We start from the raw sequence: 129,440 nt of genomic DNA, 5'->3' as shown, positions 1-129,440 counted from the left end.
CCACTCCAGGCCAACAGGGCCCGAGACTGTGTGAGCCAACTGACAAACTCTACTGAGGTCCAGTTCTTAAAAAGATGCATGTGAAGTACACGAAAGTAGGGGGTGGGGTATCAGCAAAAAGGAAAAAAGCAGAAGGGAAGAAGCTTTTTATAAGAGTGATGGAAAAATAAATAAATAAAAGAGTGACGGAGAAGCAAGTGGGCAAGATACAGACCAAGTCAGAAACACACACACCCCTCACAACCAAATGCGGCCTGACCAACCAGTGACGCCGCCTGAATCGTGGAACCCACAGAGCAGCTGACGCGTTCCCGTCGGCAGGCCTTCCTCAGAGGCCCAGGAGCAAACGGGAAAGACGGCCCTGCCGGGAAGCGCTCGTCACACAGCAGCAGTGGCTCTGGGATGAAAGCAACTGGGCCCGCTGGGCCCTGCGCCAGCCCAGGGAGGACCGACTTGAGGGGGGTGAGCCGAGCTCTGGGCAGGCGCAGGGCAGAGACGAGCGCCGAACTCTGTCACCAAGGCTCGGCAGTGCCAAGAGACTCAGTGAGTTCAGCTGTTTTGATTTGAGAGTGAGTGAAGCATGCACACTACACAGAGATGACAGAGCTGGTGTCAGGCAGCCCATCATTAACCCTATAACACCTGTGAGCCTGCATGACTCACGAGGGGAGAAGGGGGCCCCCTGAGGGCCAGGCACCAAGAAGGCCCATCTCCCTCAAAATCCCAAATGTCTGCAGAGAGCCCTCAACACACCTGGGGTCCAAGAAGCACAGCGGAGCTTGCCTGGAGGGGAACGTCTGAGTTTGTTAAGGAAAAATTGAAAATAGGCCCAGAATGGATTGCTTTTTGTCAACCTGTCTTCAGACAAGGCCTCTGCCAGACTGGGTTCCCTGGTGAACAAAAAAAGAGCTCAAAGGACATAAATAAATGTTTCCACCCAAGCACATAATAATAGGTTACATGCTTTCCCCATGAAGCTTTACAGTGGTACTTCTGAAGTAAAATCTCAACGGATCAGTTAGAAGCGTTTTTGTTTTGTCTAAAGGTAGGTCTTGTGAACTCTGGTTGAGATGGGAAGAGGCACTCATTTTTCACTGTTTCTCGGGCCCACTGTCTTGCCTGTCACACTACAAACAGCTCTTGAGTGGATGTCAAACAAAACAGCACGTATATTTTTATGTTCTGAGAACGTTTAAAGGAATAAGCTCTGTACCCACAAATCTTTTGACTCAGTCAGCATTTTTATGATGTACGATTCTGAAACCTGAATGACACAACACATTTAGAAAGAAAAAACTCAGAGGAATGCAATCACCTCCAAGTCTATCACTGGAGAAAAGGTTCCCACGGCTGCCAACTTTGAGTACAACTCATCTCCGAAATGCCTCAATTTCACAGGCAGGCAGCCCTTTGGGGCCAAACACAAGAAGCCAGGCCTGGGTGGGGCCTCTTGGGACAAACATTTCAGCTGGAGACATGGTGGGCGGAGAAGACATAAATCATGGTTGGCAGGTACTTGCCTCTCCATCCTGCACTCTAGATATTCTTTTGATTCATTTCTGCACAAAGTATTTTCAAAATTATTGTCCCGGAGACACTTCATGAACTTCTCTTTAAAGCTTTTACATTCACCTGGAACAAAACAGAAAAATGTTTTCTTTTTAAAGTGAAAACAGGACATGCCCGCCCAGCAACCTTACTGGCAGCCCTCCTTCTTCTCCTCTGGAAACTAGTTTACTTCAGAAACACTCTGGAAACACACGAGAAAAGACAAAGGTTTTGGGTGGAACAGAGAGCAGGAAAAGGGGGGCGTCCAAGCGGCGGCGCCGGGAGTTCCCTGCCGACGTTGCCCTTGGTCTGGAATATCTCTCGATAAAAGACTGGCAAATAAAGAACCATCCGAAACCCATTTTCGAAGCCTTAGCTTCCGCGGAGCTGCGGCGACCAGGAGCGCCCTCCGCTTCCGCACCAGACACCCGCGGAACCCCGCGCGCGGGCCTCACACCCGCCAAGGATGCGGCTGCCGGAACGTCGGCCCCCGACCGCAGGCCGGCCTCCGTGTCCCCTCGCTGGCCCCAAGGCCCAGCGCCGTCCCGCTCCTACCCCGGGCCGCGGTGGGAGGCTCCGGACCGAGCCGGGCCGTACCGAGCCTCAGAGGCCCCGCCCGCGCCGCGAGGCACCGCCGGGCCGGCCCAGCGCTGGACGGGCCGGGCCGGGGAGTCCGGACCGCCCGTACTCACCGAAGTGATCGAGAGGGAAGCTACCCTTGTCCGGGGGACGCGGCTGGAAGCTCTTGGATCCGAAGTTCATAGCCGTCGACATGATGGCGGTACCCAGACTCTCCCAAGGCGACGCGCGCCGTACGCAGGACGGCCGGCCGATCGCGGAGCAGGCCCCACGGGAGCGCCGAGCACGTCGAGCGGCGAGCCGCCCCTGATGGGCCTGGACTTGGAGGTACAGGGCCCGCCCCCAGCACCGAGACCCCGCCCCTCGTGCCCAGGCCCCGCCCCCGGGCTCCGAAAGGCCGGGACCCTCAGTCACTTGTTCTGCAGGTGGGGTTTCTTATTATCCTTGAGGCAACACAATGGCAGAGGGTCCAGCCGTCATTTAGGGCGAGGAAACGAAGTTTAGAGAGGGTCAGCAACTTGCCCAAGGACACACAGCTTCAATCCATAAGAAGCCCAAGGGCAGAAGGACGCTCCTGGAAGGCTGTCCCTGGCAAGGGTGAGGAGGGTCTCTCTGCATCCCCGCAAGGCTGCAGGGGCCTGGGCATCTTAGAGCAACAGAAATTCCTTCTCTCACAGTTCTGGGGGCCAGTTATCCGAGAGCCGGGTGTTGGCTCCCTGCTCGTGGATTGCTGGCAGCTCTTGGTGTCCCCTGGCTTGTGGACGCATCACCCCGTCTGCCTCACCACGTGGCCTCTCCCTGTGTGTCTGTGTTCACACATCGTCCTTCCAGGAGGATGTACCCTTATTGGGTTAGGACCCACCCCCATGACCTCACCTCAGCTAATTACATATACAGTGACCCTGTTCCCAGAAAGGTCACATTCTGAGGTAGGGGAGCTAGGACTTCAACATGTGAATCTGGGGACACAATTCAACAGATAAAAGAGTGAAAATGCATTATAAACAGGAAAGTCCCTGGTGGTTATTTATTATTGTCGTTAAAGCAACAGTAAAAATAGGGAAAAGGCTGGGGGGGGGGTCACTAGCTCTCTGCAGCAGGGCTCCTCCCAACCTTGTACCCTGGGCAGAGCTGATGGAGGTGGATGGGCGCCTGCCCACCACCCTGCTGTCTGATTCTTCCCTGAGCTCCAACCACTATTCACGCATCCACTCCACCCACGTAGCGGTTCCTGGCGCCAGCCATGTGCCAGGCCCTAGACATAAACCCATGGGGGCCTCAGCACCGCAGAGTCACCAGCTGACCCCCCTGGACAAGCGGTCTTCCCCCATGCCCAGCACCACTGCCCCCTGTAACATCGGGGGCTTGCCCACCAGTCCCAGCAGCACCCCCTCCCCATAGAGCCTAGGTTGGATGCCCCCTTCTCCAGAAGGCATCCAGCATGCCCTCACCCACTTGCAAGGACCCCCATGGTGCACACCACTCCACCTCCGGGCCTGAGGTGGGATTCCACCCTGTTTGTCCAGAGCCGCCCAGAGTTCCACCAAAGTCAGCGGGCCGACAGGAGAGGCCCAGAGGGTGGGCCCAGAGCAGCGGGTAAGCCCAGCCCTGTCTGGGCCGGGGTTGGCCTGGGGCTCTGGGCCCACAGAAAACTACAAGAGGAAGCTTGTACCTGTTCCCCGTTCCTGTCATATTAACTGTTGACACTGCAGGAGCCAGGGGCCCCGCACTGGGTTACTTATTAATGCTCCAGGGCTGTGAACAATAGGAGCGTTTATTACCTAGCAAATAGCACCTTTCCCTGCAAATTGATCACACCACTTAGCAGAGGAAGGGACAGTTCCTCCCCACCCAGGCTGCCCCATACCTCTCCCTCTCCGTGGGGCAGCCCTGGGGGACCCATGACCCCTCAAGGCCCAGTGACCAGGAGGTGTTAGCCTGCCAAGTAACCGATTATTGCTTCATAGGAGATGTTGAGCAGTTCATTAAGTCTTTAGGTTGAAAAGCAAGGAATAATGCTTTTGGAAACCCTCTACTGCGGGGCTGTTTTACGTGGGCTCACAGTGCTGGCACACAGTAGGTGTTCAGTTAGTGTCTTTTGAAGGGGGAATTCCCTGGCAGTCCAGTAGTTAGGATTTGATGCTTTCACAGCCTGGGGCCTGACTTTGATTCCTGCTTGAGGAACTAAGATCCCTTAGGCCATGCAGCATAGCCAAAAATTTAATTAATTAGTTAATTAAAAATTAAACATGTTTGGGGAGACTTCTTTGGTGGTCCAGTGGTTAACAACCCGTCTGCCAATGCAGGGGACAGGGGTTCGACCCCGTCAGGAAAGGTTCCATAGGCCTTGGGGCACCTAAGCCCGTGCTCTAGAGCCTGAGAACAACTGCTGAAGCCAGCGCGACTACAGCCCACGGACCACTGGAAGCCCCTGAAGTGAGAAACTTGAGCACTGCAACAAAGAGTTAGCCCGCTCATCACAACCCGAGGAAGCCCGTGCAAAGGAACATAGACTTAGCGCAGCCGAAAATAAAGAAACTGTGAGATTAAGTTAAAAATGATGTTTGAAGACAACAGTTTTCAGGCATTCCTGTCTTCATGTCAGACATAGGACACACAGAGGTCAAGCCCCTTGCCCAGCGTTACACAGCCAGTGTATGAGTTTTCCACCACTGTAACAAACAGCCCCGACTCACGGGTGGGAAACAGCAGCGATCCGCTGCGCTCCTCAACGCGGGGAGTGGGCAGGCCATGTGGAGACGGCCCCATGGGCCATCAGCCGGGGCCGCCACACCTCAGAATAGGGAAGCCCTTCAGGTCTGAGCACGTGTGGCTGGGTGCTGGGCCTGGTTCCTGGGGGCCGCGGCTCCTGTCCCCCTGGCCCTCCTCCCACCTCCCAGGGCTTGCTCCCAGGATGCTGACGGCGTCCTGCACACAGGATCCCAGAAGCAGCAGGTGGAAGCCACATGGCTTTCCCGGTCCACCTCCAAAGTCTCAGAACATTGCCTCCACCGTGGTCACTGGCCCCCACCCAGGGTCAAGGGCACAGTCCCCAGCTCTCCATGGCTGAGGGCCAAGTAGATGGAGAACTTGAGGGCTGGGAGCTGTCATTGGAAGATGCCGTCTCAGCCTTAGGAATAGATAGAGGGGCCGAGTGTGGAGTCAGGTGCAACCCCAGAGCCCTCTAGGCAACAACCTGCACCTGGGGCATCAAGGCCAGGTGTGACCTGAGCCCCAGGTGACCCTGGCCACTCAGTTCTGACCACACAGTTCCCAGGCTTCTGCTCAAACACCAGTTCGGGGCTGGTACAACTGCCCACTGGACCGCGCTGGGAGGAGGTGAGCCTGGGTGCGGGTGGTCGTCTGGCCACCAGGAGCAGACACGGAAACACTGCTTGCCCCACTACCCCCACTCCCCACCCCCACCCCAGCCGAGTGCCACCAGCAGACCCAAGAGAGAGGAGAATTCATCGGAAACCTGATGATGTCACTGGGCCGCTGAATCGACCCTGGCCTGAAACTAGATCTTGCTGATCTTTTGATGTTAATAAATTCTGCTGTCAAAGAGTAATTTTCAAAAGGCTCTCAGACTAACAGATACTGAGCACGCGGCCAAGCTTTATCTTGCCCGTTAACAAGGGAAGAGGGCGAGACGGCAAGGCTGCTTCAAAGAGAAATGTGCAAAAGCCGACAATCACACCCAGTCAGAGGAGAGAGAGCACTGGATGAGCCCACCAAGCAGGCTCAGGACCGGTTAATGCCTGAGCGGACAGCAGAGCCAAGCCTCTGGGTGACCTCCTCCTCTGTGTGTTTACGGGGGATCCCCTGCATTTGTCCTGTTCTTGGCCGGCTTGGTGGCCTCTGGGCCCAGTCGATCATAGACAAGTCAAGTAGAGTGAACCCCCATTCCCCGGGGGACGAAGCGACGCCCAGGCAGGCGGTTAGGCAGCAACCCCATGAAGGGACCCATGTGACCCGTCTGCCGTGTTTCTGGAGTGGGGTGATTTTCTGAACCCTGCTCCCAAGGCCTCCTGGGGCTGCCCCAACAAGGGACATAGCCTGGGGGAGCGGAAAACACCACCACCACCCGCTCTGCTCCGGAGGCCGGAAGGCAGGGCTCCTCCTGAAGATGGCTCCAGGGGGGTCCTTCCTGGCCCCGCCAGCTTCCGTGGTTCCCGGGTCCTTGGCCTGTGGCCGTGGCCCCCACCCTTGCCTCTGTTATCGAATGAGGGGCAAGGTGACTTGGTTAGAGAGCCACACTCCAAAGAGGCCCCCGTTCTGAGGCTCTGGGTGGACGTGAATGTCGGGGGAACGTCCTTAGACCCAGCGCCCTGCTCCAGCCAGTTTGGGTCTTCCCAGGACCCTCCCCGTGGTGCCCCCCTCACTGGATGGGACACAGGCAGAGCAGTGGGTCACTCAGAGTGGATGCTGCAGGGCCCACCACATGCAGCCCTGGGGCGCGGGCCACCGCGCCACCGAGCTGAGCCCACTCCCTCCCCGGGAAACCCAGCCACCCTGACAGGCTGTCAGCAGCTGGAGGCCCCAGGACAGACACCAGGGGCGGTCCCGTCAGGAAGGGTCTTGAGACGGGCTCCCTGCAGCTCAGTCCTGCTGCGGGGGCCACGTCTGCTCCCCAAGCACAGCGGCAGCACCAAGACCTGGCCCCCGCCCAGCAGGCCCCAGAGCGGAGCCCCTGACAGGGATGCGTGCTCCCCTCCAGCCCCACAACCACACTGCCATCCCAAGGGGCTTGGCCCCCAGTGTGGCTCCATGGCCGTGACCCAGGGCTGCCCAGTGCCCCCGCTCCGTGCCACCCCTGCAGGCTCTGCACAAGCTGTTCCCTCCTCACGAACGCCCTTCCTCCTGAGACCCACCCTCCAGCTCCAACACCCGAGCGGTTTTCTGTGCAAAGTCATAGCCACACACCCCCCCACCTGCCCCCGCTGGGCTGCGAGGGCACTTCAGGATCCCTGTAGCACCCATTCCTATAGCCCTAGCTCCTAGAGAGCCTGGTAATACACAGGAACTCAATACACGCACGCTGAATTAATTGCCTGAACTGTCCTGGGCAGACAGGCCCCCAGCCTCTGCACCCAGTAGGGACCTTGGGAACCACTGCTCAGCCCAAAAGGCCCAGACTCAGCATTTAGAGATGAGTTCCCGCTCCTGGCAGCCCCAGGACTGTGTATCTGGACGGGCTGCCTGTGAGGCAGTGAGCACCCCATCACAGGAGGTGTGCAAATGGAGGCTGGGAGGGGTAAGGGCCCACAGGCTGCCTTGGCTCTGGGGTTGGTGTAGGGGCACAGATGTCACCACAGGGGACAGGCCCGGGATGAGGGGCCCAGTGGTGGGCAGGAGGCCCAGCGCAGGCCCAGCCGCTTCTGGGGCCACCGGCCCTCTGGCCACTCGGAGCTCGATTCCAAAGGGGCACCTCCTTCCTCCCAGTTGGGCCTCCAAGCTTTGGAGCAGAGTGCAGCCCAGACAGATAGGGCTCATAAACCCGCCACTTGCCGCCCCAGCGGCCTGGCCTGCAGGCTGGTCCCCTCTGCGTAGCCGACCCGCCCCCACGCCCACCCTGTCCTGGGAAGGCCAGTGCCGTCTGCCTGGGGGACCGGGCTCCCACAGCCCCCAAGGGGCACTCCGTCACTCTGGCAAGCTCGCTGTTGGGCTCTGGAGCCCTGGCATTTGAGGCGCTTGCCATGTAGACCTGGTGCCCGCCCTGGCCCAGGCAGAGGTGCTGGGTGGACACAGGTGGTGGTGGGCTTGGGGGGGCTGCGGGGTTCCCAGGTAGGGAGGCTCAGAGCCTAGGGAGGATGGGGCCCAAGGCCCTGGAGCCCTGGTTCTGGTGGGGAGACGGGGCAGAGGCAGATGGTGCAGGGGGCAGATGGTCACCGCGCTGTGTCCCCCCAACAAGGCAAGGGCTGAGGAGGCCCCAAGGGCCCAACTGGACGTCTGCTCCCCAGATGGTTCCCCGACCCCTGGCACAGACTGGCCCCCACATTCCAGGCACGCCTGTCGCTTTAAGCGCCTGGCTGTCCCTGCAAACTGCTCCTTCCACATTCTCGGGGTGGTGGGGTGGCGGGAGGGTGGGGTGCCGGCACGCCCTCCCAGGAGGCCCATAAGGCGCAGGGCAGGCAGCACCCGGGAGGGGAGCTGGCCGCCACCCGCCGGACTCATGGCCCTGCTGCTCCTGGCACTGCTGGCACTGCTGACGCTCTGGGGGCTGCTCTGCGCCCGCACCCCAGCCTCCCGATGGCCCCCGGGGCCGCGCCCCCTGCCCCTCATCGGGAACCTGCACTTGCTGCGGGCGGCACAGCAGGACCAGGCGCTGATGCAGGTGGGTCCACGTGGGCCTGTGGGCGCCCTGGGCCCCCGCCTACCCCATCTGGGGGAAAGCTGAGCCCCCAGTTTCCAGGACCCCCATGGAGTGGGAGGTTTGTGTCCAGCCTGGCACTGGCCTGACATGGAACAGGAGGCCCACGGGCCCACCTTGCCTCTGAGAAGAGAAGCACGGTCCACCCCAGAAGGAAGAGGATGGGCAGTGCAAGGGGCCAGGAGGGCTCCCTGGAGGAGGCAGCAGTTGATGAATGCCCACGGGAGGCCCAGGTTGGGGTGGCAGAGGGCAGAAGGTGGGTGCTCCTGGGAGCGGCACCCGCAGCCGTGGTCTGGAAACAAATGAGCAGGACCAGCACACAGAGGTGCCTGGAGGCGGGGGACTCTGCAGGAAGTGGCTGCCTGAGCTGGGCTGAGGCTGGACCCCTCACTGCGCTCAGTGAGCTGACCCGGGGCTGAAGGCCTGGCCCATCCCCAAGGCTGGGCAGCTGATGCCCGCTCAGCTCCCGCCTTGATCACGCGCAGTGGTGCAGCAGGGACTGCCCAGGAGGCTGCCTGGTGGCCCTGTGGGGGAGGGGGGGTGCAGGAGCCCCAGTCCCTCGGGGAACCCTGGAGCGCCCTGAGCTGGGGCAGCCACCCCGCCAGGTGGCAGGTACCAGGGCTCTCAGGCCTATGCCCAGAGCCGGGCCCTGGAGGCCACCATCCGTGTGCTGGGGGCAGAGCTGCCGGCAAACAGCAGTGGCCGGCCCTGCTCCACTGTGTGATCCACAGCAATTCACTGCCCACCCCCAGGCCTCAGTCTGCTCATCTGCAGAATGGGCAGGGGAGCGGTAAGGATAGAAGTGGCTGGTGGGCCGTGAGGGCCCCCCAGGGACCCGGGTGGGGCAGAGGATGAGCCCTGCCCATTCCCACCAGCTCGCCAAACAGTACGGGCCAGTGTTCACTGTGCACCTTGGGCACCAGAAGACGGTGGTGCTGACCGGCTACGAGGCGGTGAAGAAGGCCCTGGTGGGCGCCGGGCAGGAGCTGGCTGGCCGGCCCCCAATTGCCATCTTCCAGCTCATCAACGGGGGCGGGGGTAGGTGTGTGGGGGGGGCGGGGTGCAGCAGGGGCCGAGGCATGGTGAGTGCTCCCATGAGGCCCAGGGGGAGCACCAGGGTGCCCGCATGGCAGGCCCAGAGCAACGGGGGTGGGGCACACCAGGACTGGGCCCACCACGCCAGCTGGAGGGGGCGCTGGGGGCTTGGGGGCCCTGAGGCTCCGTCGGGATCCTGCCCCAGGGCCGCTCACCACTGGGCGTGTGCGGCCCGCAGGCGTCTTCTTCTCCTCAGGTCCACGCTGGCGGGCCGCCCGCCAGCTCACCGTGCGCACCCTCCATGGCCTGGGCGTGGGGAGGGCGCCCGTGGCCAACAAGGTCTTGCAGGAGCTGAGGTGCATCATGGCGCAGCTGGACAGCTACGGAGGTGAGTGGGGGCCAGGGCGCCTCTGCCCTGCACAGCCCACAGCCCTGAAGCCTCTCTCCCCCCACAGGCCAGCCCTTCCCGCTGGCCCTACTCCGCTGGGCTCCCTCCAACATCACCTTCGCGCTCCTCTTCGGCCAGCGGTTCGACTACCGGGATCCTGTGTTCGTGTCCCTGCTGGGCCTCGTTGACGAGGTCATGGTCCTCCTGGGGAAGCCAAGTGTGCAGGTAGAGGTCGCTGTTCTTGGCCTGGGGGCTGGGGGGGAGTCAGAGAGCGAGGTGGGGGCAGGGAGAGGCTCCTGACTTCACCAGCCACGTGACCCCAGGCCAGTGCCCTGTGCTCCTAGAGAACCAGGGGAGCTGAGGACAGGGGCCCCACCTGCCCTCCATCCCGTCAGTAACAGGCGCACCCGCTCACCGGTGGGGGTGGCCCTGGGCGTTTCCTCTCGGATATGGCGCTTGGCTCCCCCCAGGCCCTCAGAAATTCCTGCAGGGTCAGGAATCGTGAAGACGGGCATGGATTTCCAAACCCCATGGCGGCATGCATTTCATTTTTCCTCAGAACTTAAAAACAAAGGAAGTTAGTCGCACAGTGGTGTCCAACTCTGTGCGATCTCACGGACTGTAGCCCGCCACATCCACTATCCGTGGAATTCTCCAGGCAAGAATACTGGAGTAGGTAGCCGTCCCCTTCTCCAGGGGATCTTCCCGACCCAGGGATAAACCCCGGGTCTCCTGCATTGCAGGCAGATTCCTTACCAACTGAGCTACTAACTAAAAGTGTTCCTAATCTGTAGGCACCACGACCAGTTTTAACTCCAACTCGCTCGGGCATGCGTGTCGGTGTGGGGCGGGGTATGTGTGTCTGGTGGCACGAGGCTCACGTGTACTCCAGCCCCATCTCTCCAGGACCTGAGGCCATGGGCGGGGGGCGGAGGCTGCTGGCTTCGGTCCTGATCCTAGTCACCCCACCTCCCCTCAGGCTGGCAGAGCCTCAGTCAGGCTGGAACACTGGACTTTCCCCCAAAAGTAGCCTGGCCGAGTCCCTCCAGGGGGCGCCAGCAGGCCTGAGGCTGGAGGGTCAGGGGCTCCAGGGAGACAGAATGTCCCGTGGCCTCCCATACCTGCACCCTGAGCGATGGCCAGGTCCCGGGGGACGGCGTGGTGCAGCGGGCAGCTGACAGCCGTGCCCGTCAGGCTGTGCTGTGGCCCCCGGCTCATGGCGTCCGGAGCTGAAGCTTGAAGTTGGCAATTATCCTTTTTTCGGAATATCTCAGCGAAGTCAGTGACTTCCAAGGCGGGTCCTGCCCCGCCTCCCTCTCACCTGCTCTGGTGGGTGTGGAGCGGGGCCGGTTACAGCCGCCTGCTGTGACTTGCACGGACCCCGGCTGTGTAACCTGTCGGTTGGCCCCTCCTCCGCGCACCCAGGTGGAGGCTTTCCTCCGCGCCCCCGGGGCTGCCGTCCCACGGGGAGGGAGAGGGAGGGTGGCACCTCTGCCGGGAGCCTGGGGCGCTGCGGGTCCGCACAGTTGGCCCCACCTGCGGGCGGAGGCCCGCGCTTAGCCCTCACAGCGCGGCCCTGCCCGCCCCCAGCTCTTCAACCTCTACCCGCGGCTCGGGGCCCTTCTCCAGCTGCACCGGCCGGTTCTGCGCAAGATCGAGGAGGTGCGGGCCATCCTGAGGGCCCTCCTGGAGGCGCGGAGGCGCCGCACACCCCCGCGAGGGCCCGAGCGGAGCTACCTGGACGCCCTGATCCAGCAGGGTCAGGTGTGGGCGAGACCTGCCCCCGCCGAAGAGGCCGCGGGAGGGGGGAATCTTGGGGCCCCGCCTGGGGGAGAGAGCTGGGGAGGGAGCTGGCCGACCCTGCGCCATGCCGTTCCACTCCCTGGCCGGGCGCCTCCGAGCCTCGGTCACCTCACCTGAGACGCGGGGCGTCTGCGAGGCCGCGTGAGCCCTTGACTTAGGAGGCGCCTGTCTTCGACGCCTTTCTCGAGGCCGGGGCTGTCTGCGTGGGGGTTTCACGGAGCCTGCCTCCGGCTAAGCGCGGCCCCGCCCACCTCTGCAGGGGAAAGACCCCGAGGGCCTGTTTACTGAGGCCAACGTGGTGGCCTGTGTCCTGGACATGGTCATGGCCGGGACGGAGACCACCGCCGCCACGCTGCAGTGGGCCGCCCTTCTGATGGGCAAGCACCAGCGCGTGCAGAGTGAGCCTGGGGCGCGTCTCCGCGGGGCCCTGGGCGCAGGGCGGAGCCAAGGTCGAAGGGGGCGGGGCCCGGGATGCAGGGCGGGGCCCGGATCGCAGGCTGCCAGGCTGAGGTCTCAGGGGGCGGAGCCCAGGGCGCAGGGGTGGGGCCGGGGTCTCAGGGGGCGGGGCCTGGGGCGCAGGGCGGGGTCCCAGCATGCTGGGCCTCTGCCTCGCCGGCAGGCCTTATACACGAGGAGCTGGACCGCGTGCTGGGGCCAGCCCGGCTCCCGCGGCCCGAGGACGTGCACGCCCTACCTTACACCAACGCCGTGCTCCACGAAGTGCAGCGCTTCATCACGCTGCTGCCCCACGCGCCGCGGTGCACGGTCGCTGACACCCAGCTGGGCCCCTACCTGCTCCCCAAGGTGCGAGGCAGGTCCCCGGCGCCCCAGACCCTCCCCCCTCTCCTCTCGGCCGCGGTAGATGGGGCTGGGACGGCGTCTCGGGGACACAGATGCTGAGCAGGGCTTCCCGTGCTCCCCGTCTGCGGAGAGCGGCCGGCTGCTCACCTGGCGCCCCCGCAGGGCACACCCGTGCTGGCCCTGCTGAACTCCGTGCTCCTGGACGAGACGCAGTGGGAGACGCCCCGCCAGTTCAACCCCGGCCACTTCCTGGACGTCGACGGGCGCTTCGTCAAGCGGCCGGCCTTCCTGCCTTTCTCCGCAGGTACTGCAGCCCCCGCCGGCCATGGCCTGGTCCCCAGGGCCTCCGAGCTCAGGGCCCCGCCGTCGGAGCTTCCCCCAAGCCTCCGGGACCCACCGGCGCCCCCTGTACCCGCAGGCCGCCGCGTCTGCGTGGGGGAGAGCCTGGCCAGGTCGGAGCTATTCCTGCTGTTTGCGGGCCTCCTGCAGAGGTACCGCCTGCTGCCCCCGCCGGGCCTCAGCGCCGCGGCCCTGGACACCACACCCGCCCCTGCCTTCACCGCGCGGCCGTCTGCCCAGGTGCTGTGCGCAGTGCCCAGGCTGCAGGGGCGCTGACTGCGAGGCCTGGCTGGCCGAGGGCCCCGGGGTTGGGATGGGGGGAAGCTGAGTTGCTCTGGGTTGTGGGTGATGGAGACAGGACAGTCGGACACAGACATGCAGCCCCTCACCTGGTTCTCTGCTGCGACCACCACGGGCTGTGTGTCCCGGGCCAGGGAGCCTCATCTGGGCACCGTGGGAGATGGGGTGCTCCCCAGCTGGAAGGCCCCTCCCAGCTTGGCCCTCCTCTCCCCCTCCCAGGCCCCACAGCCCAGGGCAGAGCTGGGTGTTGTCCCCGCTCCACCCCCAGACCCTGGAGTGTTGCTGATGCCTCTGTGTACACCGGGGCCCCTGCCCGTCCTCCGGGGTCCCCCCAGCAGGTGCCGCACCCCCACATTCCCACAGGCCCCTCAGGCTTCCTGCTGTCCCTGTTCCCACGTTCCCCTCCCCACTGGCCCTCATCCGGTTCCCCAGCAGGGCCCGCGTCACCAGCCAACACGTGCCAGGCACAGGGGTGTCACCCACCTGAACTTGGGGTGCAGGGAGATAGCCGGGGCTGCTGGGCCCCAAGGCGACATCCACCCAGAGGCCAACCTCGGACCAGCATTCCCGGCTTGCTCTGCATTGTGCCAGGCCCTGGGCCCGCAGGGTCCCCTGCAGACCCCACCCTGTTCCTACGGCTCCTGGGTGCCCTGTGGGCGGTGGGCCAGTTGAAGGAGAACGGCTGCCCAGAGCGGGTCAGCCAGGCTGGGGTGAGGCGGGTCGTAGGAGTCTGCAGGGAGGCCTCCTCCAAGCTCTTGCCCCACAATCTCCCAGACCCTCCCCACGAGCCAGCTCCTGGTCCCTCGGTGGAGGCCACGCACCTCGGGGCAGCTGGCGGTGGGTGGGGAGCGGGCCAGGACGTGTAGGTCAGCTGAGATCACAGCCCTTCCTGCCCAACACCACCTCTGCCAGTGGGACACGGGCAAACAAGGCGTAGCTTCCGCCCTCCTGGAGCTCGCCAACAGAACCGACTGGAACAAGGGAGGCATGGGTTCACAGCTGGGGCCGTAGGGCCTTCCTGGAGCCGGGGGGGGGGGGGGGGGGGGGGGGGGTGGCGGGCATCAGATGAGCACAAATTAAAAGGTCTGCCCGCGCTGAGTGTCAGTGACCATGTGGGGAGGCTGCCCTTGGGGCGTGAGCCCGTGAGCAGGACAGGGTCGGAGTGGGAGGAGCCGGGTGACAAGGCACGTGTCCCTCCAGAGGTTCACATGGAACGACCCAGGAGACACCGGTCAGCACACAGATCTTGGGGGTGAGGCAGGGCAGGAGAAGCTTCCTGAGGATCTCGGGCAGGGCTGTGGGTGGCCGTGCCTGGATGCACTGATGGCACACTGGGCCTGGGGAGGGGAGGGGGGAGGGGCTGTCGAACCTTCTCTTCTCAGGATTTGTCTCTTGGTTGGGTTGGACTTTTGTTGCCCCACTGACCCCAGGCCAGTGCCCAGTGCTCCTGGAGAACCAGGGGAGCTGAGGGCAGGGGCCCCACCTGCCCTCCATCCCGTCAGTAACAGGCGCACCCGCTCACCGGTGGGGGTGGCCCTGGGCGTTTCCTCTCAGCTATGGCGCTTGGTTCCCCCCAGGCCCTGAACCTCCTCCAGGGTCAGGAATCATGAGAACCGGCCCTGATTTCCAAATCCCACGGCTGCATGCATTTCATTTTTCTCCAGAACTTTAAAATAAAGGAAGTTAGTCACACAGTAGTGTCCGACTCTGTGCGATCTCATGGAGTGTAGCCGGCCGCATCCACTATCCGTGGAATTCTCCAGGCAAGAATACTGGAGTAGGTAGCCGTCCCCTTCACCAGGGGATCTTCCCGACCCAGGGATAAACCCCGGGTCTCCTGCATTGCAGGCAGATTCCTTACCAACTGAGCTACTAACTAAAAGTGTTCCTAATCTGTAGGCACCACGACCAGTTTTAACTCCAACTCGCTCGGGCATGCGTGTCGGTGTGGGGCGGGGTATGTGTGTCTGGTGGCACGAGGCTCACGTGTACTCCAGCCCCATCTCTCCAGGACCTGAGGCCATGGGCGGGGGGCGGAGGCTGCTGGCTTCGGTCCTGATCCTAGTCACCCCACCTCCCCTCAGGCTGGCAGAGCCTCAGTCAGGCTGGAACACTGGACTTTCCCCCAAAAGTAGCCTGGCCGAGTCCCTCCAGGGGGCGCCAGCAGGCCTGAGGCTGGAGGGTCAGGGGCTCCAGGGAGACAGAATGTCCCGTGGCCTCCCATACCTGCACCCTGAGCGATGGCCAGGTCCCGGGGGACAGCGTGGTGCAGCGGGCAGCTGACAGCCATGCCCGTCAGGCTGTGCTGTGGCCCCCGGCTCATGGCGTCCGGAGCTGAAGCTTGAAGTTGGCAATTATCCTTTTTTCGGAATATCTCAGCGAAGTCAGTGACTTCCAAGGCCGCTTCAGTTGCGGCTTGTGGGGCCTCCGTCCTGTCAGGAGGAAACTTTGTTACGGTGCATTGACTCTACTTGTGGTCCGCAGGCTCCAGAGCTCAAGGGCTTAAAGCTGCGAGGCAGGTGGGATCTTAGTTTCCCTGTCCAGGGATCGAAGCCTCGTCCACTGCAGTACGAGGTGGATTCTTCACCACTGGACCCCGAGGGCAGTCCTGTGCCCTCTTCCTGTCGGTCTGGAACACCTGGGCGTTGGATTCAGGGCTGAGAGAACACGCCTCGCCCCGGGCACAGCGGAAGGACGGAGCTTCATCCTGCAGGGGTTGCGGGGTGGGCTGGGCAGAGGCCCCGGCCGTGACTGGGAACCACGGTGACCCCGGGGGGTGTCCTTGCGTGGCAGAGTTGGGGAACCCCGTTTCTGGGCGGAGGCTCTAGTAGGTGTGTGTCTTTGTGGGGACAGGTGGGCGCTACCCCCATGACCTCCATCCCCGTGGCCCATCTCGGGGGCCTGGCTCCCAGGATGCAGAGCGCTGCACCTGGTGTCCTGTCAGCTCCGGCCCCAGCATGTCCGCAAGCGCTGGACGCCGACCACGCCCGAGGGCAGCGCACCAGGCCGGGTCGACGGAAACATCCCCCCACCCATCCGACCGTCCGAGGTGGCCGGGCCACTCTCCGAACACGGCCTCCGGGTGCCGGACGCGGGCGCTCCGTTGGGGACCCAGGGCTGGGCAGGTGCTACCTGCAGGGGGGCAGTGCTCGGTCCCTGCTGGCGCCTGGAAATGCAGGCAGCAGCGCAGTCGTCAGCCCCGCAGTCAGAAGCTCCACCCCAGGGAGGCCACGGAGCCCACACTCAGGGCCTCTGGGAAGAAGATGAGTCATGTGACGAACCTCGGCCCCCAGGGGCCTGTTTTTTATTGAAAATACAGCCAGGGGGAGGCACGATGGATGAACCTCAGCCCGGCCATCAGCGAAGGCAGGCAGGTGGCCTCGAAGACGCATGGGAGGGACCATCCGCTGGAGGAGGGGGCCATGCCCCCATGCGGATGGGCTGCAGTCGGCAGGAAAGGCCAGCTCTGACCTCTAGCATAGTCCTGGTAGAAAGACAAGATGTTTCCCACAATAAGAAGCTTCTGTGGGAGCCTGCGCGCCACCGGGAGGCTAGGTCATTTCAGAGTGACCGCATTCTACCGTGGAGGGGGTAACTCGTCATCCCCTCTGAAGAGTTCCTGGTCGAGGAGTCAGGAGAGAGAGGCAGGCCCTCCGGGTGCAGGACCCAGAAGACCCAGGGCCCTTGCCCTTGCTGGGGTCCACGGGGCCCAGGCGCCCCCGAGCTGCCTGTTAGGAGAGCAGCTGCAGCACCTGCCGGGCGCGCTGGGTCCCCCCAGGCGGCAGGGCGCAGGCGCCCGCCTGGTCCAGCTCCCGCATTAGCGCCTCCGCCTTCTGCACTGTCAGCTCGCGGGCGCGGCCCCTGAGTCCCTCCAGGTAGGCCAGCAGGGCGGGGAAGTGCTCGTCAGGGACCTGGAAGGGGCGGGAAGGTGGTCAGGGTTGGTGGGTGGTGCGTGGAGACAGCGGGTGTCCAGGGCTCACCCCGAGGAGCTGCTCCCAGACGGCACCCCCGTTCCCCGCACAGGCTCTCCTTATGCTCCAGGGGCTGACAGAAGTCGGCCCTCCTGAAACGCCGCTAACAGTAGGCAGATCATTTTGAGAGAGAAGTCTCTTGGGACAAAGAGAATCCAGGAAGAGGTGACAGTGTTCTGGGGCAGCGATGGATGAGAATGCCGGGTCTCAAGAAGGGGAAGCTCAGGCTGAGACCTGGGAGTCCTGCTCAGCCCCTCCCGACCCCCAGCCCGTCCTTCCTGGGCTGGCTGCGCAGGCCTTCCAGAAGCAGGAGCAAGCGCGGGCTGAAACAGGGGCTGGGGTCCACGTCAGAAGCGGCTGCCGCCCCGCGGACTCCAGAACCTGAGAAGAGGCGGGTGCTCCGCGCGCCGAGTGGGGAGGGCTGCGGGGAAGGGGCGCGGGCTGGCGTTTCCGGCCTCTGCGCGTCAGGCGCCGCAGCGCACGGCCTACGTCAGAGCTCTGCGCAGGGCCTCCTCCACGGAAGAGCCCCACCCCGTCCTGTGCACGCAGAGGCGGCCCTCGACGTCCCCACCGGGGGAGCCCCTCCTAACTGGGATGACTCTGACTATCGTCCCGATGGATATGACGGCCCCAAAGAAACGGATTACAGCCCGTCCAGGGAAACGGGCGAGTCTAGGCTGATGCGAAACTTGCAGTCCACGGCGGGGCGGCAGCAGAAGGAAACAGAAAAGTCCCGGACAGGGTCACTGAGCCACAGCGAGCGTGAGACAGGAGGCAGCTGCCCAGCTCCAAGCGGCCCCCAGGCACGTGCTGGTCACTGGCGTCAGGAGTGACGTCACAGGAACAAAGCTGACAGCCACCCGAGTAACACGACTGACATCGAAGTCAAGCCGCCGCGAACCGGCCACGCCCAGCCCACCACGCCGGGCACAGAGGCGCCCCGCAACTGTCCTCTGAGCACGCAGGGCCGGGCGGGCCAGGCCAGAGAGGAGACGGGGGCAGGTCCCCGGCGAGCGCGGTTCTGCACAGACCCCGCACAGACAGCGGGACCGTTGCTGGTGGACGCCCCATCGTCAGAGAGGTGCACCGCTGGGTCTGACGGCGTCTCCCGGACACAGCGGAGGAGCCGTGGCGGGGCAGAGTGGGCAAGACCTCCAAACACGTGGACGGTGGCTTTTCTGGAGTGGCGGCCCCAGAGCCGGGAGCCCTGTGGCTGAGTCCAGCCGCTGGGCAAAGCCGGCAGGGCTTCTGCTCCCTGACCCCCAGGAGTCCCTCCCTCTGGGCCCAGTTTCATCTCTGGGAAGACGGAGGGCTCAGCGGGGTTCTCCCACGAGGCCTCCGTGAGCTCCATGATTCCTTGTCCTCCTAACACAGGCTACGGGAGGGGGAGGACTTCCCCACCCCTGGAGGGAGGCCGAGTCTAGTGTGGCCCAAGCAAGCACTGCTAGCCGGTCCTTCCCCTCCATCATGGGGAGACCCAACCACACCCTCTGCTGCTCAAGTGTGCACAGGCCTCCCCCCACCCTGAGTGCATACCGACCTCCCCCACCCCCCGAGTGTGCACAGGCCTCCCCACCCCTCAAGTGTGCACAGACGTGTCCCCCCCATGTGCACAGGCCTTCCCCCACCCTGAGTGCACACCGACCTCCCCTGCCCCTCCGTGTGTGCACAGGCCTCCCCGCCCCCGTGTGCACAGGCGTCCCTCCCCCGTGTGCACAGACGTGTGCCCCCCACCCCCCGTGTGCACAGGCCTCCCCGCCCGAGTGTGCACAGACATGTCCCACCCCCCGAGTGTGCACAGGCCTTCCCCCACCCTGAGTGCACACCAACCTCCCCTGCCCCTCTGTGTGTGCAGAGGCCTCCCCTGCCCCTCCGTGTGTGCACAGGCCTCCCCGCCCCCGTGTGCACAGGCGTCCCTCCCCCGTGTGCACAGACGTGTGCCCCCCACCCCCCGTGTGCACAGGCCTCCCCGCCCGAGTGTGCACAGACATGTCCCACCCCCCGAGTGTGCACAGGCCTTCCCCCACCCTGAGTGCACACCAACCTCCCCTGCCCCTCTGTGTGTGCAGAGGCCTCCCCTGCCCCTCCGTGTGTGCACAGGCCTCCCCGCCCCCGTGTGCACAGGCGTCCCTCCCCCGTGTGCACAGACGTGTGCCCCCCACCCCCCGTGTGCACAGGCCTCCCCGCCCCAGGGGGAGGAGCCCCACCTGGTCACGGTCATACATGTGCAGCAGCAGCCAGGTCTGCCTCGTCTTCTGGAACCTCCAGTCCTCGTGCTTCTGGGCCCAGCTGGGGAACAAGGACAGGGCGGCTCAGGTCCCGGAGGGGAGGCGCAGGCGGCCTCTCCCTGATGAGGGCCAGGGCATCTGCAGAGGATCCTCACAGGGAGGGCGGCACCGGTCGGGGGTCTCAGGAGTCTTCGCCAGGTCTCTGCTCGCCTGCTGGGGGCCCTCAGCTGGGACATCAGGCCCAGGGGGCACAAGGCCACTTTCTTCGTAGCCACTGTTTTATGATTCTAACGGAAATACTCTGAATTTCACAAACTCGGTCCTTCTTCCAGAAACACGGATCAGGCAGGGTCACCTGATCACCTGGAGGGGCAGGCACAGCCTTCCTGCCCTGGAGGATGGGGGAGGGGAGGCAGGGAGCAGCTAGGACCCCCGACCTCGAGGGCCACACAGGGGTCCCTGAGGCCTTGGATGTGCTGGGCCCCGGGTGACCAGGACACTGGGAGAAGCCCAGGCCAAGCCGGAGCCCAGTGGAGACCCGAACACTGGGATGGAGGCCGCGAGGCGGACGGAGGTCTGGGCCCCGAGCTGCCGGCCGCGTGGGAGGGGCAGAGGGCGGCTCTGCGGCTGCAGGACGGCAGGAGGGCCTCCTCGCCGAGCCGCCCAGCCTGTGATCCGGGTGCACGCGGGACAGGGCCCCGCTCTGCCTTCCCCATCCGCAGGGGCGCACGGGACCAGCTGGGGCCTAGAAGCGGCCCAAGGAAGGGCCGCCAGGCCAGGGAGTCAGCGGTCCCCCGCCATCCCCTCGCGGAAGGCCCCTGTAGGCCACCCCGAGGGGCCCCCGCTTGCCCTAGGACTCCTCCGATGGTGGTGATCAGGAAGCCACCTCATCGTCCGCCTGGGCCAGTGGAGAACCCCTCCCCTGCGCGTCCCTCCCGGGAGGACACAATCACCCAGAGACACGCGACTCTCGGATAGGGCTGAGGTCCCCGCGGCGTAGCGCCCCCTGGCGGGACCCCCGCGAGCCGAAGGCCGCCCGCGGGCCGCGCTCCCACTGCGTGAGCCTAGCCCCTCGCATCCCCCGCTCTGCAGAGTCCTCCTCCCGGAGGGGTCTGGCTCCTGCTACAGCAGATCGGCCTTTACGAGAAGGAACACCCACCCTGTCCCCCACCTGTGGTTCCATCCCTATCGCGCCCTGGCCCATTCACCTCCCCTGAAAACTTCACTTCCCCCAGGGTCTCGGTCCCTCCTGAGAGGTCCGAGGGTTTGGGAGGGACGGACCACCTGGGGCCTGAGGCTCCACTGGCGCTGTTCCCTCACTGCTGACGACGACGGACAGGGCGTCTGCCCAAAGCAATGCCTCTTCCCTGACCCAGGGCTCCAATCAGGGTCAACTCAATGCCAGTGTGGTCAGCGGGGACCCAGAGGTGGCGCCGGGGCCTGGGGGCTTTGAACTGGCTTCAGATGCCCTACCCTTGGGGAGAAAGTGGTGCTGGGCGGGGCCTTGGGGGTGTGGGGCCCACAGACACGCCAGGACCAGGCGGACATCGCCCAGTGATCCTGGGCCCCCGGCAGGGGAGAACCTGCAGAGAAAGGGTCTGTGTGACTGCAGTGAGCTCAGAGGTCAGCAGGGAGGCCGCGCTCGTGTGTATGTGTGTGTTGGGGGGGCAGTGAGGGCTGAGCCCCACCCTCCAGAGGGGCGGCGGCCTGGTGAGCGAACCCCACGAGGATGCTTTCCTCCCAGACGTGGCGGATAGGCTGGTTCAGGCGCTGCCACAGCTCTGGCGACCTCCGGAAGCTGGTCCCTCAGGGATCGAGGGTGGGTCCACCACCCACTCCCTGGGACCACCGTCTGCAGAGCCGCCCCCGAGTGCCAGCGGGCCCCGAGGCTGTGGCCGCTGCTGCAGGTGGAAGCGCCTGGACGGGACCAGGTGTACACGAGGGGCCTCGGTCCCAATGGCACCCTCCACCTCGCAGAGGTCACCCAGGGTCAGGGTCGGGGAGGCTGCTCCGCCGGGTGGCCTCCTGACCCCTGGGCTCCACACTGTCAAGGGTGGTCACTGCAGGTCGAGGACCTTCCTGTGAGGAGGTGGCACTGAACCGAAGGTGGATTTCCTACAGACAGTGGGCAGGTCTCAGTGGGGAGTGTGCCCCCGCCCCGCGAGGAATCCTGGCAGGGCCAAGGCCCCCCCGGACACCGTCCTGCTCACGGCCTGTGCCCCCCACTTTGTGCCGAGCTCCGATGGGCTGGGGGGAAGGCAGCCCCCAATCTGTCCCCCAGGGCACGTGTGAGCCCTGCCCAGGCCCGGGGCGGGGTCCCCAAGCTCTAGCCAAGGCAGCGGAGAGGGAGAGGGAGAGGGGAGAGGAGGGGAGGGGAGAAGCAGAAAGGATGCCCTGCAGCTGACTCACGGGTGCTCAGCCCTGTCCAGGAATCTGGAGGATTCTGCTGTATACCAAGCCCCAGGGCTGCTGGGCAGGGCAGCTCCTTCCGAGAAGGCTCCAGAATCCCACCGTCTCCACCGCGCCCTTCCTGGCCGACCTCTGGGTTCACTCCGCACACGTGCCCAGGCCTGTCTGCCCTCCCAGACCGCCCTGAGGGCCCCCAGCAGCCCTGCTCCTGAACCGGTTCCAGGCTGCCAACCCCAGCCCCTGGCTGGGTGTCCAGGATCGCACGAAAGAACAGTTCCTGGAGGGAAGCGTCGGTGCGGGGCGGTAACGATGCTGAGGGTGAGAGGTGACGGGGGTGGGAGTGACAGGCTGATGACACGACCGCCATCACGCGCCCACGAGCCTTTCAAGGAAACCCTGAGGCCATCGTCTTGTCCAGCGCTCAGCTGATTCTCGTTTTCTTGATGAGATGGAGGCCCAGCGCCCCGACCGCGCGGAGGCGGTGACCCCGCCCCGCTCACCTGCACAGGTATTCCAGGGCCAGCGCGGCCCCCGAGCGCTTGCTCGCCAGGCTTGAAGCCGCAGCGATGCCCGCCTCCCGCAGCCGCCTCCGCGCCTCTTTCTTCCGCTCCTTCTTCAGCTTCCTCTCCAGGACCCTCTGCTCCACCGGGGACACGGATGCGGACGCGGACCCCTGGAAGCGCAGGAACCTCCGTGAGGGCGTCGGAAGGGGGCAGCACAGGAACTGGGACCCCCCGGCCTGTGCCGGGCCCCTCTGCCCGTGACCTGGGTTGGGGAGCTGTGAGGACCGCCCCCCAAGCCTGAGGGCAGCAGGAGGGGCGGAGGTGCCAGGGCTGTGATGCAACCCGCCTCGCCTCGCCTCGCCCCGCCCCGCCCCCAGGAAGCCTAACTAGAGTGGAGGCCAGCAGCTCCCGGACCTTCCCGGAAGCCGGACGAGGCGAATTCAGAAGGGTGCTGGCCGGGAGCCCTGGGCGCTGCCCCCGCACGCCCCATGTGCAGAGCCCGCACCCCGGAGAGCGAGGTACAGTGGGACCCCTGGCAGGCAGGTTCCTCCTGGATGCCAACCCCTGACGCCCTTTGTGCTCCCACGCCACACCCACTCCTCCCGGAATCTTCTAAAACGAGAGAGATGCTCTCCCCACTGCTTCAGCCTTCTCCTGAAACCAGCTGGGGTTTACCGCCTCGTGGAGCTTCAGGGCTGCACCCGGAGACACCCGGCAGCCCTGACGTGAGACACACGGCCCACCTGCACAGGAGGTGCCTTCCCTGAGGTGGGACACACGCCCCCGCACGCAAGCAGCCCCGCAGGGCCGGGGTGGGGGCAGGGCCCGGACCAGACGGCTGCCCCAGGGCATGTGCAGGTTTTAAAGTCACACCCATGCCTAAAACACCAACTCCATTCACAGCCAGACTCCTGCTGACAGGGAATAAAGTCAGATTTTGAAAGCAGCATATTCTCCCCTGTAGTGACACTGGCTCGAAACACGACGTGAGCTCCTACTTCCAAGGACCTCATGGCGTGCATGTGTGCCTCCGTGCTAAGTTGCTCCAGTCGTGTCTGTCTCTTTGCAACCCTATGACCTGTATGCGGCCAGGCTCCTCTGTCCATGGGATTCTCTGGGCAAGAGTAATGGAGTGGGTTGCCACGCCCTCCTCCAGATCTTCCCAACCCAGGGGCTGGTATCACTATCGCTGCCCGGGAAGCGCTCACCACCAGCCCTTCGGCTTCCACCTGTCCTGCAGTTGAGCCTCTTACCGCCCCACCCTGCCCCTGCCTCCCGGCTCTGTAACCACCACCCTGTCTTCTGCACCCTCCTGTTTGCCTCCTTGTGCTGCAGACGCTACGTGTGTGAAATCACAGTGACTTATTCCAGCACAACGCACTCCAGGTCTGTTTATGCTGTCACAGATCCCAAGCTCAGCAGGCTGGGGTCTAGGAGACCCCCCCCAACCCCCACCCCCGGCTCATGGAGAAACCACACTGGACACAGGGAGCCCGGCCCCTCTGAGTCACGTAGGGGTCATCGCACTGGCCACCGAGCCCCAAGTCCCGGGGAAGGTCCTGGGAATGGGCCAACACCGACCCCCGAGGGAGGCCAGCAGGTTGGACAGGTCAGGGAAGGGACAGGAGGGGGTCTCCTAGGACATGGGGGTCCCAGCCACCTGTCTGATCTCACGGGGTGCTGGCTGCTGCCCCCAGGCCAGAGAGGCCCCCATCAGAGACCTGGCGAGGGTGGAGCTGGGTGCCCACCCCGAGGGCTCGTGGGGGGCCCGATGAGCCCCTGGCCCAAGGTGCCGCTGTCCCCATGGAGGGGACGCGGGAAGGGGGCTGGCAGGAGGGTTGCCCCCCACTGCAGAAGGGCAGCAGAAATGTGAGCCAGCGTGGGTCTGGGAGGGCGGGACACGGACCCAGGCACTCCCTGGAGGCCGCGGGCCGTGGGCGGATCTGAAGGGTCCAACTACCTCTCTATCAGGACACACGAAGGGCTGGCGCCCTGCAAACACTCAGGTGACCAAGGGTCTCCAGTTACAAAGAGGCCTCTTTCAGCCACTCTTCCCTTCCCTCCACCTCGGGGAGCAGAGTCTTCAGCCACGAAAGGAGGCTGGCGGGCCCAGCACAGACCTGGGAGGGCACAGAGGGGTCTGCTAGCCAGGTCAGTGTCCCTTCTCTGGGGCCTTCCTGCACCCTGGCCCCGTGCCAACCTCTCAGGTGAGGCTCTCTTGCTCCATGTGCATGTGGAGATAGCCAGTCAGTGCGGCCCCCCAGGGCTCTCAGGTCCCACCGTGTGGGGTGAGTAATGGAGTGAGGTCCAGGGTTGAGGCCTGGACCACCTCAGCCTCCCAGACCACACACATGGGCTCCCAGTGGAGCCTGGAACCCCTGTCAGCTCCCACCCAGAGGCCCTGATGCTTGGGAAGGGGGCAGAGAGTCTGCCTCTCCACCCTGAGGGTCCCAGGTCTGGGGAGGGGCCAAGAAAGGCTCAGCTGGGATGGCCCGAGTGGGGTCGTGCTGGGGGCCCTCACCATCTCGTGCTGACGGGCTACACCACAGCTGTGGGTCGGCATGGGCCTGGCGGGCTCTCCTCCCTCAGAGATGGGCAAGTTCCAAGACCCCGAGCTAACCGGGGCCGCCTCTGGTCTCAGGCCATGCCCCAGGCCTCACTGCGGCCCGAGGGTGGGATCTCTCCAGCAGCTCCCAGGAGCTGGGGGTCCCAGGGTGGGCTGACCCGGCGAGGGGAGGGCGGTGCCCATTGCCCACATGGGCCCCAGAAGTCTCCTGCTGTAAAGAGCATCCACCGCAGCCTAGGGGTCCAGCTCCCCTCCCCCACCATCACCTGCAGGTACCTGGACTTGGCTGGGCCAGCAAGGCATGCCCCCAAGTTGGGATTTTGGGGTGAAGGGGGCTGCTCCTGGCTGACCGCTTATATATAGGGGCAGGGGAGGCTGGGAATGGGGGTCAGCAAGCTGCAGGGCAGCACCCCCACCCACCAGCCCATAACCCACCTGCTCTGTCAGGGTGAAACCTCTCAACCAACCCCACACAATTAGTAGACTAGAAAGGTGTGTGTTAAAAATCCTTGTAACACATAAGCCTGAACCAGGTCTGAGCTGTAAGGTGTTCCCTCGCCCAGGTGTGAGGACTGGGGTCACAATCACAGTGACCCTGGGGTGTGGGGGGGGTGTGTGTGTGTGTGTGTGTGTGTGTGTGTGTGTGTGTGTGTGTGTGTGTGTGTGTGTGTGTGTGTGTGTGTGTGTGTGTGTGTGTGTGTGTGTGTGTGTGTGTGTGTGTGTGTGTGTGTGTGTGTGTGTGTGTGTGTGTGTGTGTGTGTGTGTGTGTGTGTGTGTGTGTGTGTGTGTGTGTGTGTGTGTGTCAGGGTCCAGGCCTCTGCTTGGTTGTCGGCGCCTGTACAGGCTAGACAGCACCCCAAAGGGCACAACTCCTCTCCAGAACTGCTCGGAGGCCAGAGTGCTCAACCACAGGTCTCTGTCCAACAACTGCCAAGGTCCAGAGCCCTGCCTCCTCTTGCAGAGCTCAGGGCTGCAGGGCGGGTGCCTCCCCAGGCCATGCAGCCCACTCTTCCGGTGTGAAGCCAGGTGTCCTGGGCAGGAAGCCCAGTCCCTACCTGCAGCTCCCAGGAGACGCTGCTCCACTGAGGACTAAACTTTCACCAGACGCATTACTGCAATTATTCAAACTCAGAAGGGTGACGCACGCTGTGGAGTGAAGGGCAGACCTGAAACCCCGTGGACGGAGGAGCCTGGTGGGCCACAGTCCGTGGAGACAGCTCAGCGACCAAGCACTACTTGCAGTAGCCAATTACTTTTTCCCTTAAGATAAATAACAAAAGAGAGAATGTTTCCTAGATACTTTAATAAAACTTTGCATTTTGCAATTAGCTAGATGCAACCTGGGAGGCAACATGCAGACTCCATGAGCCCTCCGCCCAGCCTCCCTACACACTCACAGCAGAAACAGCGGAGACACTGAGATTTAGGTTACCCCTAAAAATACAAAATGCAGGTCCAAACCGTTAGGTTCTCTAAGGGCTCATTCCAAGGCATGACGCTGAGTGACCTTTGCTGACTCAGAAACAGCTGCTCGCCCTTTTGTTTGCAGCGCCCTGGTTAAAACAATTCCAAACTTAAGGAAGCACAGGACGCAGGGGGCTGTGAGCAACCTTGTGAGCGGCGGGGACGCAGGGCTGCCGTGGGTCCTGGCCCCGCAGAGGCGCTGGTGCTGGCGGGAAGCAGACGCGGGCTCTGGCCTCGAGGAGCGCACGGCCGGACCAAGTGAGCTCCTGGAGGACAGGGACAGCGGCTGCCCCTGCTGGGCGGCCCTCGGAGCCGGGCCCTCCATCCGGACGCTGCAGAGCCTTCAGATGAGCGAACCAGGAGACCAGATCACGGCACGCAGCCTCGAGTCATCAACCCACCGGGCGCAGAAACACGAGGGGACAGTGAGATCTCATGCACCCCCCGACCCCCGGGGCCACTCTCATCCACTGGCAACACGCACAGTGGAAGAGCGGCTAAAACCCAGTCAGCCTCCGAACTGGTGAGACGGAGCCCGCACTTGGACCCCACCAGGCCCAGCCCGTCTCTGGCTCTGACACCACGTAGGGCCCCGGGCTCTCCTCAGGAAGGGCGTCCCTTTCCCAAGGCCACCTCCACCCTTCCAGTCCCTTCTTCGTGGGGCCTGGACAGTAAGACAAACATATCAGATCCTCTTTACACACACACACACAGACGAATCCTATGTGAGACCAGCCCCTCAGGCACAGAGGAAGAGGAGAGGGTTTCCGGGGTTGTGGGCGGGTCTCACCATAGCCACAGGCTGACGGCCCTCCCAGACAAGCCAGGGCTCCGGGGAGGGTCTTTCACAGTAATCTCTTCAAACCCTGCAGCCTTGGCTGCAAGCAGGACCTGCCCTCCACCTGGGTGGGAGACACTGGCCCTCCTCAGAGACCAGCTTCGGAACCAAGGCTGAGCCTGGATGCACTCAGCAGGCTGGGGGCACCAAGGACCAGACTTAACTTTCACCCTGCTTCTCCTGTGACCGAAGAATTAAAACGAACGTTTATGTCTATGTACACAGGAAAAGCCAGAAGACACAGGATACACAGATCAGGGTGCTGAAGCCAGGGAGACGGTGACCAGCCGGACAAATCCTTCCAAGGCCCCCAGAGCGTGAGCCTGTATGACGTGGGCGGGGGAGACCTGCCAAGGCTGTGCTGGAACCAGCTTCTGGCTTCCTCTGGCCAGGAGAGACGTGGTGGTGGTGTCCCAGCCAGGGCAGACTGTGAACCCTCACCTGTGTCCAGGAGGCCTGGTGCGAACACCCTGAGACTGGAGCCCTGTTTGTGAAGATCAGATTAGATTCCTGGAGACAGCAAGTCCTGAGATGCTGCAAATGCTGCTTCACTCCCTCTACCTTTACAAAGGCCGCCCATCTGTTCCTGCCCTTGAATGGACAAGGGAGCGAAGCCAGGCTAGAGCCTTCAGGGAGGGCTGGAAGGCGGGACACCCCACACTGGGGAGGAGCCGTGGGGGATGGGGGAGCCCTCGGGGACTTGTGGTCACCAGAGAGCCAAGTGCAGCGAAAATACAAACATGCCCCCCTCCCCCCACCAGTCAGCCAGTGGGGGCAGTGAGCACCATGCCTGCTGGCAGGCAGAGGCAGTCAGCAGCAGCCCACGAGGCCCAGAGTCTGGACACGGGGGACCTGGTGCACCCAGCACCTCCCCTCCAGGGCACTGTGTGGACAGGCCTGCGCCTGGTGCCTCAGGGGACACAACAGAGCTGACACAGGCCCGTTGGGGGACGGCTCCAGGAGGCTGGGGTGAGGAGCGCCCGGCTCAGGGGGACCGTGGGTGCCCTGCAGGTTGAGGGGACAGGAGCGCAGTGTGCAGTCCCACATGGTTCCCAAGGTTAGAGGTCTCAGATGAGACCTCAGAACACACGGCAGAGGGGCCTGGGAGCACAGAACACGCGACATTGGGAAGACTTCCAGCCCTCCAAGGCAGGGCTGACAGGGGGCCCCACCATCTACTCCAAGTCTGGGGGCAACTCCGCTTCCAGAGAGGCCATCGGCTCCTGATGAGCTGGGCTCAGCGAGTCCTTAACCAGGTGCAGCTGGGAGCGGCTTGCGTCTCCTGAACAGGTGAAACCTGGCTCCTCACCCAGTCTTCAGGGTCCTTTAATTAAGGACATGAAGGGGCTGCCTGAAACGCCAAGCTGTCCCACCAGGAGGCACAGGTCACACGCCCGGCCAGGAGGACCCCACAGCCCCTCCCAGCTACAGCGGGCATGCATCATCATGAACCCTCAGGACCTCATCGCTTCCCAGAACCTCGGCTAGGCTTCTAGGCTGCTCTCACCCACATCCAGGAAGCAAACAGGTGTCAGCTGTCTTCCGCAGGAGCTTTGATGTCCATGAGGAGCACTGCCCCGCGGGCCTTCCTTGGGTTTTAGGAACGAGGGTGATGTACAACCCTCCCTGAAACCTTCACTACTAGGAGGCCCACACAGGCTTGCGGCCCAGCTGCCCTCTGCTCAGTCAACAGCCTGACGTGGGCCATCCCAGCTATGTGAAGGCAAAGGTCACCCGGGCTAGACGGCCAGTGTTCACAGAAGCCGCTGCGCAGGCCACGGCTACGCCCGCCTCCTCCCTGGAGAGCCCGCTGCCCTTTCACCTTTGCAGACATGAGGTCCAGGAAGAGTTCAGGCTGCATTTTGCGTTTAACCTGGAAACACCGTTCCAGCAGCACACAGTCAGCACCGGTAGAGCTGAGTGAAAAGTCAAGTATAGGAACTGTGGGCCATGTTCATCATGCAGAAGGCGTCATTCCCAGCAACTCCCGAAAAATTAGCCAAGTTGTTCCTAGTTTGGCAGCCCTGATATTGCCGTTTAAAGGAAAATCAGAATCTTAATGTAAGAAACACGTACAAGACCTCTTTCCCCGCTCAGTCGAGGTGGGCCTGGGCCACCAGGTTTCCCACTCCGACACTGCTTCGCTCAAAGCAAAGCCCCACATTTCTGCACAGGATTTTCAATGACGTTTTGGCCCCACGGCGACCCAGCAGGCTCTGGACTGTCCTCCTCAGCGGCTCCTGAGCCCCGGGCCTTTCGTACAGAAGCCTGCACGGCCGGGGCCGAGTGCTGATCCCTCTACCCGGGCCTCTCGGGGGCCCGGCGGCCCTCCAGGCACCAGGCTGAAGACTGTTCAGGAAAAAAAGACAAACAAAGCACGTTACTACCCCATCACGTCGTTCGTCGTTAACTGTAATTTTAACTGTAATTTCCATAATCATTTCAGAACACTAGGGAACTACTGGTTGGCTTTTTTCCTCCCTTCCAAGAATTCTTGAGTGTAACAATGAATTTAAAAAAAAGAAAGTCAGAGAGCCAAGTAACGAGTTACTCACACCCAAGCGATTTCGCAAGCAAAGCGGTAAATGCCCCGGCGGGTTCCGCCTCCAGGCCCTGACATTTAACGCTGCGGGGGTGGGCCTCGCGGGGCCGCGGAGGCCTCCGGTTACGAAGGCCCGAGTGCGGGGCCCCACGAGGGGACAGCCCGGGGAGCGCGGTGCAGACGCCGCCCGCCGGCAGAGCGAGAAGACGCGCGAGGGCCCGGAACTCTCGCGGGGGCGGCGGGCCCGAGGCCTCGGCGGCAGGCGGACGGGCCGAGGCGCAGTTCGGGGCCCGGGCCCGCGCCGCGGCGAGCGCGCCCAGGCCGGCCGGGTCTCCGCCCCGAGTCCGCGGCCTGCAGGGCGCCGCCCCCGCCCCGCGGGACAAGATCCCGAGCCCCCCACGGCCCCCTCCCGGCTGGGAGTACTGACCTCCGGGTCCCCCGCCGCCAGGTGTAGCCTGGAGCGCGGCGGCTCCTGGCCACCGCAGCCCCCGCGCACTGCGCATGTCAGGCCGGCCGGGCTCGGCTAGAACCAGATCCAGCCGGCTGGGCGGTGACGCAGGCGCGGCGCGGCGCGTAGGAGGAGCTGCAAGCGGTCGGGGCGCGTGAGCGGTGACGCAAGCACGGCGGGGCGCGTGGGCGGGGCCGCGGGCGGGCGGGGCGCGTGGGCGGGGCCGCGGGCGGGCGGGGCAGGTCTGCGCCGGCTGGGGAGGCCGAGGGCCCCAGGCCCGGAGCAGCGGTCTAGAGGCCAGGCCGTGCCACCAGCTCCCCTCAGTGCACAGGGGCCCGGCCCCCTGGCGGGGCGCACAGGGGAGCAGGAAGCCCACGCGGTGCAGTCATCTCGGACGCAAGCGCACCGACCACAGGCTGGGTCCTGCCCGCGGACTGGAGCACCACTGCAGCCCCCAGCTTCAGGGAGGTCTTCTTGCCTCGCCCACGAAACTAACCCTAGCGTCCTCTGATCAGTGTCTCGACCCCCAGGCTGTGAGCTGCCCGGGGGTGGGGATGGGTTTGCCCACCACTGGGACTGACAAAAAGCAGGTGCTCAGTAGAGGCTCGCGGAATCGATGCAAGAAGGAGCCCTGCCCCCGAAACAACACCGCAGGCCAGCGTTCCTAGTTGTCCGCGTGCGCTCTGGAGGCGGGGCTGGGTCCGGGGGCTGCTCGGGCCCTCCTGGCCTGAGGACGCGCTGGCCCTGGCTGCTGAGGGCTCTGGCAGCCTCTCTTCATTCCCCCGCTGTGCGCTGGCGCTGTGAGCGTCCCGCTTTAGGCGTGGGTGTCCCAGCTTCCCGGCCCGATAAGGATCTCCAAGGTCTGAAGCCAAGACTGCGTCTTTCTGTGCTTTTCCTCTTGGCCGTTTCCCCACCGCCCAAGGCCGGTCCACACACACAGGAGGGCTTGGTGGTGCTGGTGGGGGCAGGATCTAAGAGGCCTGGGCCAGAGCTGGGTGGGGGGAGCCGAGTGGAGGACACGGCTCGCTGCTAGCCCAGCCTCGGTGTTAGGAGGTCTCACCTCTGTGATCCTGTACAATTCCTGGATGCGGGCATCGGTGCTCTCACTTTACAGAGAAGGAAACTGAAGCTCGGAAATGTAAACAACCAGTTTTCACGATCTCCGATTTCGTGGAATGGACTTCATTTGGGGTCTTCTGCACTTCCTGTGTCAGTCCTCTGACCTGGGAACCCCTGATCTGGTCTCTTCCTCCCATGGTCTTGTCCTGGTGATGCGAATGGGCCACCGTGGGAGACTGGGACAAAGGCGAAAACAGGACGGGAAGAGCGGAGAGCTGGCCTGGGGTGGGGGAGCAGCTGGCCAAGGACACTGCACACGGGGATGTGCAGTCCGGGGGGGGGGGGGGGTGGCCTTGTGCCCCCTGTCACCTCCACTGTGCAGATGTGTCAAGGGTGTGACATGGGCCACGTCTGCCTGCTCCCTGTCCAGCCCCTTCGCAGGCCCTCCTCTGCCCAGGGTCCCTGCAGGGCCTCACACAGAGCAGGTGAAGCTCATCTCCAGCAGGTGCTCCTGGTCGAGCTGCCCCCGGTTGCCCACCGGGGCCCATATCAGAGAGCACAGGCGTGGAAACACTCACCACTCAACACCCACTGGGGCTCACTGTAGGAACCCCAAGAGAAAAGGCACTTGGTCCAGCTGGTGGAGTGGGATGGTGTGGCTGAGGGCTGCCTACCGTGTGACTCTGGCAGCAGCACTGTGTCCACCCTGATGGGCTCCAGAGACCCTAGAACCACCCCCCAACTTGGCCCAGCAGATCCCAGTCAGGAAGGGTGGGTACACGCAGGCCTGGAAGCATTCCACAAATACTTGTTAAGCAACATCTTCACAGCAGATAGTCTAAGCGCTAAGCTTCCTGTGGGGACCAGATCAGGTAAAAATGCCTGCTACCTCAGACCATGCTCCAGTGCCCCAGGAGCTCCTGTATTATACTCCTACCCACCCCCGCCCCCTGTGCTGGCACTAGGAGGTGGGGCCTTTGGGGGGTGACCAGATCGTGAGGGGGGGCCTCCCCCCACTCACCACTAGAGGACACAGCGAGGAGATCTGGGATGAGAACCCACCAGACACCAAACCTGCCAGTGCCCAGATCTCGGACCTCCAGCCTCCAGAAGTGTGAGAAATAAACCTGCTATTTCTGGGCCACCCAGCCTATGGTATTCTGAGACAGTTGCCCAAACCAAGACATCTGGTCGCAGGGAGGCTGCGTTGGAAGGCTATGACATGAAGGAGGAAAATTAGGTTGCGACAGACAGGGAGCGGGTTTATCTTCGTTCTTTAAAGCGGTTGTAGGAAGACACAGGTCAAGGAAAACGGCATCAGGAAGGTGACACGAGACTCGGAGGTGAGGACACAGCCCGTGGATGTTGGGGGGAGAGGTGGCCCCGGCCAGGGGTGCAGCAAGCCCATATCCTGGTGGGGGCAGCGCACAGGGGCCCATGGGAGGCAGAGAAGCCAGGATGGCTGGGGCCTAGGGAGGGGGACAGAGCAACTCTGCCAACCTGGAGTTCTGGAAGCGTGAAGGTGCCACCAAACCCTTCCCTCGAGGCAGTGACAGTAAGCTTTCAAAACCGGGGTGCCAGTGCCCCAAGATCACGGGGCTCATTCTGAGTCATTGAGGAAAGAATAAATACGTCCGACGCAGACATCATCAAGCAGACCGTCTGGCTGATCCGATCACGATTTCCCGGGCATGCTGCCTCACTGACTCCCAGAACCAAGCCCTGGTGTAATTCACAGGAAATGCTAGGGGGCGGGGTGGGACGGGGGAGTTGGAACACCCGCTGGGACGCCCACAAGCTCCCGCAGGCACGCACCACTTCCCCTGCCCAGCCCACTACTAGCAGGCCTGCCTGGAGGCACTTGGCTGGTGGGAACTACGAGTGTGGGTGTGAGGGGAGCCCCAGTCCCCAGCCAGGTGGGGGGAGGGGAGCAGAGTCTGTGAGAGGAGGAAACAAAGTACTTCTGGAGGCTTCCGTGCGGCCGCCCACTAGCCCTGGCATTCACTAAAGTGGTAAGTGATGGCAGGCCTGGCTCCAGAAACCTGTGTCCAAGCCTAGATGGTTTCCCTGGAATTCTATGAGACATTTAAAGAAGTGTTAACACCAATTACACAATCTCTTCCAGAAAATGGAAGCAAAGAAACCACTTCCCAATTTGCTCTATGAGGCCAATGTTACCTTGATACCAAATCAGACAAAAATAGTACCAAGAAAAAAAAAAAGGAAAGAAAAATATAGATGAAAAGCTCTCATAAATATAAATGCAAAAATCTTGTTCAGCAACATATAAAAAGAACTATACATGCTGACCAAGTGGAGCTTATTCCAGAGATGCAAGGCTGGTTTCATATCCAAGAATCAATCTATAAAGCTTAAGAAGAAATATCACATGATTGTATCCACTGTCATGGAAAAAGCACCTGACACAATTAAAAACCCACTCATGATAGACATTCTCAGAAAACTAGTAATAGAGGAGAGCTTCCTCAACTTGGTAAATAACACACAGATTGGCCCCCCTCCCCCAGCAGGTTGGGAACAGGGTGAGGAGATGCACTCTCACTGGCACTATTCAACAGAGCTCTACGAGTTCTAGCCAGTGCAATAAAGCAAGGGAGTAAAATCAAAGGCGCTCAGACTGGAAAGGAAGAAATTCAATGTCTGTCTACAGGCGGGATGACGGTCAACACAGAGGACCCCAAGGAGTCTGCACATCTTTTTCTCTGCTTGTCCTATTACTGCAGCACCGTTCGTCGTAAAGACTCTCCACTGAATTTACTTTTTTTCTCCTTTAACTTACTCTTGAACCTCTGTCAAAAATCAAGTTGCTGATACAGGGTAGCTTCGGGGTCGCTATTCAAATATGTGTCTCTCCCTCCATCAAACCATACTGTCATTGGTTTTTTGTTTACCACTAATAAATATTTATTTCAAAATTTCTAAGCCTGCCAGAGTGGCACTTGCCAAGCCTTAGGGGCAACCTTAGGGGCACCGTCCCTACCAAGCTCCAAGGGCCACAACAGTCCCCCACACCTTTCCCCGTCTCCTCCCCTGCCTCCCACCAGCATGCATACCCACCCTTCCGACCCTGCAAGAGGACCAGGGGACACTCTCCCTCTAGGGGGCACTCTCCCTCTAGGGGGCACTACCCCGTCTCCTCCCCTGCCTCCCACCAGCATGCATACCCACCCTTCCGACCCTGCAAGAGGACCAGGGGGCACTCTCCCTCTAGGGGGCACTGTCCCTCTAGGGGGCACTCTCCCTCTAGGGGGCACTACCCCGTCTCCTCCCCCTGCTCCCCACCAGGCATGCATACCCACCCTTCCGACCCTGCAAGAGGACCAGGGGACACTCTCCCTCTAGGGGGCACTCTCCCTCTAGGGGGCACTCTCCCTCTAGGGGGCACTACCCCGTCTCCTCCCCCTGCTCCCCACCAGCATGCATACCCACCCTTCTGACCCTGCAAGAGGACCAGGGGACACTCTCCCTCTAGGGGGCACTACCCCGTCTCCTCCCCCTGCTCCCCACCAGGCATGCATACCCACCCTTCTGACCCTGCAAGAGGACCAGGGGGCACTCTCCCTCTAGGGGGCGCCACCCCTGAGTCCAAGAGCCAGGCTGGCGGCCCTCTGGCCTCCCGATGACGGCAGGCAGAGCCGCCTGCGTGGGGTTAGGAAAGAGCGTGAGGGGGAAGAGGCCAAGGAGGGCTCCCTGAGAAACCCCAGCGTTACCCCTGGACACAAGCGGGGGCTCCTGCATGGGAAAGTCTGTTCCGTGAATAGTGCAAGTGCCCAATGATAGGGAAACCCCGCACAAGGCCGGCTGGTAGGAATGGTACCACACTGTCACGTTAAATGTCAGTTTCCGAGCATTCATGGCTAATGCACAGAAACACAGCTGACTTTGTATGTTGACCTTGTGTCCCGAGATCTAGTGCGCAGCTCGGTGACGGCCGGCTGGCCATCCCAGGCAGAAGGAGTAGGGCATGTGTGGGGAGCCAGCCTGCACAGATGCCCAGCACCCAGCCTCAGTCCTGAGCCGGTGTTCCTGTGCAGGGGAGTCTGCCAGCTCCCCTCCCCCACCACCTTCATTTCAACAGGTCCTAGGGGGTAAAAACCAAGACCCCCACCCACTGTCCCCTAAGGCCTCGGTCAGGATCCTGGCATGGGGCAGACTGCCTTCCCCATGGGGAGCCAGGCTCTCTCCAGCAGGGTCCTTGTGGGGCCAGCCACCAGGGGATGGTCCTTTGGACACGCAGACTGGGACACCTAAGAGCCAGAGAGGCCCCTCCCCCCACCTGACTGCCACCAGGTGGTCCAGGGGCTCCTGGGAGGGACCACGTCTCCCAGACCTAAGAAGTGCCACCAAGGCCATGCCAGGGCGCCCATCAGCCTCAGGCAGACAGAGCGCTGGGGCCAGGCACCACTGCTGACTCCCGGCGCCCCCAGAGCCTCGGCTCGGTGCCTGCCTCAGGCCAGCTGGGGGCTCCCAGGGGCCGGGCCTGGTCAGTGCACTGACCTGTCGGAGCCACTGGTCTACCCCAGGCCAGGGAAAGGCGCAGCATGGGCAGGGACCCCGCAGACGCCCACCCTCGGTGCTCCCTGGGTTAGGAACGGGGAGATCTGCTTCCAGGGAGGACAGAAGATGTGCTGACAGAGGCCGAATGGGACCAGACTTGGGGGGCAGCAGATCGTGCAGACCAAGGGCAGTGAGGCAGCTGCACCAACAGGGGGGTGACCCAGGACGGCCACGCAGACTCCTGGGCCCAGCCGTTCGCTCATGTTTACCCCCAGCCCCCCCAGGCCCCCCAGGCTTCCTCATCGAAGCCGACTACAATGACCTGGGCTTGAGCAAGAAGACATTGCAGTAACAGAGCCACAGAGATGTCAAAACATGTGACCTTTCCATAAGCCACACTCAGAACTAACTGGTGAACTTACACGCTCCTTGCTCTTGACTCACATGTCACAGAGAATCACACTTCCCCATCGGTGTGCCGTTTCTGAAAAGGTGCATCTTCAAAAGGAAGACCCTTCTGCTGCGACAGAGAGGGAGGCCCAGGCGGCAGGCAGCCCAGAGCCCCCGGCGTGCAGCACTGCCCCCCCCCCCCCCCCCCCGGGGTCACTGCTGCTCCAGGGCAAGCGGGAGGGCTGGCTGCGCCTGCAGCCTGGTGAGCAGCCTTCCGCACCATAGCAGAGCGCCAGGCTGCAGTCTCCCTTCATCCGAGGCGTGGCGCACACTCAGGGCACCAGCCTGGTGACCGTGGCCTGTGTGGCCACAACGGTGGAGGCCTGGGGCCTAGGGGCACAGGACAGCTTCTTGGGGGCTTCACCAGAAACAGTGCGGAGGCCGACTCCATGTAGTTCTCAGAAGTCAACCCTAGCCATGCAGCTGGAAGCCCCGGGAGCGGCACCAGCTTCCCGCGGCTCTGCCTCTAGCACGGCGCAGCCGCGCAGGCAGCGGGCCGCAGAGCTGAAGCCCCACGGAGCGCGTTTACATTCCCGAGCTACAGAACGCTGATCTGCTCCTGGCTGGAGGGTGGGTCCACTCTGAAGATCTCCGACACGCACAAACTCTGCCGTTCCCCCTGGCCAGGAGCCTGCGTGGTGGAGGAAGTCTTTCTCTGCAGATAAGGCAGTGGGGCGACCCAAGGCCTAGAGGGCCGCTTTCCCCAGTTATGGTCGCAGCTCTGCCAGGTGCAGAGCACCCCTGGCAGCCTGGGGTCTCTGACTAGGAACTCCGGGCTCCGAGGCTCTTCAGAAAAGGAGGCGCAGCACTGCTTAAGCACATTGGCAGGACGACCCACAGTCCTAAGAAAGCAAAGGCCACCTGGGCGCAGACTCCGCCTCCGCTCTGCCGTGCGGCCTCGCGCACCCTGGTAAGTTCTGAGCCTCAGTACAGTTCAAGAGGAGGAGGGTACTGTTTTCCACCAACAGTAAGGAATGGCTCCTCACTTTAACAACTCTAAGGTCAGCACGCTTCCTATGATGGACAGGATCAGACTGCTCTCGTACTGGTCCTTAAGTTCTGACGCACGCAGCACTGACGGGGTTTCAGACTTGATGAAAGGAGGCTCATACACCTTGAAAGGCTGCTGTGAGGGCCCAGAACAGAAACCTGCATCGAGCCTGTCCTCCTTCCCTGCCGGATGTCAGTGCCGGCTGACCACACCCCTGTCTTCCCCATGGCTGGATACCCACGGCCACAAGGACAGTGCTGGGGTGAGAAGCAGGTTACGGTAATGACAACAGAGCCAAGCGGCGGGTGGGGCCCTAGGGCTCTCCAAGTGGCTGTGACAGAGAGGGAGAGGCAATCTGGTGCCCTAGCTGACCGCCAGCTTCCCTCTCTGATCCGTGGTCAGGAAGCTGTCCTGTGAAGCAGGGTAGCCTAAGGAGCCCTGAGCCCAGAGAGCAGGACCCTGACACCACCTAGGGCCAGCCTCCGCCACGATGCTCATTTTTCCTGTTCCACCAGCCCCTGGTCTCGCAGCAAACCGGCGTTAGTGCTGCAACCCGAACACCTGGGTTGTCGGAAAAGAATGTTCTTAGCGCCGGAGCCAGAACGCGTCGCTAGGAGCACTTACAGCACAAGCCTTATAGCAGAGGAAACGGCCTTGTTCTTGTCACTTTTCCAACACCTAATTAGAGCAGCAGCTAAGGAATTAATTAGGCTGCAAACAGCGCACTGTCTCTTTAAATGGTTTTCCTGTGGACAGTTGTTTACAAAGAAATTCCTCAAGCCAGGAAGTGAGGGGTGAGCGTGGAGCCAGCAAACACACTTGGGGCAGAGGAGCAGGTGCGCCTGGCAGGCCCCGATTACAACCTTCGAGGGCGGGGTGTCTGTCCCCTGCAGATTAGAGCGCGTCTGACTCAGCGAGCCGGCCCGCCCGCGGACCTCGGCCAAGCGCACCGGACACCCGGCGGCCGGGGAGTCTGTCGGGGTGGGGGGACTCCGGGCGGGGCGGAGCCAGAGCGGGGCCGGGGCCAGAGCCAGAGCGGAGCCCGGGGTGGGCAGGCTCGGGGGCGGGGCCAGGGTCAAGGCGGAGCCTGGGGCGGGCGGGGGCCGTGCCGGGGGCGGGGCGGGCGCGGCGCGGTCACGTGTGTACACAGGCCCGCGCGGCGTGCGCGCCGTGAGCCCCGCCGACTCCCGGAGCCCGGAGCTGCCCATTCCCGCGACGACTGAGCGGCCCGCGGCCCAGCGAGCCGGTGAGTGGGCGCCGAACGTGGGGTGGGGGCGGTGGGCACACTCGGGGGCTCGGCCCGCGCGGGGAGCGGCGCGGGGACGCGGCGGCCAGTGCTCCGCTCCGACTCCCGGGTCCCCTCGGCCCCGCCCGAGCGCTGTCCCCTCCCGTGGCTGCCCTCCAGCCGCGCGGCGCCCGGCCGGTCGGGCCGCTGCCCTGCGGTCATTCACCTGTCCGGGCCGCTGAGAGCTGCTGGCCGCGTAGGCGGCTCGGCAGCACCACGGGCTCCTCACATGTCCTGCGGGGGGCTGACCGCCTGTTTCTGGGTCACGGTGGCTGTAACTTTCGTCTCTTTTATGATGACAAAATCTTGGGAAGTTCTGTAACAGCATCTAAATGGAGATATCAAGTGTCTAGGACACTTGATAAAAAGATAAAAACCCCTGGGGCTGGAGGCTCCTTCAAAACTTGAGAAGGCAGTGCCCCAGCCTCAGACCGCCCACTGACCTGGGACAAGAAACCCAACACCAAGCTAATGACAGGAGCATGGTGGCTGGGTTCTCTCAGTGGGACACTGGTCCCAGTCATCTAACCAAGCTTTGGGGGGACGGAGGGTGAGTCGGGACCTGACGCACACTTGCTTGGCAGCCCTGGGCCACCACATCTTGGCGGAGCAGCGGCCCCCTACTCCCCACGGTGTCCGTGGCGCCCGTGAGGCTGGCCTTGAGTCCCCAGGCAGCTAGCAGCCTGCTGGCCAGGCCTCTGCAGATACCAGTGCTTGGACTCGATGACTGACCACGCTCCTGGCTGCTCACACAGGATAGGGACCCGACACTCTGCAGTCTCAGCGGGGTCTTCACTGGGGCACCGGTCACTACCAAGAGGAGAAAGAGGCTGTAGTAGTAACTATGCCCTGGGGACAGTCACATGCTCCCTGGCCTGCTGGGTCTGGCGCTCCAAACTGGAACCTCTGGTATCTCGCTAAATGAAGAAAGCCTCTAGAGATAACAGGCTTTTAAAAATCATAGCTCCCATCTGGTGCATGCATACTGTGCCGAGTCATGGACAGGAAGCTGGGGCCCTGCCCTTGACCACTGCTGTCCTGACGCCGTGGGGGTCACAGAAACATCCAGAGGAGAGATGAGCCCAGCGTTCTGCATTGACTTGGGGTCCCTGGAACTCAGAAGCCCTGGCAGGTAGGTGATGGGAGAAAGGCACATTCGTCCACTGGACTTGAGTGGTGGGGTTTTAGGTTTGAACATAGCACTGCTTATCACTGTAGTTTAGTTGCCAAGTCATATCCCACAGCCTGCCAGGCTCCTCTTGTCCATGGGATTTCCCAGGCAAGAATCCTGGAGTGGGTATCCATTTCCTTCTCCAGGAGATCTCAACCCAGGGATCAAACCTGCGTCTCCTGCATTGGGAGTCAGGTTCTTTACCGCTGAGCCGTCAGGAGAGCCCTAGAGCTGCTTAAAGCTATTATATAGTGAAAGAGGGACAAACCTGCCAAGGTTCTTGCCAGCAAATATGCATCGTGATTCCAGGTGGGACAAGGGGCCAGCCACTTTCCGGGGCCTGAGAGGAAGGCGCTCCTTGGGGAGGCAGCAGCCACACCCTCCAGGCCCTGGGATGTCATCTGGAAACCTCAGCAAACAACTTGCCGCCTGGCCTTTCATGCCCCTGCAGCCCACTAGGGCCGTGTCCTGGGGGTGGGGCTGTCGTGCTCTGCCCGGGACAGAAGCGTGCTTCCTCCTTACACGGCGTGTGGTGCCATCTCCCCTCGCTGGCCGCCGCTGCTGCCCCTCTCAAGGCTGCAGCCGCTCGCGCACCTGGGCGGCAGCAGGTGTCCGTGGGGCCTCAGGCGTTGCAGAGCAGGGGAGTTCAGTGTAAGGAGTAGAAGTGAATTTTTGCTCTAATTTGAGATGCTGAAAATGCGATGCTGTCAAGGGGCAGAGTTCAGGTCCCTCCTCTGCCCCCCGGGGACCTGTGGACAGAACCCCCTTCGAGTGAGCAGCAGGACAGGGTGCAAAGGGTCAGCTGCTCTGTGCTGTCCCACAGGGGTCTCCTTCACCCCACACACGTGGTGGGAGGGCAGAGAGCACACAGGAGTTTCCCAGTTTTAATTAGAGCCAAGGAAGCAACTGTTACTATTAGACCAAGTGTAAGGAGCGAAAGTGACTGCTGGTTCCTCCCTTGGAAAGAACCACAGGCAGCGGTAAGGTCTGCGGCTCTGCTCCCAGTGCTCCCCCAGGTAACAGCACACGTGACAGGCTGGGCGGGGCCTGACCGGGTGCCCGCGGAGACGGGAAGTTCTCCGTCTGTTTCCCCTGCTCGCTGGAAGGAGCGCTAACCTCAGAAAATTAGCCAGGAGACAAAAAGGGAAAAAAGCCAAGGAACAGTGCTCCACAAGCAGGAGAACATGGGTCCATATTCTTCCAGGGAGACTCTGGGGCCTGGGGTGGGCCAGAACCTGGCCGGCTGCTCCCCCTGCCCGCAGCCCTTCCCAACTGGCGGGCGAGCCCATTCTCTTCCCGGGAGAACCGGAGACGCTGCCTGCTTCACGCTCACTGCCCTCTAATTCAGAACCTTAAAAAGCAACAGTCTACAAAAACCAAGACACCCTAAGTGTATGATAAACCGTTGCTTATCGCAGCCCAGGAAGGCACAGCGTCTGTGATACCAATCAGCATGCGTAAGCTCTCTATGTTGAAAACCTATGAAAACATCAGCTTTTCCGGAGCGTCTGGCTCCTACCAGCTGGATGTTAATTGCAGCCAGAGCCTCTGCCCATTATCGCAAAGGGAACAGACACTGAGGAGCCACTTTCAACGCGTTCTGATGGCTCCAGAGCGCTCGGCCGACGTCCAGGCACAGTACACGGCGGGTCTCCAGGACAGCGGCAGGCGGGCCGGGCCGGCGCCCACCAGGACACACTGCCCTGGCCTCGGGGCCCTGCGCCCACCTCCCAGCCTCTGCTCTGCCCGCCCTTCTGCCGGTGGGTCCTCGAGCTTGCCTTGGGGAAAGGCCCTTTGAGGCCATTTCGCAGGCTGCGGGACACCGGTCACGGAGCTCCCTCTCTGGGGTGCTCTGGGCAGGCGGGAACAGAGGTGCAGTAGGATGAGGTCGGCGACCTTGGATGGGAGTTAGCTGTGCTTCAGTCTGGCAGGCTGTGTGCCACAGGGTCGCTGGGGAGCCCCCGCCCGCCACTGCTCTGCTGCGCTTCTGGCACCCCTCTTTCCATGGAGATCACCATGCACTGTAGCCCTGCGTTTGGGCAAGGCTTTTCATTGCCTGTGGACATTCACTTTTCAAGGGTTAGTTTATACAGTTCTAGGCTCTTTTAAAAAAAAAAAGACCAAGAAGAAAAGATGCTGACATCTGGCCTCAAAATGCTTCCAGCAGCTAACCCAGGCGCGCGGTCCTTGCCGGCAGGGAATGAAAGAAGGGGTGTCAGTAAGCAGGGCGCCATCGGGGAGGACCCGGACCCCGTGGGGCTGGGACTCCACCTCAGCAAGCGCGGCTCCAGAGACGAGCTGCCTGTTCCTACAGCAGCCCTGGGGCCCCAGGCCGCTGAGCTGTGGCAGGGCCCCCTCCCCACCCCCGTGGGAATCTGCCCTTGGCCTGTGTCCCCCCACGCACTCCGCCCTCCCTCCCCCATCTCCTCTCCCCGCGCGGCAGCTGGCAGTCTGAGGGAGGCCACACAGCAGCGTAAATGTGTGGGAGGTGAGGACCCGCTGTTCCACACCCAGCACCAGGGAGGGCTGTGCTCACGGCCTCACCCCCTCACCCTATCCTCCCCACAGCCTGACTGGGGACCCAAGCCAGGCAGCTGCGGGCAGGGCGCCCGGGAGCCCCCACCAGGCAGCGTGCGCCCCTCCCAGGGGAGGTCTGAGTCGGTCCAGGGGGCGCGATCGAGCTGCTTCCCCAGAGGACAAGAGTGTAAGAGGCAGGCAGCCCTCAGTGCAGTGGGGCTTAGACACGCGCCCCCAGCCCAGTGTCCCCTCGAGTGCTGCGAGGCCTGGTCTGCCCAGCACGCTGGCTCGGGTCAGCACGGCCGGCACCCGCCCAGGCACCGAGGACGACACATCCCATGCCGGGAGCTCGTGCTCAGGCCCAGAGCAGAGCAGGGGCCACCTCCCCGATGCCACAGCAGCGCTGCCACCCTGTGCTCACGTCAGGGTCCGCCTGAGGGTCAGGTGCCCTCCCCAGGCGGGGCACCCTCTGCTCTGCCAGGCTGGCTGCTCTCCCTTCTCCAGTCCACTGCTGGGCCCAGGCGGTAACCGCCCTGGCCCAAGGCTGTGAAGACCTCTCCACTCCCTGGAACGAGACCAGCTGGAAGGCGGGCGCGTGGCAGTCCCTGGGGCCAGGCAGGGCCACTGCCCCAGGAACGCAATCAGAGACGACAGATAGACACTCAGTGTGGGGATGCAAGTCACCTTCAGTCACGTTCACCCCGTCGGGAGAGACGGGGCACGGTGACTGCCGGGCCACGACGACGACCAGGGAGTGAGCCAGGCTGCCGGAGCCCACCAGCCCTCCCCTCGGGCTGCGCGGCGCCAGGGCCGGGCAGTCCCACTGCTGGCCTCGCTGTGACACCACGCCACACGCCTGCACGCGCCCCTGCTCCATGGACAAAGGCTGGCCACAGGCCTGGCTGGGCACGCCCGCCACAGAAGAGGGACGCCCACGGGTGGGGGTCCGAGGATGAGGGGATGACTCCCACCAGACGCGCACACCTGTATGTCCCCTGGACCTGGCAGAGGGGGCAGAAGGCCTGGGGGAGGCGCGGGCCCGGCCCGGCAGAGGCAGGGGTTCTGGGCAGAATCAGGCCCTGGCCAGGCTGGCAACATGGGAGTCCTGGAGGGCCCTGGGGCAGGGCCCCTGATGCCCTGTCGGATGAAGGGGCCGTGGACAGCATCTTGCACGGACGCGGCTGGTGGGGCCGCTGCCCAGGGAGGCCCCACCATGCACGGGAGGAAGGTGGCCAGGCCGGCCGGGGCACCTGCAGGCAGGTCTGCAAAGGTGTGGACAGGCCGCTGGGTGGGCAGTGGGCGGGGGTGCTGGTGGGAGGGGCAGGAGGGGAGCTGGGAAGCCCGCGCGGCAGTGGGCAGCTCTGACCCGTGTTGTCAGGATGGCTCTGGGGCAGGGTGATAGGGTTAGGGTTAGCCTGGACAAGGCCGTGGGGCTCCTGGCCCCGCCTGCCCCCCGGAGCTGGTCAGAGCTGCAGCGGGTGACAGGCGGCCCAGGTGGTGTTGTCAGCCCTGCCATGCGGGGACAGCGAGGGCCCATGGCGCCAGCAAGGCTGGGGGTAGGGCTCGGCCGCTGAGGGCCCACCTGGCCTTGCCTCCCGCCCCTGGGGGGAGCCAGGACCACAGAGAGCCCTGCCTGGAATCTTGGTCTCTGGCTGCCGTCCAACTTCCCCTTTCTCAGGAAGGAAGTGAACAGAGAGCTGGTAACTGGAAAGACAGCCCAGCCCAGCCCAAGCCAGTGTGGTGGGCGGGGGCCACCATTGTTCTCAGGCCCCCTCCTCACAGGGCCTCGGGGGAGGGGAGCCTGTTCCCAGACTCCAGCAAGCGCAGAGCCAGAGCACAAAGGGAAGTGGGGTGACTCGGGAGGCGGGGGCGGGGATCCGCAGGGGCAGCACAGGGACCCTGGACACGGAGGGACGCCAGTCAGAGGCCTTGCGCTTTGGCCAGCTGCCCCACAGCTGGGGTGGGCAGACACTCCCAAAGTGACAGCTGCTGACGGCAAGTCTGGGGGTGCTGGGGCGCAGCTGCTGTTCCGGGTCCCCGAGAGCCTGTGGGCACCACCCTCCCAGTAAGCGTCTCGGTGCCTCGCCCCTGCGTTGGCAGTCTGCCTCCTGCCCTTCTCACCCGCGCCCCCACGCGGTGAGGGGAAAAACGCCAGGCACCCCCGACAGGCGTCCCCACCCTGGCCCTGTGTGACACCTGGAGACAAGGGGTCTCCGGGAAGAATCCGGGGACAAAAAGCGAAGATAGGCTGAAAGCAAAGGAAACTGGCACTCGTAGCTCGTGAGCTGCCTCTGAAGTCAGCCGTGTCCCCAAGGTGGATGCCGACAGGATACGCAGAGCTGTCTGTAGTTTGTGGGCATAAGTTCCAGGTTCTGTGTGTATGAGCTGCCAGAAAACAGCAACTCAGGTGGGTTTTTAATTTAAAACCCAGCACTGACCACAGAGACACCACAGTCCCTCTCAGGCCAAGCAAGCTGGCCATTTAAGCATGTGAGCTCTTGAAAAAAGTTCTGAGCAGATTTGCTCCGTGTGACCACCTCCCAAGAACCGCGCGGATCTCCAGCAGGGCAGGGCCCCCCAGCGCGACCCCTGCCTCCCTCACTCTGCCCCCAGGCCTGTGGGCCCTCCAGTGCCCACCCAACATCACAGAGGGCCTCCCCTGGCCGAGCCTGCCTTCCAGGTGGGTGGAAACCACCAGGAGGGGCAGGCGCAGCAGGAGACCCCCGCCGGGCCACAGGGGAGCCTGTGGGCAGGGTGCCCATCCCGTGTGCCGGCCCTTCCCTATACAACCCTCAAGGTTCCAAACTGCCTGTAAACAGACAGGAGGCACAGCTGCACCTGCCTAGGGAGGAGGGGCACCGCGGGAACCAGGAGGCGGACGCGCGCACACCCACCCCTCGCCGAGGAGCACTCCGCACGGGGAAACAGGATCCCAGCGAGGCAGGAGGGGAGGGACTGAGGCCCGGGAGCCGGGCCAGGCGCCTGCGCGCGGGGGGCGGGCTGGTCAGGCACGGACAGGATGCTCTATGGACCAGCATCCCGGCCCAGCACCACCCAGGCCTCAGCTCAGCGCGCAGGAGCCTGCCGGCATTCAGGAGGGAAACGAGCAGCGGATCAGCTAGAAGAGGATGGACGAGGGCTCCGAGGACCCCTCAGGCCCGGCCCTGCTTGGGGCTCCTGCCGGCACCCTGGACCTGGGAGGCCAGGGTCTTCCCCAGAGGGTTGCTGGCCTCGCTCTGAGAGCAGGAAGCCCGGTGGGCTCAGAAGACGTGGAGTGGAGGACCCCTCCCCCGCCCCCGCCCCAGGACTCACGTATATCTCAAGAAAGTCTATTCTTCCCTTACCACCAAGGCGCCTCCGCCGGCCAAGGCCCACCCAGACCTCAGCGCACGCCCGCCCCGACCCCTCCAGGCTGGGAGGGAGGAAACGGGAAGGACGCCCTTCCCACCCGCCTTGCACCAGGTGCACGTGCAGACCACCTCCGGCCCCTCCCCAGGGCTCCAGCGGCAGCTGGGCTTCAAGACAGGGGTGCCGGTGCTCTGGCGCGGCATACCAGCGCTGCCCAAGCGGCGCGAGGGAGGCGGGTTGCTGGGCACAGACGCAGGGTGGGGAGGGGTGGGGTCACAGGATTCGGCAGTCACTGAAAGCAAGGAAGGATGCGCCCAGCAGGGCTGCCGCAGCCTCAAAGAGGCTGAGGATCCCGCGAGGAGGGCTGCGGGGCCAGGCCTGGGGTCCACACCCAGTCACCCCCCCCCTCCCCCCGGCCTTTTTCACGTGGCCCAGGCGCCACAAGGTGGCAGCAGACGCCTTACGGCTCCAGGGCTGTGGGTTTCCCGGCAAACAGGGTCAAGGAAGCCCACTTGGCTTTTAGGGCCGTCACAGCTTCCAGCGAAGGCGCCTTCAGTCGCAGAAAACATGCGCAGCCCCGTTTCCAGCCGGCCTCTGGGGCGGGGGCCGCTCTGTGCTCGCGAAGGACTCACGCGCTGCTCTCCCCACAGCCCGCCATGTGGAGCTGCCCGCTCAACAGCACCGGCGGCGACGACCCGCTGCCCTGCCTGCACGTCCAGCGGGCGCTGTCCGCACTGTCGCTGCTCTACCTGCTGGGTGGCGTCCCCCTCGGCCTGGGCTACAACGCGCTGCTGCTGCTGGCCAACCTGCACGACCCGGGCGGCATGACCATGCCCGACGTCTACTTCGCCAACATGGCGGCGGCGGGGCTGCTGCTCTGCGCCCTGGCGCCCGCGCACCTACTGGGCCCCGGCACGACCGGCGGGGCCGCCTGGGACCTGGGCAGCGAGGTGCACGTCTCGCTGCTGGTGCTGTTCAATGTGGCGGCGCTGGTGACGCTCTACTCCACGGCACTGCTGGGCCTGGACTGCTATATCGAGCGCGCGCTGCCACGCACCTATATGTCCAGTGTCTACAACACCCGGCACGTGTGCGGCTTCGTCTGGGGCGGCGCCCTGCTCGCCGGCTTCTCCTCCCTGCTCTTCTACATTTGCAGCCACGTGGCCGCGAGGCTGGTGGAGTGCTCGCGGATGCGGGACGCGGCGGCGGCCGACGCCATCATGTTGCTCGTCGGCTACCTGGTGCCCGGCCTGGCCACGCTCTACGCGCTCGTGCTCCTGGCGCGGGTCCGCAAGGAGGACACACCGCTCGACCGGGACGCGGGCCACCCGGACCCCTCGGCGCACAGGCTGCTGGTGGCCACCGTGTGCACGCAGTTTGGGCTCTGGACGCCCCACTACCTGACGCTCCTGGGGCGCACGGTTTTGGCAGCACGGGGGAAGCCAGTGGATGGGCACCACGTGGGGACGCTGCTCCTTGCCAAGGACCTGTCCAGGTTCCTGGCCTTCGCCAGCAGCGCTGTGGTGCCGCTTTTGTACCGCCACCTGGACAGAAACTTCCCCGGCAAGCTCCGGAGACTGATGAAGAAGCTGCGCCGTGGGCACCGGAGCTGCTCCCCGGACCAAACGGGGGCACAGCCGGTGACGGCATAGACCCAGCGGGGGCACAGCCAGTGACGGCACAGACGCTGCTCCAGGGACACTGCCGGGGGCGGGGCGGGCCGCACTGGCCGGAAGCACAGCCCGCGGTGATCGGTCCCCTGTGCCCGAGGCTCGCTTCCTCCTCCCAGGTCAGGCGTCCAGGAGACGACGCTGACTCCAGCCCCTGCTCCCTCGGCCCCTGGAGACAGAACCAGGCGCAGCCCCATGGAGCTCCCCAGGCGCCCTGTGTGAGGATGGGCTGTGTCCTCGGTGCCCGGCCGCCCTTGGGTGTGCTCGTCTCCTGCACACAACTTTCAGGTCCGCGCCCGCAGCAGCCTGCTTCCCCTCAGGCGCAAATGAAGTAATGAAAACCTAACGCCAGTATTTATACTTTGTACTGTTAAAATACTAGCCCCCCCCCCTTGTTTTATGAAGAGACGTTTGATAGGAAAGTCAGAAGGTATTAAAATGAAGGAAACTCCAACACACTCGGGTGGCGGGCCTCGCGACCGCAGGGCAAACCAGGACTGCAGGCTTCCTGGGGTGCGTGGGCCTGGCGGGAGGGGTCGGATGGGGCGTCTGCGGCTGCCAGGTGTGCCCCTGCCGGCACTGGTCCAGGGAGAGTCTGTCCTGAACGACTCCCCAAAGTGTGCACCAAAGGTAAGTGTCAATAAGGTGAAGGGAGGAAAACGCTGTTAGGATTTCTAACCCTGAAAACAGGGGCCTGCCCACAGGAAAGATGGATCTGCGCGGGCGGGCTCACGGGGCTGCAGGGCCCCGGACAGGCGGAAGATGCAGTCTAGACAACCCAACCAGCCTGGGGTGCCGAGCCCGCCCACCACCCCTCGCCCTCTCCCGCACCCTGCCTTCTGTGTCAGCTGTAGGGGCGTGGTGGCGCCTCCCCTCCCCTCCTCACGTCTTCACGAAGAAATCACAGCCCCCCAACCCAACGCTGTTCTGAACCCAAAACACCCTAAAAGCAAAGGTATGTTTCTCAAGGCTGCAGTCTGGGTAGGACACCTTTCAGATGAAATATGAATGGGATGCTGGGCGCCACCCCCGCCCGGCTGCTGCCATAAACACACGCTGCCCAGGGCCAGGCTGCTGTTCTCGGCGGGTCTGTTGGGAAAACTGCCCCAGTGGCCCCCTTCTCTTGGGAAGTCGAGCCAAGAGAGTGAGGTGCATGCTTTTCTACCTGCAGACTGATTTCCTTCCAGGCTGGAGGCCTATGCAGAACTACGGACACACGCTGGACTCAGGCTGCAGTAAGCCTTGGGGGACAGAGCAGCAGGAACTGGTGAGGTCTCTGGGCGCTCCTGGCGGTGACGAGCACAGATGCCGGCTGGCTGCTCCACGGTCCCAGGGCCTGGTAGGAGCTCTCCTTAAATTCCAGGGCCTCAGGCGGATGCCTCCCGCTCTCCCAGCACGTCCCCCCATGGGGACCCCGAGACAGCAGCAGCCGTGCTGAGGGGGGCTGGGTGCCCTCCTCAGGGTCCCAGAGCCAGTGCCACCTAGGGGGAGCAGGAGCCCGTTGAGAAGCGGCTGTGCTCCCGTACCAGGGGTTCCTTGGAGAGGGTGAGCCCCAAGGGCCCAGATCTGCCTGCAGCCCCACCCCCACCCCTCAGCCCATCTGGTTTCCCCCACACAGCGCAGGGGGCCTAAAATCACTTATTTCAGTTTCTCAGTGGCTCTGGTTGCAAGCTGACTGGTCTCCAGGGGGGAGGGTGTCACACGGTAGCAGCCACACGTTTCTGTCCTGTGTCCACCTCTACTTCTGACAGATGATGAGCCGGGGTCTCGGTACAGACCCCTCCACTCCTGCTGCTGCTGCGTTCTGAAGCCCCCTATGCCCCCCAACTAGAGGAGCAAGCCCAGCTTCGCCTCAGCCACTAGCATCTCAACAATCTACTTTCCATGGACGTTGGCTTGACAATCTCATGCTGAATTCTGGGTCACTTCTTGCTGCCCCAGTATGTTTGATTCCTAGTACTCCTGCCACGGTTGCTAAAAAATTGAATGAATTTTGAACCATTTCAATGAGATCAGGCAGGTTTGGGATTGTATGGCCGTATATAGACTTGAGGCATTTAGAAGAGAATGAGGAGCTATTTGGAAAATGTAGGGGGCAGACTGTGCACTCTGTCCTTTTTCTTTAAAAAAAACCTCCATTAGTATGTATATATTTTGACTGTGTGGCATGTGGGATCTTAGCTTCTGACCAGGGATCGAACCCACAACGCCTGCATTGGAAGCATGGAGTCTTAACCACTGGACCACCAGCAAAGCCCTTGACCGGCTTTAATGACCTTATTTCTGTCAACAGACAAACTCACTGATGTTACCATGCTTCATGACTCAGGATCCCCAAAGCTGAATTTAACCTTGGGTTTATTTCATGAAGGTTATAAAACTTACTCTAAGAAACTAGGTCTTTTGCTAATTGTGGCAGATGTTATCAAGAAGTCAGGACTTCCCTGGTAGCGCAGTGGGTAGGAAGCCTCCTGGCAATGCAGGGGACACGGGTTCGATCCCTGGTCCGGGAAGATCCCACGTGCTGCGGAGCCCCTGGGTCCATGGCCACAACTACTGAGCACCTGCTCTGGAACTGGCAAGCCGGAATTCCTGAGCCCTCGCGCTAGGCCTACTGAAGCCTGTGTGCCTGCAGCCCGTGCTCTGCAACAAGAGTAGCCCCCACGACGAGGGGCCCGTGTGCCACAACCGGGGAGCAGCCTGCTCACCAACACTAGGGAAAAACGTGTGTGCGGCAGCGAAGGCCCAGCACAGCCAAGACTAACATAATTTTTTTAAAAATTAAAAAAAGTCAAACATTTGTTTCTTTATATAAAGGACCTGACAAAGGACAAACCAGGAATAAGTCACTAAGATGCTAAATTACACATCAAGTTCTTGTAGTTAAAATCAGTCGGGAAATGTGGGGGCCTCTCGTTTCTAACCCATTACATCTGCCCAGATGGCTGGAGTTGCTGCAGGTGTGTCTGAGAAACTGGGGAAGAAAACCCACACGTTTGAAGATTAAATTACTTGATACTTATTAGCCAATTTCTGGATTCTAATGTGTGTGTTTCCTGGGATATGCGACATGTCAGCTAAACAGCACACAGACGTATCACAAAACAAGTCTTTCCCCTCACGAGGTGAACAAGCTCCGGCGTTTTTGGTTACTCCGCAGCTCCTCCATGCTGGCAGGGCTGACCCTGCACCATGCGGGTCTTAATTCCGACGCGGATAAGCCCCGAGCTGTCCGAGGGCCCACGTGTGTCCACGGGCCTGCTGGTGGGTGGGTCCCACACAGCCGAGGGGGGCAGGGCTCCGGGGGGCGGGGGGCTGCTCACACGGCTGTGCCCTCCGTCAACACCGCTTGTGCGGGACACAGGACCAGGCACTCCCTTCCTGCGTGTGGGCTTCCCAGCTGTTCCACGGGTGGCAGAGGGAGGGTCACGGCCAAACCGCCCGCCCCCGCCACCCCGAGAGTCACCAGGCAGGAAGCCGATGGGGATTCGGATTCCAAGCGGGCTGACAAGCGGCTCAGTGACCGCGGGCGCGGAGCGGGCGTGTTCGTGGGGCGCCCTCCGGTGGCCGCCGCGGCCCTCCACCCTGCACGCAGGTAGCGGCTTACTAGCACGCAGGTAGCGGCTTACTAGCACGCAGGTAGCAGCTTACTAGCGCGCGGCGCCGACTTCCGAAGAGGCCCCGCCGCTCACGCGTCCCGTCCAGGGGTTTCTTTCAGAAGCCGAGCTGTGTGGACTCCCTGGCCCAGGATCCTCGGGGCCTCGGAGGCCACAGCAAATCCCGCCTTTACAAGACAGGCCCCCAGGGTGTGCCGTGGAGGCGCGCTGCACGCCCGGGCGCTGCACACACCGGGCGCTGCAGGGAGCGCACACGCACGGCCCCGGGTCACCGAACCCACAGGGCGCTTCGCGGCTCTCAGGAGGCAGCCGGCTCCACGTGCAGTCTCTGACCCCCAGTCGCCTCACTAACGCAGCGCACTGCCCCCTGGGCAGAGGAGCAGAGACCCATAGGAAGGCAACTGCGGGCGTTAACCCACTCAGGCGGAGCCTGCAGGGGCCGACCTGCAGGTGAGCACCACCCCGCCCGCCCCGCTGCCTCCACAGCCCCAGGGCCCGGCCCGGCCCGCCCGATAGGTGCAGGGCCGCATCCCCCGCACTCTGCCACCGTGTAGCTGGACGGGGACCTGCCTCACCCGGGCCCTCGGCCCCCACAGGGGCCCGCAGTGGACACACCCGCAGGCAGCAAGGCCCTAAGAAGCCAGTTATGCCGGCGGGCACAAGAGGGGCAAGGGGCCGGCTGAGAGCAAAGGGCTAGGACGCCGGGTGTCCCCCACGCCAGCAGGCTGGTGGGACACGCGCTGGGCTCAAGGCTACACCCCCGAGTGCTGAGGCCCGTCAGTACACAGAGCCCGGGAGGGCGGTAGAATCTGAGCTGGCGGAGACCACAGGGCCGCGCCGTGACAAGCACCCGCAGGAGAGGGGCGCCCACTATAGGCAGGCGGAGGGGACGCAGAGCCACCGGGACCAGCGGACCTCAAAGTGTCATGCTCGGATGGAGAGCCAAAACCGAGACAAGAGCCCACGGGAGGGGTGGTGGGTAGCCAGGAGCCACGATGTCCGCAGGACTCTGGAAGCCGGGAAACCCGCAGGCCTCGGCAGCACCCCTGGCCGGGAGGAAGCCAGGCAGGCTCCAAGGAGCTTGAGAAGAGGCAGCAAGCCGGGATGCTGCCCACCCGAGCCCCACACAGACCACCCGCCTTCGAGCCCAAGGAAGCAGTCCTGGTGAGCTGGGCCGGCTTCCCAGACCCTCTCAGGACTATTTCAGGAGCCGTGGCCGATAGCCACAGGAAACACAACATCCTCGTGGCCCAGGCTGCTGAAGCTCTCGGGACCCTGAGGCTGGACCTGCCGGGCAGCCCTTTGGCAAGGCTGAGGGAGGGGCCCCAGAAGGCCCAGTCCTTGGCCTGAAACTGGCACCAGAATAAGCCAGGGGGGCCGTCTCCTCAGGAAATTCCGAGCCTCATGTGAGAGCTTCCGAGCAAGGGTTCAGGCAGGTGGGCCGGTGGACAGCCACGCGGGAGGGCTCTGGCGGCTCCACACGCTGACGAGGCTTCCCTGAGAACCGGCCAGCCCGCCCTTAAAAACTCACCTGAGAAGAGGAGACTCGTGTTCAGGTGAAAAACCCACTTGCAGGTTCTGATGGCAGCTCTGCCTCTAGACAACAAACCCAGAACGGACCCAACAGCACTCCAGCCAGCCACCCATCCACATTGCGAGTCCTGCAGGGCATGTTGCCGGGCAGCCTGGATGCCCAGCATCTGAGGTGGGTCACGCTTACAGGGCGGATGCCCTCTGACCATGGACCCCACCGCAGGCATGTCCTGAAACACCAGTGACCTGGCGCCATCAGGAACTCCCAGCTCAGCATGGGGGGTCAGGCCTGCACCAGCGTGCAGCCAACTCAGTGAAAGCAAGTCGCTCAGTGCTGCCCGACTCTTTGTGACCCAGAATTCTCCAGCCAGAATACTGGAGTGGGTAGCCTCTCCCTCCTCCAGGGGATCTTCCCAACCGAGGAATCAACCCAGGATCTCCTGTATTGCAGGCGGACTCTTTTACCAGCTGAGCCACAGGGAAGCCCCCTCAGCTCAGAGCAAATCTACGGAGAAAGTGTGACCAAGGCATCTGTCTGCACGGGTGCCCAACTCCCGAGAGCCATGCCCCTCTCTGCCCCCCTTTTCCTCGGGGGTGGGGAGGGGAGCCCACCACAGCTGCAGTGGAGGCCAGGCTATGAGCGGGTGGGAGGGAGTGCAGGGAACTGTGGGTGGTTTCCTGAGAGCATCTCAGCGTCTCCTGTTACCGTTCCAAACTCTCGCGGAAGTGGAGGTGAGGAGAGAGCTGGTTGGCCTGGCCAACGAGGTGGCTGTCACCAGTAAGGTGTGTGCACCAGATTCCCACTGGGAGGGGGGCTCGAGGCCCCTGGACCCACCACTCTGCACCGGGAAGCCCCCCAGAGCAGGGACTGAGGGAGCAGGACACTGCACCCCGGGTGGACCCCCCCCACCTGGGTCTGAGGGTGGTTGAGGCCACAGACTCTCCCATCCGCTCACAAGCCTGAGGCCAGGAGGGAGCAGAGCACTCCCCTGCGGGCCAGCGGGACATGGGGCCAGCGCACCCAGTGCCCACCCCAGGCAGGGGCTGTTCCTGCATCCACCACGCAGATGGGGAGGCTGGGTCCTGAGTTCAGGGGACCTTGGCCACACCAGGACACCAACTCCCATCTGCGGACCCCGCTGCCTCCCACCAGACAGCCCACCGCGTGGGGAGAAACATGATGTGGTGAAGCCGGGGCTCCTCTAGCCCCAGGAAGGCCCTGGCCTCGGACAGAAGCCCTGACGCAGGAAGAAGCGGTCCTTGGGCTGTCCCATCAGGTCCGAGGCTGGAGGCCAGGAGACACTGTGCAGCCAGGTTCCCCCGGGTGCCCTCCTCCCCACCCTGCCCCAGGCTGCGTGACAGCTGAGGGCTGCAGCCGCGGGGCCCTGCTCACACCACCAGTGGAGACCACTGCGCAGGCCCCAGGGGCTGAAACACCGATTGCTGTGCGATCGGCCAGGATGGCCTGCTGATGCCGTCTTCCGACCTTGCCTTGACGTTCACGAGGTCTTTTCTTCAATTTGCCTTAATTAAAGAGACAGGCCAACTCGCTTCCTCTCAGTCTGGTCATCCGTCTTAATTCTGACGTTCCTCAGCACCCGGGCAATCGCTCATGGCCTTGAGCATCGGCACATGGAAAACGTCACCGCGGCTCTCGGACCAAAGGAGCCAGACAAGGGCCCGGGAACCAGCGGGTCCAGACCACCGGCTCCCATGCGCGGGGCGTACAGCGGCGTCAAGACGCGGGCCCGGCTCACCATGGGCCAGAATAACGCCAGCAAGTCGAGGCAAACACACACCACGCAACGTGCACGCAGGGCGTCGGCGTCACACACGCACGTATGGGCACGTGTGACAGGCACACGTGTGAGCTACAGACAGCGAGGAGAGCCACGGCAAACCCACGGGTGCAGAGGAGCAGGCGGTCCCGAGGCGCGGCCTGCGCCCGACACACACGCAGGCTGCGGTCACCGCGCGCCTCTGCCCGGTCTGCCTTTCGGCCTTCGGTGGAAACAGTTTCCAACTTGATTGCCTTAAATTTCCTCTGAACACACAGCAGTGTTCTCTCCCCACTTAAAGTTTGAGGAGCGGGGACATTTACATGGAAACAAGGTGATTTTCCGGCGGGCCGACCTACGCCTGCGCAGTTATTTAAAGTCTTCCTCCAGGAGGGCAGAGCGCCCACCCCGAAGAGAGGCCGCAAGGGTCAGAATTTCTCTGGGTGCAAAGGCGGTGACACCCGGCCCCGAAACCACTCACGTTGCGGCTGTCAGTCCCCAAAGGCAGACGCCCGGCTGAGAACAGCAGGGTTCGATCGGGCTGGAAATCGTGACGCTGGAACGCCACCCTGGAAACCTTCCGGGGACCCCGCCCTGGCGCACCCGCGGCAGGGTGGGACTCAAAGGCACTTGTCCGTCCGTCAGTCCATCAGCACGGGGGGCGGGGCGGGGTGGAGAGGATGCTGGTGGAGGCCGGGGTCCCTGTACCCACCCTGCTCTGGTGCCACCTGGCCTGAATCTTAACGGACTCATCACTTCCCAGGCCCACCCAGTCACCCCGAGAACCGGGTGGGGCCCAGAGGCCTCCCTAACTCGGGCAGCCCGGCCCTCCCCCACGCAGCGCGCGCACAGCATCCCATCCACGGGCGCGCTCGACCGTGCAGCTCTGCCCCCGGCGCAGCGGGTCGGTGGCGCAGCGAGCGCCACGGAAGCGCCCGCTCAAGGCTGGGTGTTCCCGGTTACAGACGCTCCCCACGCCTCACAGGAGGCCTGCGCGCAGGAATACCGATGGGGCTCGACGGCCTGACGACGCGGGGCCGGGCCCTCATACTCGGCAGCAGCAGGAGGGGAGACGCCTACCCATTTGCGGGCACAGGAACAGGGGGTCTGTGGCCCGGCAGCCCCAGCTGTGGCCCGGCAGCCCCAGCTCTGTCCCGACGGTGAGCCCGGAACCCTGGCCCATGGACCCCTGAACTCAGGACACACGGGGTGTTGTGCTCAGGTCGTGAAGCGGGGGCTGAAGGCTGTGTTCCCGCCAGGAGGGAGCGGCCGTGCGGCAGTGACGCGGCTCGGCTATTTCAGGGCCTGAATTTGTGCTTTATTTATTTAACTCGAGAGGAAATTGTACTTTCTCATGACTCATTTCTCTCAAGATGGCGTCTCCAGTATTCCTAGTGCAGAAACCATCCTGTGTGCAGCTGGCCAAAAATAGGTCTAAGATCAAATCAACCCCATTTATGTTATTGGGCCATCCTTTAGAAGGTGAACCTATCAGAAGCACAGCTGGGAACGAACCCTGAATATCAGGATTTTTCCATAAAAAATTCAACACAGTATTCTGCTGAAAATAGGTGCGTGCCTGCTAAGTTGCTTGTCATGTCTGACTCTGTGACCCGTGGATTATAGCCCGCCAGGCTCCTCTGTCCACGAGATTCTCCAGCCTAGAACACTGGAGTGGGTCACCATGCCCTCCTTCAGGGGATCTTCCCGACCCAGGAATCGAACCCACATCTACTGTATTGGCAGGCGGGTTCTTCACCATTAGTGCCACCTGGGAAGCCGCTGAAATAGGAACCTCTCCTAAAACATACACCTGAAGGATGTCACGTCAGCATCACTCCAACACCTTGGAGCTCACTCCAGGATGCAGCACGTGGCGTGGGGCTGGGGACCCACCCGCATCCACAGTCCCTCCTGTCAGCAGCCCTCCGATTGCGGGAAGCATGCACACCACCCCAGGGCTCACACTGCAGCAGTCTGCCTCATTTGCCTGTCATCCAAAGACCACTCAGACTTCAGTCTCACAGCTTCAAAAAAAACCCAAAAGGTTAAAAAAAAAAAAAAAGACGACACCAAGAGGAAGATATGAGATGGGTTAAAATGCACTGTTGCTGAGAAGCACAGAACTCACGCCTGCAGACGCGGGGGCAGCTCGGCCAGCCTCTCCCAGCTGCCGGCAGGTGGAGCACGTGCTCGGTCGGCACTGGGACAGGTCGCGCGGGAGATTCGTGGCAGGAAGAGGGGTCTTCCGCAGCAGCTGCAGAACTAGCCCTCCAGGGGCTTCGGGAGCAGGCTTGGGGCAGGGGTGGGCTGGGCTGGCTCCTCTCCAGTAGGAAACGCTACCCAGCCTGGAATTCACTTGCCTGCCCACTACTCGCGGGTTTGCATTTTTGTCTACAAGTGTCTTGTGAGGTTCGTAGGTTAAATTCTCTATGCATAATTCACACACTACTCTCTAAACTTAGGAAATTTAGTGGTTAGTCTTAAAGGCAGTCTCTTGATAAAACAAGAAATAATACATAAGCTTTGACAAAGAATAATATTCTCTGAAAGATAAACAAGACCCACTTACAGTCCCTTCAAAGTTAAAAAGAAAAGTTTGTATCAGCAGATGAAGAAAAGCCAGTCAACTGTAAACTTCCAGGAAGATGCCTGGGGAGACCCAGCTCAGTGCCGCAGGGTGAGAAAAAGACCGGCACCAAAGGGGTTACGCCAGACTCGCGGGAGGTCGCAGGCAGCCTATAAAGCCTGCGGCCGCCAGGGGCAGGCCTGGACAGAGCAGGCGGGCGGGCTGGCCGAGGGCTGGGTGCCGCGGCTTCCTGCCCCTCCCCACTCCTCTCTGGAGTCCTGCGAAGGTCCTGATTCCACCCCAAGTCCAGAGTCAACTGCTGTTCCCCAGCAGGGACACATCGGGAGGCTGGCTGAGCCCCGCTCCCCGGGACAGGACAGGTCTGCTCAGAGCAACACACGTCGGGTGGCCAGAGGCGGCACAGGTAAGGGGGTCCCAGGCACCGGGATGGAAAGGGGCCAGGCGGCTGGGTTGGGCGGGCTGCCTGGGGTGGTGAACAGCAGCCAGGCCAATGTGGACAATCTGGGGCCCCCCCTGCCCCCAGGCCTTCAATACGGAGGCTCAGCAGGAAGGTTCTTTTGTATCATAGGACAGGGGGGATGGTGAACGGTTTTTGTCCTCTGACGGCCGGCACTTTCCTTTCTCCTTCAGTGAGGATGCCCACCAGCCTGAGGTTACTTTAATACGTAGAATACATAGCTAATAGATCTCCCTGGAAAAGGAAATGGCAGCCCACTCCAGTGTTCTTGCCTGAAAAATCCCATGAACAGAGGAGTCTGGCGGGCTACAGTCCATGGGGTTGCAAAGAGTCAGCCACGACTGAGCGACTCAGCACAACAGATCTCACAAGAACGTGGCTCATTTTTTTAGATCTGGACAAGTGGTGGCAATCTGAAACAAGACAAGGCCCCACTGTTTAACACTCACCTTTTTATCTGTAAATTCATGGCCAGGCTTCATGAGGAAAGTGTGTCAGCAACTGCCTGACGCCTGTCTTTCCTCAAGACCGGCACAGAAACAGCAGCGATAGTCAAGGGCGGGAGAGCACGCGGGAGTGCGGGTGTACCAAGGCTCTGCTGGCCTGGAACTTCTGGAGAATCAGCGCAAAGCTTTCCAAAATTCCCACATTAAGAGCAAAGCAAATACTCTAAGCAGCTTTTACAGAGAAACTTAAAAACAGAGGCTTTAAATATTACAGATGGGATCCGAGAACAATGGCGTTTATCTGGTTCAAATTGGGATTACCGACCAAAGACGACGAGAGAACACAGAACCAGCAGTAAGATCCAGTTTATCAACCCCAGAAGCAGAGGTTACTGAGTTTTTTAAAATAACTGACACCAGGGTCCTGATTTCTCTCTTTCCTTTTCTTGTTTTTAATGGTGTTTTCAAGCGCTCGCTCAGGAAGTGTCTGTTGCTTTGGCAACACTTTGGAAACGATTCCCAACCATCTTGCAGGTGAAGCGGAAACTCTCCAGGCCAGGTTGCTAGGGCTCCTCCCTCCTGCCCCGCTGCCTGGCTGCTTGCCCCCCCACCCCACCCCCAGCCCAGGACACCCAGATACCCCAGGCCCTGCCCAGAGGCCCAGGGAGCAGTGAGCAGAGCCCGTGTCCGTCTGGGTGCTGGCGGCCACCAGGGCAGGGCTGGCAGAAGCAGAGGTTCGGGAGGATTTCTCTCCCAGCCTCCAGGTCACAGCATTTCTAGGCTGCAAGGAGCAGTAAGGAGATATATTTGGTTTTACAATAACCAACAAAACAGTAAGACAAATTTTAGGTCCTGAAACAATGACCACTTTTTTTCATTTCATGTTATGAAAACAACTTTGTGTTTAGCACCCGGACTCAGGATCAGCCAAAACCACTGGATTCCTTCCACCTGGAGACTGTAGGAGCAAAGCGGGCTGCACCTTTGGTGCATGCTGGGTCATCCCCTCTTGTCCTCCTGAGGCTCACCCCACCCCCAGCCCCCCCCCCCCCCAATCCCGCCTCGCTCCCTCCTGAGCTGTGTCTGGCCGGCCTCAGGCCCACGGCTCTGGAGCCTCGGGAGAACCCGGGTGTTTTCTGCGTGTGACTCTCCTGCTCCAGCTCAGGGCTGGCCACCTTCCAGGCCGAGGGAACACACCCAGCCCTCCCGCGTGCGTGTGCTCCCCCAAGCCGGCATGCCCTGGCGCCTGCTGACCCTCTGCTCTTCCTTCCCAGGTGCCATGGAGTGAGCGCGCAGGCTCAGCGCGGACACGGACTGCAGCATCCGGCTGCACAGGCGCCCGAGGGAGACCTGCTCTGGCCTCACCGACGCCTGGCTCACTTCCAGGAGCGCCACCTCTCTTTCTCAAGATGCGTTTCCTGCTCTGCACGGGCTTCTGGGAGCCACGAAGCGCATCCTGAGAGCCCGGCCACTCCCGGCGTCCCTGGCTTGGCATGGAGCTGCCGCCGGGCGCCTACAACGACACGGCCGGGGGGCTGGAGCTGCCGCGCACGCTGGCCAACGGCTCCGCGGCACTCTCGGAGCGGCAGCAGTACGCCATCGGGCTCTTCCTGTCCTGCCTGTACACCATCTTCCTCTTCCCCATCGGCTTCGTGGGCAACCTGCTCATCCTGGTGGTGAACATCCGCTTCCGGGAGAAGATGACCATCCCCGACCTGTACTTCATCAACCTGGCGGCCGCGGACCTCATCCTGGTGGCGGACTCACTCATCGAAGTGTTCAACCTGGACGAGCAGTACTACGACATCGCTGCGCTATGCACCTTCATGTCGCTCTTCCTGCAGGTCAACATGTACAGCAGCGTCTTCTTCCTCACCTGGATGAGCTTCGACCGCTACCTGGCCCTGGCCAAGGCTGTGCGCTGCAGCCCGTTCCGCACGAAGCCCTGTGCGCGGCTGAGCTGCGGCCTCATCTGGATGGCCTCCGTGTCCGCCACGCTGGCGCCCTTCACGGCCGCCCACCTGCAGCGCAGCGAGGACGCGTGCTTCTGCTTCGCCGACGTCCGGGAGGTGCAGTGGCTGGAGGTCACGCTGGGCTTCGTGCTGCCCTTCGCCGTCATCGGCCTCTGCTACGCGCTCATCGTGCGCGTGCTGGTGAGCGCGCACCGGCACCGCGGCCTGCGCCCGCGGAGGCAGAAGGCACTGCGCATGATCCTGGCCGTGGTGCTGGTCTTCTTCGTGTGCTGGCTGCCCGAGAACGTCTTCATCAGCGTGCACCTGTTGCAGCGCGCGCCGCCGGGGGCTGCGCCCTGCCAGCGCTCCCCCCGCCACGCCCACCCGCTGGCCGGCCACGTGGTCAACCTGGCCGCCTTCTCCAACAGCTGCCTCAACCCGCTCATCTACAGCTTCCTCGGGGAGACCTTCCGCGACAAGCTGCGGCTCTACCTGGAGCAGAAAACCGGCCTGTCAGCCCTGAACCGCCTCTGCCACGCGGCCCTGAAGGCCGTGGTCCCGGACAGCGCGGAGCAGGCCGAGGTGAAGCTCAGCAGCACCGTGTAGGGGCCGCAGCGGGGGACGGTGCGCCCCGCGCGGCCCTGGGGCGTCTGTCCGCCGGCCGCTCCCACAGAACTGCCCCCTGCCTCCGGCACATGCTGGGCCCGGGACAGACGCTTCTGAAACCCCCAAGGAGAGCAGAAAGGAGAGCACCAGGATGAGGCAGCCTTGTTTCCAGGCGGACTTGCTGTGAACCCGCCATCTCGGGGACGGAAGGCGCAGGCTGACGTGACCTGGGGGCGTGGGGCGCGCTCCACGGCGGGTGTGCACCAGGCCCCCGCGCCTCCCTCCACACCTGGGGGCACCTCCTGAAGGGTGGGCCGCGGCAGGCGTGTGAAGAACCTGCCTCTGAAACACAGTGGTGACAGTGACGGCGTAGACTCTGTCCAAGAAAGAAACCTAACAAGTCCAGGGCTGTTCAGCCTTTTGTCAATAAAACTGTTGCCAACGCCTCTGAATTCTCCATCTAAGTGCTTTCCTGCGGGAGAGGGGGGCACTCAGCATCGGCCGTAGAGCCACCCCTTCCTCACTAGAGAAACACCCCAGGTCAGGAGGCCACCTCCCTGGCCAGACGACGCTGTCTGAGCCCTGGATGCTCCCAGAATGTGGAGGGCGCCCCACGCACGTTGCACACTCTGGGTGGGCACTGGGATAAGCTTCTTGGAGGGGCCTTCCCAGGAGAATGCTAGACGTTTAGGTGACAAACCCTGGAAAATGTTTAGGTGACATTAGATGAGCCAGTTTTAGTTTTAACAGTTCTTCATGGTGCAAACCTCCAAAGAGTCTTTGTCCCAAGCAAATACCTGCATTCACCAGGTGTCTCCAGTGACTCAGGCCCCACCAAGGCTCGCTTCCCCCGTGAAAGCCCATCGGAGGAGGTGAGTGCTCTTATCGAGCCCCCTGACCCTGGCAAGTCCCCGTCACAGGAGGAACCCCGGCACGGGGTACTCACTTACTCTTGTCCCGGCTGGGGGGGGTGGTGGTGGGCAGGGGCAGGGAGACAGCGTGTTAGAGAACCAGGCCTGTCCCGGGCCCTCTGGCAAACCCAGGACGTGTGCGGGCAGCCCCGAGTCTGAAGGGCAGGTACAGGCAGAGGCCCCGACTTAACCACAGGGCTCTTCCCAGACCCAGTGCTCTCAAGCCCCTTTCATGCGATAGCCTGGCACCCAGTCCGAAGGCAGAGCCACAATCTGCCCCCACAGGGTCCAGGCCTGGAGCTCACACCCGTCCTTCTCAGAGTGTTTGTCTGACAGCGGAGGCTGATTTAACCATTCTGGCAGGACAGGCACAGATATAATCAAGGCGTTCGATGGCTTTGCTGTTTCCTGGCACCCCCGCCCTCCCAGGCAGTAAGGCTCCTCACGGCCTGCCAGGAGCCCAGCAGTGGGGAGTGGCTGGCACAGAGGCCTGCTCAGCACCAGGCGTGACCTCCCAGAGGCCTGGGGGCTCTGTGACCTGCCCCCAGCCAGGCCCGCGCCCCTATGGTGGGAGGGCAGCACTCACGTCAGTAGAACCTGGGCTGTGCACCCACCCCATCGGCGGGAAGGCTGGGGCCTCAGCCACCTCCTGGCTGGCCCTTTGCCCCATGGTGTGGGGGAAACATCCCTGAGATGATCCTCAACCGTCAGGAATCGAGCACATTAGTGAAGCGCTGATTCCCAAGGCAGAGCTGCCATGGCAGAAGCAGACACGGGGGTGGGAACTGGGGCTGGACTTTGGCCCAGCATCTGTGGCAGCAATGAGCTTGGGGCGTGTGGTGTGGTGTGCGTGCTGGGTGTGAGCACGGTGTGTGTGGTGTGGTGTGCGTGCTGGGTGCGTCAGCCGGGGTGTGTGATGTGGAGTGTGTGTATGTGTGCATGTGGGTGTGGGCATCTGATGGGTGTGGCGTGCATGCGTGTGCTGTGTGTGGGCATCTGATGGGTGTGGTGTGCATGCGCGTGCTGTGTGTGGGCACCTGATGGGTGGGGCATGCATGCGCGTGCTGTGTGTGGGCACCTGATGGGTGTGGCGTGCATGCGCGTGCTGTGTGTGGGCATCTGATGGGTGTGGCATGCATGCGCGTGCTGTGTGTGGGCACCTGATGGGTGTGGCGTGCATGCGCGTGCTGTGTGTGGGCACCTGATGGGTGTGGCGTGCATGCGCGTGCTGTGTGTGGGCACCTGATGGGTGTGGCGTGCATGCGCGTGCTGTGTGTGGGCACCTGATGGGTGTGGCGTGCATGCGCGTGCTGTGTGTGGGCACCTGATGGGTGTGGCGTGCATGCGCGTGCTGTGTGTGGGCACCTGATGGGTGGGGCGTGCATGCGCGTGCTGTGTGTGGGCACCTGATGGGTGTGGCGTGCATGTGCGTGCTGTGTGTGGGCACCTGATGGGTGTGGCGTGCATGCGCGTGCTGTGTGTGGGCACCTGATGGGTGTGTGTGCATGCGCGTGCTGTGTGTGGGCACCTGATGGGTGTGGCGTGCATGCGCGTGCTGTGTGTGGGCACCTGATGGGTGGGGCGTGCATGCGCGTGCTGTGTGTGGGCACCTGATGGGTGTGGCGTGCATGCGCGTGCTGTGTGTGGGCACCTGATGGGTGGGGCGTGCATGCGCGTGCTGTGTGTGGGCACCTGATGGGTGTGTGTGCATGCGCGTGCTGTGTGTGGGCACCTGATGGGTGTGGCGTGCATGCGCGTGCTGTGTGTGGGCACCTGATGGGTGGGGCGTGCATGCGCGTGCTGTGTGTGGGCACCTGATGGGTGTGGCGTGCATGCGCGTGCTGTGTGTGGGCACCTGATGGGTGTGGCGTGCATGCGCGTGCTGTGTGTGGGCACCTGATGGGTGTGGCGTGCATGCGCATGCTGTGTGTGGGCACCTGATGGGTGTGGCGTGCATGCGCGTGCTGGGTGTGGGCACCTGATGGGTGTGGCGTGCATGCGCGTGCTGTGTGTGGGCACCTGATGGGTGTGGCAGGTGCACAGGAGTGCCTCTGCTCAGGTCTCTAAGGCCTCTGAACACCGCATCAAGGACAGTGGGGGGCAGGAGGAAGGCAGAGTTGCCGGCCCAGCCCCGCTCCCCACCGAGTGCCCACCAGCCTCTGGGTCAAGGGCATGTGAGCCCCTCAGCCCACCGTGCCCTGTGGCATGCTCTAAAGCCTGCACCCACCAGCAAGCCTGCAGGCAAGGGCTGTGGGGTCAGAAGATGGAGAAGGGTGTCTCAAGGAAGCAGGGGCACCAGCCATCAGAGCAGGACCTGCGCCGGCACCTCGACAGCAGCGCCGAGGCCAGCGTGGCTCCACGCAGCTGGAGAGCCCAGGAAAGGCCCTTCCACCAGGGGGGGCCTGCGTCCGTGGGCCCCACCACAACCTCACCTGCAACACCCAGCTAAGTGGTGTCAGAAAGCCAGCTGCTCTGAGTGGGTCTGGAGTTTGCCATTGTTCAGAGGGTGGGGATCTCATCCGGGAGCAAGGGTTTCACAGGCCAAAGAAACATAGAACAAAAGTGGACCGAACCCTGACTGCAACTCTAAGCCTCGTCAGTGGGTGAAGTCACTCTAAAACTTATCACAAGAAGTCAGCTGCAGGGAGTCCTGGAGAGAGTCCAGTCACTGCAAGGGCGCCGTCCCCGTCTGTGCAGGGACGGGTCCCCAGGCCCTCTGTCGCCGGCGGTGCTGCCACCCAGGGCGCACGTGGGCTCCGCCCCCAGGAGCCTTGGGCTCTCCCAGGGGGCACGACCAGCCCCCACAGCCGCCCAGACACACTCCCTCTGCAGCGGACGCGACAGTCTTCTCTGCTGACTCAGCAGTGTAAGCCACGCAGACAGGAGGCAGGCCACGGCAGCCAGTCTCCACGCAGAGGTTCCACCCCCGCGCCGCCACCCCGCTGAGCCTACTTATCCGCGGAGCCAGCAGGAGGGTCGAGTGCCCACACGGCTGAAGGGGTCAGCGAGGTCGTCCAGGAGGCCGTCACCCCGCCGTTCGTCACCCCGCCACACAACCCGGCAACCGCTGCCTCGGGCAACACCTGCAGAAATCAGCCCCTCAAAAACAGGGAACATCGGGAAGTACAGGCCTTCCAGACCAATTTCCTGGGAAGCCTGAGGGAGGGGAGGGGAGTAATGGAGTGGGATCCACCAGGGTCCTCGCCAACCCGGGTCTGGCTGGGAAATGCCCATGAATGGTTTTCTAAAAGCAGTGGTGGGAAGCGGAAGGAGACTTCCCTGGCCATCCAGTGGTTAGGACTCTGTGCTCCCAATGGGGGCGGGGGTTCAGGTTCGATCCCTGGTTGGGGAACTATCACCCCGCATGCCTCGTGGCCAAAAAAACAGAAGCATAAGCACCACTGTAACAAATCCAATAAAGACCTAAATATAAAGTGGTCCCCAACAAAAAAATCTTTAAAAAAAAAACAGTGGCCGGGGGCTGGGGCGGGGGAGAGAGAACCAGATGAAGATGTCAAAAGGCACAACCTTCCAGCCTGAGAGGCCAGGGGAGCCGGTCCCGAACAGGGCCAGGATGCCACTGCTGGTGGCCTGGAGCTGGCACCGCTGCTGCGAGATCCCCTTCTATTTAAGGCTCTGTATTCTGGGGGCTCTGTGTCACAGCAGTGGGCCTGTACCCTGACACACACCTGTCCGTAAGCCTCAGTCTGTGTCCTGCATGCTGAGCCCTGGGTCCTGGCACCGAGACACGCACCCCAGACCCAGGTACGCCCATCACGCACTTCCGCCCCTGCCTCACACCAGGTGGGGCCTGGCTCCAGCCGCCTTGCACTTCCAGGCCAGGAGGGCTGCCGGGTGGAGGTGTCCGGCTGTGGTGGCCACCGTGCTCAGCCCTGAAGAATGAGCAGGGCACTGCCGGGCCAGCAGAGGCTTGGGGCTCAAAGGCAGAGCCAAACCCGGTGGTCACCGGGGAACCACCCCTCAACCCCACTTGTCTTCTAACATGTGGCTTCTGAACAGAAACTCAGTGGGTTGACACCTGGAGACCGGGGCCTGTGGGCATGCAGGTGCGTCCCCCTACTCAGGTGTGCATCTGAGGGACGAGCTCCTCCAAGCTCCTCCAGGCGCGCTCCCCGGGGGCGGCCCAGCTCAGACTGGCCGGCCTCAGCCAGGAGCCCTCCGCTGACACCAGACGCCGTCTCTGCCCCTCGCAGCGGGAGACGTGAGCCCTGTGCCTGGGAAAACCGTCTTCAAAGCAGCAACTGTTTTCCCAGCTGTGAGCGCTCCATCCTGGGAGTTCTTTTCATTCCACTGTGAAAATACTTTTGAAAGACTGAACAAATATTGGGCCTCATCTGTCCATTCTGGCATTTCAGACCCAAAACTAGAGAACTTTCTCGAGTGCATCGTCTGATAGGCCACTGAGTAACGATCTATAGTTAGGAGTGACCCTTCTAATGAAATAAACGTGGGGTCAGCTCTCGAGAATAGTAAGCTGAGTGGCTCCCTACGAGCGGGGAAGGGGAGGTGGTCTCGGCAGAGACGACAGGACAGGGTGTTCCCCTGTGCCCACGTCCTGCTCTCTGCACACACCAGGCGCAGGCACGGTGACACACCACATCCCAAGCAAGCACCCTCGAGCAAAGCTCCCCTCAAGCTTCAAACCCCCAGTTCACACACGGCTGGGGGGTCACGGTGACGTCCAAGTTCAGGAAGTGACTGCGGCCCCCTCCCGAAGCCCGGGCAAGGCAGACCCCAGGAGATCAGGCCCCGGGGCGAGGGTGGGAGACAGGCCAGGGCCTCCAGGAGCAGGGCACAAGGAAGGGCCCTCCTGAGTCAGGGCAGCCAGGGTGCGTTCCGCCACTCCTCACGGCATAAGCATCTGCACGGGGAAAGGAGCGGGCCAGGCCCAGCGGGCCCACCGCACCTCTGTGCTGCGTTACAACACGTGTTTCTGCTTGATAAAGGCGGGGGGCGGAGGGGGGGTTGCCTTTAAAGGTTACATCAGGGGTGATGTCAGAAAAGACAGGATACACAGCCTGTCAGATACACCTCGGAGGGACCAAGAGGGGAAGCGTGGGGGTGCAAGGGCAGAACTGGGCCCCTGTAAACTTCCCTTGGTGATTTCGATGCTGTTTATTCAGAAGACAGACACAGCAACCCCTCCCGGGACGAGGGGCTCTGCTCTCCACATCCCGAGATGCAGGGGGGGGCAAGGGGGCAGTGGGCCCGCAGGGACAGACAGGGCCAGGCCCCAAGGCGCCTCTGGGCACCAGTGGGTGATCTGGACCAGCTGGGAAGAGGCCCCCAGTCCTTCGAGCCCCTCCGTGTCCCAGGTCTGCGCTGGGGGAGGGGATGGCTCTGGGCCTGGTCCTGGCTGACCGCGGCTGGAGGGGCAGCAGATGGAGGCTGGAGGCCTCCACACAGGCTCAGACTGGGTTCTGCTCACACTGCAGGGAGCAGGGCCGGACCAGCGGACGGACCAAAGTCAGGTGCACATGGTCGGCAGGAAAGGTGGCGGATGCACAGGCTGGGCGGGAGTGGCCACATCCAGGAGGCCCTCCACCATAGGGAAGAGGGTGCAGCAGCGGCAGAGAGGCTGCTCTGGGGAGAGGGGTGGGCCCAGAGACTGCGCTGTTCACCCAAATGCCCCTGTGAAGCCCCTCCAGGCAGCCCCCAGCCAGGTCTGCGGGAAGCTGGGCCCAGTGAACGGCGGTGGGGAGGAGCCGGGTCCCAGGCCGCTGGAGGGGACGGAACAGGCCACGTTTCAATGACGGGGCTGGGGTCGGGGTCCTCCAGGTCTCACAGCAAGTGAGCGGCCGGTGCTCACGGGAGAACCCCCTTCCCATACTGACCCGGGCGCCAAAGGGCCAGCACACGGTGGGGAGGCTGGGCGGCCGGCGTGGGGCTGTCTAAGGCCCAAACCATACAAATAACTCGGCTGGAAAAATATCTGAACTGCTAGGACAATGCACACTCAGCAGAGGTGTTTTCTCAAATCTACACGGAGACTGCGAGCTGTGCAACAGAGCTAGAAAAACACCCAGGCAGCTTGCAGGAAAGAAACCAGCAGCCGCTCAAGGCAGCAAGCAAAGAAACTGAAATTGCAACAATCACGTGGGACCTTTTCTTCTCATCGCACTAGGAAGCCTGGAAGGCGTGGTAACGCCCAGGGCTGGCGTGGCGCCTCACACACGGAAAAGCCAGGGCATCCACGCAGGGCACTGTGCCAGCCCAAGTGCCAACCGCAGCTCTCGTGGGCTGGCAGGATTCCTCTGCCTGGCTTCTTCTGTATGTTTCTATTTCCTTTTCTCTTTTTTATCCATTTGTCCACGTGTAACTCAGGAAAAATAATGCATGCTGCTTCTTTAAAATTACATTTTACTGAGCTTCCTGCTGACCACGAGGAAGCAGAGCTCACACATGCAGTCCCGCTGACGGAGCAGTAATTCGAGCGTTGGACTCCGCACAGGGAGGGCTGGGGGACGAGGCAGAGGGTCCAGAGCAGGGGGCGCTGGGCAGCTTCCAGCTCCACCCGAGCGGCTCAGAGGTGACAAAGGGCCGAGAAGCCCCATTCAGAGACAGGCGCACGGCTCACAGGCAGCCTACCAACAGGCCGCGGGCCCTGGGGCACAGCTCCGAAGACGTCCTGGAAAAGGGCCCGGAGTCACACTGGAGGGGAGGCGAGGGCCGCGCCTAGCAGGGACGCAGCAGGCGGCCACACACCTGCCCGGCAGTCCCCAGAGCCAATAAAGACAGCAGCACACACATCTCCAAGGCTGGAGAAGCAAGAGTCTGCCCGTTCCCGGGGCAAGTCAGGCTGTCCTTACCAGTGTGAGCACCGCGAGACGCCAAACGCCGGAAGACGCAAAGAAGCCAGACGCCCCCCTGCTCCCCAATGATGGGCAACGGGCGTGGAGGGGGCGGCGGCCTCCTGCACATGCGTGAACCATACGACCAGCAGTCACAGCCAGGCGTTTCCCGAGACAGGAGCACACGTTCGTGGACGCTCCCGCCACTGCAGACGGGCTTCCCTGTGGCCCTGGGAGCTGCTGGTCACAGCAGGGCTGGGTCATGACACCTGCGGTCAAACTGCGCAGAAAGACATGCAACGTATGTGCAAAACGAGTGGCGTCTGCATGCTTTGGGTGGCACCGACGCCCCTCCTGGGTGTGACACCATAGCCCGTCACCAACAAGGAGACGGCGCAGGGCACACGTGCCTCCCCCTGGTTTCTGCAACTTCCAACGTGACCTCACGATGACAGTGAGGCACCAGCGCACAGTGGTCAGAGCGGCCACCATCAACAAGTCTAGAGACAGGAGCTGCTGGAGCGGGTGTGCACAAGAGGGAACCCTCCTACATGGCGGGAATGGAACCTGGCGCAGCCCCCACGAACAGCGTGGAGGGTCCTTAAACTAAAATCAGAGTTGTGGTATGATTCAGCAAGTCCGCTCCTGGGCATGTGTCCGGAAGAAACTAATCTGAAAAGATACACGCATCCCGTTCACTGCAGCACTGTTTATAGTAGCCAAGACAAGGAGATGACTGTCACGTCCACCAGAAGGCAAGTGGATAAAGACGACGTGGTACATACAACACACGGAACGCTGCGGGCTCAGTCACTTCAGGCGCGTCTGACTCTGCAACCCCATGGACTGCAGCCCACCAGGCTCCTCCGTCCATGGGATTCTCCAGGCAAGAACACTGGAATGGGCTGCGGCTTCCTTCTCCAGGGGACTTTCCCAACCCAGGGATTGAACCTGCATTGGCATAGCACAGTGGAATACTACTCAGCCATAGAAAGAATGAAATAATGCCATTGGCAGAACACAGATGGACTTAGAGATTATCACACTAAGTGAAGTCCGAGAAAGACAAGTATCATATTGTATCACTCCCATGTGGAATCTAAAACATGACACAAACTTATCTATGAAACAAACAGACTCACAGACAAAAAGAACAGCCCTGCAGGCGCCAAGGGGCAGCGGGAGGCTGGGCCAGGAGCCTAGGGTCCGCAGGCGCTGGCAGAGGTGGGCAGACAAGGAGGCCCAGCTCTGTGTGCGGCACGAGGGGCCCCAGTCACAGTCCTGTGGCAAACCAGACGGGCAGGACGGGGAGGAGGGCACGTGCGTGTGGAACTGAACCATGCGCTGTAAAGCAGAAACTAATGCACTGCCAATCAACCACACTCGGTAAGGTTTAAAAATAAACAAACGCGCAGTCTACTCTGTCAACACCCCAATAAAGCCGCTTAAAAAACCCTACACACACAGTAAGAACAACTGCACCCACAAGACGGGCAAGACTGAAAACACGGCGGACGACGCCAAGTGCTGGCGAGTACACAGCACTCTGAGGCCTCCACACGACCGGCGGGCTGCACAGACGTGAACACACGCTTCCATAGATCCTTCCAGTCCTACAAATCCACCAGGAGAAACAGAAGCACAGGCCCCTGCACACAGCACGCCCAGAACAGCCCCACCCTGGCCACAGCCCAAGTGTCAAGACCTTGCCGTGGAGCGGCTACGCCGTGTGCGGTGAGTCCAGGGGCAAGGGGGGCCCGGGGTAGGGGCCGCCCTCAGGGTCCCTGCCCTCAGGGTCCCAGGCCCGGAATCCTCTTAGCCCCGCAAGCCCATGGTTCGCAGCCCCCAGGGGCTGACCACCGAGCGCCCAGTGCTCACAAAGCAGGAGACAGGAACAGTGGAACAGGGCGCTTCTGCTGAGAAAACAAGCTGGGCTCCCAGCGCGCTGTCCTTACAAACCAGCAACCCCTCACCCGCACTCGCTAACCACCAGATGTCCGCTGCCAGACCAGTGACATTCCTTAAGGCAAATACCACTGGTATGAAGTCACTTTACTGAGCAAATTCTCAAGGCCAAGAAGTTCACAGGCTCGCTTGGCAGTTTTATGAAGCGCGTGTGGGCTTCATGCCCACAGAATTCCTGTCTGATTCTTCCAGGTTAAAAGCAAGGAGCCTCCTTACCCCCAAGCACATGGGAGGTCACAGGAGCCCCACTATCCCGTCAACTGTCAGCGGGGCCCATGAAGACACGGGGGCCCACAGACCGTGCTGCGCACAGGTGGGCCTCCCCACCCCCAAAGGCCACGCGGGCGGAGGGCCAGCAGGTTGACAGGTGCCAGCTCAGCCTGCCTGACACCACCTGCACGGCGCTGCCCAGAGCGGCAGGGTGGGGGCAGCGACACCTCAGTCGGGGACCCCAGAGGGCCTCTCCCCACCCCAGCTGCCCGGGACCCTGGTGAGGACCTTTCCCCGCCCCAGCTGCCCAGGGACCCCGGTGAGGACCTCTTCCCACCCCAGCCGCCCAGGGACTGTGCCCAGGACCCAGCCTCTCCGGCCAGCCCCTCTGTGAGGCCACCAATGTCCCACACCTCGGCCCCCGAGAACCCGAGGCCAAGGCACTTCTGTCAATGGAAACAGGCTTTGCAGACAAAAGGAACTCTTCTCAGCGAGACCAGAGCAGAGGGCTGGGCTGCCGGCCCGCTCAGCGCAGGCGCCTCGGCCCCGGGTGGCAGACCGGCGCTGGCTCCAGGGCGACAGCAGCTCTGGGGCGTCCCCCCCGCCATGTGGGTCACTGTCTGCACTGTTATCTCCCCAGGAAGGGGGAGCCGTGGCCTGTAGACCCCTCACCTCCACGCACGTCGTGCTGGCCAGACCCGTCCTCCTGCCTGTCAAGCCGGAGACCTGTCTGGAAGAGGCTATCCGCCCAGCTCATGGGGAGGGTTAAGAAGCTACGAGATGGGCAGATGGACCAACTCCAGGATCCGTGGTTCGAGCACCACCCTTGGAATAGAAAGACCTGTGAAGCATCTACATCACGAGCCCCTCTGGGAGGACCAGGAAGCAGCCGGGACAGGCCTTCAAAGCAGCAGCTGGCGGGCTGCAAACCCAGCACGGGGATGCGGGGGAATCGTGGCCACGGGCCCTGCTCCCCGCTCCCCCATGATGCCAGCCTGAGGCCCCGTGGGTCAATATGGTGACCTGTGCCGACCAGGACTGAGAAGCAGATGGGCCCAGCTGCAAAGACGTCATGCGCTGTGGACCGACACAGCAGGGTGGCAGGGACAGAGAGGGGACGCGCTGGGGACAGCCCGAGCCAGGCGCCCCCGGCCCTGCCGCGGGGCACCCGCCCCGGGACCCTCGGCCCGTGCTGTGGGAAGCGACCGCACAGGCACCCGTGGGCCCCTGGACGGCTCCCGGCGGGGGTGGGCGGGCCAGTACTTTTCCACAGGCTCCTGCCACCCACCCCGAGAGGACAGAGGGGTCCTTCCTTTAAGAAGGCGGGGCCCGGCAGCTCCCCGGCTTCCCACGAGAACCAGAGGCCCAGCGGGTAAAGAAGCGTTTTGATGAGCAAAACCAGGATGTGGTCTGGAGGAAACAGCATCCGTCTCCTCGGAGGACGACCCTGGAGACCAGCCCCAGCAGGAGACACCCCCTCCCCAGCGCCACCGGGGCCACGAGGAAGCTGCAGAGAGCGGCCCCACAGGGACCCTGCGATTGGCAGCTGGGAGGGAAATGCCAGCTTCTCCCCGCTTTTGTTTTCCAAATTTCTTTCAATCAACAAGCACTTAAATAACAAAAAAAAAAGATCACTTTTTAAAAAGTCGCCTGAATTTAAGAATCATGATTGGTCTTAGGTAGAAAATTTAAACTGTGCCATACTTAGCGGCCTGCCACTAAAGAACCTGCCGCCAATACAGGAAATGTAAGAAATGCGGGTTTGAACCCTGGATGGGAAAGATTCCCTGGAGGAGGGCATGGCAACCCACTCCAGTATTCTTGCCTGGAGAATCCCATGGACAGAGAAGACTGGCGGTCTACAGCCCATGGGGTCCAAAGAGTCAGACACAACTGAAGTGATTTAGCATGCATGTGTATTTATCACAAACCCAGGCTGTTCTGTGGGTCCTGACAGTGACGAGCAGCCAGCAAGCAGAGACCACTAACAGCTGGAAATTTTAACAAAATCACGTGTCACCAGGGTGACAGTATGGTGTTCATTTCTAGAGAAAGCAGGGACGTGTCCTGGAACAGGCCAGAGAAATCCACGTGCCCTGAGGCTCTGCAGGGATTCAGGGCCGGACCCTGAATGGGAGCTGGAACAGCTCTGAAAACCCAGTCTCCATCTGGGGTCTGGACACCAAGGAGCGCTGACAAAACTGGGATCCAGCGGCAGGGAAGGCAAGGATGACAAGAGCGGGCCCTGGGGACACGGGCCTAGCCGCAAGCCCAGGCGGGAGCAGACGCAGGCCAGCGACATGGCCTGCCAGCTGAGCGCAGCCTGTGGTCACCAGGCGCCCTGACCAGGTGGGCACCAGGGAGAAGGTAGGGAAGGGGCACCTGACGGCAGGGTGGCTTTCACCTTGACTCAGGGCAGGACAGCTGAGACGACCCTGACCCAGGGCCCCTCCCTCCACACCTGTACCTGCCCACCCACTGTGGAGGGCGGGCGCGGGTGTGCCTCCCCAGGACACACAGCTGCCCAGAGGACGGTGTCCTGGGGTCCTGACAGTCCTGCATGAGGCCTGCAGGCCAGGAGCTGGCCTCCACGCTGCCCCGCCCCAGCCCCGCACAGGGCATCCCCTCCCCACTGCACACGCGGGGCGGCTGCGTGTGCCCCGACTCCCAGCCCCCCACACGCGTCCCCTCCCCACTGCACACGCAGGGTGGCTGTGTATACCCCGACTCCCAGCCCCCCACACGTGTCCCCTCCCCACTGCACACGCAGGGCGGCTGTGTATACCCCGACTCCTAGCCCCCCACACGCGTCCCCTCCCCACTGCACACGCGGGGCGGCTGCGTGTGCCCCGACTCCCAGCCTTGCACATGGCCCAGGCTTGAAACAAAGACAGAGCTGGAGACACGGCTCCCCAGAGTGAGCGCCCAACAACCATACCCACCAGGTCCGGCTTCCATCGCGTTCTCCTAGAAAGACCGGACTAGGACGCAGTCAAGTGGCTGACTGAGGGCAGATCCTCACAACTAAGTCTGTTCACGGCCCCAAACGACCCGACACGATGCGGGGCGGCGCCGACAGTGCTGCCCTCCCTGTGGTTCCTGGGTGCTCAAGCGGGTGACCGAGGGCAGGAGGCTGCTCAGGCCCGCCCCGCCGGCACCCTCACCTGCCATGCGGGCGAGAGAGGCGTGTCTGTCAACTGTCACTTCCTGTAGAATGCCTCCTCAGGACCTGTGACCTGATGCCCTCTGATCAACGACACGCTGGATCAGAGCCAGCTCGGCATCGACAAAAAGTGACGCTCAGAGCCTGGTGACAGCAGCAGCCGCTTTAGACGGAAACACATTTCTGAGCGGATTCGGAACACGTTTTGATGTAACCTCTGAACACACACAGAACCCAAGGCCAGGCGCCCTCTTCCGTGTGAGGGGCTCAAGGCCCAGCTCCACGCAGCCTCATCACCCGGCACCCCGCAGGGCCACTGAGACCCCATCACACCTGGCGCCCCGCCAGCACCCTGAGGTTTGGAGGCTGAGAAAGGGCAGTCGCGCGGCTCTGACCTAGTTCCCTGCAGCTCTGATCTGCCCCACAGTTGTCTAGAAGGCACGGTGCACGTCCACGTGGACTGCCCACCACCCGACACCAGCCGCATGCCCGCCTTACCCACCTCGGCAGGGGCCGTCCCAGCGCCCGATGGGGCTGCAGGTGCTGGGGGCGTCTGTGCAGCTGACACCTTCAGGTTTTTGCTCTTTTTCTCTGCCACTCTGCCCTCTTTTCTCTTCTGTTTTGCCATCTTGCAACAGACAAACTGTAAAGACACAGGAAATAAAAATTCTCATTAACAGAGAAGGCAGAGTCTTATAAAAGAAATACAGAGATAGTTCAGGAAGTATGAGAAATATACAGTCAATTTGACAAAGTCAAACCACCTCTTTTCATCACCTGTGGACAACTTACAGTGTGGTGGATTCCAGTTTTTCCTGAGGGTTTTATTTAACACAGCTACCATCACAACATGAATACAGACTTTTAAGAGTAAAAGAAGGGACTTCCCTGGTGGTCCAGTGGTTGAGACGCCATGCATCCACGGTAGGGGCACAGGTTCAATCCCTGCTAGGGGAACTAAGAGCCCTCAAGCCATGCAGTGCCGCCCGCACTCCCAAAAGAGGACAAGAAATATCCTTTTTAGTGACAGTATCCAGATTTTCGAAAAATTGTGAACACTGGTCTATTTGCTAACTAATGGCATTGGAGTTACTCTCACTTTCTACTATCAAGGATTAACACACACTTCCCCACCAATGAGGGAAGCTGCTGCCCCACAGGCTGGTGGTGACCGTCGAGCAGTCCCTCGGGCCTCAGTCACCCATGGCTGGAGGTGGCCGGATGACTCAGGGTGGCCTCCATGGGGGTGGAAGCAGCCCCACCAGGCCTCTGTGAAGGACTAACATGGGTTCAAGAAGGTCTAGCTCCATCTCATTGAGCACAGGGCTACCTCGAGCTCCTCATACGGACAGAAGGACGCCCGCGAACTCCAGAACCAGCTTCCTTTGTGGGACCAGATGCTGAGGGAGGCAAGGAAGACCAGGGAGGTGCCGGAGCCTGAGGGAGTGGGGCAGGCGCTGGGAGTGCCTCCCACCTGGGGGTCGCCGGCCGCGGGGACCTCTGAGGGACGGGGTCTGGAAGGCCATCTGCAGGGTCCAGCCCACCCCGGGGGAGACACAGAAAATGACCCGCTCCTCCCACCCCCACCCCACCTGCTGCCCCTGCGGGTGGCGCCCAACAAGGGCTGGAAGCAGGACAGTCTCCGAGTCTCAGCAGCGACGCCGTGCGCATCCTGCAGGGCAGGGTACAAGGCGCTGGGGCGGAGGCCTCGGGCAGCTGGTGCAAACCACACACTCACAGACATACACGCTCCTCCCCATACATTCATCAAGCAGGGATGCGTGTGTACACACACACACACACACACATACACACACACGCTCCTCCCCACACGTTCATCAAGCAGGGATGCGTGTGCACACACACACACACACACACACACACTCACACACTCCTCCTCACACGTTCATCAAGCAGGGATGTGTGTGTACACACACACACACACACACACTCCTCCCCACACGTTCATCAAGCAGGGATGTGTGTGTACACACACACACACACACTCCTCCCCACACGTTCATCAAGCAGGGATGCGTGTGTACACACACACACACACACTCCTCCCCACACGTTCATCAAGCAGGGATGTGTGTGCACACACACACACACACACACGCTCCTCCCCACACGTTCATCAAGCAGGGATGCGTGTACACACACACACACACACACTCCTCCCCACACATTCATCAAGCAGGGATGTGTGTGTACACACACACACACGCTCCTCCCCACACATTCATCAAGCAGGGATGTGTGTGTACACACACACACACACACTCCTCCCCACACGTTCATCAAGCAGGGATGTGTGTGTACACACACACACACACACACTCCTCCCCACACGTTCATCAAGCAGGGATGTGTGTGTACACACACACACACACGCTCCTCCCCACACGTTCATCAAGCAGGGATGCGTGTGTACACACACACACACACGCTCCTCCCCACACGTTCATCAAGCAGGGATGTGTGTGTACACACACACACACACACTCCTCCCCACACGTTCATCAAGCAGGGATGTGTGTGTACACACACACACACACACACACGCTCCTCCCCACACGTTCATCAAGCAGGGATGTGTGTACACACACACACACACACATGCTCCTCCTCACACGCTCATCAAGCAGGGATGCGTGTGTGCACACACACACACACACACACGCTCCTCCTCACACGTTCATCAAGCAGGGGATGAGTAGGTCAGCAGAAACCAGGAGAGGGAATCCTTCCCAATAACTGAAACCCATTAGCAGTGTTACAGATGCAGGTGGGACAGGACGCTAGAATGGTCTACAGTTACACGTATAAAACAACAGAGAAAGCTACACACGGACTTACAGGCAAACGTCTAATGGATACAACCAAACCTTCACCTTTATACCTAGGGTGGGACTGCAAGGGACTCTCCCAGACCCTGCAGCTCAGTTTTATTTTGCTTTTTATCAAGGTTTTACACTTGAAAAAAATTTTTTTAAAATACTAGTCCTTTAAAACTCTATTTACAAGTCCTACTAGTATCAACTTTTATTCTAACAAATTATAAGAACGTATTTTGTATTATTTATCCTAAACTCATCCCGCTGGCTTCATTTATATGTGTATCTGTATATATGCATATAGGTTACTATACAGACATAAGCACGTAACATGTACGTTTTACACCCACATACAGCACATCTCTATAACAGAGGCGCTTTCATTTCGGACATCTATCTGCGCGGGAACGGACACAAACCCAATGCCTTCTTCCTGAGACACCAGAATACACTTTGGACTCCTGCACGGAGGCTCAAACACGTAACTCACTCATTCCACGAGTGTTTATTGAGGGCCGGTGCTGTGCCAGGCGCTGCTGGAGGCCAAACACAGAGCAAAGAGCAAGGGAAGTAAGAGCCTTGACCCGTGAAGCTTCCCTTCGAGTGTGAAGTCCAGGCTCATTTGAGTGAACAGGTCAATGCTTTTACAGAGACAAATGCTGCCAAGAAAGCACAGTGGGTGGGGTGAGCAGGTGCCAGGAAGTGCAGCAGACACGGACGGCGGCAGGGGCTTCTCTGAGGGGCCACATGGACAGAGGGGGCGTGAGCAATGTGCCGAGGCCCCGGCCAGGTGCCGTCCGAGGGGCCATCTGCCTGCCCTGCCCTGCCCTCGGGGCCCCTCCCAAGGCGTCAGTCTCACTGACGACTCAGTGCAACGCAGGTGAACAGACGCCACCACGACGTCAGCAGGGAGGACGTGCCCAGGTCACCAGCAGCCCCCCAGGCAGGCACCCCCCCACAGGTGCTGACCAGGTGCAGGGGCGGCTCCAGACTGGACCACACGGCCCAGAGGACCTGCTCCTGAGCGCTCAGGTTCTGACGGGAGAGACACACAGGTCAGGAAACGAGGATGATCGATGCAAACAAAAACAGGATGAGGGAAAAGGACGGAAAGTGGTGATTATGAAGAGGGTGACTGTAACGGAAAGGACCCAGAACCCACCCTCTAAAAAAAAAATGCCAGAGCACCTTAAGATTCCCCATCTGGAGGGGAAAGTGGAACCACGGTACCAAGCTGCACCCACAGCCAGGCCAGCCAATCACAGGCCACAGGCGAAACGACGCGGGGCCAGAGCAGCAGGCCCTCTGCCCTCCCAGGGCCCACGGCGACCCCAGCGCGCCAGGAGGCCCTCTGCCCTCCCAGGGCCCACGGCGACCCCAGCACACGCGCCAGGAGGCCCTCTGCCCTCCCAGGGCCCACGGCGACCCCAGCACACGCGCCAGGAGGCCCTCTGCCCTCCCAGGGCCCACGGCGACCTCTGCCCTCCCAGGGCCCACGGCGACCCCAGCGCGCCAAGAGGCCCTCTGCCCTCCCAGGGCCCACGGCGACCCCAGCGCGCCAGGAGGGCCTCTGCCCTCCCAGGGCCCACGGCGACCCCAGCGCGCCAGGAGGGCCTCTGCCCTCCCAGGGCCCACGGCGACCCCAGCACACCAGGAGGGTCTCACCACCATGCAGTCAGAAAACTGCCTGCGCAAGAGTCAGCCTTATCTTAAGAAAGTGCCCCAAGCCAGAGGCTGCAGGGTCTAATCAGTGTAGTAAGAAATCTTGAAAGAATGAGACTGTTGACCTAGGGCTTTAAAAAGACAAAGGGCTCTTCGAGCCAATTAACTTGCTGGAGAAGCAAGAGAAGCTTAGCAAATATTTACACACCAGTTACCATGTAAGTTAAGTTAAATCTGTATTCATTCTGCGTTATCATTAAAAAGCTTAATCACTAAGTCTATTTGCTAAAAATGGGGAGAAAAGTCTTTTCCATACTATATAAAGGTTTCTTTTAATAGTCCCAAGAGATGGTGACGCAGACCTTTGAGACAAGGAATATCTGCTGTAGGAAATGACACTTCCTTACGTTTATGGTCAACAAGGGGCCACAGTGATTCAGTGGGAAGAACAGTCTTTTCAGCAAGTGGCACTGGACTTCTGGACAGCCACATGTAGAAAGGAATGGGACCCCTACCTCACGCCATACAGAATCACTACTCACAATGGGTCAGAACCCAAATGTAGAGCTGAAACTGCAAAACTCTCAGAAAACACAGAAGTAAAACGTCACAGGTGGTGCCAGTGGTAAAGAACCCACCTGCCAATGCAGGAGACGTAAGAGACACGGGTTCGATTACTGGGTCAGGAATTATGCCCTCCTGGAGGAGGGCATAATAACCCACTCCAGTATTCTTGCCTGGGGAATTCACGGACAGAGGAACCTGGCAGGCTACAGTACACAGGGTCGAAAAGAATCGGACACGACTGAAGTGACTTAGAACACACACAAGCAAAAGTTCATGACCTTGGATTAGGCAACAGCTTCTTCATCATGACACCAAAAAAACAAGCAGAAGAAAAAAGAGAAACTGAATGTGTCAGAATGCAAGATTCTGTGCTGTAAGTGATGTCAGCCAGAAAGTAAAATGACAACCGACAGAACTGGAGATGTTTGCAATTCATATCTGATAGAAGACTTGTATCCAGAATGAATGAGGAGCTCACAACTCAATAAAAAAGGCTGACAACCCACTTTAAAAATGGACAAAGGATTTGAACAGACAGTTCCCCAAAGAAGACATACAAATGGACAGGAAGCCATGAAGGAGCTCAGTACTGGTCCTCATTAGGGAAACCCAAATGAAACGACACCCTTCCTAAGCACGAGGACAGCTGACATCAGACCGACCGTGGGAAGTGTCGCTGACATGTGGAGACTGGCCCACTCGTCACTGCTGGCGGGCAGAACATGGTGTGGCCACTCTGTGCAACAGTCTGCCGGTTCCTCAGCAAGTCACACAGTCACGTGGCCCTGGATGACATACAGACAGACGTACTCAGCGAAGTGAGCAGATCCACGTGAACTCTGACACGGCTGTCCACAGCAGCAAGTCACAGTATCCGTGACGGCCCACCGACTGACGGGTGAACGACTATTCAGCCAGAAAGGAAGCAGTGGCGCCTGCTATAACACGGACAAACCGTGAAAGGCTCGTGTGAGGGAAGCCTGTCGTGGAAAACCAGACGGCACAGTTGCGTGTATATGAAGTGTTCAGAGTAAGCAAATGACAGAGACAGAGACCCACGTGGGAGCCAGGGGCTGGCGAGGGGGGCAGGGCAGGTGAGCACTGGTACCAGGCTTCCTCAAAGAAGAAACATGTCCCAAAAGTAGGCTGTGGTCATGGTCACACCCCCGTGAATATACTTCAAAAAACCCGCTAATCCCAAGTTATTTGCTGTAAGTGAAAAGACATAAAGCCTCGGGGCTATTTGTAGGGGACTAAATGAAGGGGAAAATCCATCTCCTCCCCCCACCATGCCAGCAAACACTGCTGCAGTGTCAAAGGCACTCCTCGCGTCCCCCAGCCAGGTGGGACCTCCCCGCCCTGACTGTCCACCGACCATCACGGGTGGCCTGGCATCGCGGTGTCACCGCAAAAAGACCCTTTACTGGGGTTCTTTCCTTACAGGCCTTTCTGCAAAAATCCCAGTGACTCAGATTAATTTCTACAAGCAACACCTACTTAAGATCTCCTGTACTTGGTGGTGGGGAGGGTCTGGAGGGGTGGGTGTTAAAGCTAATTGTCCTTGTGGTCACCACTAAAACCAGCGCTGACCCAGAGCTTCCTGTGCACTGGGCCCTGTTCCAGGTGCCTCGTGCCTGCTCAACCCTGTACTTCCTGTGACCGCGGGACAGGACATGAGGACACTGAGGCACACCTCTCAGGGGGAATCAACAGATTGGGCCTAAAATCAGTGAATCAAAAGAAAAAGAAAATCACCCAGTCTGCCTACTATGTAGAACATCCAGGTGAAACAGTGGGGAGACGACACTGCTCGCCTCTGAGGAGCAGCTGCCTGCTGGTTTATGTTAAGGTCCAGGACCACCGAGTTTCTGGGCCACACGCACACATCACTGACTTAATCTGACAGATTAAACATCTTTTACAAAGATTTTTTTAAATTACGTTACTCAGCATTAGCCGGAGGATGATGAAAAGGGAGTAAGTTGGTACACCCATCCTCAAGGTAATATGAATCTTTTGTAACATTTAACCAAATGCTTTGGCCCAGTAATTCCACGTAAAGGAACTGACCCTAATGAAATAATCATGGACAGAGATTTATATAAGGATGATAATGACCTGATATAAAGGATGATACCACCTCTAACACTATAAAGTGGACAACACGGTAAATGTCCAGTGGCAGACTGTGAAACGGATGATGCTAGCAGCCAAGGAGCTCGCCCGCACACCCACCAACACCTGTGATCCACTGCCTCCTCCCTGAGTGGGTGCTCACGACACAACATAGAGTGAAGGACGGGCTATAAACCAGAGTACATATAACACGACCCTCGTCTGTAGGGACAACTGTACAGAGATATGCACAAAAGAGAAAACCAGAAGGAAATACATTAAGACATTAGCATTTTAGGGGACAGAATTAAAAGAATTCTTTTTCCTTTTTATTTTCCAGCAATTTCTACAATAAAAGAAAAAACATTTTGGGGGAATTCCCTGGTGATTCATTGGTTAGCACTGTGCATTTTCGCTGCTGAGGGTCAGGGTTCAATCCCTGGTCAGAAAACTAAAATCCCACAAGACACTCAGTGTAGCCAAAAAGAGGACATTTTAAGACATCAGCTCAAAACTGTTCAGTGAAACAAGCGAATAACCCACCAACAGGAGGAGGACAGTGAGGTGTCGGGTGGGCCATGGTCGCCCGTGAGGACCAGGCAGCGCCAACAGGCTGAGGCTACCCCGCTCTGTGCTGAAAAGAAAACCCACCGGACCTTAAAAAAATAAATCCGCCTCAGGGCAAAAAGATCCTTTTCAAAATCTGAAAGCATCACTCTTAGCCCCTGAGGCCCCCTCTCACCTGGCACATCTAAGTCGCCTCTGATGGGAGCTGGCAGACCCAGGGAAGCCTCCGGAAGGAATCCACAGGAGCCAGCACCCGGAGCCCCAGCTCCTGCACTCGGGACACAGCCATGCTCCCATCCTCCTGACCTGGGCCATGCTGAACCCCGCCTAGATGAACGGCCTCCAGCTTCTGCTCCCTGAACCCATGGCCCCCCTCCTGTGACCTAAAGCCCGTAACCCCGCATCCCCCTTGTGAGCCCACCTTGCATCTTGCCAGCCAGGCCCTCTGGGTGCCCTGGGGCTCAGGGACCCTCTAGCCTTGCCAGGACCTGTGGTCCGCTGCCTCCACACATCCCCACACGTTCTAAGGTCCCTCACCTCTCTCGTGCCCGCTCCTACCTCATTACAATCACGCCTCTCTAGACACGCTCAGCTCCCTGCTCATTACCCCAACTCTAGTTCCTGCTCCTGCCTGGCCAGAGATGCCCCAGGACCAAGCTGATCGGTTTCTCGTCGCATTCGCAACACCCACCCCCAGGGATGCCCAGCAAAGCCTGCTTCCCGACTGCGGCCATGCACCCAGCTGACCAGTTCATCCTCTCGCCTCACAGGCTCTCAGACCTCCAACACACCCTCCCCTCCTCTGCTGATTCCTGATGGATCACTGAGCTTAGACAAGTGCCTCACGGACCCCCTAAGTGGAAAACCTGAGCCTCTATGGGCTCTGACTCCAGGGGCCTCCATGGCACTAAGCAATTCCCTTCCCCCATGGGCTGACCTTCTCTTCTACAGAGTCAACCACGAGGTCCCACGTCTGAAAACTCTGATTCCACACGCTCTCCACCCTGTTTCTGCTGTTTTCTACAAGAAAACCCTCGGGAGCTGCCCACTGGCACCGCTTCTTTCTCCTCCCAGCCACTCCCTCATCAGGCAGCCACCTGACTTGGCCAGAAGGCTCTAACTGAGACCACTAATGACACCCATCGGCTAACAGCCTCTCCCGACCAAACCCTGGCCAGCCTCCTCCTGAGCCCTCCCACATCGGGCCTCAACCTGGGCCTGTAAAGACTTGAAAACAGTTTCTAGCAGGTCAAGGCAGCATCTTTACAGTGACTTTGTTCTATGTTGTGCTTAGTCATGTCCGACTCTTTGCAACCCCACGGACTGTAGCCCACCAGTCTCCTCTGTCCATGGAATTCTTCAGGAAAGAATACTGGAGTGTGCTGCCTTTCCCTTCTCCAGGGGATCTTCCCCACCCAGGGATCGAACACGGGTCTCCTGCATCGCAGGTGGATTCTTACCAGCTGAGCCACCAGTGACTACTTACAGTGACTCTGGCCCCCCTAAAAAGCTCCTGCCTGAGAAAACTGAAGGCTACCAAGAGGGTCCTGCCAGCATCTGAAGACAGGACCTCTGTGTATCGGGGGGAGTGGGAGGGCAGGAGTCTTCTCCCTCAGAAGGAGGCCCAAGTCAGCTCACTGCAATTCTCCAGCTCCATGCCTCTCTTCAGGGTGCCACTCCTGCACCCCCCACCCTCCCTTTAAGACACCCTCTCCCTGCACAAATCCAAGGCTAGCTTGCACGACTTTCCACCTGCTGCAATAGACACCGTCGATTAAAATGGGGCCTCACCGATTACACCAAGTCCAGTGCGGCTTTGCTCATCCCTGACTGGATGCACTGACCTCACAGCAGTATCTGCCACAACCTGCCCCTCTTCCCAAAGGCCCTCTCCTTCCGTTTTCCAACCCCCGCCCCGCCGCCACTCTCTGGCCTTCCTCCTACCTCTTCACCTCCCTGCCCGCGGATGCTCAAGGGCCCCCAGCTCAGGCCTCCCTTCTTCTCCACTGACTCTCACTCCCCCATCTCACCTAGCCCTGAGGCTTTAAATACCAGCCAGGGGCTGATGACGCCCAGGCTCCTCACTGAGCCGCACCACCACGCTGCCAACCCTTGTGTATCACCGATACACACACTGTCTCACAGAAGACGTGTCAAATCCACACTGCCCATCATCCTCCACAAACCTGATCTCCCTGGTAAGGTCTGTCCCCTCAATCAAAGGTCATCTGGTAAAATGCAGATTTCAGCTCAAGCCCAAAACCCTGGTGTCACCCACAACTCCTCTTTCGCAAGCACTCGGCCGTCCCACGGTGAACCCCGCTGGCCCCACTCCCGAAGCACACCCAGAAGTGGACCTGCACCGCCCCTCCTCCCGAATCATTCAAAAGTCTCCCCCGACCGTTCTCCGCCCCTGCCCCTCCAGGCCGTTTCCGACGCCTCCTTCGGCAGGGTGCGTGAAATACCTAGGCCGGGTTAGGCCCACCTCCGCTGGGACCCTCCCTGGGTCTTGTTTCCCCGCCGCGCTGCGCAGTCTTCTGTCCTCACAAGCACCGCCGTCCCACCCGCCTCAGGCGACCTCGCTGGCTCCGAGCCGTTTCTGACTAGAGCCGCGCGGACACGCGGAACTCACCCAGGGGGCTGCGGGGACCGCCGGCGCGGCCGGGGCCCTGGTCCCCGCGCCCTCGGCAGGCCGCCGAAAGGAAGACTGCCAGGCCCCGCGAACCCCCGACGGCCGCTCAGGCCCCGCGCCCATGCAGGGACCCCCTACCCCTCAGCACGCCACACTCGCCTACCTGCGCGTGGCCGTCGACGCTGGGTTCCGGCAGACGCGACGCCCAGGTAACGCGGTCCCGCCCCCCGGGGCGGCACCGCCTATTGGTCGAAGGACGCCTCCGTCTCCTCTCTGGCCAATGGAGAGGAGCGGCCGCGTGGGATGGGGTGGGGCCGATGGCGTCACTGTTGGGCGCCGGGAGCCGCCGGTTGCCTGGCAACCTTCCGCGTTCGGGCTTCGCGGGTGGTGCCCGCAGTTTCCCCCCGCAGGTTCCCCGGCTCAAAGCGGACAGCACAGGTCGGTCCACGAGAATTAGTCTCCAGCAGGATGTAGATTTTAACTGCTGTCACTTAAAGTGGACGCAGGATTGCGAGGTTGTCCCCCACCCTCGCCCGGGGGCCTGGTCTCCTGGGGTCTGCCATGCCCCGGCTTTGGGAGGGGGCCGCAGTCACTTCTTGAACTTGGACGTCACCGTGTGTGAACTGGGAGTTTTGAAGCTTGAGGGGAGCTTTGCTCGAGGGTGCTTGTTTGGGACGTGGTGTGTCACCGTGCCTGTGCCCGCTGTGTCCATAGAGCAGAACGTGGGCGCAGGGGAACATCCCGTCCTGTCGTTTCTGCTGAGACCACCTCCACTTCCCCGCTCACAGCGTTGCGCCTGCTCGCCAAGTTGTCGGTGCAGCGGTGTGTCTGCAGACACCTGTAAACCCAGGTTAGGTCGCCTGGAGAGAGGATAAAGGTGGATGCGGGCCCGACCGCCCGGGCGTCTGAAGTCTGAGGCGGCGCCACGCTGATGAAACCAACCACGAGTTAAATCATTTTTCGGCTCTTAGAAATATTAAACAGTCTCGCCCACCGCTGGTTGGTCAGACTTCTAAGCTGGGGACAGTGAGGTGGGGACAGCTGGACGGGGTTGTGCATTCAAGGGGGCTTCTTGGGGTGGAAGACAGGGCAGCAAGCCAGGACTTTCTAGTTTCACTTTCTACAGACAACTAACTTGTTTCTGATTGTATAAAACACCTTGCTTGCCTCTCATGCACATAAGGAGACTGGGCCACCGGTATAAGCATGTTCAAATTTACCGACTCCAGGAAGAACCATTCCGTTTTCAAGCTGCTCCAGCTGGCTTCTTGATCACTGAAAAATGAAGTTCTCATCCACATACAAGCTTAAATAATATAGAGTATAAAATACAAATATGTTTATTGTGTATTGTAACCCAACAGGACGCTATGGAGCCTTCCTGGAAGGGAAGAGACTCCAGCCACTTACCCACCCCATGTCCTCCACCTGCTTCTTGTCTGTAGAAAAGCCTCAGCCTCCTAGGCCTGTCAGTGAGCAGGACCCTACGGGACATTTCTAGGACAGGACTCCCCCATTCCATGTCCAGTGCCTCCATTTTGTCTGTAGAAAAACTTTAAAAATGAATAGCTTTAATCTGAGAAGTCAGAAAATGCAGAAAGGAAAACATTCAAGCAAGATGAAATAATAATAGCCATTAAACAAAGTCAAAGACCTTTAGTTCCCTTCAAGAGCTATAGGTAATATTCTGAGCCATGTCCTTTTAGCTATTTTGTAGCTGCTGAAAGCCCCGGCAGTTGAGGGAATTGAGCTGTGTGCTGCCCACAAGCACGCAGACCCAGACTGGTTGGGGTACTGAGGATGCTGAGTCCTGATTACATCACCACCAACCAATCAGAAGAATGTCCACAAGCTGATCACCCACCCCACAACCCTCTCCCTCACTGTCTTTACAAACCTTTCCCTGAAAGCCTTCAGGTCTTTTAAGCACCAGCTGCCTGGACTCCTTGCTTGGCGCCTGCAACAAACGCTGCATTTTCCTTCACCACAACCCAGTGTCAGTAGATTGGCTTTACTGCCACCCTAAGCAGTAGAGCTTGGTTTGGAAACTGAAGAGGTGACCCCCTGAAAACCTCCCATTGAAAATAGCTGAAAAACATGGTTTTATATATATATAGATGACATGAAGCCAAAAAATAAGGGGAAGAAGGGAAACCTAGAGAAGTAAGCCTTCTGGTTGGAGCCATTTTTCACTCAGTTCTGGAAGAAACAAAACAGCTGAAAGGCTGAGAATGTGAACAAAGATTTTGTCAGCTTTGCAGGCTTAGGGCTGCCAAGAGGAAGGGTTCTTGTAAGCGTCCCATCTTTGGGTTGAAATCCTGAAAAGCTACACTGTAGGCATGAATATAAAGAGAGACCAGCTCTTACAGGCAATGCATAAAATCCACCTTGAATTCATCTCAATTTCTGAAACTGCATTTAAATGATTCAGGATTTATTGTTGGTGCCGCTTGTGGGCTGAAAGAAGAAAAGATCAAGTTTAGAAGACTATCAAGTCCCACACCTCAGATTGTAATTGCTCATATAGCATGACCGCTAGTCAACAGAAAGTAGCTACATACACAGGAGACAGACAGTGGGATAGAAAAGCAAGAAAAACCACCACCGTCAGCATGCACTGGGTTGCTGACACACCCACCCAACAGAGCCCCGTGGATCTGAGAATGGACTGCTCCGACTACTGCCGGACCAGGCTCACTTTGCCAGAAGCACAGCTAACCAACACGCTGAGGAAATCAGCCAAGCAAAGAGACGGAAGAACAAACCTCAGCTCCACCTCCACGAAGGCAAGGGGCCCAGGGCACTTATGGGATAAAGAAGCAGGGCTGCCTGAGGTTGGATGGATGGGGAGTGTGGGGAGACGTGATGGGAAAAAGCTGGGATAATCTCACTCCATGAAGGTGTTAACCTCGCTACAGGCCTCTGCATGTTCAAAAGTGGATGCACTTAGAGACTAAGGGTGAAGTTAGCTCTGATGTCAAAGATCATGGACAGGAGATTCGTGCTTGCCCCGTGGAGGCTTGGAGGTCCCATCCACTCATAACCAGCTCAGGAGGAACCCGGCCCAGCTGACTCCAGGCTCCTGGAAAACAACTCAGGTGAGCATCTCATCGTCCAGGCTCCGTGAGGCCTCGAGGAAGAGAAAGTCTTCAAACGACTTGATTAATGGAGCAGGTGAAATGGATCTGGCCCAAGGTTCCACAGTCACGGGCGAACACCAGTGAGCCCGTCAGGGGCTTAGTCTGGTGTGTGATTCTCAGGTTTCCCAAGTTTCATGACTCAAGTGCAGGACCATCTGTACTACAAACTGACCTCTTCCTTTGGGCCCCACTCAAAACCAGCGACTTCCAAGTCACCCTGTAAATGAGTGACGGCCCTGTTAAATGTGAGCCATGCTGCCTCCCAACCCAAGGGACCGAGCGAGGGCGGCAAAGCTGCTTCTTCATGACCGGAGATGGTGGTGTTCTCTATTTCTGCACAACACATCAACATAATTTTGCAGCTGAAAACTGCAAACATTTATGATCTCACAGTATCTGCAGGGTGGGCACATGGGCGTGACGTAGCTCTGTGCTCAGCCTCGGGGGCCCCACAAGCTGGGCCGAGATGGCACCAGGGCTGGAGTCCACGGGAAGGCTCGCCCGGGGCACACTTCCGAGCTTGCTCACCTGGCCGCTGGGAGGACTGAAGAGCAACTGCCTGCACATCCCGCCCCCCGCGGCCCCGCGGCCCCCGCTCCCCTCGGCTCCTCCACGGCACCCACTCCCCTCACACAGCACACCTCGGTGGCTGACCGCAGCCTTGCGATGAAATAAAGCAGTAAGTTGGCACTTACCCACGGACACTTACACCCGACCAAGCGGGAGAGTCAGCCTCGCCTTGCTCCCGCCGCCTTCCCGACACCCCCGTCTCAGGGCAGCTGCAGTGCTGGGCCCAGGTCCACAGTCCTCACTGTGTGGCTTCAAACCTGGAAAACGGAGACTAGCTCAGAAACTCCCTTCAGAACCCACCTTCCAGATTAGGCCGCAGCATTGCCATGAAGAAGGAACGTGGAAGCCTGGTCAAGAGCAAACATGGATACCGAGGGGGAAGGGGTGGCAGCCAGGACTGCGAGGCGGGGGCTGACATGCAGGCGCCATCCACAGGACGTCTGACAGGCGGCTGGTGAGAGCCTCCTGCCCAGCGCGGGAAGTGCCCTGAGGCCTGCGTGGTAACCCAGCTGGGAAGGGGATCCAGAACAGAGGACGCATGTAAAGGCAGAGCTGGCTCACTCTGCCGTACGGTAGAGACACAGCACAGTAAAGCAGGTAAATCCAGTAAAAACTACTTTAGAAAATACACTTAAGAAACCCCAATCCCTTTGAACACGGACGACCCGCAAACACTGACTTGGGGCTGATGGGACTGGTTGCGCCCCTCCTGGCGCCTGGACATGGTTTCCTGCACGAATGAAGGTCCCAGTCGCCTGCTCCCTGCTTCTCAGAGGCCCTCTGGTGACACCTCGTGGGCACGTCTGATACGGCAGCCTTGCACCAGCTTGGTCGGCAGGACTGGTCACTGGACATGGGGCGCTGGGCAGGCAGCCTGGCCCTGCCCACGGTTCTCACGGAGGCAGGACAACGGCGGCAGCAGGGAGGGTGTGGCTGCACGTGGTGAAGACTCCAGGCGGCGGAGAACACGCTCAGCTGCCCCAAGGCCCTGCCTTCCCCCACACACTCCCGAGAGACACGTGGACTTGCTGAGAAGGCCGGCCTGACCCTCCTCCTGCAGGGGGGTGGTGGTGGGCCCAGCGCCGGGCACCGAGGCCCGGGCAGAGCCTGCACACCTGGTGAGCCCTGCGCCTCGGGCAGCTCTGAGGCTGAGCGCCAGCCTCGCCCCATCCCAGGTGAAGAAACCACGGCCAACATCACAGCGTGCTCAAGGTCGCTCCCAGCAGCTGAGGCAGCCTTCTCTCAAAAACGCACGCAGACCTGTGACACTTAAAAAGGGGCACTCAAAACTCTCTCAATACCAGCACTTCCTACAAAAATTTAAAATGCACTTGTGACTCCATCCTTTGGCACGTGGTCATGTCCAGAAGGAATTCTCAGAACTAATGCTCGGCTCTGCTCATCAAGGCAGACCTGCTGACACCATGTTTGCATCACATGAACTGAACCCGTGAAACAGCTGCTGGGGGTGTGCGGAAACTGACGGGGAGGGAGTCGGTGTGACGTCCTGGGTGCCCCCTCGGGTCCTCGCACCCAACCCTGACACACAGCCCTCCAGCACAGCGGCGCTCCAAGGACCAGGCCTGGGGGCAGCGGCCTCTGTAAACAGCAGCAGGGACTGCCCCGCAGGTGTCTGCTGTCCTGGCCTTTACCCTTCTGTGCCATTCCAGTGTCTCTTCACACAGGGCCTTCAGGAAAATGCTAACTTCTCAGAAAGGTCTTAAACACACTTAAACATTCCAATCACAGTTGAGAAACATGAGTGCACTCGTGTAAGTTGATAATCACTGATAATGTGGCATAGTTTTGTCCTTTAGTTTGGATGATGAAGAATAGTGCTAAGAGAAAATATGACGCAAGGTCTACCTACTTTTAAAATTCCTAGTAGACACAATTAAAACACAAAACAAAAACAAGTAAATTCATTTTAATACTTTATTTAATCCATTGTATCCAAAATACTATTTCAACCAGTAAATATTTGTAACAAGACTTTTTTTTTTTGGTATTGTCTTCAAAATCCAGCGCTACCGAGTCTCAGTTTGGACATTAACCTCTCCTGAGGAAGACCTGACCTGTGTACAGACACCATGAACCTCGCAGTTGAGAAACACACACTCCAGTCCCCGACACTCACCGGTGCTTCCGAACACCAGCTAGTGGCCGCCAGTGGACCCGGACCCCGGGAAGCGCTTTGTGCACGTGGCCCGGAGGCCCACAACATCAGGAATGCGGCGGGGGCAGCCCTGGCACATCTGGAGAGCCAGCAGCCTAGACCTGCCACCACTAACCAGATGAGGCCACAAACAGCCGCATCACCCACCTGCGGACTAGGACCCCAACACACCGCCCCTCCATCGTATCCTGAGGCTCTAGACCCAGAAAACAAGGGGTAGCTGTGCGGGTTTTTGTCTGGCATCCAGGCTGTGTGCTCCGTGGGTTATGATGGGGACCCAACCAGACTGCATCCTCTCCATCGGCTTTCCTGGCTCCCGAAGCCCCGCGAGGCGAGAGTCTCCTGGCGTCACCGCAACGCCTGCAACCAGAGGGTCACGGCTATCCTCCCGGTGCAGCAAGAGCGGTGGGCCACCTGGACAAGGACCCCTACGGGGCAGGCAGTCCCCGTCCACCTGGGATCGATGGCCGATCACCACAGCAGCCGCACGGGGAAGATGTCGTGTGACCCGCTGTCGATGGTTTGAGTGACAGAAGCCCCTTGACGGACACCCAGGCCAGACCTGCTCGTGTGGGAAGCAGGGACCTGCTGGGGCATAAAGTTACCCGCAAAGTGCAGGTAACATACGAGAACAGGCCAGTCTGGGCAGGATCAATCACGTCATGGCTTTACTTTGAATCTGAAAGAGAAGAAAACAGCTTATGTTTTCAGATTTGTCTGGATTAACTACAAACGGGTGATCACGTACAAAACGTTGACCACACACAGGTCTTCAGACCACAGCTGTGCAGTGTCTCTCGGGGTCACCCTGGGGCTGAGGAGCCTGCAGGCAGGCGTGCACCCCCTCCGCCGTCTAGCTGGGACGGGGTGCAGAGCCCCAGTGGGCAGGCAGGAGCCGCGCCATGAGCGCTCGGCATGACCGTCCCCCTGGCCTGTCCTGGGCCGTACCTGAAGTGCCGGGCCAGCCAGCCGCCCAGCCCCTCGCGGGAAGCCCCCGATGGCCCGGGATCCAAGCACCTGTGGGGAAGGCTCAGGTCAGCGTTCCGCCAACTCCTCACCTCTAGCATGGAGGCCACCCGCGCAGGGACAAGAGGACCCTCCGCCTGGCTCAGGCAGACAACACGGGAGACAGTCAGAGACGGTGGCAGGGGACCCAGCTTCCACTCCTCCTGCGGCAGGTGGGGGCAGACGCTCCATGTTCCCGAGGGGCCCTCTTGGCTGCCAGCCAGCGGAGGGGCTGGGCCGCCATCACAAGGTGGCCAGAGCGCAGCAACCCCCAGGCCCACGGGGAGGGCAGGCGGCTGGCATGGTGTGTAGCCGAGCTCACAGCGTGGGGGGTCACTGTCTGGCCCCACAGACTGCTGGGCTGCCAAGGGGACACTTGGCGACCACCACACAGAGACAACACCATGGGAGGCAGAGGCCAGGGAGCCCCAGGGAGACGGGGACCACTCTCCACAAAGGGGGCGCCCAGGCAGACCCTCCCCGTGGCCCCGGAAAGGAGCCCACCCCCGCCTGCACCACGAACATGGCTTCTAGCTTCAGAACTGAGGTTCCAGCAAACGACGACTAGAATCCAACTTCAATTCTGGGTCCACTTTTAATTTAGATCACAGTCACCCAAACCCCACAGCACATATTCCACCCCCATGGCCAAGCGTGGGACCCAATTCCCGGTCCAGGTGGTCCCCATGCGCAGGCTGAGTGAGGCCGCCCTCACCCGGCTGAGCTGGCGGGGCGGCCTCCGCGGGCGCAGCCGTGGTCCAGAGGGTGTCTGTGCTGGAGGCAGAAGCTGCCGCGGCACTCCTCACACGCCACCCGCAGCATCTCCCTCCTCCTGCAGCCCTCTCTGGAGCAGCGGAACGTGAACACCTGTGAAAGCACAAGTCGCCCCAGTGTACCAACCGCCTCGCTGAGCGATCACTCAGCCAGCCCCCGAGCAAGACCCTCAACACTCAAACCAGAGGCGGCTCTTAGCGAAACAGTATGAAGGCGCCGGGCTTTCACTGAAGTTTGTCAGATAAACAGAGAAATACTGGCTAAGAATGCTAATTAAGGATACTTTTAACAGATGACAGACACAAAGCCAGCACTTTAAGCTGGGGACTCACATGGGATGCTTGGGGGTGCTCCCACTGAGAGAAACGAGATGGGGTGGGGGCAGACAGGGTCAGGGAGAGACAGCCACGCACGCGGCCTGAGGGGAGCCGGGAGGGCCCCGGGGACGGGGCGGTCTCTGGGTGCCATAAACTGCCAGGCACTCCCAGCTGTGCAGCTGGCAACGGGGGAGGCAGTGTCGGCAGCCTGGGGGCGGCCCTCCACCAAGGCAGGCCGTGACCGGGCACGGGACAGCAAGGGGCTGGCGGGCAGAGACCAAGCAAGCGCAGACACCAGGAGGGGGCCCGGCCACCTGGGGAGGGCACGGGGGGGCCGTGGTCTCGGGAAGGCAGGGAGGCTTTACAAAAGGCTCCAGAGGCTCACAAGGGCCCCAAACAGGGCAGCAGGACTGGTGGGGGTCTTGGGGCCAGAGCACACGGGGCTGTGGGGGTTCGGAGAGGGGTTCTTGGGACCGGGGGCAGGGGTGAGGGCTGGGAGGTCACGGGATGGCAGGGGGTCCGATCAGAGGGCCTGGAATGGAGGCTCCGGGCGGGCTTCGCCTTCTCCTGCTCCAGGTTATTTGTCATAATTGTGTTTGCCCTGCACTGAGCGTGGGAAGCAGGGAGCTGCTGGAGCGCTGAGACAGCGGAGGACTGGAGACGGTGACTCAGCCTCACAGGAGCCGGGCCCTGGAGACGTGCTGCAGGCTGAGAGCAGGGGGCCGCGCGGCCCGCATCCCAGAGGACCACCCGAGCCGGCCCGGCGAGCGCACAGCGCGGGGCCGGGCACGGGGACGTGCGGGAGGCCCACGAGCCTCCCATCTGAGGGTGGGACAGGCCACCACGTGCTGTCTGCTGAGGCCGTGGCCAACCTGGGGCTCCTCAGACACGGAGGTGACCACAGAGGGTGGCTCCTACTCTGCCTGAAGTTCTAAAGTGACCACAAAGAGACGTTCTGAAGAGGGATGAATGCAAAACTGTGAAAGATAAAAGGGAACAACCACGACTTTAGGGAAAGCTCACGGACAAGCAGGACCTGCTCAGTAGACGTGAAACCCTGCGAGCTGGTGCGGAGGGCCAAGAGGCAGCCTGCTTGTGACACAAGCTCCCCAAAAGCTCAGAAACCACAGCACTGGAGGCTCGGGAGGGGCCAGGGGAGGCTGTGCCTCCGGGAGACCCCCTCCCCCACCCCCGCAGCAGAGCTGCCCTGACCCCAGGGAGCCCGAGACTGCTCAGGACCCAGGACAGAGCCCCCGCACGGGGGACAGAGAGGAGCGAACCTGAGGGGGAAGGAGGCAGGGCTGGGAGGACCAGCGCGGCGGAGCGCGGTCCGGAGCGGGCGCGGGGCTCCCTGTCCGCGAGGCTGCCACACCTGGTCAAGGACAGCGGTCGCTCATGGGCGCCCCCGAGCAGCAGCAGAAGCGGGAAAACTGCCAACGCCCACGAGCGCCAGGAGCACCGCCGGAGCGAGGGTGCCGGGCTGGGCAGCAACCCCCGCGGGACAGGCACACACGGCACACAGGCTGGACTCAGCCCACGGGGAACGCAGGCGGCACCCGTCCGCTCCAGACAGACAGACACGCGTGCTGGGGTCTGCGTGTCATCAGTATGTGCTACGCCGTCTCCTGGGGAGCTCAGAAAAAAGGCGCACGTGGGCAGCGATTCCCAGAAACCACACTAACTTTCCACCTTAGTAGAAATAGTGAGATGCCTGTAACAAAAGCAGATCCTAATGTAGACCCTGATATTGAGGAAATATGCTGGTAGAACTGTGAAAACCTACGCTGTTCACAATCCAGGAAAACACTGAACAATTGTTCAGTTTAGTCGCTCAGTCGTGTCCAACTCTTTGCCACCCCATGGACCGCAGCACGCCAGGCCTCCCTGCCCATCACCAACTATTGTTAGGGTTTAATTTTATGCAAAAACTATTGTAAGTAGTTAGCCTGAGCGGATAACTGCGCTTCTCCCCCAGGAGGAAGCAGCACCCAGGGCCCCGCCTCACCTTCGCCGTCTCCTGCCCGGGAGGACGCCGACATTCTCCGTCCATGTGCGCACTGACCACCACATCAGGGATCTCCCCCTTCTTCACTGGGACGGGGCTGTTACAGAGTGGGCACACCGGGACCCGAACATCCTAAAATAACAAACAAGAGGACAGGGCTAATCAGAGAGCCGAGATGCACGCACACGACAGAAAGGGCCGGGGCGCAGTCACGCAGGGATGGCACAGACGCTGGCCTCGCCGTCACAGGAGGGCCAACGGCAGCCTGAGCCGCAGTCAGCCAGCTCGGGGGGACCCCAGGGGAACTGACGCACAATGGACTGTCACCCGCCCACAGAGACGACCCTAAGGGAGCCGGCAAGGCCACCCAGGAGGGAAGCAGGTGAGCAGTCCAGAGGGCCGGTCTCGGGATGGCAGGGCTGTCTGTCCAGCAGTAGGGGTGAGCGGAGAAGCTGCCCTGACGCCTCCAGGGCAGGCGGGGCTGCTGGGGGGCAAACGCCACCGGAGAGGAGCCCCGGCCCCGCCCGCCAGCAGCCCTCCCGATGCGCACAGGGCTTCCTCCATGCCCACACCTCAGACGCGGCCCGGCTGAGCTCTCAGGCTCAGCACCACCCACCAAGCCCAGGACGGGGGCTCTGGAAGGAAGCAGCAGGGCACCCAGCAGCGGCGCGCCTGGCATGGCTGGCATCCCTCAGGGCCAGGGCTGAGCTAGCTTCGCTCAAGGAGTGCTCTGAGGTGACATGATGTGGGCGAGTGACAGGCAGCCCCAGAGTGTCTGGAAGCCAAGCTGGAAAGCCACCCGGGGGTGCTCTCGCGGCTGGCCAGTGGGCGAGTTAAGAAAGCAAGCAGTGCTGAGTCATGTCTAGGCAGAGTCACCCAGTCCAGGGAAACGGGAAGGTCACGTCAACAAAACCACAGTGTGGCCTGGTCCTTGGTGCTGGGCGAACATGAGTCACTGTCCCCCGCCCCTCAAATCAGTGAAGGTCCAGACCACAGCCCACACAGGTCAAAGCCTGAAATGCCATCATCTGCACCTCTAAACTGCCACCTCGGGGAACCAGTAGAGTGCTGGCCAAAGATCACAGGAAACCGCTCCCAGAAGCACCCAAAACAAGTGAGTTCAGATTGGGACCCCCTGAAACGTCAACAACCCAGGTCTCACACCTCTGGACTTAGGTAAGTCGGCTTCCTTCAGCCATAGCCCAGTTTCCACCAGGTCCCGTCTGAATCGCTGAAGCAGAGGCCAAGGCTGCGAAGTGACCCCGAAAGAGAGCATGCACAGTTCCTCCCAAACGGGTCCCATCAAGCCCCGCAGGAAGACAGAGCGGTTCTCCCTTGGTGTGTTGAATAAAAAGAACTAAACATTTTAATGTGTTAAGTAAGCGTTGAAGGTCTGAATACAACTGATTCCAGAAACCCTCGAGAATACCCTGTGGTTTTAGAGCTACGCGGCCCAAGCTTCCTGGGAAGGTGGATGCTCCTCCCTGCCCTGTCCACGCATGGTTACCAAGGGCCCGAAATGAGGCTGGTGTGACCGAGCAACGGACTTCACGGTTCCTTTCACACCAGCTGAGCTTCGACTATGTGGGGCTCACGTCCACGATCTCGGGCAGCGCAGCTTTGGAGAGGGAGGATCAGAATTTTCAGAACGAAGTATGATTGATTACCTTGGTGAATGCAAGGGGACACTTATGTGCAGCGTAGGTAAAATGATCTTTACAGAAATCTTGTTTACACGCGTCACATTTTAACGGAAGAAAATCTAAAAAAAAAAACAAAAAAACAGTGAAGGGTTTTAAAGACTAGAACAAAAGAATCATATGTCATATTAAACAAGTATTTACCTTCCCTGATTTCATGTTACGCCTATCAAATACATCCTCAAGGTATTACATGAGAATAAAATAATTGGGATCCGTGAATTTCACAATGTCAGCAACACTGCAGAACTGGTACAGCTACCCTTTCCAAAGGGATCCCAGCTCAGGTGGTACTCCGAGTGTCTAAGCAGTGCTCTTCTATCCACCCAGTGCTGGCAGCCAGCCTCGTACCTAGCGGTACAGAACCTCAACCTCAGGCCAGCATCTTATCGCTAAGAACCACAACGGCCAAGACCCAAAAAACATCAGCTAATGAAGACAATGTCCAGTTCTCCCGGCAAGCAGATGACAAAACGCCCATTTTCTGTTGAGGTTCTCTTAAAAGTGCTTACCTAGCTGCCTGCACGTTTTTTCTGAACAGTGCTTCCCCAAATCAGGGAACTCCATTGTAAGAACGTGTCCAAAACACAGACGGCAGAGTAAAACGTCACCTGCAAGAATTAGAAAAAATTAGGAGGAAAGCAACGATGTCCTGAATTTCAGTCACCAGGATTTATATTGTACAGGTCATCAAAGTAAACACACATTGTAAACACCCAAGTCAGCTGGGCCCCCACAGGGGGCTAAAGCCTCACAGACTCTTGTCTTTTAGCAAAGAGAAAATGGGCGTCTTAGTCTTAAGTACCAGCTCCTTCAGAATTAACCCCATTAAGAGGCTGTTTTTCAGTCTTTTTAATTTCTAGTTTATGAAGCTCAACCCGAATTTAGGTTTTCATTAATCCATATTTTGATTCATGTTGATAAGGACGCCTCATATTCAATTTACACAATCGCCAGAGAAAGTTACAGCTTTGGTGAACTTTAAATTCCAATTTCATCTACTGAATATACTTGTTGACATTAACAAAACTCCGTTACCAGGTGCTAAATCACACTAATTAACTGCACTAACCCGAAGAGATTCGACTCAGTCCCCTGCTGCTCCCTCTAACTCCCTGATGCACTGAGTCTTACTTAGAATTTACTCCTTAATGGCACTCAACCTGGAGTTGACTAGGGGGAAGGGCAAGAAGTTAACTCGCCAATGGAAAACAGGTATAGAAAGTGAGGTCACTGCACCTGAGAAAAAACTGAAGTCCCCGGGACGCCTCACAGGCTCCCCTCCCATCAAGCACCCACTCTCGGAACTCTGGTCCCTCCCAGAATCCACGTCCCCAGGGCGTTCCCGGCTCGCCCGACAGGTCTCTCCGCTCCTGGGGGCGTCCCGGTGCCTGGGACACTCTGGCCACGGCTCACACCCGCTCCAGCCCTCAGGCCTCGGGTTAGAGCATCACTAACCCCCGCCTCACCTCGCCCGACCCTCATTTCCTCTATTCTGGAATTCCTTCCCCAGGACCCGCTCGCTCGGCTTTCGCACGCGTCTCTCGGCTCCAGGGGTCAACAACACCGAGCGGGTGTGCAGGAACCGCTCCCTCGAGGACCGACCAGAGACCCACCTCGATCCCTCCGTGGTCGCGCTGTCGGCGCTGCGTCCGCGGAGCAAGAGCCCCGGTGTGCTGGGACACGGGGGCCCTGCCGTCCGAGGTCTGCGGCCCGGCCGGACCCCCCGCCCGGCGTCCCCGACCCGGCCCCGCACCCCGCCCCTCCAAGAGGCCCGGGCAGCCGCCGAGGAGAGCGGAAGGCGGCGGTGGCCGAGAGCTTGAGCCTCCTGTCCGCGGCGAACAAGGCCAAAGGGACGCGGAGAACAGAACCCGGGCGACAACCGCGGCCGACCCGAGCCCACCGAGGAGCGGCATCCCGGCGCCCGGCCTCCGGGCTATTTATCCGTAGCCGCCGGGCCCGACCGCTACCGCCTTCCGGGCGTTCCCGGCGCGCCCCTATACGTCACTGCGGGCCAGCCAATGGCGCCCGGCCTCGGCGAGGCGTTCCCGGCGCGCGCCAATACGTCACCGCGGGCCGACCAATCGCGCCCTCCGCTGCCCGCCCACGCCTCGCCTCTTCTCGAACAGTCGCGCGGCTTCTCTGAGCTGTCGAGTCACGGCGAGGCGCGTCAGCGCGGGCGCATTGGGCCCGGCGTGGGCGTTTCTCCGAGCTGTGCGCAGGGACGGCGGGGAGAGCACCCAGGCGCTGATTTTGGAGTCACAGGTGAACTTGAGCAAGAGGGCAAGTTCACAGACGAGGAAACCGCAGGGTCTCCTGCGCGCGTTTCCCCGTGTGTGCGCCGTCTCCCTTAGCCTTGCTCCGGGCCACTGGAGAGCCTGCACCTGACGCCCGTGGCGCCCCGTCACCCCACTCTTGTCGCCCGCGTGTTTTCCCTCCGTGACTGATCCAGCCACCCAGGCGCGGAATCGGTGGCGACCCCACGTTAAGGTCCGACCCGCAGACCCCGCTTGGCTTTTTGTGGTGTCTCTTTCCTCTCTGCTCCAGGAGCTCATCTGCTATTACACTTTCATTCTCGTCCTGTCCCAGACGGTTTTATGAAAAGTCCAGACTCTGATTCGTATAACGTGACTCTCAGGACCGGAGTCAGGTCCTGCTTCCTTGGTGATGACACCACATGGATGGTGCCGTGCTCATCACTGGCGAACGATCGCACCCCATCCGACCACGGGGATGTTCACTTCTGACTATCCCAGTCCTCACGTTTGCCAGGTTTTTCCACTTTTTCATCTGTGAACAGTTTCCCTTGTCCATTTATTTTTTAACGAATTCATTTCAGCCTCAGGGAAGGTCAGGAGAAGACGTGAGTGGACACCCGAGGGTGTAACAGGTGAGCATCTGGCCCACCTCAGCCTTTCCTGGCTCTGATCTGGCCAAGACCACACCTGAGACCTATCCTGAGACCAAGACCATCAAGTCAGTTTTTAGATGCGGCTTTTTGGTCATTAACTGAACATCTGCTTTGGTAAAAAGAGAGATGCTGGGCTTCACTGGTGGCTCAGTGGTGAAGAATCCATCTGCCGGTAGAAGAGACACAAATTCCATCCCTGGTCCGGGAAGGTCTCACGTGCAACGGAACCGCTAATCCTGTGCGCCATAGCTGTTGAGCCTGTGCTCTCCTGAGCCCATGTGTCATAACTACTGGAGCCCGCACGCCCCGGAGCCTCTGCTCCGCAACAAGTGAAGCTGCTGCAGTGAGAAGCCCGCACACCACAATGAAGAGTAGCCCCTGGCTACTGCAACTGGAGCAAGCCCATGCGCTGCAATGGAGACCAAGTGCAGCCAAAAATAAAGTTTTTTTAAAAAAATAGAGATGCCACCAAGCGTAGGTTAGGTGACCAGTGTATGATGGAGATGCGAACACAGCACCATTCAGGGCTTCCTGTGCTGTCCTCTGAGCTGCGCTGCAGTCAGCTGGGGACGAAGGGCCCTGCAGTGCTAGGACACGGCGGAGGGGAGGGAGGCAGACCTCGGAACCCTAGTTAGCAATCCTTGGGAAGTTCTAGTTGAGAGAAGGAAGCCAGAGTGCATGTCTAGACACACTGCTCTCTATCAAGGAAGCAGTGTCCTTTGCCACCAGCTCTCTCTTGTGGCCCCTGTTTTACCTGCAAGGGGACAGGTGCAGAGCTGACAAGGGACAGACCCAGGAGCCAGGATTCAGACTCACCTTGGAGTCCACATTTCTGACCCCCCTGTGCTGCCTGCACCGGCTGGTGCTGAGGATGGAGGGGCGGCCGGGAGGCAGGTCATCAGGACCCCAAGGGCCACGAAAAGATTTCAGACTTTGAGTACAAAGAGGTAGTGCTGAAAAGTTTTAAACAAGACCTTGAGGGGTGGGCAGGGAACACTTGTAAAATATATACTTTATGCAATTGAATGAAAAATAATTTCAGCTTTCTTGATTTTCTAAAATTGAACTCCACTTTCCTTTGGAGCCCCAGACACCTGCCTCGGGCAGACCTGTGTCCTGTCCCATCACTGAGTGTCCGGTCTGTTCAGATCCAGTTCCTCTTGTGACCTCAGTCATTTCAAGGCTTCTTCCTGTAACCCCTCGTTCTCATCTCCTTCAGTGGCACCAGGGTTCGGGGAAGCGTGGATGACCCCATGGCAGTGCAGGGCGGGAAAACCTGGCCACAGACTTTTGTCATGTGGGAGCACCTGCTGCTGGTATCAGGACTTCCGTCGTGACCTCTGATCAGGAGTTCAGTCCTGATTCCTGTTTTAGGTTCAGTGACCCTTTCTGCCCTCCACACTGGGCTTTGCGGGGCTGGGGAGCACCTGTAGCATGTGAGCGGGGGGCGTGGCTCTAGGGCCGCAGTGGAGGCCCTGTCCCTGCCCGGCCACGCCCCAGGAGTCCTGCGCCGGTGCAGAGGTGCAGGCCGCTCCCCGAGGGTCAGGTGGGAGGGCAGGAGTGGACCCCACTTGCCTTCGGGTCATCCCCGCCTCGCCGAGCCATGTACCGTCTGAGGGCTGCAGGATGTGTGGGGGCGGGGTGGTTCTCAGGGGTCCAGGCAGCATCCCAAGCTCCGTGTCCTCCCTGTCGAAGCTTCGAGGGACTTGTCAGGTGCTCCAGTGGTTGGGGATCCACCTGTCAACGCAGGGACGTGGGGTTCGATCCCTGGTCTGGGAGGATCCTGCTTGCCGCAGGGCAACCAAGTCTGCACCGCAGCTGCTGAGCCCACAGTCCAGAACCCGAGCTCTGCCACGAGAGGTGCCCCTGTGCGCTGCGGCTGCTGAGCCCGCGGGCGGGAGCCTGTGCCCCACAGTGAGAAGCCTGCGCGGCAACAAGACCCAGTGCAGCCAAGATAGACTGGAAAGAAGAAGAAAAGTGCATGACGCTCCCCCAGCCCTGGCAGCAACATCCTTACACCGAGGGTGTGTCTCTCACGCCTTTGCCTTTTTTTTTTTTTTTAATTGAACTTGAAGATGTTTATTGCGTTCTATTTTTGGTGGAAAAAAAGGTCACATACGTTATTTAGCACAGCCTTGTGAAATACACAAAGCATAACTGGGGATGAGCATTTTCTCCTAGTCTGTTTCTGAGGACTAAATCCTGAACTGCTCCGCTGGAGGAAGCCTTCCTGCAGTGGGTGGGCACCAAGTCTAACGTTCATTAATTTTCTCCTTTCAGTATAGGCAGCAACTCCCCATTTTCTTTCAGTTCCTTAACAATGTCCAGTCCTCCGACAAGCTCCCCCTTCACATACAGCTGAGGGTACATTGGCCAATTGGAGTAAGCTTTTAATCCTTGCCGAACTTCTTCATCCTCCAATATATCAAATGTCTCGTATTCAATCCCAGTACTATTTAGTATTTCCAAAATCTGTCTGCTGAAGCCACACTTAGCTTCCTGTTTGTTTCCTTTCATAAAGAGCATCACAGAAGCTTTATTTGTCAGTACTTTGAGCCTTTCCTCTAACTTGGGGGCTTTGGGGCAAATCGTATCTAGTTCTTTAGATGCTTCTAGGTCCTTAATTATATCAAGTCCTCCTATGAGCTCTCCAGAAACATAGAGCTGGGGATAGGTGGGCCAATTGGAATAGGTTTTGAGGCCCTGACGAACTTCTTCATCTGAGAAGATGTCAAAACTGCTAAACTGAATATTATGTTTGTTAAGAATTTCCACCATCTGCTTGCTGAAACCGCAGCGCGGCTCCTGAGGAGTTCCCTTCATGAACAGCATGCAGGGGGCAGCGTGAGTTAACTTCTTCAGGCGCAGGCTGGGGCCTTCCTTCGGCTGCTCACCACCACTTGGTGAGAAGGAGCCGCTAGACGCACATCGCTGAACATTTTTGGTCAACTCTGGGGCATGGGCACCATCTAATCGGTCGATTTTCTGAGAATTCTTGAGAAACAGAAAGGTGGGAACAGAACTAATTTCATATTTTTCAGATACTTCAGGAACAGCTTCTGCCTCCAACTTCACAAACGAGACTTGTGGGTGCTCTCTGGCGAGCTCTGCCATCACATCGTTCATCTGAGCGCACTGCGGAGCCCATGGTGCCCAGAAATGGACCACAAGAAGGGACTCGGCTCTGAGGCGCAGCAGCTCCTCAAACTGCCCGGCTGAGCCGACCTCCACCTCGGCCCCCGCCGCCCCCGCCGCCATGCTGCCGCCGCCAGACAGGAGCAGTCGAGCGCGGGCGGCCGATGGGGGCGGGGCGAGGGCGGTGGCGCAGGAGGCCCCGCCCCCGGCCGTCCCGGAGGCCCCTGCCCTCGGTTCCTTGCTCTCCAGGTGAAACTCACAAGCTTCGGCTCACCATTCCCTGTCCTCTGTCGTGAAAGCCTCTCTTTTAAGGCTGTGGCTTGCCACAAGCTCTTAAAAGATTAGGTTAAAACTTAAATCTGAACAACTTTAAAAAATATTTTGTACTTTTATTTTTGGCTGTGTTGGGTCTTCATTTGAGTAGCAGCTTCTTATGGCTAGACAGGTGCTTTCATGGAGCGTGACTGTCACCACAAATGATGGTGGAAAACTTCTCAGTGATGGAGGAGAGAAAAGACACTGACGTTGTGCGTGCCATGCACATTGTACCTGGAAACGTGTGTTCGGTCGCAGTTTGTGGAAGACGGATGGAGGAGAGGCTAGAGCAGAAGCCGGGAGGGCAGCTATGAGGCTGTGGCTGCGGCCCAGGCGACAGAGATGACGGTGACCATGGACACTTTGGAAACATGGTGCTTCACCCTCCACCACTCCCCTCGTCGGCAGGGCGTGAGCATGTGGTCCAGGGACGCGACCTCTGGGAAAAAGTTTCTCCCTATTAAAAGAGAGACACTCATCAGGACATAGCCCGCTTCTAGAAGATGTTTTTGTGATGCTTGAAAGTAGTCTTCTCACGAACACATAGGGCAAAGCTTAAGGACCAAGCCAAGCGCTGGGGGTGGCCTCCAGCTGGAGAGACCCGGGTCAATGGTTGCATTGTTGAGCTGACCATCAGTTTCCTTGCCTCTGGAAGAGACAGTGTACATCCTTATTGTGCAAGGTGTTGCTCACATTGTTTTGTTTTTGTAGCCAAAGCATTCTCACTGACATGGAAAAAATGTTTCAATCTAGGATGTATCCGCTATGCTGTGGGACCAGAGAGAAAAGTTGGCAAATAAGCACTTGGATATGTGAGTCTGGAACTCCGAGAAGAGGTTTGCCCTGGAAAAAGAAGGTTGGAAACCATCAGCGTAAAGATGGCCGTTAAACCCACAAGTGCGAGTTGCCTCAGGAAAGGACACGCGTGGAGGAGAGCGCCAGGCGCCCAGTGTTTAAACAGTGGCGAGAGACACGTAGGCCAGAGCGAGAGGGAGTGAGAGGGAGGAGCCGGGGAGGAGGAGGGTCCGGGAGAGCCCGTCGGTCGCCTGCCTCCCGCTCCCGCGCTGTGACACACCGTCCCTGCTGCCTTCAGAGGACGGGGCGGGAGGTGGGGGCAGTGGGGAGAAGGGCAGGGGCACGCGTGGCATCGGGAAAGGCCGGCGGGGTGCAGGCCGGAGAAGCCTTTGTGCCTGAGGAGGCGGTGAGACCTGCTGCCCCGCCCACCGGCCCGTCCAGCTGCTCACACGGGAGACTCTGGGCTGCCCATTTCCCCAGGACACGGTCTCCTCGGCTGGGCGCACAGGCAACATGACCCTGACGTTTATAATTCATGCCCTCAGCAAATATCGACGGGATGCCTGCTGTGTGCCCAGCGTCCTGTTTGCAAGAAAATGAAAGATTCAGCAGGGTCCCTGTCCCTTCCCAGGGGCTTAGAGTCAGGATCTTGGAGGAAAAAAGCTCCCCCACCCCACCCCGAGATAACAGGTCATCAAGTGTAAACACTGTGTGTGTGAGCGTGCAGGCCAGAGGCTGTAATCACTGGGGTTCCGTGGATACTCTCCCAGAGCCAGCCTGGGAAAGTCAGGCCAGGTATCTAGCAAAGTCTCATGGGGCGGAGGGGGGGGGGGGGGGCAGGGGGAGGAGGTGGGGCCCACAGGGAGGGCAGGCTCCTGCAGGACCTGAAGACGGGCGGTGGGCTGGGGATAGGGAGGGCTGCCCACACCGAGACTGTGTCAGCAGGACTCATGACTGTGGGTGACAGGAACCACCTCAAAACAGGGGCTCCCTAAAGGAGAGCGTCTTGGCTCCTGCCTGGAGATGTGCCGGGGTCCCGGGACTCAGGTGGGGCCCTCCGCTTTGTAATGTGCGGTGGAGCTGCCGGGGGAGGGAGTGCCAGCCCCCCAGCATCTGAGACAGAGGCAGGGGGGATGCTGATGTGCTTTCATGGGTAACATGCAAGGTGATGAATGTGATGCTGAGATGCTTCTGAGAGTGAAAATGGGCCGCTGTTGGTAATTCTGTTGGGACAGCAGGCACACGCAGGGACTCCGTCGGCGAAGGCCGGAGACAAGGTCACCCTAGTCATGTACCTGTGGGGCTGCTTCCACCCTGGCAGACACCCCCCAGGCTCACACACAGCGGGAAGAGGTCCTCCCCAGAAAGGCAGGGGTCTTTCAGTCCCGAGTGCACACGTGCATCTGCCTGTCACGGCCTTGGGCGGGAGATGGGGACGACCGAAACCCGAGGGAGGCCACCCTGCCTGCTGGGAGCCTGTCCTGGGAGCCTGGCTTCCCAGGACACGCCTGCAGTGGGGGGCGCTCGTCCCGCAGCCCTGGGCAGTGGCTCTGACCCCTCCCCACTGACTGAGAGTCTAGGGGAAGGCTGCCATGAGGGCAGACTTGCCAACAGAACTCAGCCTCTGCAGCCCCGACGTGGTGTGGAGCACAAGGTCAGCAGGACAGAGCTTCAGCCTGGAAAGTGACAACGCAATGGTCCACACGAGTTGCCTCAAGACGCGTTTCTCAGAAAGCAGAAGCCCAGAGGAAGAGAAAGACACTCACGCAGGCTCCCAGGCGAGCGGGAAGCAGCTGCATGCAACAGAGATGACCTCACGTCTTCTCCTCCCAGCTCGTAATTTTGTGATGCGATGTTATCTCGCTTAGGGGACCCCTCTGATCCCGGAATCTGGGTCATGTGACTCCTGCCCGCTCCAGCCTCTGACAATAAGCCCGTGCAAGCGCTTCAGTTCCAATATCCTCCGTGTATTGTCAGAAAGGCCCCACCGCCCCCCACAGCAGAGCGCTTTATTCACTGTCCATCGAGTAAGGGGTGAGTGGCTGCTGGGTGGCAATTGTCCATGGAAAGTTCTGTCTGTGCCTGGAGGTGCGGATGCCACATTAGAAGAGAAAAGATGATGCAGTGTGAGAGTGGGGTCTTTTCTACATTTACAAAACATAAACAATGGTTATAAATATCTATAAGTATAAGCCTTTAAAAAATATGATGCATTTCTTTTTAATTATTTACTTAACAGTGCTGGGTCTTAGTTCCTGCACGCGGCGTCCTCCTTGTGTCGCGCAGGGTCTCCGTGGGGACGCGCGGGCCCTCTGGGGCGCGCTGGCTCCGGGGCGCGTGGGCTCACTAGTTGCGGCTCTGGGGCTTAGTTGTTCTGCAGCTCGTGGCATCTCAGTCCCCTGACCAGGGATAGATCCTGCGTCCCCTGCATTGCGAGGTTTGCAAGGTGGAGTCTTAACCACTGGGCCACCACAGAAGTCCCTCTTTCCCTTTGCCTTTTGTGAGGACATTTTAAGCTTCCTTTCAGAGTCAGTCCTCCGCTGACGGAGCGGCCGAGGCTGTGCATGATTCCCCTTCACCCTAGGGGTCCCATCCTCTGGGCTCCGTGGTCACCCCCGTGATGGGAGTAGATCAAAATGCTCCTCCTCCCACCGAGAGGAGTCTTTGGCCCAGTCCCATCCCCCACAGACCCTGACGCGGGCTGTGTGTGTCTCCTCGACTCACTGCTGTGGAAGACAGGCGGGGGAGCCCCGGGCCGGCACCCCCAGGGGGACGACGGGAACCCACAGACCTGCCGCGCCACCAGCAGCGTCACCGGCACATCCCCGCTGGTTTCCAGATGTGCGGCTGCCGGGGAAGCCGTTGGGGTTCGGGGTCCTCTGAGCCGTCTGGGCAACACTCCTGGGATCTGAAATGATTTCAGTGTGAAAAGTTGAAAACGAAGCTGAGTCTGTCTGCAGATAACAAAACTTCGGCTTCTGTTGCAAGCCTGCCTGTTGAAAAGGCAAACCGGTTGCTGTGTCCTGGAGCAGGGCAGGAGGGGCAGCCGCCCTCTCTACTGGGTGGGAAGTGAAGCTGTTTTCCCTCATGGCTTCTGGGCGGGACATGAAAGCACCTTGTGAACTGTACACATTAACCCGAAACTCCAACATTCTGCAACCTTTGTAACTGTAGCTAAAGACATCTTGATCACAAATCTAGACGAGTACTGTTGTACTCTTGATGGTTTTGCCCCCCCCTAAAAAACCTTCATCTTCAAAAAGATTAATAGAAAGGACTTATTGATATAAGTATGTGCGTGCATGGTAAGTCGCTTCAGTCCTGTCCGAATCTGTGACCCCATGGACTGTAGGCCACCAGGCTCCTCCGTCCGAGATTCTCCAGGCAAGAATACTGGAGTGGGTTAGCCATTTCCTTATCCAGGGGATCTTCCCAACCCAGGGATCAAACCTGAGTCTCTTTTATCTCCTGCATTGGCAGGTGGGTTTTTTATTTTACCACTATTGACACTTGGGAAGACCTTTTAACAAGTACAAATTTCCGATAACTTTCAGATTATATCGTTGAACTGGGTAAGAAATTAGAGAATTCTAATGGAAAACCTGATGGCTTCATAAAACTGTTACCAGAATATTAAAATCAAGAATTAGTCACATAGGATGGAATGAACTGATGAATATGGTTATAACTTTTTGGTGTTTGTGTGAAATATTTACTGGGTTTTAATCTATGTTTTCCAGCTATAAGAAAACCCTTCCCCTCAAGATAATTATGACTTAAAGCAATTTGGTGAATTACACCTTTGTAAGTAGAATCGACACATTTATCTTTTTAAATATTTTCTGCTTATTTATTTGGGTGCACCAGGTCTCAGCTGCAGTGAGATCTAGTCCCTGTCCAGAGACTGAGCCCGGGCCCCTGCTCTGGGAGCACAGTCTTAGCTACGGGACCACCAGGGAAGCCCCAGTAGTTCATTCAGGAAACAGGGAGCTTCGGGAGCTCCCTGGCAGTCCAGAGTTAACGCTTGCGCTTTCACTGCCATGGCCCAGGTTCAGTCCCTGGTCAAGGCACTAAAACCCCACAGGCCTTGAGGTGCAGCCAAAGAGAGAGAGGAATGCGGGCTCCTAATGAGGCGAGTCAGTGCAGATTCACAGCTCACACTAGGGGGCGGCCCCGAACCAGCCACGAAAATGCTCATTTCTATTGTATTACATAAAACATTGATTTCACTAATTTCCCCTATCATTAATCTTTCAGTAGAAAACATAAGGTGATCAATTCAAATTAAAAAAAAAATTTTTAGTTCTCTGACCAGGATTCCCCCAATTTTCCATTTCTTAAATCGCTGCTGGGGCTTCCCTGGTGGTTCAGTAGCTGTGACTCTGTGCTCACAGTGCAAGGGAACCAGGTTTGATCCCGGGTCAGGAAACTAGATCCTGCATGCCACAGTGAGGATCCCAGTTGCCACAACTCAGACCCGGTGCGGCCAAATAATTAAATATTTTTTAAAAACCTGTTGGTTAATTTATCATTGACAGTTGATTACATTTCTGTATCAACAGTGTTCTTTGTTTTTAACTTGTTCTGATCTGAGCCACCCCCAGTCCCTCCAGCCTCCGGGTCCCTGGCCTGAAACCCACAAGAACTCAGGGCCAACAGCAATGGTGCAAAGCTACCCTTTCGTCGCCCCCGTGTTGGTTCCTGAGGGAGCTCTGAGTCAGCGGCGACCAGCCTGGCTTCCCAGTGACGCGGCATTCCTTCCCAGGCTGGCCCTCGGCTGGCCCCAAATCACCGTGACCTTAAATATTAGAGCCGCTTGCACCCTGGCAGCTCTGTTCTGAGGAAGGGTGGAGTGTGTGTGGCTGGCTGGCTGCTACATTTGCTCGTTATGTAATCCATGCATAATGGCTAGGACTGCAACACTGTTTCTTTAATCCGCAAACATTAGTCTGAAATTGAGAGGGACCCAGTTTCCCACTGCAACCTGGAGGAAAAGGAGGGTTGTCCATTGTTCTGGTTGTCATGCCTTAGGGAGGTTTGTGCCTCACCCTTTCATCTAGGGGGTATTCAGGCCACCTAGTCAGGGGTCTGATGAAGACGATCAAACAACATGCTTTGCTGGGTGCTGTTGTGGAGGGAGCATACGATTTGAGTTTGTAATTTCAGGGAGAGTGAAAACATGTACACTAAAAAATGAAAAGAGGACTTCCCTAGTGACTCAGTGGTGAAGAATCAGCCTGGCAATGCAGGAGACACGGGTTTGATCCCTGACCCGGGAAGATCCCACAAACCGCAGAGCAGCTAAGCCCGCGAGCCCAGGAACCTCGACTGCCAGAGCTCATGACCCTAGAGCCCTGCTCTGCAACCAGAGAAGAGCCCGCGCAGCAGTGAAGACCCAGCACGGCCAAAACAAATACATGATGTGTTTTAAAGGAGTCCAACCCAGAGCAGCACCTGGGCAGAGAGTGCATGACACGAGCCCAATGACCGGGGTGGCCCTCCAGGGGAGCACGTCCCTGGCCGGAGCTGTCCCAGGAGCTGCCATGGGAGCTGGTAGGCCAGGGTGAGCCTTGGAGAGGGCCGCAGGACGCTGATGAAGGTGCAGGGAAGGAGGGGTCACCGCCGTGGATGCGCATGGGCGGCAGGAGAGGGCGGACCTCTCAGGCACCCCTCCTCTCGTGCAAGACTCCTGGGGCAGAGCTCAGCAGCGCCAGCGGTCAGTGGCCACTGCCTGCAGGTCTGTCTGCCCCGGCGTCACAGGGTGTGAGGGAAAGTTGTCATGGGTCTGGGATCTGAAGGAAGGTCCCAACCTTCCAGGTCTCCCCGTGGGACTCAGGTTCAAACCCAGTGTTACTTACATGTGAAGACTTTGTCCTTTGAGATCAGGAGTTGTCCTGTTGTTGACGGCCAAGCCCCGCCGAGCCAAGTCGCGTTGATTTAGCCGTTTCATGACGCTGTGGTGCGATTGAGAGTTCTGCTGGAGGGGGAGAGCGGTGGGGCTTGGGCAAGCGCGTGCGCTTGGGAGGGGGGCAGGGGAAGCAGGTGCAGACCCCCTGGGCAGCAGACCCTGCCAGCCCCAAGCCCCAGAAGCAGCAGCAAACCCCGGACGTTCCTTTGGAAAGGGCTCCTGTGCGTCTCTGCCAGCAGCAGAAGCTGCAAACACATGCTGATTGTGGCGGTAAATTACCAGGCGGTTCCTCCACCGTCAGGGCAGGTGATGGGCCTCTGGACACGACTGTGGGCCCCCACGGCTGCCACGGGCCCTCCTCTGCGGCGCTGCCAGGGGGCCTGTGTCAGCAGCTCAAACAGTGGGGCCGAGGCTCTGCTGTGGGAAAGGACCCCCACCGGGAACACGCATGCAGCCCCTCCCGGAGGTCAGTGGGCAGCCTCCTGGAGGAGACGTGGGGTCAGGGCCCCATGGGGAGCAGACGCCTCCGGCTCAGCTGTGGGAGGGAGCCCATGCCAACGGCCCCACGTGCTCCACCGCGAGCCCCCAGCCTCCAAGCTGCTCTGCTCCGAGCGGTGGATGCCATCTGGGGGGGACCACTGGGACGTGCGTCTGAGCCCCCCTCGCGCAGCCTGTCCAGGTGCCTCTGCACAGACCTGACCTGGCCCTCCAGTCCCCTCCGGCCCCTGAGAGCACAGTCACCTCACTGACCTCTGCCCGGAAGCCGCTGTCCTTCACCCCTAGGATGCCGGCGACCCAAAAGACAGCTATGCTATCTGAGGCTCTGGCTGTGGAGAGATGTCCCCACCTTCCCGGACCACCCATGGTCCCCCAAAGTTTACCACTGTTAGGAATTGTCTTTTTAAATTACAGATTTCATTTTCCAACACAGTTTTAGGTTCCCCCTCCCCTGGTACAATTTCCCCGATTATTACCATCTGGCCTTAGCAAGGTGGATTTGCTACAATTGATGAACCAATATCTATACACCAGTATTCACTAAAACCCATAGTTTATGTTCAAGCTATCTCCTTGTGTGGCTCGGTTCTGTGGGTTTTAACAAACGGACAGCCTCTTGTGTCCACCAGCACGTTATCATTCAGAGCTGCTTCACTGCCCAGAACCCCTGTGGCATCTGTTCACCCTTCCCGCCAAGCACTTTTTCACTGTCTCTGTAGTTCTGCCTTCTCCGGAGGGCCATAGAGTTGGAATCACATAGTCTGTAGCCTCTTCAGACTGGCTTCTTCCCTCAGGGACGGGCATTCAGGGCTCCTCCATGTCTGATGGCTCATCACTTTTCAGCGTTGAATGATCTTCCACTGTTCGCACGGGCCACAGTTTGTTTATGCGTCGCCTGCTGAGGGACACCTGGGTCACGTTCAGGTTTTGCAATAATGAATGGAGCTGCTGCAAATATTCACATGCACGTGTCCGTGTGGGCACGTGTTGTCCGTTCAGGTGGGTGGATACTGAGGAGTGGTGCCGGGGTCCAGCCTCGGCAGGATCCAGGGGGTACCCTCAGGATGAACGGCGTCAGCGAGAGAGAGAGAGAGAAGACACGTGAGACCAGCCTTGATAGGGCCAAGTCTGCGAGGGAGAGAGAGAGAGAGAGAGAGAGAGAGAGAGAGAGAGAGAATGACCAGACGGGGGTGTTTGCAGGGTCTGGCAGAGTCTGGCAATGCTTTATTTTTTACCAAAGCTTTTATACCCTGTTAGTACATTTCTAAGGGGAAGATAGTTTAACATTACGTCAGCTTGTCTTTCACAAAACCAGGGTGTTTTCTGCATACTTCTTTGTTTATGAGGGTCTTGTACATTATCTTCTGCCCTTGGGGCCTGTTAACATTTCATGCAGGTCAGGTGAATGTAAACCTATTTTCCGTTTCTGTGGTGACCTTAACTGAAAGGTAGCAGTCTCATAGGGCAACAGTGCAGAGTAGACGTATAACCTTGTTAACACAAAAATTAATCCTTCTGTAGAAGTTGTCAGTTGCATTTATCTAAGAAGTTTACCCCACACAGACTCTGCGACTTTGGTGAGGCAGCTTCTGCCTAGCACTCCTGGCTGACAATTAACAACCATCTCATTGTTACCACACTAGGGCTAAGTCCTTATTTCTCTAGATCTTTAACTACATTAACAATGGTTTCTATAACACAACCTTAGCACGTTAAGAGCAAAAACACAGCAAGCAAAACACAACAAGCAAAACACAGCAAGCCAATCTCAACCCAAGAACCACCTATAGAATAATTTTTCTAATGTTTTCTAATAGGACTCCTTTACCCCTTAAAAAGGCTCTATGTCTATTAGGGCTTTTATATAATCAGGTTCTTTATGCTATTTTATGATTAGGATATTATAAGCAATCATGCATATTAGTACCAAGGGCATAAATGCATTTGGCTAACAAACTACCAACCAGCAAAGGAGTTTAAATTAAAACACTCCTTTCACCCTAAATAATCTTATAAAATACCACAACCTGGGAAACTTATTGATTAAAGTTCTAAATTGATTCGTATTTGGGAAGAGATTGGGGAAGGCCTTCCTGCCTGTGTCAGAGAAATTAGGGAGTAGTCCATTGAGGCAGGCATCAGAAAGACAGATACCATCTTTAAGGTGAGCGCCGGGGGCAGCTTTTCAAAATCCCTGAAAACCTGATCCGCCTTGCCCGTCAGGCTTTCTCCCTTACAGCCTTGTTGGGGGTAGGGTCTCATGTGTTGGGTCTCGTCTGTTGGCTCCCGGCAGAGTGGGAGGGATCGAGTGGTGGGTGTACACTTACTTTTGTAAGAAGACCACCCCCCACCTCTTCCAGGAGCACTCACGGGAGCTCCTGTTGCTCCCTGTCATCACCAGCGTTTGGTGTTGCTGTGTTGTGGATTTTTGCCTTTCTGACAGGTGTATAGAGGTATCGCATGGTTGTTTGAATTTCCATTTCCCTAAACCTGTACCATGAGCATCTCATCACACACTCACCCGCCGTATGCATGTCTTCTTGGTGAAGATCTTGGTGGAGATCTCTGCTCAGATCTTCCACCCAGCTTTAAGCTGGGTTTGCTGTCTTCCTGTTGCTCTGTAGGAATTCTGTGTGGGTGCAAATCCCTCTTCAACATCATTATTTACTCCTGGCTGTGTGGGGCTGCTCTCGCTGTGAAGCCCGGGCTCCAGGGCACAGGGCTCAGTAGCTGCCGCCCCTCGGCTCTGGAGCCCGGGTTCGGTGGCTGAGGCTCAGGCTTAGCTGCTCCAAGGCACGGGGGATCCCAGACCAGAGGCTGAACCCAAGCCCCCTGCGTTGGTAGGTGGGCTCTTTACCACTGAGCCGCCAGGGAAGCCGTTGCATGCAAAGTTTATCAGACAACAGTGCTTTCTGAGTATCTTCTCCCAGTCTGACCTGTCTTTTCATATCTTTAGTATGGTTTTCACAGAGCACGAGTTTTAATTTTAATAAAGCCCAATGTATCAACTTTTTTTGTTCCTAGGTCAGGTTTTTGGTGTTGTATTTAAACACCAACAAAAATGGACACATAGAAAAACAAAACAGAATAGAGAGCCCAGGAATAACACACCTGTGGGCAATTAGTCTTTGACAAAAGAGGCAAGAATATACAATGGAGAAAAGACAGTCTCTTCAGCAAGCATTGTTGGGAAAGCTAGACAGTCATACATTAAATCAATGAAGTTGGAACATACCCTCCCTCCATACATAAAAATAAACTCAAAATGGCTTAAAGATCCAAATATAAAACATGATATCACAAAACTCCTAGAAGAGCATACAGGCAAAACATTTGTGGACATAAAACCAGAGTAATGTTTCCTTAGATCAGTCTCCCAAGGCAAAAGAAACAAAAGCAGGGACTCCCCTGGTGGCCCAGAAGCTAAGACTCTGCCCTTCCACTGCAGGAGGCACAGGTTTGATCCCTGGCCCAGAACTAAGATCTCTCATGCCATGATGTGGCCAAGGAAAGAAAGGAAGAAAAGTCCACAAACAACAAACGTTGAGGGGTTGTAGAGAAAAGGGAACCTCCTACACTGCTGATGGGCCTGGAAACTAGTGCAGTCACTTTGGAGAACAGTATGAAGTTTCCCTGAAAAACTAAAACTAGAGCTACCACATGATCCAGCAATTCCTCTCCTGGGCATATGTCAGGAGAAAAACTGTAACTGGAAAGGATACACACACCCCAGTGTTCACAGCAGCCTTATTCACAGGGAAGCAACCTCAGTGTCCGTGACCATTACAGATGAATGGGTAAAGAAGATGTGGTATAATATACACATGTATTTCCCAGCCATGTAAAAGAATGAAATAATGCCGTTTGCAGCAACATAGAGGACCTAGAGATTATCATAGCAAGTGAAGTAAGTAAATCAGAAAAAGAAAGACAAATGTATGATATTGCTTATATGTGGAATCTAAAAAAATACAAATGAACTTATTTGCAAAACAGAAACAGACATACAGACACAGAAAACAAACTTATGGTTAGTAAAGGTGAAATGAGGCAGGGGAGAGAAAAACTAGGATGTGCGATTAATACATACACACATGGCCATATAAAGACAAACAGCAAGGACTTACTCTATAGCACAGGGAACTATATTCAGTACCTCACAATAGAACATAATGGAAAAGAGCCTGGAGTTGTACACCTGAAACCAACACAATATTATAAATCAACTATAGTTAAAATAAAATAAAACTTCATCATCACCAAACCAGAGTCATCTAGATTTTTCTGTTCTATTCTAGAAGTTTCTGGTGTTGCATTTTACAATTACGTGGTTTTAAGTGGTGATTGACTTTGCTCATTTTGTGAAAGACATAAAGCCTATGCCTAGCTTCTTTTTTTCTTTTTATTTCACATGTGGATATCCAACTGTTCCAGCTGCATCTGTTGAGAAAACCATCTCCACCATTAAACTGCCTTCACTCCTTTGTCAAAGGTCAGTTGACTATACTTGTCTGGGGCAATTTGGGGTTCTTGTTCTGTTCCATTGATCTGTTTGTCTAATGTTGCTAATACCACACTGTCATGATTACTGGAGCTTTGCAGTGAGTCTTGGAGGCAGACAGCGTTAAGAACTTGAACAGCTGTCTCCCTGGACACGCCAGGGATGCTCAGAGTTCAACCCATGACCTTCAGTGTAAGGTCCTCATCACCACCCACACTGCAGGTCATCTGGCTCCAAAGGACCACTGTATTTTTAAAATATTTATTTATTTGGCTGTACTGGGCTTCCCAGGTGGCGCTAGTGGCAAAGAACACATCTATCAATGCAGAAGACACATGAGATGTGGTTTTGATCCCTGGGTCGGCAAGATCCCTTGGAGAAGGGAAAGGCAACCCACTCCAGTATTCCTGCCTGGAGAATCCCATGGACAGAGGAGCCTGGTGGGCTACAGTCCATGGGGTCACGAAGAGTCGGACACGACTGAAGCGACACAGCATATATGGGTCTTAGTTGTGGCATGTGGAATTGGGATCTAGTTCCCTGACCAGGGGTTGAACCCAGGCCCCTGCATTGTGATCTCGGAGTCTCAGACACTGGATCACCAGGGGAGTCTCCAGAACCCCACTCTGTTTACAGGTGAGGCTGGAGCCTGTGTGATTCCGCCCAGACCACCTGCTGTCAGAAGCACTTTAAAGACAATAACAAAATCTGAACACTCTTATCTGCACCATGAAGGGTGTAACAGTGGAGAATTGAAAAGTAATTTTTATTTAAAAATATTAACCGAGCAATTAGGGTAGGAATTGTGATTTCTTGCCCAAGGAGAGAAAATGAAAGGGAGGAAAAAATACAGAAGAGTTACCTGAAGAGCTCTCTGCTGCTAAGCTGGTCTCAGGACCTCTGTTTGCAAGGATACCTTCTTGCCTGGAAGAGGCAAGACTTGATTGTCAGACTTGATCGTATTGTCAATAATCAAATTGTCAGGAAAAGATTAGAATTGCTTAATCGAGTAAGGACAAAGGCTAGGAGATGAACTGTCCATCTGTCAATAGGAATAGAAGCAAGGATTAGAAATTAGTGGGTGGCTTAAACTGATATTTTTAGAATCCCACTTGAAAGGGATAAGGATTCTAAAAACAGGAAAATGGTAAATGTTTCATAAGTCACCAAAGGCTCACAGCCAGTCTCATGTCCTTTGTAAAGAAACTGTTATGAATGACTTGGGAGGATTTAGCTGTGAAATTGCTTGAGAAGCAGAATTTGACCTGAGACAGTCAGCCTAGATTCAAGGGAGGAAACATGCCCATAGTTGTGATGGAGATTTTTTTTTTTTTTTCCATTTATTTTTATTAGTTGGAGGCTAATTACTTTACATCATTGCAGTGGTTTTTGTCATACATTGAAATGAATTAGCCATGGATTTACATGTATTCCCCATCCCGGTTGTGATGGAGATTTTAAAAGATACTGTATTCACAGCAGACAACGAGGTTGTTCTGTATGGCCTGCTTCTGTGGCAGGAAGGGGGATCCCTTCCAGGGCCCAAAACTGGGCTTTTGTCTAACACTCAGAAATGAACTGTCTGAGGAGACACGTGCTGACAAAGCAAGAGATTTTATTGGGAAGGGCACCCGGGTGGAGAGCAGGAGGATGAGGGAACCCAGGAGAACTGTTCTGCCCCGAGCTTGAAGTTTTATGGTGAGGGGATTAGTTTCCGGGTGGTCTGTGGCCAATCATTCTAATTCGGAGTCTTTCCTGGGGGCGCACGCACCGCTCAGCCAAGACGGATGCTGGCGAGAGGGTTTCTGGGAAGTGGACGGACACGCGGGGTCTCCTCTCGACCTTTCCCGAACTCTTCCGGTTGGTGGTGGCTTATTAGTTCCGTATTCCTTATCAGGATCTCCTGTCATAAAACAGCTCATGCAAATGGTTACTATGGTGCCTGGCCAGGGTGGGCGGTTTCAATCAGCGTGCTTCCCCTAACAACTCCCCCCGAGAGACTTCATACTCAAGATGCTTCTTGGGAATTGGGGCGGAGGTCTCTTTCTTCTGTAACTTCTTCCTGCTGTGCCTGGGCGTAGGCCTGCCTAGCAGAGCAGAAGTCTCTCTCTACCTGATCTAAGTTGGGGTGTTCCACATCTGAAACCAGCTTTCACCCTTGTAGTAACAGCAATTTAGTTTGAAACTGTTGGCGCCTCTCAGAGATAAAATAGACAGGGGCCAAACAGGGGACCTAAGAGGATGGTCATCACTGGTCCCCAGAAACAGGAGGCAACATTTGGGGTGAGGGCTGCAGGGTTTGTGACTTCTTTTTTTTTTTTTTTTTTTTTGATTGGCTGGTGGTGAAGCCACAAAACTGTGCTCCACGAATCTTGTGTTTAGTCTGAAGTTACCATCCTCCACCCGGGTGGGGGCTCCAGTTCTGTAGAACTCAAAAGACATTGTTATGCATATTTCTTTGAGTAGGAACCAGGACCCTGTCTCAAGGCTGTACCACCGTTTGATTGTTTCTCCTCTGTTTCTGTATTCCCTCCCTTGCCTGATTAGTAATTGAATCCACCCTTTGGAACTCAGGGAAGGTCAAGGAGGCTGAGTGAAGCCTATATCCTACAGACAAGAAATGGAGAACCACAGCAGATCTGTGCTCCAGAGTCGCCGCCCCACAGAGTCCTGCTCAGTTTTAATTTAGGGAACAGGGCAACTATGACTGTGATAAGTTCCTGTCAAAACGGGGCATAGGACCGCCTCAGCTTGGAGAAGAGACACTGAATTGGAAGTATCCCCACGTCCTAGATCTGAGCCTTGTATGATTAAAATCTCAATCCCTTCGTCTGCCATTTTGTTGTAACAGACCCAGTTAGTAGCAGCTGGAGGAGGGATAACTGGAATTTTAATAGAAAAAATAAATCTCTTTCTTTTTAGAATAGGCCTGAAACCCAGTCTGGACCTGGCACTTCGGGGAGACTTTTAGCCAGGTGGCCAGTTGCCTAGTTTTATAAAAAGTAAGGTATAAGTTACTAGCTTCCAGCAGACATTGTTTTGAGAATGGTGGCATTTAAGCCTGACACGACTCAGAAAACTCAGATGTTTAGCAATACAACGTCTAATCTGAAATTACACCCATAGTAACACCTGGTTATTTCCCAGGATGTCTGAACCATAGTTGAGTACTCTATTTTGACTTTTAATTGTAAAATTTTCCTTAATAGCCAAAGCACATGTCACCATTAATGACGTCAGTGTTTCTCTAGGTATGAGAAGATGCAAGAATTGGGACTCATAAAAATCTCCTGAAAAGATCTAACTATCTGAAGGCCTGTTCTGCCAGTTTTTTTCAGAGCACAGAGTGCCTCATTCCTGATTTTCACCCTGAACTCCTTTCAGGGCCGTTGAAAGTCAGCAGTTGCAGTGGCCATGATTTAATCTCTGTAGATGTAGATGGCAAGTGTCAGTCTTCAGTTGGCAGAGCCCCTTTCTGCTCACAGACTTGACCACGACTTTGAGGGGGGCATTTCAGGACCATTTTATCCCATGGTGCTGAGAATGTCCTTTCTCAGGTTTGGCAAAGATTTTGTCGACCGGCCTCTCAATGTGCTGTTACTGGACTAGGCCCTAAAACAGGATCCAGAATTCTCTGGGCCACCTGTCTTACTAGCCTCTTGGTCCAGGAAAACATTCCCTCTTGTTGCTTCTTCTCATATCTAGAGTTACACTGTCATCATCATCGACCTCATAGGGAACTACATATTATTCTATCAGAGAACTCAGTCACACATTTGGCACTGTAAGAAATAGCAGTTTTATAAAACAGGTGAAATACAAAGAACATAGCCAGCAGTACTAGTAAAGTCACAAGTAAGACTTAAGAGCTTCCATTAGATGTAGCCCAGTATATCCCAGGTCATCTGACTTAGTCTACTCTGTAAGAATCTTTATCTTTCAGGGAAATTATACATTGGCACCACTGTCTATAAGGCACACAGCCCAGTTTTCTAGTGTTACTAGACTGATTATCTTTAGTATGATTTAATTGTTTTTAACAGAGAGGAGACTTTAAACCTAAATTACCATAGCCTGGTGTTATCTATATAAATCCATCTCATAATTGTGGGAGATTTCTTTCTCCTTTGCTGAAACTTTTCTTGTTGCTCTGATTGAGCTTGAGGAATAGAAAAAGGCTCAAATTTATAGCCAGAGTCAGAGTAGGCATTATTAATTGGCGCAGTGAGGGGATCCAGTGTAGTAGTATCACAGTGACCTGAATATGACTATATATATATATTTTTTTAAGTAAATTTCCTCAGGGCCAACCAGTTAGAGTCTTGTAGTAGAGAAATTTACCAAGGTAACCCAGAGCTAGACACAGGTAATTGGCCACAAACCCAACAATTGGATTGATTTCTAAAACTAGCATAGAATCAGGCCTATGATAGAAGAGCATTTGATTTATATGCAAAGGTCTAAGAAGTCAAGAGAACACTATAAACGATCATACGAATCAGGTCCAGCATCTTGGACAAGCTGTCTGCCTCTGATGTCGCTGTCTTCTCATCCTGGTGTAGTGTAGTTTCTCCTGTTTGAGCATCATTTTAAGGTGAGATCAGGTCGGCTGTCTTCTCTATAGACCAACCCAGTGTAGGGGCCTTTGGAAGTGGGAATTAATCTAAGAGTTAATTTCCCTTCAGTTTCATTGTGCATGAGCTAGTAAAGAGTACCTGATAAAAAGTCCTTCCATCCAGGTTGGAGACAGTCTCTTAAATTATGTCTTGTTCCAGTCCTGGTTGCAGGTCATGAGGCATCTGATCTTCATCCAAAGATAGATTACTGAGATAAGCTTCAGAAAGAAACTTAGGGTGTTCTTTAAGAATTTAATTAAATTTTGCATTAATATCACATAACAGCAAAGAACTATTTAAGAAATTAGTCTTACTACATATAGACCTCCATTAACAAACTGGGATTTAACATTTTTGAAATATCTTTTTCTCTCTAAAGTTACCCTCATTTTTATAAAATATAACCAAATTAAGGCTAGTTTGTTTGCAAAGTAGGTCTGTTCTCACTAATTTTGGTCTAATGATATATATAACCACAATTGATTATAGACTTTTTATTTTGCTTAAACATTTATAGAATCTCAGACTGAATTTTAATATAAAACAGGGCCGGGAATCTCCCACCAAAGGCTTATCACAGATTTTGCCTAACAAATCTAGGTGAACTCTTCTCTTTTTAAGGTCTCAAAAATTCCTTGAGATTTTTGTACCTGTTAGTGAGATAACCTTCCTAGTTCATTTGATAAACTTACTGGAAACCTAAGAGCTTCAAATTTCTGGAGGAGACAGATAGAAAATATAATTGTTTTGTTTATAACGTATAATTTTACCAAATTATTTTCATAATTAGTTTGAGAGGAAGGTTTTCCCTACTCCCGGAAAACACAAGATTCAAACCTGTAATTTTTCAGATAGAAACCATAAAAGTTATAAGCATATTCACTGGTTCATTCAATCCTTTGTTAACTTTTGTGAAGTCATCAGGTTTCTCATTAGAATACCAAGACATATCAAAATGTTAAGAACTCCATATAATTTCTAGGATATCTGTATTAGTAATTTTACCATACATTATAACTTGAGTGGATTTACTACTCCTTTGATAATCTTTTTCATGTAATTTAACCAACCAAATAAACACAGTTTAATATCTCTCTTTGGGATGTTTCAGGGGCCCTCTGAAGCACCCCAAAGTTAGCTAGAGGTCAAAGGAACTTCAAAAGAATTCGATTTATGAAGTTTTATTGAAAAGATCAATTAAAAGTGTTTAGAACATTTGGTCAGATTTAGTCAATGTTGGTGGGTGTATCGTTTAGCTTGCTGATATGTCACAGTGGGCGCAGATACCAAGGCTCAAGGTCGAGTGAAGGTCAGCTCCGCCATCTTGGACCTGGTTGGCTCTAACCAGTTTTCTTACGACCTGTCATTCTTAACAAAATCCATTTATCCAACTAATTGTAATCCAATTTTAGAAAATCCTGATCATGCATAACTCTTTTTAGTATTTTTTCATACCTTTTTTTACTGAAAGCACACTTTCTACTTTCCTTTAGCAACCAAGAGCTAACTTTTATATTAGCATTTTATAGATTGTTGAGCATAAATACCAGTGATAATTTCTACAACCCTTGCTTTCTTAAAACATTTTAGGATGGCATCAAACATTATTCATTTATAGTCCCAAATCTCTTTAGTTTTTCTGTAAAAGGAAATCAGTGTTTAGTAGTAAATGTTTCAAAATCTTATTTTATTTGGAAATGACCTAATTACTCAGTAGACTTCCAATACTTAGTTTAGCACAACCCTTAGAAATTTAAGCTATGCCAATCTGGAGAGACTACTGTAGACAGATATTCCTAAAGAATAATTATTCTTAATAGTGTATATACAAACATATCTCATTTACATTTTTTAGAAGTTTCTTCACTAGAGGTAATTTCCTTGTTGACAAACTTGTAACATATATAATATTTAACTTATATTAAACCTAGGTACAATGAAAATATTCTACTTGATGTTAATTACTCTAAGACATGTCTATATTAGATAGGTCAACAAACAACATTAATATCAGGTATTTAATACTGAATATTTCCCAGTTCACCTGAACCTGGAATTTATTAATTTAGAATTATTTGATTTGCTAGCGCTTACCTTTCTTTAAGCCAATTAAATAGAGCTCATTTACAAATTAACCTAAAAAATATTACCCAGAGACAAAGACATACCAAGACATATTTAGACAGACACAGTGTGAGATCTAGCTTCATTTTCTAAGTTTGGTCATGAATTAGATATTACAATATAAAATTTACTAGTTTATTTAAAAAGTTGAAATAAATAAAATTTTTAAAGACTTTCCCCCTTTTTCTCTCAGTCTCAGGAGTAAGCACATGAAAAGATGCTCGAATCACTAATCATTAGGGAAATGCAAATGAAAACTACAATGAGCTCCCACCTCACACCTATCAGAATGGTTACTATTTATAAAGGAAAAAGAATGGGATTTCCCATATGGCCCAGTGGTTAGGAATCAGGGCTTTCACTGCTGGCTCCTGGGTTTGAGCCTTGGTTGGGAATTAAGATCATGCAAGCCGCAGATAAAAAAAAAAAGATCCCGTATGTTGCAGCGGAGATCAAAGATCCCAAGTGCTGCCATTAAGACCCTGTGCAGCCCAATAAGTAAACAAACACGTCTGCGTGCTGCGCGCTAAGTCGCTTCACTCGTGTCTGTTTTAACTATAAATAAATAAAATAATACAATTTAAAATAAAAACTTAAAAACAGCTCAGTTGAAATATGTCACATGCCATGCAATCCACCTGTTTAAACTGTGTAATTTAAAATGTGTAATTCAGTGATTTTTAGTATAGTCACAAGGTTGTACAACTGTCACCACTAAGTCCAGAACATCTTATTATTTCAAAAAGAAACCCCCCTCCCATGGAGGATCTCCCACATCCCCAGCCGGAGGCAACCAGGAATCTGCGTCCCCTCTCTGTACACTCGCGTAAACGGAACCACACGGCGCAGTCACGCAGCCCTTTGGCTTCTTGTATGCGGCTCACGCTTCCAAAGTTCTCCCGTGTCGCTCCTGCCACTGCTTTTTCTCTTCCCCACGCTGCCATTTGGTTCTGGACACCATCTTTTACCCAGGTCAGCTCAAATCTCACCTCCTTGGGTAGTCTTTTCAGACTTAACGCTCCAAAATCCGGGGGTCCCATGCAGGACTACGTTGCTATTTCAGAAATGGACGCTGGCCTGCCGACCGCTCTCTCAATAAACCGCAGGGACTGAACGCCTCACTCTCTTAGACACACACACCTAGTTTTCTTTGACTAAGGATGCTTTTCCATCTGACTTGCTCCTGGCCGTCACGCCTGTCTCACTCCTGCCGCCATGTGGTCAGAGGCGGGCATGACACCTATTTGAACAGGACCAGACCCAAGAACTTAGCAGTAGCAGCAGTGGCAGCCCCAAGAAGCCAAGTCGCTCAGGCTCTGTTCTGAGCCAAGTGCAGGACTTTGCCTTTTCTCCAGAGTGTGGCCGAGCCCCTGTCCCTGAGGATATCTCAAGGCCCAGAGCTGGGCTTTCTACGCGCTTGGTTAGAGGTGGTCTCCACCACGTACAGACCAGGCTAGTCATCGGAGACACCTGCATGCGGCTTACAATCAGAGCTGCCAGCGCCCCATCTCGGCCTGCAGAATCAGAATCATCGGGGCTGCGACTGTGTTTTAAGACCCCAGGGTAAGAACCATCGTGCTGACGGTGAACCCTGCCTCACATCTGTTGTGCCTGCTCCCGCCCGCCCAGCACGTGTGAATACACTAGGGTGGGAGTGGACGAGTGAGTGGTTGAATAAAGTAAAGGCCTTTATAAAGCTGTTCTTTAAATTGGCATGCAATGCACATAACAAAATCAGCATTTTAAGGAGAGCAATTTGGCGGTATTTAGCACACTCACAATGGTACGCATCCACCACTTTTACCTGGCTGCTCCAAAACATTTCCGTCACCCCCAAAGGAGACCCCCACCATTCCAGGCACTGCCCATTGCCCCCCCCCCCCCCCCGCAGCCCCTGGCACCCAGTCATCTTCCGTCTGTCTCTGGGATTCGCCTGTTTTGGACGTTTCTGAGATGGAATCACACACCTAGTGTCCCTCCGCGGGGCTTCTCTCACCGAGCGCCGTTTCCGAGGCTCGCAGGCCCCGCAGCTGCGTCAGCGCTTCGCCCCTTTGTGTGGCGGAGCCATGATCCGCTCTGCGGATGGGCCTCGTGAGTCTACTGGTCGGTCGGTGACCGGGGACGCTTTGCACGCAGACTGCTTCTTCACAGTCGGCTGACGGAGGACTCGCCGCCCGCTCCGCACTCTGCACAATGGACTTGGGGGCGCACCCGAGGGCCTCTGAGTCGCTCCTCCCTGCGACACTGTGCCTTCAAGATTCGTGGGTCTGTCTCGTCGACCGTACAGGGTCCCCTGTGCCGGCTCTCAGGTTCCTCGCCGGCTCTCTGCAGCTCCCGTCCCGGTCATCTCCACGCCGACTCCCGAGGCGCTGCTCTGGCCGTGCTCCTGTTGGCTGTCCTCTCATCCCCGTGGGGGGCATGACGGGTGCGGCGGCCCTGGGCCGTGCGATCGGGTACAGCGCCCATGGGCACCCCCCTTCCGCAAGACTCACAGGGAACAGGTGCAGGTCAGCGCAGATGGGAACTCTCGTTGTAGTTGCAGAAGTCGCGGCCGAAGTCGTGGGGCGCCCTCGGAGCACCACCTTCACCTGTGGCTCCCTCCTGCCACCTGTCGGCGTGGGCCACCCACCAGCATGGTGCCTTTGCCGAGGTGACCCCGCAAGGGCAGTGTCACCAGCCCGGAACCCCCACAGCCCTGCGGGCCGGGGGCCTTGACTCTGCCCACTGTCCTCAGCCCCGCGCAGCTGCTGGCTGGGCAGGAGGCACCAGAGCCAACAGCAAGCGGGACGATCCACAGGGGGCCCGGGCGAGGGGCAGAGGCAGTCCAGGTCCCAGTGCTGGGGTCTCCCGTGGGTGAGCCAGCCGGGGGGGCAGGAACGAGACGGAGGGAACGGATGCTTGGGGGCCCATCAGAGACCCCAGGGTGGAGCCCCGAGTCCTCAGGGAGACACTGGTGTCCCCGTGGGCCTGGGGTCCCTTCAGCCTGCAGTGGCACCGCCTTGACCGTGTTTGTTGTCAGGCCCCGACCTTCAGAGGTGAGCCGGCGCTTCTGCTGCGTCTCATTTGCCTCCTCGGAAACCCTCCTTTTTCCTCTGACTCTCTATGTTTCAGTCTGTAATTTCTTTCTTTAGAATCACCTTCTCCAAATTAAGTCACCCAAATTCCCGAGTAAGCTGAAAAGCCGTTTTTCTTGCAAATCTTATATGAAGATAATTTAATATAAGGCATAAACCAATAAACTAAAGACCATATATTACAGCAGTAGCACAGTAAAAATCAAGCCACTGGAAGAGACAAATGAACAGTATCTTAGCCAAGGGAAAAAGAAAACGAAGTAGAAACGAGATGTAAGTTATACTCTGTGCATAAACAACTTTAAAGGGAAATAGTAAAGATAACTTCTATAACTTTAATGTATTTGGGGAGACATTATTTAATTGCAGTAAAATAAGAGGTGATAAGTCTAGCTGAGGTTTTGCAGGATCAGGATTATGTGAGTTTCCTGAGAAGACAGGAGAGTGAGTATTGTTTTATAGGATATTTAAGATTCTGGGAGTGAAAGTGAAAAGTGTGAGTCGCTTCAATCACATCCAACTCTTTGCGACCCCATGGACTACAGCCTGCCAGGCTCCTCTGTCCATGGGCTTCTCCAGGCAAGAATACTGGAGTGGGTTGCCATTTCCTCCTCCAGGGGATCTTCCTGACTCAGGAACTGAACCCAGATCTCCTGCATTGCAGGTGGATTCTTCAGTATCTGAGCCTCCAGAGAGATACGCAAAATTTCTCTCCATTCAAGTGCCACTGACTTCAGCTGGGCAAATATCCTAGCTCTGAGAGGCGGTCAATAGTCTTTAAAACTCCTTTCAAAATCTCATCAAACACAGAATTTAGCAATAAAAAACAGCACAAACTGTGGCATAGCAACTTGGATGAATCTCCAGAAAATTAAACTTGAGTGCAAGAAGAGCCAATCCCCAAAGGTTACACATCGCATGAGTCCATTTACAGGACATTCTTGAAGTGGAAAATTACGGAGATGGGGAACAGGTGAGCGGTTGCCAGGTGTTAGGGATGGTGGGAGGGTAGGTGGGCGTGGCTGTAAGAGGGGGTCCCCGTGGGGCTGTGACTGTGGTGGTGATACTGGGGCCTGCACATGAGGCAAAACCCACGGGTCTAAACTTGCACACGCCAGAACACATGAGGAGACACAGAGCTGGGGAAACCAGCCCTCGTGGGCACCTGTGTGGGTCAGCTGTCCTGGGTGAGACGGGGGTGAGACGCATCCCAGGTTCCACCCCTAGTGCACACGGTGGGGTCCCGAGGACACCGCTGTCTCTTGTGTGGCAGGAGACAAGCAGTGCTCCTCACGGTGGGGGGTGCGCTGAGTGCAATATTCCAGGTTTAAATTCAATTTTTAAACCTGTTTGTTTGGCTGCGCTGGGTCTTTGTTGCGGCATGCGGGATGTCTGCTGCTCCATGCAGACCTTCTGCTGCAGCGAGCGCATGGACTCTCGTGGACTCCATGGTTGGGCGGGTCGGCTTAGTTGCTCTGTGGCACCTGGGATCACAGATCCCCCAACAGGGATCAAACCCGTATCTCCTGCATTGCAAAGCGGATTCTGAACCACTGGGGAAGTCCTTGCATATTCTGCCAATCCCCCCATTTCCCAGTTAACATCACGGTATGAACATTGCTCCATGACCAAGCTAGGAAGAATGTATCTAATTCATGGTGTCGTGGATGTGGCTGCACCCAGCCACCCCCGCCGCTCAGCCATCTGGGTTTTTGCCCCTTGATTTCAGAACCAGGCACTCCTGGGGGCATCACCAGAGTAAGTCCCGCTCAGAGACCTCCTTTTCTAAGAAGCACGGGGTTAGGAAGGAAAATTGCCCACGGCACCTGCTTGCTTCCCAAGCACAGGACTGAACTTGCCATGAGTCAGCTAGACCCCTCCTGCCGCTGGGCTCGGCTTGATGCAGTGAAGCTGGGGGTCTGCAGGGGGAGGAAGGCCTTGCATCTGAACTGCACCTGCTTTGGAAAGGTATTTCTTCACCGTCTCGGCGTGTGTCTCACCCAACTCCTGAGAGCCTGCCCAAGACTCTGTGCTGCTTCCAACTGTCAGGAGAGGCTGTGGACCTCACGGTGGGCCACACCAGCCCACACCCTCTCACCTGCACCCCAAGGACACGGACCAAGCATGTCATGGCTCGGGGGGACGTGGGGGAGGGCAGGACAGAGACCATTTTTACCTCTCAGATATGCTACTTTGGGTAAAAATATGGGAGAAGATGCCTTCAGTTCAGTCTAGGAAGGCACAGGATAAAGCTTAATTTACAGAAGGGTAGCAAGACTCCTACTTCTTCCTCTTCTGTGCAAAAGAAGTGTGTTAGTGTTTGCCAGAGATGCTTCTGGTCCTGGGGGCCTGGACTGGCCTTCTGACCCCTCACCTGTCCATGGGGAGGAGTGGCCTGCTGGCTGGCTGTTCTCTGTGATCCAGGAGGAACACCAAAATTCCTGCTCCCAAATCCGAGAGGCAAGAAGAGAAGTTAGTGGGTAGAATGCATGTAACTTGAGTTTTCCCCAGAGTGGCTGTACCCACATCCTGCTGCCCATGGGGGCGAGCCCCTGAGACATCAACCCTGCCGGTCTCTGCCGCGTTCCACATCTCTGCCTGCACGTCAGGCTGAGCACACAGACTTATGGACTTTATTTCTGTCCAGCTAAAATGTGGTTTCTTGAAATATTATCATTTTTAAGTGCAGAAAATGATATGCATATAAGATAGGAGTCTCCTCTGCCTGTAAAACTGTTCTGGGTACCAGAGGGAATAAAACATACCTGTAGTTCTAGGTGCTCAACAAAATCACCATGACTCCCAAATGCTCTGATATTCACCAGAGACTGGCTGCCTGCTCTGCGTGCCTGCCCTGAGTAGCTTTCCTGCAGTGATGCAAGCGGTGAGCCTTCTGGGAGGACGGCTTCTTCCATGACCGTCAGAAGTGCATCTCACAGTGGGGTCAACCTGAGTCCCAGACAAAGTTGGGAAAGTTGCCTCCGGTGGTCCCACCCCTTGGGCATCAGTAACTGAATAGCCAGCTGCTAGAATTCTCAATCTTCCTCCTGAAAGCTGCCCCTTCCCGTTCTTAATTGTCTTAGTCAATGGCAGCCCATTTCCCCACCTGCTCTGGCCAATACCCTGGAGACATCGATGCCTCGATTTTTCCCACCAACCTCCAATTCTATCCATCAGCATGTCTTACTGACAATATTCCAGACCTGCTGGCCACTCTCCATCTCTGTCACCATGGTAACACCCTAGCCCAGGCCTCCATCCTCTCTCCCAAGCCGTCTAACTAGACCTCCTGCTGTACTTAGTAAAGCAGAAAGAAGAGCATGTCACTCGCCTGTTTAAAACTTTCTAGTGATTTTACATCAGTCCGGGTCAAAGCAAACAGACTCAATGTGTGAATAACCAAGGGATTTAAGGTAGGGAGTTGATTACACAGAGGTGAGGCAACCTAGAGGCAATGCAGCTAACATCACCGGAATCCAATGCCGCTTCTACACCAGCGGGACGAGGGCGGGGACACTGCGGTCAATGCAAACTCCCTGCTGTGGCCACATCAGCCTGGGGATGGGGAGCAGTGCCCGGCGTGCTGGCACTCAGTAAATGGTCTATGGGATGGACGGACGAAGGAGGGAAATCGGCCTTCCCACTGGGCACCCCCTTCCAGACTTCTGCATCCATTCTGGAGGCACCGGCGGCAGCACTGGCCGCCCCCACCAGGACCTCTGCCCAATAAAGTGCAGCCTCCACGTCACAGCCTGACCTCCCGTGTCAGACGCGTTCGGACTCCGCACCCGTCAGTAGGGGGACCCTAACACGGACAGCTGCCTGGTGGGGGAGGGGGGGAGGGGCCCCGAGGGGCACAGTCTCAGGGCTGTGCAGCAGGGGTGGCGGGGGGCGCCCCCCCAGAGGACACCCCAGCCTGCAATGCTCTGGGGACAGCGCCCTAGAGCTGGGCGGCGTGTTTCCGAGCCTGGCCATGGGGTGGCGCTGCTCGCTAGCCGTTGGCCTGGGCGGCTCTGCTCCGCCGGGACGCAGGCCCTCCTCTGCCAAGGGCGGCTCTGCCCAGGGCGGTCAGCACAGACTTTCACACTTACAGTGCACACTGCCATGGGCTGCCCACAGAAGGGGGAATTCTTCCAGGCGCCGGACAGGAGATCCTCTGGAAGTCTTTGCTGATATGGATTTTGGAAACTTGGAGAAGGGTGAGAGCAGGACTTCCTGGACCAGGTTCCAGACACGGCTCCCTGCGGAGGATGACAGCCAGCTCCCCACACCTCCTGCCAAGCCTGCAGACACAGGGTCGGGGCACCCCGACTCTGGACTCAGGGGTTCAGCCTGAGTACCCAGTCGTTACGTTAACTACATTCTGGGATGGAATCTGTCTGATTGTGGAACTGTTGACACATGTGTAGTAACTATTCCTTCTATTAAAAATCCACTCACTGCTTCTCCCAAGCTTCCAGCCCCTCACCCCCACCAGCCTCCACGAGCCCCAGCAGCGTGACTGGTTGCTGCCGGGGCTGAGTGCTGGCCCGAGGAGTCTGGTCCAGAAGTGCTGGAGCCAGAAGCCCATGTGGGGGTCAGAGCGGGGGCAGCCCTGAAGCTGGTCCTCCAATGGCCCGGTGGACCCAGAGGTCCCGTCCCCAGAGGGAACTGTCTGCCTGCCACCCCACCCCTCCCACTGCAGGCTGTCCCTCCTGCTTATCACCAAACTGTGGCCCGCGCTGCTCTGAGGCTGCCCCTCCTGGGCTGCCTGTGTGTGCGCACGTGCACGTGTCTCAGGCTCAACTGCTCTGCAACGGGGGGTACCCTTAGCTCTCTGACCAGGGACTGAGCCTGCAGTGCGTCCCCTGCACCAGAAGGCGGATTCCTAACCACTGGACCACCAGGGAAGTTCTGGGATCCTTTCCTAAAATGCTAAGTTTCATGTGATCAGAAACATGGTTCTAATCCTCAAGCCAACAGGAAGCTGTCAAATGAACTATTAGAGGAACTGCTCTCAGATCCCTGGTGAAAAACACAGGGAAGCCCTCATCTCTTGCAAAGAAGAGCAGAGACACTTAAAAGAAACGGCTAAAATTTCTGTGCACTGAGACTCCTTTCATGATGTGGCAGCACTATGTGGCAAATAGCTTGCTTCGTCTGACAAGTCAGATCTGCAGCCAGTTGGACGGAGCTAGAAACCCCGAACTTTCTTAAAACAAACCTCAGCAGCAGAGAAAGGCTGCCTGCTGGCCTAAGTCGGACACCTGGCTGCCCGCGGGCAGGAGGCTTCCGCAGCCCTGGGTTCCTCGGCCTCGGGCGGGCTTCCTGAGGGTGAGAAACACTCGCTGGTAAAATGGCCTGCAAGTCCAGCTCCAGCAGGAATGGGTGGTGAGATGAGCACAGAAATCCTTTGGATGTGGAGGATTACAGGTCCTATAAATATTTATGGAGCAACAGCAGCTTCTTAGGCAGTGTGCATAGGACATCTGCCACCGAGGCCAAAACAGTCTGGATGTTTCCATGCGTCGACTCAAACAATGTGCTGCTTTTTTACAAAGTGAAATCCTAGTTTCAAAGTGAAGTTTTGGTCAAGGGGCTTACTTCCCTCTAAATTCCTCACCCACCGAAACTACCTGCCTCCAAGTTCTCAGAAGCAGCTCCCGCCCCTGGATTCTGACCCCCTTGCTGTCTCCTGCCAGGAGACTACCGCAGTGTCCCCCCACTCTGTCCTGGGGAGGGTGTGGGGTGTCCACCCCGGCTCCTCCTTGGCCTGCAGCCCTGGGCGGGCAGGCATCTGGCTGGCGGTTTGCCCGCTTGCCCCAGAGTCCCTCTGAGGAGCCCGGCCCACCTCCTGTTGTTTTGGGTTGTTGTCTCCACAGCGCTCCCGTACATATGGCACGTGGAAGCAATTAAAGCGGAGCTGCGGAGCAGCCAGTCCCCCAGGGCTGTGAGCTGCCAGGCTCCCCGCCCGGGGAGGTGCCCACGCTCTCCGGAGTCGGTCTGTGTTGTTACTTTTCAAGGCTGAATTTAACATCAGCCGGCAAAGAACAGAAGTGCTTCTGTGCGAAGATGAAGCAGACTTGCAGCTGCTGCAGGCAGAGGCTACGTCTGCCACTGCTCGTCAGGACACTGCCACAGACCGTGGGCCGTCCCGTCTGCGGGTGTGTCCGTGCAGCTGCCAAAGCCACGCACGGGAGACCTCGGGGCACGAAGGTCATGAGGCTGTGTGCTTCGGCCTGTCCGCCCGCGTGTCACTGGAGCAGCGCCACGTGGAAGCGGACTCCATGGGCACTCGTAGCAGCTGACGTGCCGCCCGCCGCCTCCGCGGCC

General features: G+C 58.4%; 6 protein-coding genes and 1 pseudogene across 17 annotated transcripts in view; 3 read left to right on the top strand and 4 right to left on the bottom strand.

The window, feature by feature from the left end:
* Positions 1-2,376, bottom strand: part of COX19 (cytochrome c oxidase assembly factor COX19) — a 5,721-nt gene extending 3,345 nt beyond the window's left edge. Inside the window, exons 1-2 of the mRNA XM_020882330.2 lie at positions 2,241-2,376; positions 1,517-1,632 (exon numbers count right to left, since the gene is read on the bottom strand). Of these exons, the coding sequence (XP_020737989.2) occupies positions 1,517-1,632; positions 2,241-2,322 (198 nt within the window). The 5' untranslated portion in view covers positions 2,323-2,376. The remainder of the gene's footprint in view (positions 1-1,516; positions 1,633-2,240) is intronic.
* A 5,926-nt stretch (positions 2,377-8,302) lies between these two features.
* CYP2W1 (cytochrome P450 family 2 subfamily W member 1) lies at positions 8,303-13,156 on the top strand. Its single transcript, XM_020882336.2, has 9 exons — positions 8,303-8,464; positions 9,376-9,538; positions 9,774-9,923; positions 9,991-10,148; positions 11,514-11,687; positions 11,986-12,124; positions 12,346-12,530; positions 12,690-12,831; positions 12,946-13,156. The coding sequence occupies exons 1-9, from the start codon at positions 8,303-8,305 to the stop codon at positions 13,140-13,142; spliced, it is 1,470 nt and encodes a 489-aa protein (XP_020737995.2). The 3' UTR covers positions 13,143-13,156.
* A 3,283-nt stretch (positions 13,157-16,439) lies between these two features.
* Positions 16,440-83,802, bottom strand: CHLSN (cholesin). 5 transcript variants are annotated; one of them, XM_020882345.2, is made up of 5 exons: positions 83,728-83,802; positions 73,687-73,827; positions 22,275-22,447; positions 19,345-19,426; positions 16,440-17,077 (listed from the first exon to the last, which is right to left on the bottom strand). In XM_020882345.2, exons 2-5 carry the CDS (start codon positions 73,810-73,812, stop codon positions 16,898-16,900), a joined length of 561 nt encoding a protein of 186 aa, XP_020738004.1. In that variant the 5' UTR covers positions 73,813-73,827; positions 83,728-83,802; the 3' UTR covers positions 16,440-16,897. The 5 variants fall into 5 exon arrangements, with proteins under 5 accessions (XP_020738004.1, XP_020738005.2, XP_020738002.1 ...); XM_020882346.2 differs by lacking the exon at positions 83,728-83,802 and adding an exon at positions 83,565-83,720; XM_020882343.2 differs by lacking the exon at positions 83,728-83,802 and adding an exon at positions 83,398-83,499.
* On the top strand, positions 38,297-50,174 carry GPR146 (G protein-coupled receptor 146). Of its 5 annotated transcripts, none has more exons than XR_011485359.1 (3): positions 38,297-38,399; positions 46,125-47,432; positions 48,332-50,174. XR_011485359.1 is itself a non-coding variant. In XM_070460610.1 (2 exons), exon 2 carries the CDS (start codon positions 46,131-46,133, stop codon positions 47,124-47,126), a length of 996 nt encoding a protein of 331 aa, XP_070316711.1. In that variant the 5' UTR covers positions 38,297-38,399; positions 46,125-46,130; the 3' UTR covers positions 47,127-50,174. The 5 variants fall into 5 exon arrangements, 1 of the variants encoding a protein (XP_070316711.1); XR_011485358.1 differs by having other exon boundaries at positions 46,125-47,774; XR_011485357.1 differs by having other exon boundaries at positions 46,125-48,099.
* On the top strand, positions 55,121-60,569 carry GPER1 (G protein-coupled estrogen receptor 1). Its single transcript, XM_070460608.1, has 2 exons — positions 55,121-57,065; positions 58,840-60,569. Exon 2 carries the CDS (start codon positions 59,059-59,061, stop codon positions 60,121-60,123), a length of 1,065 nt encoding a protein of 354 aa, XP_070316709.1. The 5' UTR covers positions 55,121-57,065; positions 58,840-59,058; the 3' UTR covers positions 60,124-60,569.
* Positions 83,803-89,191: 5,389 nt separating the features above from the next.
* ZFAND2A (zinc finger AN1-type containing 2A) lies at positions 89,192-97,258 on the bottom strand. Of its 4 annotated transcripts, XR_002311840.2 has the most exons (8): positions 96,868-97,258; positions 95,764-95,862; positions 95,219-95,313; positions 93,552-93,683; positions 91,171-91,322; positions 90,399-90,467; positions 89,905-90,129; positions 89,192-89,810 (listed from the first exon to the last, which is right to left on the bottom strand). XR_002311840.2 is itself a non-coding variant. In XM_020882351.2 (7 exons), exons 2-7 carry the CDS (start codon positions 95,816-95,818, stop codon positions 90,111-90,113), a joined length of 522 nt encoding a protein of 173 aa, XP_020738010.1. In that variant the 5' UTR covers positions 95,819-95,862; positions 96,868-97,258; the 3' UTR covers positions 89,192-90,110. The 4 variants fall into 4 exon arrangements, 2 of the variants coding, with proteins under 2 accessions (XP_020738010.1, XP_070316708.1); XR_011485355.1 differs by lacking the exon at positions 90,399-90,467 and adding an exon at positions 90,509-90,619 and having other exon boundaries at positions 89,192-90,129; XM_020882351.2 differs by having other exon boundaries at positions 89,192-90,129.
* Positions 97,259-100,173: 2,915 nt separating this feature from the next.
* Positions 100,174-101,435, bottom strand: LOC139032756 (glutaredoxin-3 pseudogene; annotated as a pseudogene).
* Between the last annotated feature and the right edge of the window lie 28,005 nt (positions 101,436-129,440).

Source organism: Odocoileus virginianus, chromosome 33 (genome assembly GCF_023699985.2).
Source record: "Odocoileus virginianus isolate 20LAN1187 ecotype Illinois chromosome 33, Ovbor_1.2, whole genome shotgun sequence".
Taxonomy (NCBI): domain Eukaryota; kingdom Metazoa; phylum Chordata; class Mammalia; order Artiodactyla; family Cervidae; genus Odocoileus; species Odocoileus virginianus.
Note: the sequence above shows the minus strand (reverse complement) of the source record. Positions and strands in the feature narration are given on the sequence as shown.

Excerpts from the sequence above, each read along its gene's own strand:
- GPER1 (XM_070460608.1), top strand. The coding sequence starts at position 59,059 with ATGGAGCTGCCGCCGGGCGCCTACAACGACACGGCCGGGGGGCTGGAG.
- CHLSN (XM_020882346.2), bottom strand. The coding sequence starts at position 83,687 with ATGGGCGCGGGGCCTGAGCGGCCGTCGGGGGTTCGCGGGGCCTGGCAG. Across the intron at positions 22,448-73,686 it reads CTGGGACGGCCCCTGCCGAG|GGGTCCGCGTCCGCATCCGT; the intron begins GTGGGTAAGGCG and ends CTGCGCTTCCAG. Across the intron at positions 17,078-19,344 it reads ACATGTATGACCGTGACCAG|GTCCCTGACGAGCACTTCCC; the intron begins GTGGGGCTCCTC and ends CGCCCCTTCCAG.
- GPR146 (XM_070460610.1), top strand. The coding sequence starts at position 46,131 with ATGTGGAGCTGCCCGCTCAACAGCACCGGCGGCGACGACCCGCTGCCC.
- ZFAND2A (XM_020882351.2), bottom strand. The coding sequence starts at position 95,818 with ATGGAGTTCCCTGATTTGGGGAAGCACTGTTCAGAAAAAACGTGCAGG. Across the intron at positions 91,323-93,551 it reads CCGGGCAGGAGACGGCGAAG|GTGTTCACGTTCCGCTGCTC; the intron begins GTGAGGCGGGGC and ends GTGCTTTCACAG. Across the intron at positions 90,468-91,170 it reads CGCCCCGCCAGCTCAGCCGG|GTGCTTGGATCCCGGGCCAT; the intron begins GTGAGGGCGGCC and ends CCTTCCCCACAG.
- CYP2W1 (XM_020882336.2), top strand. The coding sequence starts at position 8,303 with ATGGCCCTGCTGCTCCTGGCACTGCTGGCACTGCTGACGCTCTGGGGG. Across the intron at positions 9,539-9,773 it reads GCTCATCAACGGGGGCGGGG|GCGTCTTCTTCTCCTCAGGT; the intron begins GTAGGTGTGTGG and ends TGCGGCCCGCAG. Across the intron at positions 11,688-11,985 it reads CCCTGATCCAGCAGGGTCAG|GGGAAAGACCCCGAGGGCCT; the intron begins GTGTGGGCGAGA and ends CCACCTCTGCAG.